At 43.2% G+C, this 106,156-nt stretch overlaps 5 protein-coding genes across 8 annotated transcripts in view; 2 read left to right on the forward strand and 3 right to left on the reverse strand.

Moving 5' to 3' along the window:
* The window catches only part of LOC139373492 (exopolyphosphatase PRUNE1-like), a 40,024-nt gene extending 33,797 nt beyond the window's left edge, over positions 1-6,227 (reverse strand). Inside the window, exon 1 of one of the 2 annotated variants that reach the window (XM_071114074.1) lies at positions 5,991-6,227. In XM_071114074.1, coding sequence (XP_070970175.1) covers positions 5,991-6,029 — 39 coding nt within the window. In that variant the 5' untranslated portion in view covers positions 6,030-6,227. The remainder of the gene's footprint in view (positions 1-5,990) is intronic. The other variant, XM_071114075.1, reaches the window with a different exon arrangement.
* A 6,052-nt stretch (positions 6,228-12,279) lies between these two features.
* Positions 12,280-25,595, forward strand: LOC139373493 (ubiquitin carboxyl-terminal hydrolase MINDY-1-like). Of its 2 annotated transcripts, none has more exons than XM_071114077.1 (10): positions 12,280-12,468; positions 13,220-14,202; positions 14,892-14,949; positions 16,859-16,923; positions 21,067-21,225; positions 21,333-21,435; positions 21,676-21,818; positions 22,071-22,268; positions 22,582-22,734; positions 23,285-25,595. In XM_071114077.1, exons 2-10 carry the CDS (start codon positions 13,516-13,518, stop codon positions 23,363-23,365), a joined length of 1,647 nt encoding a protein of 548 aa, XP_070970178.1. In that variant the 5' UTR covers positions 12,280-12,468; positions 13,220-13,515; the 3' UTR covers positions 23,366-25,595. The 2 variants fall into 2 exon arrangements, with proteins under 2 accessions (XP_070970178.1, XP_070970177.1); XM_071114076.1 differs by having other exon boundaries at positions 12,281-12,468; positions 12,807-14,202.
* Positions 25,596-29,441: 3,846 nt separating this feature from the next.
* On the reverse strand, positions 29,442-60,967 carry LOC139373495 (phosphatidylinositol 4-kinase beta-like). Its single transcript, XM_071114078.1, has 12 exons — positions 60,669-60,967; positions 51,631-52,982; positions 36,021-36,248; positions 35,578-35,811; positions 35,344-35,453; positions 33,683-33,787; positions 33,381-33,504; positions 33,150-33,263; positions 32,782-32,933; positions 32,395-32,527; positions 32,046-32,166; positions 29,442-31,907 (listed from the first exon to the last, which is right to left on the reverse strand). The coding sequence occupies exons 2-12, from the start codon at positions 52,966-52,968 to the stop codon at positions 31,726-31,728; spliced, it is 2,841 nt and encodes a 946-aa protein (XP_070970179.1). The 5' UTR covers positions 52,969-52,982; positions 60,669-60,967; the 3' UTR covers positions 29,442-31,725.
* Positions 60,968-72,425: 11,458 nt separating this feature from the next.
* On the reverse strand, positions 72,426-88,624 carry LOC139373496 (DNA-binding protein RFX5-like). Of its 2 annotated transcripts, XM_071114079.1 has the most exons (12): positions 88,582-88,608; positions 87,525-87,736; positions 80,967-81,116; positions 80,756-80,789; positions 80,580-80,662; positions 79,996-80,079; positions 79,333-79,458; positions 79,039-79,155; positions 78,353-78,431; positions 78,036-78,234; positions 77,816-77,910; positions 72,432-77,690 (listed from the first exon to the last, which is right to left on the reverse strand). In XM_071114079.1, the coding sequence occupies exons 2-12, from the start codon at positions 87,578-87,580 to the stop codon at positions 76,635-76,637; spliced, it is 2,079 nt and encodes a 692-aa protein (XP_070970180.1). In that variant the 5' UTR covers positions 87,581-87,736; positions 88,582-88,608; the 3' UTR covers positions 72,432-76,634. The 2 variants fall into 2 exon arrangements, with proteins under 2 accessions (XP_070970182.1, XP_070970180.1); XM_071114081.1 differs by lacking the exons at positions 79,996-80,079; positions 87,525-87,736 and having other exon boundaries at positions 72,426-77,690; positions 88,582-88,624.
* A 538-nt stretch (positions 88,625-89,162) lies between these two features.
* Positions 89,163-93,487, forward strand: LOC139373497 (proteasome subunit beta type-4-like). Its single transcript, XM_071114082.1, has 7 exons — positions 89,163-89,353; positions 89,870-90,076; positions 91,696-91,842; positions 92,331-92,412; positions 92,777-92,893; positions 93,021-93,109; positions 93,323-93,487. Exons 1-7 carry the CDS (start codon positions 89,238-89,240, stop codon positions 93,333-93,335), a joined length of 771 nt encoding a protein of 256 aa, XP_070970183.1. The 5' UTR covers positions 89,163-89,237; the 3' UTR covers positions 93,336-93,487.
* Positions 93,488-106,156: the final 12,669 nt, after the last annotated feature.

Genomic DNA, 106,156 nt, shown 5'->3' on the forward strand with positions numbered 1-106,156 from the left:
CGTTCTCTCTCCAATCCACTTAGCACAGGCCTCAGGGACTCAGAGAGATAAGGCTGAACCGTGGAATTGGTGGATGGAGTAGCAAGTTGTTTGGAGAGAGGGAAGAGAGACAAACCCCTAGTTTTCCTCATTCTATGCTTCTTTTCTCATCCTCATCATCAGTATAACTTTTCAGCTAAATAAATTCCACCTTGATTCCCCTTTTGTTGGGAATAGTGTTATTTTAGGTAGGTAATGGGTATGGTTTAACTTTAGGTAACGGTTATGAACTTGGGCAGGTTGACATTCCTTAGATAGGCAAAACAAAAAACATGTATAAACAAAATGCTAAACAGGGTGGTTCGAGCCCTGAATGCTCATTGGCTGACAGCTGTGGTATATCAGACCGTATACCACAGGTATGACAAAACATTTATTTTTACTGCTCTAATTACGTTGGTAACCAGTTTATAATAGCAATAAGGCACCTCAGGGGTTTGTGGTATATGGCCAATATACCATGGCTAAGGGCTGTATACAGGCACTCCACGTTACGTCGTGCTTAAGAACAGCCCTTAGCCGTGGTATATTACCCATATACCACACCCCCTCGGGCCTTAATGCTTAAATAGACCATTTTGTTTAATCTGTCTGTCTGCATATTTCAAGACACGGCATATGAGGGTGCAGTGAGATACCCGATGGGTTGGACAATATTTTCTCGTCAATCATCTTTTAAAAAACGTAGACTTGGGCCTCCCGGGTGGCGCAGTGGTTAAGGGCGCTGTACTACAGCGCCAGCTGTGCCTTTAGAGTCCCTGGGTTCTGGCCCAGGCTCTGTCGTAACCGGCCGCGACCGGGAGGTCCGTGGGGCGATGCACAATTGGCCTAGCGTCGCCCGGGTTAGGGAGGGCTTGGTCGGTAGGGGTGTCCTTGTCTCATCGCGCACCAGCGACTCCTGTGGCGGGCTGGGCGCAGTGTACGCTAACCAAGGTGGCCGGGTGCACGGTGTTTCCTCCGGCGCATTGGTGCGGCTGGCTTCCGGGTTGGATGTGCGCTGTGTTAAAGAAGCAGTGCGGCTTGGTTGGGTTGTGTATCGGAGGACGCATGACTTTCAACCTTCGTCTCTCCCGAGCCCGTACGGGAGTTGTAGCGATGAGACAAGATAGTAGCTACTACAACAATTGGATACTACGAAATTGGGGAGAAAAAGGGGTAAAAAAAACGTAGACTTAAAAACTGCAAATCAACCAATGGAAAAGTAAAATGCTTTATTATCTAAAACTGTAAAGTGTGTGGGCCACGCAGAGAGTGCAATTTGAGGCCTTGTGGCGGAAAGTGATACAGGCGCTGGAGATGGGGGTGTGTTCTAGTGGGTGTGATGTAGTTGATGTTTGTATGATGTATTGTTTATAAAATATCAATTAAATCACAACAACATAATTATGGCACACACAGTCAAGGAAGGAACTACCTGACAGATATGTACTGTAAAGGTCGACCGATTAATCGGAATGGCCGATTAACTGGGGCCGATATCAAGTTTTCATAACAATCGGTAATCGGCATTTACATTGCACTCCACGAGGAGACTGCGTGGCAGGCTGACAACCTGTTATGCGAGTGCAGCAAGGAGCCAAGGTAAGGTGCTAGCTAGCATTAAACTTATCTAAACATAATCACTAGTTAACTACACATGGTTGATGATATTACTAGTTTATCTAGCTTGTCCTGCGTTGCATATAATCGATGCGGTGCCTGTTATCTTATCATTGAATCACAGCCTACTTCGCCAAATGGGTGATTTAACAAGCGCATTCGTGAAAAAAGCACTGTCGTTGCACCAATGTGTACCTAACCATAAACATCAACGCCTTTCTTAAAATCAATACAAAAGTATATATTTTTAAACCTGCATATTTAGTTAATATTGTCTGCTAACATGAATTTATTTTAACTAGGGAACTTGTGTCACTTCTCTTGCGTTCTGTGCAACAGAGTCAGGGTATATGCAGCAGTTTGGGCCGCCTGGCTCGTTGAGAACTGTCCTCAAAAAGACAGCCAACTTCGCCAAACAAGGGATGATTTAACAAAAGCGCATTTGCGAAAAAAGCACAAATGTTCAGGTACCTAACCATAAACATCAATGCCTTTCTTAAAATCAATACACAGAAGTATATATATTTTTTAAACCTGCATATTTAGTTAAAAGAAATTAATGTTAGCAGGCAATATTAAACTAGGGAAATTGTGTCACTTCTCTTGCGTTTATTGCTCGCAGAGTCAGGGTATATGCAACAGTTTGGGCATCCTGGCTCATTGCGAACTACTTTTCCAGAATTTTACGTAATTATGACATAACATTGAAGGTTGTGCAATATAACAGCAATATTTAGACTTATGGATGCCACCCGTTAGATAAAATACGGAACGGTTCCGTATTTCACTGAAAGAATAAATGTTTTGTTTTCAAAATGATAGTTTCCGGATTCGACCATATTAATGACCTAAGGCTCGTATTTCTGTGTATTATTATATTATAATTAAGTCTATGATTAGATAGAGCACTGAGCGGTGGTAGGCAGCAGTAGGCTCGTAAGCATTCATTCAAACAGCACTTTACTGCATTTGCCAGCAGCTCTTCGCAATGCTTCAACCATTGCGCTGTTTATGACTTTAAGCTTGTCAACTCCCGAGATTAGGCTGGCAATTCTAAAGTACCTATTAGAACATTCAATAGTCAAAGGTATATGAAATACAAATGGTATAGAGAGAAATAGTCCTATAATAACTACAACCTAAAACTTCTTACCTGGGAATATTGAAGACTCATGTTAAAAGGAACCACCAGCTTTCATACTTTCTCATACTCTGAGCAAGGAACTTAAACGTTAGCTTTTTACATGGCACATATTGCACTTTTACTTTCTCCTCCAACACTTTGTTTTTGCATTATTTAAACCAAATTGAACATGTTTCATTATTTATTTGAGACTAAATTGATTTTATTGATGTATTATATTAAGTTAAAATAAAAGTGTTCAGGCCTCCCGGGTGGCGCAGTGGTTAAAGGCGCTGTACTGCAGCGCCAGCTGTGCCATCAGAGTCCTGGGTTCGCGCCCAGGCTCTGTCGTAACCGGCCGCGACCGGGAGGTCCGTGGGGCGACGCACAATTGGCCTAGCGTCGCCCGGGTTAGGGAGGGCTTGGTCGGTAGGGGTGTCCTTGTCTCATCGCGCACCAGCGACTCCTGTGGCGGGCTGGGCGCAGTGTACGCTAGCCAAGGTGGCCAGGTGCACGGTGTTTCCTCCGGCGCATTGGTGCGGCTGGCTTCCGGGTTGGATGTGCGCTGTGTTAAAGAAGCAGCGGCTTGGTTGGTTGTGTATCGGAGGACGCATGACTTTCAACCTTCGTCTCTCCCGAGCCCGTACGGGAGTTGTAGCGATGAGACAAGATAGTAGCTACTACAACAATTGGATACTACGAAATTGGGGAGAAAAAGGGGTAAAATAAAAAAAAATAAAAAATAAAAGTGTTCATTGTTCATTCAGTATTGTTGTAATTGTCATTATTACAAATATATATATAAAAATCGTCCGATTAATCGGTATCGGCTTTTCTTAGTCCTCTAATAATCGATATCGAACAATCCTAATCGGTTGACCTAGAGGTCTAATCTACTGTCTCGGTCTATTGAACATACCGGTAGCCTTGTCCCACCACTGAAAACGAAAGACTGCTGCAACCAATAACATTAAATTGTCTTCAAGTGTTTGATTATGGAAAAGATGAGCATGTTGAGGGCCCCCCAACCTGTGAGTGTGTGGGCGTGAGACAGGACAGGCATACAAAGTGTTAAGCTCCCCAGGTAGGGGACAACCCCAGACATAAACATCAACACTTAGTCTCGAGCCATGTGAGGAGGCCATAATGTGAAGTGACAGTGGCTAAACTAAGGCTGCCCAGTGCCCATCAGAACACAGAGACCTTCTGTGTGGCAGTATTCAGATATAACCTGGCCTAAGTGGTTGATGTGGACCAAACAGAAGCATCTGACCAGAGGGCAGGAACATTAAATCTAACAGACGACAAGAGCCAGGAAGTATGCCACGAAGCTTTGATTACGCCCATTTAAAATGGGAACTCATACTTAGAGAAGGGGGGAGGATGCTGGGAAAGAATAACTTTTAAGTGAATGAATCAAAAGACCACTACAAACTACAACTAGACCACTACATACTACAACTAGGCCACTACATACTACAACTAGGCCACTACAAACAACAACTAGGCCACTACAAACTACAACTAGGACACTACAAACTACAACTAGGCCCCTACAAACTACAACTAGGCCCCTACAAACCACAACTAAGCCACTACAAACTACAACTAGGACTCTACAAACTACAACTAGGCCACTACAAACTACAACTAGGCCACTACAAACTACAACTAGGCCACTACAAACTACAAGTAGGCCACTACATACTACAAGTAGGCCACTACAAACTACAACTAGGCCACTACAAACTACAACTAGCCCACTACAAACTACAACTAGCCCACTACAAACTACAACTAAGCCTACATCCAGGCTGTATCACAACCGGCCGTGATTGGGAGTCCCATAGGGCGGCTCACAATTGGCCCAGCGTCGTCTGGGTTTGGCTGGTGTAGGCTGTCACTGTAAATACGAATTTGTTCTTAACTGACTTGCCTAGTGAAATAAAGGTTAAATAAAAAATGTACAGTGTCTTACGGAGAGGGTTTTAAGAAGGAAATTCAATTCAGCCCATTACATGTTTTGATTAGTCTCACGTTATGTCTCGAATGTGTTCTCTGATTCTCTCTCGGGCCATATGATATCCCACCACAGCTGTTCTCTGACGGAAGGAGAAAAAAACTAAAGTAAAGCAGGTTAATGGTGACTCCTCAAGAGTAATCGCCCGACCCCTTGAAATTAGACACCTTCTCTTTAAATCTTTGCTGTGCCTGACAGCCATAGACAGCAGCATTCCATACCAAGGCTGCAGGGGAAGGAGGGAGGAGGGATGAGATGTCTGCCATTCAGGCATAGTGACAGAGGTGTCACCTAATATCACTATTAATAATGTCACATGCACAAGAGTCAAGCTGTTGGACCACAGGAATTTGGAAGTGAGAGCTTTAGCCCAGACTCCAGCCGGAGAAAGAGAGATGTGTGTGTGTTCCCACATAGCCTATATAAACAAGGGGTACCCACCAGACATGGCAACTTTAGTCTTGAATGTACACACAGGCAATACAGTGTGCAGGAGATGCCAGGGTGGGACAAAAAAGGGAATAGCTTAAGAGGGTTTTCCCCACTATGTCAGGTTCTTTGCACTTGACTAAAATGGCATATAAATCATTAACCCTCTCATGGCATTGGTCATCTGACTCTACTGTGGCAACCCCTTGCAAAATATGCTGAAAACATACCAACGATGCAATATGTGACAATGGCTGTTAATGAAGTTTCAGTGGGCAGTATTCTACCTCCTCTTGCTCTCTGACAATTCTAGCTCTTCATCCACACACCACCTCCTTATGAGTCATGGCGCTCTGTGTTTTGTGTGTCAGACCTTTTACAAGAAAAGATTCATCATCTTCAGGAAAAAATGATTTTTGGAATCTTGAACCATACTGCAATTAGTCTCTTTTCAATTCAGCTATGTTGTAACTTGAGAGAATGAATCAGTAAACTCTCAATTTTAGTTGACAGGTTGTTAGGATATCCATACATTATGAATAATATAATAGTAATAAAGTAGTAATAGGCTAGCTAATTCAATTGTAAAAGCAGCAAAGTCTTGGAAAAAAGTGACCAGCCTCTGTGACAGTAATTTAGACAATTGGAATATGTAAATTAATTGCATGACAGACAGCAGAGAGCACGCGATGAACAAGGCTAGTCATTAAACAGAGGAAATGAAACATTTGTAAAATATGCAATGCAATGTATAATACACGTATTCGTATGTGTGCCTACCTTTAATGCAGCGCTACATCTCTGTAGAAACCCCTCCATTTTCGCCAGCGTTGTGCACTCCCGGGATATTCTGCCCAACAGAATGTTTACAGACCCGTGTCCTCTGCATATACAATTTGACGAATATTCATACACCACGTTTTGAAAAGCAGAAGCTCCTGAAGGGTACACAGTGTCAGTGATGGGTCGTTCGCGAACGAACGGCTCTTTTTGAACGGCTCTTTTTGGTGAACGTCGGGGACCGAATCGCATCTGTGAAAGAGCCGTTCATTTGGCTCCCTGATTTGAATAATGTTTATACTTCTTTTTGAGCTCCAGACAATGATTATCTGCGGATGATAGGTTATGAAAACATGATTTGAAGATTGTAATTCATCACTGCAGAAACAATTGATAGTGAGGAGAGAGACTTTTTCTGGCCCACACATTGCTACTGGCATTGCGTTCCTTTTTTTCTTATATTTTTTTGCAGGCCTTGTAATAATTTGGAAAGGTACAAATGTAATTGGTCTCGCATGTCATGGTCTGACATAATGGCAGGCAACGTTGTCGGCTTTACATTAGAGATTTTCAGAGGAGGGACCAAGTGACTATTATTTGAGTCACAAGCAAGTCTCAAGTCACAAGGTCCGAGTCTCAATTCGAGTCACAAGAATAACTGGCCAAGACTCTAGTAAAGTCTAATTCGTGCATTCTAAGAGCAAGTCAAGTCGAGTGGTCATGTTTTCAAGTCAAGCCTCAAGTCAAGTTTTTTTTTAAAAGACATGTATACATGCAAAGACTTGTTCAACTATAAATATTTGTGTATTTATTGAGGCTAGCAGACAGCCCTTTTCATTATTTGGTCAACTTTCGACTAGCCTATGTAATTGTAAAATAGGGACCTTGTAGCCAGGGGCGGAGCCAGAAGGGTGTCCGGGGTGGCACTGGACACCCCTGACATCTGATTGGCCACCCCAATATTTAATTCGCTACTGGCAGTTTAATGCTGATTGACATCTCATTTCACCTCTTGTTGAAAGAAGCATTATTTTGCCGTTTTTAAATCGAGGAGAATATTAACGTTGGTTGCGAGATACAAAATAAGAAGAAGAATAAGAACATACAGAAGAAGAAGAGGGAATATTTCCACAGCTCCACGAGCTCTTTTCGCGATTGACGAAAGCATCATATTTGAAGTACATTTTAAGGTTTAGCATCGGGTTTAGGTTTCCTCAACAACTTTTACGAAAGTTGAGTCGCTGTGTAAGTTAACGGTAGACCTTTGGTTCCATTAACAGACAGTTAATCAGATAAGAGAGATTGGTTCCCAATTTAACCTAACATTATGTTTACATCTGTGCTAGTAATACACAGATACACAGAATACAGTACAGTATACAAATGTTTAGCTAATATGGGGTAACTAGTAGGCTACTGCTGTCAGTGTTCAGCAAGTTAGCATTCAGTAATTTGAAATCCATTAACTCAGTTAGATTTTCGTACTTGAACTCAAAACAAACATGTGTTATTATCAATCTGTTAACGTTACTCAAAAGATTACCACAATTTGCAGATAGCCTGTTTGCTATCGTAAAAGTATAATAAATTATAGCTAGCTAAGTTACTTACTGCAAAGTAGGGCTAGCCATGATCAAACTAGTCATTTGGGCGGGTAGGTGATTTTAAGGTACAGTTATGATAATGGTGATTTGTAATTAAGATTGAGATTGGACTAAAATGTGGATAATTGGATTATAATTATGTAGCCGATGTGAAATGGCTAGCTAGTTAGCGGTGGTGCGCTAGTGGCGTTTCAATCGGTGACGTCACTTGCTCTGAGACCTTGAAGTAGTGGTTCCCCTTGCTCTGCAAGGGCTGTGGCTTTTGTGGAGCGATGGGTAACAATGCTTCGAGGGTGACTGTTGACGTGTGCAGAGCATCCCTGGTTCGCGCCCAGGTCGGGACGAGGGGACGGACGTAAAGTCTATACTGTTACATTGGTGCCGTGACCCGGATCACTGGTTGCTGCGGAAAAAGGAGGAGGTCAAAAGGTGGGTGAGTGTAGCCGATGTGAAATGGCTAGCTAGTTAGCGGTGGTGCACGCTAGTGGCGTTTCAATCGGTGACGTCACTTGCTCTGAGACCTTGAAGTAGTGGTTCCCCTTGCTCTGCAAGGGCCGCGGCTTTTGTGGAGCGATGGGTAACGATGCTTCGAGGGTGACTGTTGATGTGTGCAGAGCGTCCCTGGTTCGTGCCCAGGTCGGGGCGAGTGATGGTGAGAGCTTCCAAAGAGCTATCTTTTATCAGGCGCTTGACAGTCTCACAGCTGAGCTGCAGAGGTGTTTTTCAAATAACAATTGCGAGATAATGCAAGGGGTCCAGTCTCTCAACCCAAAGAGTACAACATTCTTGAATGAGAAGCCTCTGTTTGCCTTTGCTCAGACCTTTGAGTCAGATTTAGAGGACCTCAAAACATGAGGTTCATCAAACCAAGAGGCTTCTTGATAGGAGAGAGAAAAGTGGAAGGGACAGACCGTCTACTCTCTATGACTTTGTTGTGTTTCTAGAACCTTATAAAGAGGTCTTCCATGAGCTGTTTCGACTTTGTAAGATTTCTCTTGTTACACCAGTCAGCAGTGCTTCTTGCGAGAGAAGCTTCTCAGCTTTAAAACGGATTAAAACCCACCTTTGGACAACAATGGTTGATGACAGGTTAAGTCACCTTGGAATTCTCAGTGTTGAGTCAAGGAGGGCACGCTCCCTCAAAATGGATGGAGTTTGTGAACATTTTTTGCCAGTTCTCATCAGAACCTCAGAAATATGCTGTTTTAAATCTACCTAGGATCATTTGGCTCTTAGGAGGTCCCTCTGGTCATGATTAAAACCCGGGCTGTGTACTAACTAGTACACTGACATTCTTAAATTATAAATCCAAAGGGTATCATGTCACACAGATTTAATTTGGTCTTGATTAGGCCAATTCCAAAACTTTTCTTTGCTATTCGTTAACATAATACACTGCTCAAAAAAATAAAGGGAACACTTAAACAACACAATGTAACTCCAAGTCAATCACACTTCTGTGAAATCAAACTGTCCACAACACTGATTGACAATAAATTTCACATGCTGTTGTGCAAATGGAAAAGACAACAGGTGGAAATTATAGGAAATTAGCAAGACACCCCCAATAAAGGAGTGGTTCTGCAGGTGGTGACCACAGACCACTTCTCAGTTCCTATGCTTCCGGGCTGATGTTTTGGTCACTTTTGAATGCTGGCGGTACTTTCACTCTAGTGGTAGCATGAGACGGAGTCTACAACCCACACAAGTGGCTCAGGTAGTGCAGCTCATCCAGGATGGCACATCAATGCGAGCTGTGGCAAGAAGATTTGCTGTGTCTGTCAGCGTAGTGTCCAGAGCATGGAGGCACTACCAGGAGACAGGCCAGTACATCAGGAGACGTGGAGGAGGCCGTAGGAGGGCAACAACCAAGCAGCAGGACCGCTACCTCCACCTTTGTGCAAGGAGGAGCAGGAGGAGCACTGCCAGAGCCCTGCAAAATTACCTCCAGCAGGCCACAAATGTGCATGTGTCTGCTCAAACGGTCAGAAACAGATTCCATGAGGGTGGTATGAGGGCCCGACGTCCACAGGTGGGGGTTGTGCTTACAGCCCAACACCGTGCAGGACGTTTGGCATTTGCCAGAGAACACCAAGATTGGCAAATTCGCCACTGGCGCCCTGTGCTCTTCACAGATGAAAGCAGGTTCACACTGAGCACATGTGACAGACGTGACAGAGTCTGGAGACGCCATGGAGAACGTTCTGCTGCCTGCAACATCTTCCAGCATGACCGGTTTGGCGGTGGGTCAGTCATGGTGTGGGGTGGCATTTCTTTGGGGGGCCGCACAGCCCTCCATGTGCTCGCCAGAGGTAGCCTGACTGCCATTAGGTACCGAGATGAGATCCTCAGACCCCTTGTGAGACCATATGCTGGTGCGGTTGGCCTTGGGTTCCTCCTAATGCAAGACAATGCTAGACCTCATGTGGCTGGAGTGTGTCAGCAGTTCCTGCAAGAGGAAGGCATTGATGCTATGGACTGGCCCGCCCGTTCCCCAGACCTGAATCCAACTGAGCACATCTGGGACATCATGTCTCGCTCCATCCACCAACGCCACATTGCACCACAGACTGTCCAGGAGTTGGCGGATGCTTTATTCCAGGTCTGGGAGGAGATCCCTCAGGAGACCATCCACCACCTCATCAGGAGCATGCCCAGGCGTTGTAGGGAGGTCATACAGGCACTTGGAGGCCACACACACTACTGAGCCTCATTTTGACTTGTTTTAAGGACATTACATCAAAGTTGGATCAGCCTGTAGTGTGGTTTTCCACTTTAATTTTGAGTGTGACTCCAAATCCAGACCTCCATGGGTTGATAAATTTGATTTCCATTGATAATTTTTGTGTGATTTTGTTGTCAGCACATTCAACTATGTAAAGAAAAAATTATTTAATAAGAATATTTCATTCATTCAGATCTAGGATGTGTTATTTTAGTATTTCATTTTTTTTGAGCAGTGTATATATAAGCATAAATATGATACTGTAAATTTGTAATATTGATGGGCACCAAAATATTTTTGTATTTTTCAAGTCCATTTCTGCTTGATACCTGGTATGTCAAATTGCAGTGTTTTTTTGTCAATTATTTTTTTTGTAAATAAACTATGCAATTTATGTAACACACAAATGCTATCTTATCTCCTTGTTGCTTGAGCTTTATTTTCTGAAAATATTTTAGATGTTCAACACTTATAGACCCAGATTATATATTCATGAAAACAGAGTGACCCAAGTCTCTCCTAGGTGTGTGTGTGTGTGTGTGTGTGTGTGTGTGTGTGTGTGTGTGTGTGTGTGTGTGTGTGTGTGTGTGTGTGTGTGTGTGTGTGTGTGTGTGTGTGTGTGTGTGTGTTTGTGTGTAAGAATTTTAGCTGCAATTCCGAGGTAGACACACTGACTATTCATAGTATGATATAGAATTCTAATGAAGTGTGGTCCAAAAGGGTTACTATCTGCAACATTACATTACTGACAAAAGTTTGTACTTATAAAAAAGATATGTAACCGAGTAAAGGGAGATGTTAAGTAAGAATTGAATGTTCATTCACAGTCATAACATAGGGTTTGCAAATTTACACTTCTAATTTAACATTTACTTTTCATGTTTAACGCTGGCTTTTCTTACGATCCTAACAATTTACACATAGATTTTCTTACAATCCTAACGCTATGTAAATTCAACCTATTGGCAGCTATCTCGCTCCATACATCAGTCTCAAGTGAAAGTCTAGTCTAGTATTGAGGCTCCAATTCAAGTTTCAAGTTATTTTATTTTCTATCAAGTCTAGTCTCAAGCCATCAATTTGTGGCTGGAGTCAGACTCGAGTCCAAGTCATGTGAATCGAGTCTACAACTCTGGAGATTAGCATTTTTTAAAATGGTTTTAGGTACGTTTTTAAGCGCTACTGACGGAAGAGTCGTTTAGGAGCTAAATGAATGGCTCTTTTAGTTGAACTGAGCCAAATGAGCCGGCTCACTGAAAAGACTTGGAATCCACATCACTCGAAAGTGGTTGTGTTTACGCCGGTAAATTCATGACGTCACATGTGTAGTAGTCCCAATAAGCATGTCCCTCCAGGGCTGTGTGCCATACTTTTCACCTCATGACAATATCAACACAACATATTTCCACAACACAAATCCTACTTTTAGAATCAGAATGATGGTCAAGACAAGACATGGAAGAAATGAAGCTGTGTGGGAATTGGACGATTCTGTTATTTTATTTAGTTCCTTCATTAATGAGAGCAGACGTTCGTCGTCTTTATATATCACAGATGAGTAGATGAGTCACACACAGTGTGTGACATATCACCCATTACACAATAAACACACATTTTAGACTTTCGTCTCTGCAATACTACACTGCAAGGAGATATGACGCTCATGAACACGACCAGTGTATTTACACATGCAGTTCTCTCCTCCAACCGCTCGTGTCCCCATGAAGATTACATTCACAATCATTTCATGTAGCTAGTGTTGGATTAATTCGCATATTTGCTGAGTATTTTCTTCTTTTTTTCCCCCGAAATATTTTTGGTTTGCATATTATACTACATTTATTTTATGTTTGTAGCTTGGTGCATGACATCTACAAAGGAGTTTCCCCCCTGTGGTTAATGCAGCTCGTGACGTCATTGTTTACAGACTGGTCACAGATATACAAATATTTTGCTGTGGTAGTACAAGAGGAAGTGAAGTGGAGGAAGCGAATTCAAGATAGCGAACGAGGAGACAGTGGAATGTAAATAGTATGGCTGTCAGCCAGCGAAGCTCGTTAAACGTTTTCTGTTGATTGGACCAACAACAGTCTAAATTTCATTACTTTTTTTTTTGTTGTTGCCATTTACGCTGTCAACTGGCTTCGTGGTAAGTTATTTGATTTTCTGCTGGTCAGCTAACGTTAGCTAGCAAGCAAGCAAGCAAGCAAGCTGCCAACAGCAGCAAGATACTCAGCGCCCATCACTAACGTTACCCGGCAATATCAACTTCTGAGCGTCACCACGAGGCTATAGCCAGCTATAGTCCGGACAGTAGTCAGTTCTGGTGCTACTTGGCAGATGCAACATTTTCTAGACCGGCTTTATAGTTAGCGTTACCTTCTCAGTATTTTGTCAACCCCCAGGGTCAGTCCTATAACATAGTTAGAATAAGAATTTGTGTTATTAGAGAATACATTTTTCCCCTGACTGATATTTTTCTTGCAGGTATGGTACAATTTTTGGTTACTCGAATTCACCAGCTGATATTTTCAGACGAAGCTAAGAAGTCAACCATACCGCATTTGATATCCTAGGAACATACTGAGTCATCCATGTCACGAGGCAAGGGACAAGCTTGACCAGCTCCATCTCCCTTATCACTTGTCCATCTCTCTGGTGTATTCAATTGTATAGTCAGGAAAAGCACAACTTTTATAACCAGATAAGTTGTGCCTCCCCCAAAAATAACTTTGCTCTAGTTTGCAGCTGTAGCTGCAATGGACAGAGGCAGTGCTGAAAATTATCTGTAAGATAATTGTACTTTTGTTAAGGTTAAATTTCTATATATATATATTGTGTAAAGATCTTTTGTTAGAGGAAATCTTGTAGAGTTTTGTGAAATCCACTCTGTCTTACAGTCTGAATGACATAAAACCGACAGAGCGACTGTGGATTCTGCTGTAGCCGTCCATCAACCCTGTTTTGCAAACTAAGGACACTGTTACTCAGGAATACCAGGGAACTGATTGTCGAGTAGATTTCCCTCAAGATTCACCTAGAAGGTCTCTGCCAACTTTTAAAGCCTTGAATATTCTTAATGTAAAGGGCTGAGTTAGTTTTTCTATGCTTATACAGCCTAAGCCTGAAGTAGTCTTTACCGACGACTTGGCCTTATTTTCTATTGATTAAGTGCTACATTGAACATTACCCGGCTATGGCGGATTCTGGCACTGAGATAGTCGGAGGAGATCTCCTGAGCGTTGTCAAAGATGACTGCTCTCTGACAGCCATTTCTGAGGAGGGTGGCCATGCACCAGGGTCCTCTGTGGCTAAAGAAAGCCACAAAGCAGAGCCCTTGGACCGTGAAGATTCCACCAAAGTCCCATCAGTCAAGAACCCAATTTTGGAAGCAGAAGGTTCTGACAAACACAGTGGAACCGCACTCACGCCAGCAGTCATGTCTGAAAACGGCACAACAGAAGACGCTCAATCCACCCCGCAGAGCCAAACTCTGACCGAAGTGAACGGGGAGAGCTCAGAGGCCATGTTTGGAAGGTCGGACGAGAATAGCCAGTCGGCTACAAGCGACTCTCCCTCCTTCTCCATCCGCAGCCTGGAGTTCTTCGAGGGCAACACCGGGAATGACGAGCCATTGTCGTCCTACTCTGCCCTGGGCGACGAGGGCCGCTCCCCCTCTGCTGAAGTCCCCGGCCTGGTCAGTGACGTCCTGGCTGCCGCAGCCACGGGAGGGGCCACCGCCGCCCCAGAGCCCATGACGCCGGCCTACTACTTTGTGAAATGGATCACCTGGAAGGAGAAGAAGACACCCATCATCACGCAGAGTGAGAACGGGCCCTGTCCCCTGCTGGCCATCATGAACACCCTGTTTCTGCGCTGGAAGGTATTGTTGGACTGTAGAAACAGCTATATAGGACTAATGGGGTCCATGATTACGCATCTCAATTGTCTTAAGTGGTTTTAGGCCTACTTCATCTGCACTGATCTCAAAACATATGATAGGGTAAAGCAGTATATTATAGGACTATTGGGGGATTTTGCATTCACTGGTCTATTTCTTTTCAGATCAGTGCAGATCAATGGAAAGAGCCCAAAAAAGGAGGCTACTTTAGACTATTGAGACGCACGTTGCAAAATCCCCCAATAGTCCTAAAATATACTGCTTTACCCTGTCATATGTTTTGAGATCAGTGCAGATGAAGTACTTAAGACAATTGAGATGTGTAATTGGCCTTAAGGTGACTGAGAATAAGGGTGAGGATGACACACTGAGGATGATATCCGAGGTGTGTATGCAATACAGAATTAGTGACCTGACACAAGCATGAGGGAAGTTTCTAGAAGCAGGAATTACAGGTTCACGTTAGGGTGTGATGAGCCGTAGTTTAAGAGAACACCAAAGCCTTCTGAATCCTATAATCTTGTTTGTACCATCAACATCTTTCAAAATCGACGCAACACAGAATTTACGTTTATAAATGTCAGGATGGCAGCTTCAGAGAGTCTATTGTTTAATGAACATTGGTCAAGAAAAGTGCTTACAAATTATAATCATGTGTGATTTGTCTTCAGGCCAAGCTACCCGCCCAGACAGAAGTAGTCACCACAGAGGACCTGATGGCTCACCTTGGTAAGAAACAAGGGAGTGTATTGACTGTGCTTCCATACAGACTTTGTTACACTGAAGTTATTGCTTTGTAACTTCCAGTAAACAACACATTTTCCTACATTATTCTGAGGTTGTGATGAACACATGAAAATGCAACCAATGCATGAAAATATGAGTAACTAAAGAGACAGCATATTATCAGGCAGTATATTAAAGATCATCACAGGCCCTATGATCCAGGAGCCAAGGGCTTAAGTCATTGAAATATCTAGCAAATTGAACAAGCAGTCAACTTTGACCATTACCATGGAGAAATACAGTGCCTTCAGAAAGTATTCACGCTCCTTGACTTTTTGTGTTACTACCTGAATTTGAAGTGGATTAAATAGAGATTTTGTTTCACTGGCCTACACACAATACCCCACCATGTCAAAGTGGAATTGTGTGTTTTTAGAAATGTTTACAACTGAATTAAAGGGGGAAAATGCCTTGAGTCAACAAGTATTCAACCCTTTTGTTATGGCAAGCCTAAATAAGTTCAGGAGTAAAAATGTGCTTAACAAGTCACATAAGTTGCATGGACTCACTGTGTGCAGTAATAGTGTTTAACATGATTTTTCTATGACTACCTCATCTCTGTACTCCACACATACAATTACAGTGCATTCAGAACCCTTTTACTTTTTCTACATTTTGTTACCTTACAGCCTTATTCAAAAATGTATTAAATTACAGATGGGGGGGCGGGGGGGGCGCGATTTAATACATTACAGCCTTATTATAAAATGTAACAAGTCCAAGGGGTCTGAATACTTTCCTAATGCACTGTATTGGTAAGGTCGAGAAGTGAAGTTCAAACAGATTCATCCATGTAGACCAATGCCGTGCGAAGATGGGCACCTATTGGTAGATGGGTACAAAAAAAACGCTCAGTCACTACAAGGATACAAGTGTCCCTCCTAACTCAGTTGCCGTAGATGAAGGAAACCACTCAGGGATTTCACCATGAGGCCAAAAGTCACTTTAAAACAGTTTAATTGCTGTGTTAGGAGAAAACTGAGGATGGATCAACAACATTGTAGTTACTCCACCATACTAACCTAAATGACAGAGTGAAAAGAAGCCTGTACAGAATCAAAATATTACAAAACATGCATCCTGTTTGCAATAAGGCACTAAAGTAAAACTGCAAAAAAAGTAAACTTTATGTCCTGAATACTAACGTTATGTTCAGGGCAAACACAACACATCACTGAGTATAACTCCATATTTTCAAGCATGCTGGTGGCTGCATCATATTATGGCTATGCTTGTCAGCGGCAAAGACAAGGGAGATTTTTGGGATAAAAAGAAACGGAATAGAGCTAAGCACAGGCCAAATCCAAGAGGAAAACCGGAAGACAAGTTCACCTTTCAGTTGGTCAGTAACCTAAGACACAAGGCCAAATATACACTGGAGTTGCTTACCAAGATGACATTGAATATTCCTGAGTGGCCTAGTTACAGTTTTACCATAAATCGGTTTGAAAATCTATGGCAAGACTTGGCTATCTAACAATGCTCAACAACCAACTTACCCAGAAAGACTGTACAGCTGTAATCACTGCCAAAGGTAAATATAACATTTATTGACACCGGTTTGAATTGTTATATAAATTAAATCTTTATTTAATTTAATACATTTGCAAACATTTCTAAAAACATGTTTTCATTTTCTCCTTATGGGGTATTGTGTGTGTAGATGGGTGAGAACCTATAATCAATTTAGAATTCAGGCTGTAACACAACGAAGTGGAATAAGTCAAGGAGTATGAATTCTTTCTGAACGCACTGTATATCATAACACGCATTTCTGTTTGGTCACTCACTGTCTGAGAACCACAGTACCCATTTTGTTTTCATACTCCTGTACTTTGCGTTTCTGCCACAGGAGAGTGCGTATTGTCCATCAAACCCAGGGAGAAGGCTGAGGGAATGGAGCTCAACTTTCAGCAGGTAAACACACATCTGTCCACTTGGCTTATTTGTGACACTGTCGGTCTGTGTCTGAATGTTTTTCGGAAGCTGCGCTAGCGTGTGTGTATTTGTGTTTGGGATGTGTGCGTCTGCAGGTGCAGCTCTGTCTGTGTTGTCTACCTCACAGGAGGTTGGTGGCACCTTTTTAATTGGGGGGGGGGGGATGGGCTTGTGGTAATTGCTGGTGCGGAATAAGTTAAATGGGTTCAAATAAATCAAACAAATGGTTTCCGTGTGTTTGCCATTCCATTTACTCCGTTCTGGCCCTTATTATGAGCTGTCCTCCCCTCAGCAGCCGCCACTGGTCTATCTTTTTGTAGCTGTGTGCACAAAATTCTGTGTGTGGGTGTGGTTGGGTGTATGTTTGACACATTTTTAAGGGGAAGTGGAGTTCACAGCAGAGGCAGAAGCCTGTGTCATCAGTGCTAAGTCACACCAGCTGCCACTAGAGAGTACCACAATAAGGAGTTTAGGGAACAACAAGGATTCAAAATTACTGTACCAAAAATGTACAGTAAGGTGTAAGCATCAAACAAATTGGTGGCAAGGTAGCACCTCTTTAATTAGCAGCTCTTTAATACAAAGTGACTTCTGAGTCAACCCATCTGTTTGGTATGTGTGGCTCATGCAGGAATCAAACCCATGTTTTTGATGTTGTAAGCACCATGATCCAACCACCTGGCTCTGACATACATGCAGTTCAGAGCTAATCAATCTGGTTCCTTTACGGGTGAACCCAATTATTCGACTGGTTTATAGGCTGTTGTTCGACCAATTTTAAATAAAAAAATAAAAAAATTGTCACAGTAGTGTGTGTATGTATGTATGTACAGTTGAAGTCGGAAGTTTACATGCACTTAGGTTGGAGTTATTAACTTGTTTTTCAACCACTCCACAAATTTCTTGTTAACAAACTATAGTTTTGGCAAGTCGGTTAGGACATCTACTTTGTGCATGACACAAGTAATTTTTCCAACAATTGTTTACACTTCACTTGTAATTATAATTCCAGTGGGTCAGAAGTTTACATACACTAAGTTGACTGTGCCTTTAAACAGCTTGGAAAATTCCATAAAAGTATGTCATGGCTTTAGAAGCTTCTGATAGGCTAATTGACATCATTCGAGTCAATTGGAGGTGTACCTGTGGATGTATTTCAAGGCCTACCTTCAAACCCAGTGCCTCTTTGCTTGACATTATGGGAATATCAAAAGAAATTAACCAAGACCTCAGAAAAGAAATTGTAGACCTCCACAAGTCTGGTTCATTCTTGGGAGCAATTTCCAAACGCTTGAAGGTACCACGTTCATCTGTACAAACAATAGTACACAGGTATAAACACCATGGGACCACGCAGCCGTCATACTGCTCAGAAAGGAGATGCGTTCTGTCTCCTAGAGATGTACGTACTTTGGTGCGAAAAGTGCAAATCAATCCCAGAACAACAGCAAAGGACCCTGTGAAGATGCTGGAGCAGTTGCAAAAGTATCTATATCCACAGTAAAACGAGTCCTATATTGACATAACCTGAAAGGCCGCTCAGCAAGGAAGAAGCCACTGCTCCAAAACCGCCATAAAAAAGCCAGACTACGGTTTGCAACTGCACATGGGAACAAAGATCATACTTTTTGGAGAAATGTCCTCTGGTCTGATGAAACAAAAATAGACCATAATGACCATCGTTATGTTTGGAGGAAAAGGGGGAGGCTTGCAAGCCGAAGAACACCATCCCAACCTTGAAGCACGGGGCTGGCAGCATCATGTTGTGGGGGTGCTTTTTGCAGGAGGGACTGGTGCACTTCACAAAATAAATGGCATAATGATGAAGGAAAATTATGTGAATATATTGAAGCAACATCTCAAGACATCAATCAGGAAGTTAAAGCTTGGTCGCAAATGAGTCTTCCAAATGGACAATGACCCCAAGCATACTTCCAAAGTTGTGGCAAAATGGCTTAAGGGCAACAAAGTCAAGGTATTGGAGTGGCCATCGCAAAGCCCTGACCTCAATCCCATAGAAAATTTGTGGGCAGAACTGAAAAAGCATGTGCTAGCAAGGAGGCGTACAAACCTGACTCAGTTACACCAGCTCTGTCAGGAGGAATGGGCCAAACTTCTGTGGAAGGCTACCCAAAACATTTGACCCAAGTTAAGCAATTTAAAGGTAATGCTACCAAATACTAATTGAGTGTATGTAAACTTCTGACCCACTGGGAATGTGATGAAAGAAATAAAAGCTGAAATAAATCACACTCTACTATTATTCTGCCATTTCACATTCTTAAAATAAAGTGGTTATCCTAAATGACCTAAGACGAGGAATGTTTACTAGGATTAAACGTCATCAATTCCCCATTTACATATGGTATATCACCTGTAGTTAATTTACCAGTAATTGCTTACATTTCTAATCTACAATGTTTGTTTGGTTACGTTAATGCATTCAATATATTATTATTATTATTATTATTCCAGTATTTTACTGTTCTCATTGTTGGAGTGGACACATTGTTTGCGGAGTTCACAACCTATGCTACACTTGAGAAACAAGTTATGGTTTATTTCATTCCATTTACGAGTTCTGTCAATTTTGTCATTGTCTTTTGTTTGGAGCACTCCTGTCAATGTTGAATAAGGACACTCACCTGATTACGCATAGAAGTAGGTCTATATGCTACCTGGCCTGCTTGCAAATGTAGGCATATAAATGTGCCCATTTGGTGTTAGTATTTCTGATTGGCTTAATGCACCACCACCTGTGGAGGTTCTCATGTGAATGTTCTCCTCAAACAGCAAGCAAACAAAGTCTATTTTTACATCCATTGAGTGACAATTCCTCATGTATTTTCAAAATCTTTCCAGCTCTCTCCCTTTCGATAACCACTCGGCGAGAAAGGGAAAAATGTCATGCTCTGATCCAGTGGAAATGTCTTAAAATAGGCCTAACTGATAACTTCTTATCGCTTGCGCAAATTGCCTACAGCTGTGTCTGTCCGAGCTCACTGGTACACTAAACTCCTAAGGGCCCAGAATATTTTCTACAATGTTGCAAGGGAGCTTCAGGCCCAACCCAAGCTAATAGTTGATACAATGTTTCAAGTTCATTGCAGACAGTCCATGCCTATTTTTGTCAGGATATTTTCTACCTGCAGGCTGCAATGTTTTTATTTGTTGGCTTTTATAGGCATTTTTTTTTTTTTTACATAGCCCAGTTGGGAGTATAAGTTACTTTTTAGGTTTGTTTCATTTAGATTTGGATATAATTTTCATTAACCACATTAATGATTTTGAGATACGAAGACGTTTTTAGTATAAATGAAATGAAAATGAAAACCATAACTGGCACGCAGATCGGTAGAAATGGTAAGATAAATTGGCATTCCACATGAGAGTTTCCTGACTCCTCGTGTAGCCTATTACCAGCAACTTCAGGAGAGTAACGGCAGAATCGGAGAAAGACGTAATGGGAGGAGGATTTTTTTTTTTCTTTTTTTTTCTGGTTATCTTGATCTCTGTTTCCCTGTTGAGTCTGTGTCATATTTCATCAGTGATCTTGAAGCATCAGACAAGCTAAATACATATAGTTGATTTTATTAAACACAGGGTGTGTATACATATGGAAAAATACACGTTTTAAAATTGACTAATCGATTGGTCGAAAGAACTGACTTTCGGTCAACCAATATTTTCTTTAGTAAGGGAAAACCCTAGGTTCATTTTTCATTGCTAAACTTTGCTCAGTTTCACTCAAACACCATATTGTAGGACAGTGACAGACATTTTTAGGTATGGTTGATAGTGCAGGTCTCTTGGAAACATTAACCTGCACATCCACTTAGCTTTATCCTTCAGCATTCTCATACCTTACATGTCAATGGAAATGAGGTGTAAACCATATGATAAAATGATTTAGGAACAGGTGATACTGGACTTCTGTGCAACCAACTCTACATTGTGTGCAAGTACGATTCCATCTCAACACAAAATATTAATTCAAATGACTCTTAGAAAATGGTCTGATCTTCAATTCTAGACGTTAATCTCGAAATTGACTGTAATCGACTCAGTTTCCAACATCTGTAGTTTTCTAATATGCATCATGTTCTATCTTTGAATCCGCAGAACATGAGCGATGCCATGGCAGTTCTGCCAAAGCTATCCACGGGCCTTGACGTCAACGTGCGCTTCACAGGCGTGTCGGACTTTGAGTACACACCAGAGTGTATCGCCTTTGACCTGCTGGATATCCCGCTCTACCATGGCTGGCTGGTGGACCCTCAGGTAAGCGATATTTGTAGAACATGTGAAGGTGAAAGCCCTCCTTTCAAAATTAATGCCCCAAATCACTTTGTTTTGGGCTTTAGTTTCAAAGTATTTTCTTTCTCCAGAGCCCTGAGATGGTGGCAGCGGTGGGAAAGCTAAGCTACAACCAGCTGGTAGAGAAGATCATCGGCTACAAGCATTCGGAAGACAGCAGCCGTGTCAGTGAAGGTACAGGACCTTCTGAATCCTTACTTGACATGCATTTGAGTTGTCACCAACCCTTGTCCTGGTGAGCTACAGGTGGTGAAGACTTATGTTCAAGCCCGGCTCTAATAAACTGGTTTTATTGATGAGGGTCTTGATGGGAAGTAGATAATTTAATCCCAAATGCATTCTGTTCACTTGGCCGTTTCCTTTGTAATGCACCTATTCCCCTTACTCTCTTATGCTGGTACTTCTCCGTCTCAGGTTTGGTGGCAGAGCAGTTTCTCGAGTGCACAGCGACCCAGCTATCGTACCACGGACTTTGTGAGCTCAACACTAAAGTCAAGGAGGGCGAGCTGTCCGTATTCTTCAGAAACAACCACTTTAGCACCATGATAAAGCACAAGGTGCGTGTGTGTGTGCGTGCGTGCGTGTTGGTAAGGGAATTTACCAATGGCTCAATCTATAGAGTGCAACATATAGAACCTTGCAGATAGAAATGGCATATATAGATAAGACTGTATTCTACATGACAGCGGCATGTAGCACATTCTGTAACGTTCCCTCAAGCACCCTGCAGTAGCACAACATTCTCTAAAACGCTGCTTACCACCCTCCCGAGTGAATGACTTCTAACCTTTGACCTTGTGACCCCGCAGGGCCACCTGTACCTGCTGGTGACAGACCAGGGCTTCCTGCAGGAGGAGGGGCTAGTGTGGGAGAGCCTACACAACGTGGAGGGCGACGGCAACTTCTGCAACTCAGACTTCCGCCTGTGCCACCCGCCCCAGAGGAGCGTCCTCGTGACACAGCCCGACAGTCTCACGCCCCAGCAGCAGCAGAGACAGATCGACCAGGTCAGTGACCCCCCCCCCCAGCTCCACAACACACCGCCACCATTTTCAGTTTGAGGATACCTGTTATTTGAGAAGTACCCAGATACAGTGGGCAGTATCCAATGCGCCACAGAGACAATCTCCATGTCTTCTGCTGCAGCTAGATAGTTAAGGTTTTTTTATGTGTAAAACTGCCACGCTGTCTGTGTCTAACGTGATCCTAACTTGAGATCTGTATGTACTGTAAATCATGCATGGACGTTAAGGATTTCAGCCTCTATGCACATTTCCATTACCACATTCACTCACCCCGTGGTGTATGCTTGGTTGCCAGGACTACCTAGTGGCCATGTCTCTGCAGCAGCAGCAGCAGGGGGTGGCCCCGGGGCCCCTCAGTGACCTGGACCTGGCCAGACGGCTGCAGGAGGAGGAGTACCAGAAGCAGCAGCAGCAGCAACAAGGTCCCTCCCAGGCCCCAGCACAGCAGGTAACCAACCACACTATCAAGACATTTACTAGAAGGAAAGATGGTGCCCTCTCTAGGCTTTACTTCAACAGTATGAAAGATTAACACAATACAACAGTATAGACCTGTGATATTCAAAAGTCGAAGGGGAACTGCAGTTGACTTCCCCATTAATATATATTTTTTAAACAGTTTTGAGTAAATGTATTTTCTTTTAATTTGGATAAGAGATGCATGTTATGAATTTAAGGTTATTTTTAAGATTGTCGTTAGATGTGGGTTTGCAAAAAAAGAGGTCCCCTTCTCTGGCTGAGAAAATGGAGTCCCCGCTGAAAATGTTTGACTACTGGTATAGACAATTGGTAAAGAAAGTGTCCCCTGGTGCTTTTTCCATCACACTACAATTTATTTGAGCAGAAAATGTGGAGGACTCATTGCATTCTTTCACCACGGTGCAGTGCTGTACTTTTCTGGTACTAGGTTAAAAGGCAACTTTCTGCTATCTTTGATTCACAAACGTCCTACATAGCAGCTTGTCCATTTCCTGTATGAATGTTTGTTTTGCTTCCAGGTGAGACGTCAACTGGCAGCCAAGCCGGGAGGTCAGAGGAGACGGGAGAAAAAGGATGATTCCGACTGTGCCATATTATAGCGACACCTAAACTTACCCTATTCCCCCATGAGCCTGCACTTCATTGCATTAAGCCAACCCCTAACACATACACACACACACACACACAGTTAGGGGATTGTGCCCCTGCCATCTCAATGCCAAACTCACCCTTCACACTAAACCTCGAGGTTGTACCTCCCCATCTCTCACCCTTGTTCTTCTTTGAACATCCAGGCCAGAAGGTGGCAGTACTAGTCCCGCTTTGCTAGACCCTCAGAACAGAATCTAAACGTGAATTGAGGCTGCAGAGAGGAAATCCAATGCAGTTGGTTGGTTACAGCAGCTGAGAATCATCCAAGACACGTCACAACCCAGGTAGAGTCACACATCAGGGGTCGTCTTCTAGTCAGCTATCACTGCCCCTCTTGAGAAATATGAGCGAAGTTTGTAACTGTGGTCTGGTTTGGTTTCTATGGCAACGAGGCAGACAGTGGTCTGATTTTGTAAGCTAAGGGGACAGAAAGTGAAGGTCTAAATTAAAGGTAAGTCACTACAGCTCTGACCAACTGATGCATCTTAATGGATGATGCAACTTTTGAAATTGCAAAAAAAAAAAAGTTAAATTAAGAGCACAAAGACAACCCCCCTTCTTGGCTACCTTCTCGCCCTAGAAAGATCTGTTTTTAAGCAAACTGTAGGATAGTTGTCATCTTACTCATTTAAGCCATGATGGAAACTCGAGTACATTCCTGTCCTATACAGAACAATGCACAATTATGCCTGGGTCGAGAAGCGGACTCTGCAAGCCCGACGAACGAACGAAGAGATGGCCGTTTTCCCCAAAGTTCTATCTGCTAGAGTAAGCATGGGCTTTTCTTTCCCTGTCATATAGTGTACTATGCTGTAGCAGGGAGGAATTATGCAGAAGTAGAATGGTATGGGCAGTGAAGGGGATCTGCTGGAGCATCTTTTGTGGATGACTTTTGAGATCATTGGAGGGTTAAAGATGACTATATGGGAATAAGAGTCGCATTAAAGGTCCAATGCAGCTGTTTTTATCTACATTTTAAATAATTGAAAGGTAAGAATTTTAAATGGTCAAAAATAATCAAATAGCTTCTTAGGAAAGAGCAATTTCTGGAGCAAGAATTTTGATAGGACCGTCTATCTGCGAGTGTTCTGAGTGGGGAGGGGAAACCTGAAAATTAGCTGAGAGGTTTGGAACTCTTTCTTATTGGTCTATTAACCCATTTCAGGCAGGCCCAAATGTCATCCCAAAACCACAGGCTAACATTTCTGAATTTAACAGTATTATTCCAACATCAGTGTGGAAATGTATATACTGAACAAAAATATAAAGCAACAATTTCAATCATTTTAAAGAGTTACAGTTAATGTAACGAAATCAGTCAATTGAAAGAAACATAGATTAGGGCCTAATTTCTTTCTATTTCACATGACAGGGCAGGGGTGCAGCCATGGTTGGACCAGGGAGGGCATATGCCCAGCCACTTGGCAGCCAATCAAAATGATTTTTTTCCCAACAAACGGGCATTATTACAGACAGAAATTCTCTAAAATGACATTATTGTAGAGAAATTAACATAAAATTCTCTGGCAACAGCTCTGGTGGACATCTCTGCAGTCAGCATGCCACTCAACTTGATACCTCTGTGGCATTGTGTGAAAAAATGCACATTTTAGTGGCCTTTAATTGTCCCCAGCACAAGGTGCACCTGTGTAATGATTATGCTGTTTAATCAGCTTCTTGATATGCCACAGCTGTCAGATGGATGGGATTATCTTGGCAAAGGAGAAATGCTCACTAACAGGGATGTAAACTAATTTGTGCACAAAATCTGAGAGCAATACGCTTTTTGTGCGAATGGAACATTTCTGGGATCGTTTATTTCAGCTCATGAAACATGGGACCAACACTTTACATGTTGCGTTTATATTTTTGTTCAGTCTACATTTGTTCAGACAGGTAAATCACGTTTTTGACTGCACTGGGCCTTCAAGCAAATCTGGTGCTTGAACCAACTATGATAAGTCTGCATTTGATTTACATTACTTAGGAATAAAGTTCTGGCAGTTAATTCAGTTTTGAGACGGTCGGTTATACAGGGCCTTTTGAAGTAGCTTTAGGGTTAGGGGCTTTCAGCAACACTACAGAAATAGGCCACACCTTGGCGCCAAGTGTTAATCGTCACCACTTATTGCTTTGAATTTAATTTGTCATGTCAGTAAAGGAAAATCTAAACAAATTATCATGGTGTTCAATGACTCATTTGTTGTCTGGTAAATATCATTAATTACTTCACATAATCGACTCAAACAACCAATCCTTCTAGGCCGCCTTGAAACACCATATCTTTGATGCCTCTTCTTGTTCTCCTGCCTCTTGCTTTATTCTGTCTTTTCCATCTTAACTTTTTCTGCTCCATCTTTGAGAGAGCGAGATATACTGTGTACAAAACATTAAGAACTCTTCATGACAGACTGACCAGGTGAATCCAGTTGAAAGTTATCCCTTGTTGATGTCACTTGTAAAATCCACTTCAATCAGAGTAGATGAAGGGGAGGAGACAGGCTAAAAAAGGATTTTTAAGCCTTGAGACATGGATTGTGTATCTCAAATCAAAGTCTATTTGTCACGTGTGCTGAACACAACAGGTTTTGCCCTTACAGTGAAATGAATACTTACAGGCTCTAACCAATAGTGTAAAAAAGGTATTAGGTGAACAATAGGTAAGTAAAGAAATAAAACAGTAAAAAGAAAAATAACAGTAGCGAGGCTACATACAGACGCCGGTTAGTTGGGCTGATGGAAATAGTATGTACATGTAGATATGGTTAAAGTGACTATGCATACATGATGAACAGAGAGTAGCGTAAAAGAGGGGTTGGTGGGTGGCGGGACACAATTTGGTTAGCCAATGTGCAGGAGCACTGGTTGATCGGGACAATTGAGGGAGTATGTACATGAATGTATAGTTAAAGTGACTATGCATATGATAAACAGAGTAGCAGCAGCATAAAAAAGGGTCTGGGGGGGCACACAGTGCAAGTAGTCCGGGTAGCCATCTGATTACCTGTTCAGGAGTCTTATGGCTTGGGGGTAAAAACTGGTGAGAAGCCTTTTTGTCCTAGACTTGGCACTCTGGTACCACTTGCCATGCGGTAGTAGAGAGAACAGTCTGACTGGGGTGGCTGGGGTCTTTGACAATTTTTAGGGCCTTCCTCTGACACCACCTGCTATAGAGGTCCTGGATTGCAGGCAGCTTAGCCCCAGTGATGTACTGGGCCGTACGCACTACCCTCTGTAGTGCCTTGCGGTTGGAGGGTGAGCAGTTGCCGTACCAGGCAGTGATGCAACCATGCTCTCGATGTTTCAGCTGTGCCATTTCAGAAGGTGAATGGGCGAGGCAAAATATTTAGGTTCCTTTGAACGGGGTATGGTAGTAGGTGCCAGGTGCACCAGTTTGAGTGTCAAGAACTGCAACTCTGCTGGGTTTTTCACACTTGACAGTTTCAATGTGTCTTTCAGGGTTTCTAAGGCGGACATCTGTAAATGGAGACGCTGTAAACTCTCAACAGTAGCTCTTAAACATTGTACAACAAAGAACAATATTTGATTAGCCAGACTGGGAGTGTGGGAAAAGGTCTAGAGAAGTTTCTGAGCGGTAAGAGAGATGCTTGTGGATTTAACACATTGAACTGTACGGATTAGAATGTATTTGTAACTTGTTTATAAAGAAGTCTAATACCTCAGAACAGATCTTGCGCCGTGTGGCCTCCGGCTCTCTTTGTTGCTCGTCTCTCTTGAGGAGCCAATCATTAGTGGCACTCCTCATGGAGATCTCTATCTTCCTCGCCATGTCTAATTTCTATTTTTTTGGAGTCTCAACTCTTCCTTGTTCTGGCTTACAGTCCAACTCATGGGTTAGCCTCTGATTCTTTTATTCCATTGTCAGGGTACAATGTAGAAATTGTGATAAATCTTGGAGGTCCTTCTGTAGCATCATTTGGGGATTATGCCAGTTCTCCATCTGGTTTTGGACCTCTTTCTTGCTTCTGGCTCTCCAACTTCGATCTCGCTGATTTCAGCTCTGTTTGCAATGTCTTCCTCCATCCTCTCAGAACTTCAGGTGATAATACATTTCTTCTCCCTCTATCGCCAAGCTTGTTATCTTTGCACAATACATGTCGTTCTCCTTCTCGGCGATCTTCATTGTTGGCGCGCTCTCCTCTCCGCCCTTCATGTTCTTTCTCTTCATCGCCTCTTTTAGAGCAGTTCTGTCTATCTTCTGCTGTTTGGCCATCGTAGTGAGAGAATCTTACTTTCATGCCTGTTGTTTTGTATCCATCTGAGAGGGATTGTGCCACCATGGAGAATATTTGATGTCCTGAGTCTGACACCTGACAAACCTGAAATACATACATACACACACATGACCACCCTCATTTACAGCCTCGGGCACATAACACACTCACTCACAGTAATGTAGCCTATTCCTATTATCACACATTTACATGCTGTATTAACACACAGAGTACAGACTCCGGTTGTTTTACCAGGTGATGCAGCTCTGCGTTCTCAAGTCTGTCTCGTTGTCCACAACCACATTTTCAAAGTCAAGAGAAGTTTATATTGCTGTGTTTTCTGAAAATCTATTGAAAAGTGATTTGTCGGTTGTTCAGTTAAAGGCTACTTACACGTGGCCGTCCGAGAACCTTTTTTTAAAATGATTTTTATTTATCGGACTTATTTGTTTAGTTAAAGGTTAAGAACAAATTCTTATTTTACAATGACGGCCTACCCCAGCCAAACCCTCCCCTAACCCAGATGACAATGGGCCAATTGTGCGCCACCCTACGGGACTCCCGATCACGGCCGGTTGTGATACAGCCCGGGTTCGAACCAGGGTCTGTAATGACACAGCAGTGCCTTAGACCACTGCGCCACTCGGGAGCCCTGGTGTGTTCTCACCAATGGCGTTCTGTATAGAGGGGCCATTTGAGGAATTTTGTAGGGATATTACGGCAGAATTGTTCCTTACAGTGCGCCTACATGGCTCTCCGCCGGTCTCTTTCATCATGAGTGGAGATCTGGGCCACCGTAGTAACAGAATTGTTTACCCCTCCTGACCCTCACACACCTAAAACACACATATGAGCTCCCTCATTTATAGACTCGGGCACATACACACTTGTAATATCCGTAGTTCACCCGGTTAGTGTGTTAACTGTTGTAGCCCTGTGGCCTTCAGGGCTCAGTCTCAGGGTTAGCCTTGCTTTCCACAACCACATTCTGAAAGCCAAGAAAAGTTTTAGATTTACAGGTCTTTCAAAATATATTTGCAGTCTGTCTGTCATTCTCCCTCATTATTTGATGAATGTTGTATAAATGTGCAGAGTGGAATTGAATTTAAATCTATTCCAGTTTAGATTTTTAATTTTTTTACTTACAGTAGGCCTAGATATACACAGCCGCCGGCTGCACGATGCTCGTCTCTGATATTGGACTCAAATCAAGAAAAACAGCTCCTATTAATGAAAGAAACGCTTCAGGTAGCCAAAAACGTCCAAGTCCAATCAAGACCGTGCTTGTTGGAAGAATGCTGAACTTTGTCAAAGTAGTTACAACCGTAGAATTAGTCATTGGCCGAGTTTACACAGGCAGCCAAATTCTGATTTGTTCACTAATTGGTTTTGACCAAAGATATTTTCACATCAGATCTTTTTCAGAGCAGATTTGGTTGGTCAAAAGACCAATTAATGAAAGATCAGAATTGGGCTGTCTGTGTAAAACAGCCATAGTAGCATCAGCACTGCAAATTATTAGAATCGCTGTAGAGGACATGTTGTCATTAAATTTGCTACAATTCATATTCAGTTGATTACAATATAGCCTGCCATAGCATCACTCCATATTAAAAACAGAATTAACAAATAGTCTATCCTTGATGCAACTGAAAACAGAAATCTATTGCAATACATTACTAGTTTACTGGGTGTATATGTAATCACGTGACTTGCATTTTATTCAATTATATATCCAAAATTCCCCCTACAATTTATCAACACATGTTAAGAAAACCAAGAAAATATACAAGAAAACAACTTTCCAATTTATTGAAGGAGTCATGCATTTAGGCAACATGATACAAGGTTCGTCTCTGTACCATGTGTATGAAAAGCGAAACACAGAATTAGGAAGATTAAAGTGTAAGTGTTCTGATACAAAAGTGGGCAATATTTCTTCCCCTGTACATTCTAAAATGTCTTTAGTATCAAGGACGAAGGACTTGTTAATTTAGTCGAATAAATGCTTTGCTTGGTGTTAGCGGTGGACCAGTTCTGTCTAAAACCACGTCTTTCTGTTCAGAACAATAGTGTGATCTATACATTATCTGGAGCAGTCTGTACCCATGGACAAGCATTTAGCTGGTGTGACACTGGACAAGGACAATTCTGCTTCTCCGTGGTTCAGAATGGGAGAGAACATCAACGGGGGTTTGACAGAACCCACTCCGGTAAAGATAAAAATGCACTTGAGTTATTTACATAATTTTACAGAATAATGTTAGGGTTGGAATAAATGAAGGGGATAGGCAATGAAAGTAGTAGTTACAACTTTTGATCAAATAAACTTCCTGGGTACATGACCTGCACGCCTTTGTCCCAACTGTTGCATTGATAAAAGTTGTATGTGTCAAGGCATTGGTTTGCTCACAGGAATGACTCATTTGAGTTCTCTCTGTCATTTTTGCTATACACAAAAGCCACCCACCGACAACACAGCTTTGAAACATAAGCAGGTAATAAGGTTATAGGCTATCCCAGCATGTAGCTTTTTCAAACAGCTCTCTTCAATACTGAATACATGTGTGTTTGAGAGAGCAAAAAACTAAAATCGGTTTAGTAGAGTATCATATTAAAAAAAACATTCACATAAAGGAAGTTGACTTGTGATAATGAGCTCATACTGTTCAAAATAAGAAATAAAAACAGACAGAGGAATGAAATCATCACTCCCATTATTTACATCGTCTGCTCAAGGACAACCCTCTATCTGGATTGGCCCAAATTAGTCACAGGAATGCATCTGAGAGCCAACGAGAGGGACGTGTTGAGCATTCGTTAAATATGCAACCTTAGTTAACATAACATACAATAATAATGCGTTAACATACACATTTAGTTAGAGATGAAAGACAAACAGTGGAACATCAATGTTGAGTTTTTTTTGCATAAATCCATTGCAATTGTTTTATATATGTAACCACAGGTAGCCATTTTGGTTCAACATAACTGTCAAGTGCATGAGGCTCAGCATGACGCTAGCGTTCCTTCAAGTATGGTGGCTTTAAGAGTGACACTAGCAAAGCAAAGCCCTACATGATGTATGTTGGCATGACACAGACTGTCATGTGACGATAGAGAACAGTCCTTTTTATTCATGGTATTTCTATCTGTAACAGTAAGTACAGATGTGCTTTACTGGATGAGAACCAGTTGTCTGAAACCCAGATTGAAATGAAACTGCTCCTTTTAAGGATGGGAAGAAAAACACAACCAGCAGCTTTGCTGCATGCTTGGACCACTAAGAAGAGACGTGTTGGTCCTAGTTCAAACTTCCAGTTCAAAACAAATCAAACTCTTGGAATAAAGTTGTTTTCCTGACAGATAACACTCATGGTTTTTAATAGTCCTTCCCCCCTCTCTTTGGGCTGGCTCATTCTTGATGACCACAGAATTTTCAGAGAAGAAGGGAAAATGTCCATTAGAAAACCTGTCTTGTGCTTTCTTTGTCGTTACATAGTGGCTTCTCAAAGTCCATTTTGCTCTAAGAACAATGGAAAATAAGTACATATTCGATATGTACCTCTGATTTGCTCTTGCAGTTGTCCAATCTGAGAAAACGCTTCTTGGCTCCTCTGAATTTAGACCACGCCCTCTCCCACATTGCCCCTCCCCTTTTCAATAAAGTACCTCCTCCAATATTGATACTTAATCGTTTTCGTGTGTGATTTGAACTGTGCGTTATGCCTCTTTTTTTAAACCGTCAATGAGGTAAAAGTCCTATGGCCAGGAGGGAGGAGGTGCAGTCTCCCCCTCCACAAGGCCAAAACAAGGAGGGGGGAGGAGGGGGGCAGAAGTCTGTCTAAGACAAAGAACATATCAAGTTTGCAAACAAGTCCTGTAGTACTAGTCTATACAAGTCCTGTAGTACTAGTCTATACAAGAGTCCATTTTTGTAGATGTGCTGCTATGGCAAGCACATGTTTGAGTCCATATGCACATGTTCACCACCATCTGTGTGTGTGTGTGTACACGATTGCTTGCTCTCCCATGTGGATGTCCCGTGTGGTTGTGTCCCGGTGTTGAACTGTTCACATGATACCGTTGGTGAAGTACTGGAAGCCGTCGTAAAGCTTGGTGGTGATGGAACGCATGGAGCCATCCACCATCTGCTCCACCAGCACCTGTAGCTGCTCCTCCGTCAGGCTCATGTGGAAACGTTCCTTCAGGTAGCGGATGGTGCTGGAGCCATGGAAGCAGGGCAGGTGAGAGCCTGGTGGGGGAGGAGAGAGGGGAGACGGGAGTTGTAATAGCAAGACCATAAAAGAAACCAGACACAGGGCAGAAAGATCATGTACATGGAAACGGCGACACACTGACCATGCTCATATACCATTTTAGCAAACAGTACCTTGCTGCATGATCTCCACTATTTGGACCACCTTCTCCATGTGTTTGCGAGCAGCTATCAGGCCCTGGAGCATCAGCACCTTGTAGTAGTTGAACATGTCTCCATCCAGGCCTCCCATCACCTGAGAGAGAACCGCGGACAACAGAGTTGACTTTTTACACATGCAAAACCGACAGGTTACGCAGATAACCAGCTAACTCAATGTCGCTAATAGCATCTTTTAACACACCAACAAATGTATTTATGCAGTGAACATTGTGAGATTGCTAACTCAATTGTTAGCTAGTATGAGCAATTCCGGTTTACAGTTTTATGTGACAACGCACATTCACTAATTTATTTGACTCACATCCACAAATTCGCTGGTGAGCTTAAAAGCAGAGGTCTCAAAGCCCAGGTTTCTGGGTGAGCTGGACAGGATGAAACCAAAGTCAATGTGGATGATGTGGCCCTCAGAGTCCAGGAGGATGTTGCCATTGTGTCTGGAGAAAGGAGACGAGAGAAGGGGGAGTGAGTAAAACATATAGGAATACAGGAGAGGGTGGGATGTGGTAGTTTATCACACCACAAAAGCGGTGTTTATACAGGCAGCCCAATTATCGGCAAAAGATCAGAATTGGGCTGCCTGTGTAAACGCAGCCAAACATCCTCAACGATGCAGGAAGTGGAGAAATAGAACAGGGGAGTAATAGTACTAGTGAAACTAAAGGAGGGATGAGAAGGGAGGGCTGCCCACCTGTCTTTGACCTGCAGCAGGTAGCAGATGAGGCTGTAGCCGGCGCAGCTCTCCACAAAGTTGCGCTGGGCGGTGAGGAATGCCTCGGTGGTATAGCTGCCGTGCTCCTGCAGGAAGTAATCCAGCAGAGACAGCTGGCTCTGCTTCCTCACCTGGAGCACAGACACAGCACTCCATTAGAAATGGCAACCAACACGGTATTCTGTACAAAATAGCTATTGATAATAGTGCATTATCAAACTTGTTACTTATATTATCAGAATCTTCATCTCAAGAGGGCAGTCGTACTGCATCACAGCTAAACAACTTGGGCAGCTTTGTCATGACATTTCAAGTGGGGTCCATTTAATTAATAAAAATGCACTCACCTGGTGCAGAGAGACAGCGTTCAGCACGGGCTCAATCATCCCGCTGTCCGATGACATCACCAGGATTTTATAGGGCTTGATCCACAGGGGGACGCGCTCCTGCTCCCAGATGGACTGGAGAAGAAGGGGGAGAAGTGGAGCGCATTAGCCGGGGAATGCTAATAATAATCCATTATTAGTATTATTATAGCATTTCTGTGGAATGGGACTCGACTGTGGAGGGTCACGTACCTGCAGCTGGCTGAGCACCTGGAAGGCCAGTAGCTCCTGCCTCAGGTCGTCCCCACACTTCACGATGACCGACAGCAGCCGCCAGTTTGGCAGGTGACCGTAAGGAGAGCCCTCCCTTATCCGCCTGAGGGATGGAGAGAGAGAGCGGGAGGAAATAGTGAGACACAGCCAATTACTTGACACTGCCACAATGTGCCGTTCTTCGCTGCACCTAAGTGGGATAGACATGTATCGTCAGGTGGGATTGTGTACGCCCATCCATGCGTGTCCCTTCTATTCATTCTGATCTGCCAATCACCCACCTGACTTTCTCCTGCCAGGGCTCCTTGAGCGCCACAGCGGACGGGTCCTCCGGATCTTTCCGGAACGTGGTGGGGGTGTGGGCCAGGTTCTCTGACAGACGTCGCCTAAGAAAGAAACATGCTGTTGTAAAACCTCTATCCAGACCATAGCGATGGACCCAAATACATGAAACTATAACAAGCATTGCTTGGGCTTGGGCCGGAGCTGTCCTGAGAGCCATACCGGATCCTCAATTTTTTGGGGAACTGTCGTCTCCTTCAGAAAACAAAGTGGGGGGGGGAAGCAGCAAATCACACAGAAGCGGCAAAAAAATGGTTGATCAAAGTGAAGGATCGGCATTGAATAGTAATGGAGAGTGTGCTTTCATATCCTGACTCCTCTTTGTTCAAGCTTATTTGACACTAGTCTCTGAATCCGGTGTGTGTGTGCCAGAGTTTGAGAATGCGCCAGCCTGAACGCCAGGATGCGATGTTCCAAGATGTCAAATCAGGGTTCTTATGTTCATAAATCATTACATTTACATATCAGCCCTGATCAGAATTATACCTACCGTTCAGCGCATATGTGTGCTGTGGATCATCTCTCTGTGTGTGTGTGTGGAAGTGGGCCATTGACCAAGGAGAGATAGACATTTAGGCAGCAGTAGGCCTATAAAATAAAGGATAGACTAACGGAACAGCCAATTCAAAACATAATTAGCCATGCTACAAGCTATTTCGCTAGTCTTCGCATGATCTATAGCTAAAAAGTTAGTCGTTGACTGAGCCTTTCCACCAGCAACGTTGAGAAATAAATCGAACACCGTTATTTAAAAGCTGCGATTCCCCCCTCTATTAAAACAGTAGGCTATGTAATTCCGACGTTAAAAATATTCTAAGAATAGCCTAAATGACAAATAGCAAAACAAACATTTTAGCCTCAAGGTTATAGATAAACATGTGTTAGTTAGCTACCTTGCATTGAAGTAGCCTACATGATCCATTTTAAATGAGGGAATCATTCTAACAAGATAAAAGTATCTGGTTGTAACGTTGCAATATTTGATATCAAGGGTGGTCAACCATCCTCCAAGAGCGCTTCTGGGCGCGCAGGCTTTTGTTCAAGCCCTGCTCTAACACACCACATTGTAGCCTAAACATCAGCTGCTCAACAGGACCTTGTTAGGCAGACTCCGGTGTGTTTCAGGGCTGAATCAAAAGCCTGAACAGCCAGTAGCTCTCCAGATGGAGGGTTGATCACATGCGTTTAATACAGTAGCCTTACAGTGCAGTTATTTTACTTTGTGGGGGGGGGGGGGTTAAGTGCCTTGATCAACAGCACAACGGTAGGAGATAGGTCTACATGGGATCACAGACCAGCAGCCTTCTAGTGTCAATGCCACATTTATGGCGACTTCTTTCCATGTAGGCTACAGCGACGCCACCAGTTATTGGGCATGGAAATTTGGTTAAAAAGGCATGAAATTCCATCAGTTAAAATGTATATGAACTCTTAACAGTGAATAATCAGAGGTCTCTATAACAATGTAATTTGTGGATTTCTGTGAACTAATATAATGGACTGACTTGGAAAAAAAAAAGACAGCCCCCCAAGTCAAGCAAGTCTTGAAAGAGAAACTACAAGCTAGCAGAGCAATTATAGCTGACAGTGACCCCTGTACCTGATGTCGCCGGCGGCGATGAAGATGGGCTCCTTGCTCTCCGTGCTAGTGATGCTGTCCACAGAGAACTGGGAGATGTTGTCGCTGCTACTGGTGTGGCCTTCTGGGAGCTGGAACCATAGAAGGACCCCAGGGTTCTAGTACATTCAAATCTGATTCACTCCTTCACCCTTGTCATCAAAATGTGATGGAAAGTCACACGGTGCCACCATGTGGTTCCCCACGGGTACCTACCTCCACTTGCAGCTCGCCGATGTCGTCCACGGCCCAGGCCTCGTCGTCGTTGTCGTAGTTGGGCACGGTGGAGAAGCTGCCGGCGCGCTGCTCGGCTGTGATGCCAACGCACTCTGGGAGGAGGTTGTCCGCAGAGCGGGCACTGCGGATGCGCGTCTCATGAATGCGCACGGGAATGGCAGACGTCTCGAAACTCCCGCACTCCAGCACCTCCACATAGATGATGTACGGGGCCTGAGAGGAAGGGGAGAATGAAGGAGGTCAGAGGTCATACTTAGGGAATGGAATTCTAGAGCTTTTATTTGAATTTTTAAAGGTACATTTAACCAGTTAGTCCCATGGAAAGAGCATTGGGGCACGTTCCATTTAAACTCCAGGCACCTCAGAAAATAACTAAATGAGTTAACTAAAAAAGGTTTTAAACTACTAGGCCTTCTGGTCACCTTGTCTTTGGAGTTGAGCACCACGGCCTGTGTGTGGGGCACGCGCACCACGTGATGGTCGAAGGCTGCAGTGGGCAGCCAGACGCGGGCGGGCAGCTTGTGGTTGAGCACTAACAGCTCTGAGGTGAGCTGCTTGGTCTTCTGCTCCTTGGTGGGCAGCGTGGCCAGCCGCTTGCCGATGCCCATCAGAGACTTGATGAACTCCCTCTGTGGCGTCAGGCGCAGCGGCTACAGAGAGGAGGAGAGAGGTTAGAATCTAGATCAAAGACATGTCTTTTTGTGTTTTGAAGAAAATGTACAGCGAGTTACAGCACATGACAAGTGGCACAACTTTTTCCCAGGTCCTTCCTTCAATGACTACTCCAATGAGAGGCTGAGAAAGGAGAGAGGACAAAGATGGTATGATGAGACATGAAAGAGGGATGTTTCAGGAGCAGAATCAGAAGAAAGAAAACCAAGGGAGTTATAAGACTAAGAATATATGGCCACAGGGAGAAGAAACAAGCAGATAATGGAGAATTTATGTCAACCTGTTGCAGTACCACATACTGGCACCAGGTGTCAGTATAGCATTGGTTAAAATTAGAGGGTTGAGAGAAACGCATATGCCAAACAAGCTCTGGGGCCTTTGGAATGTTTAGTCACCACTTATGGTGTCCAATATCTTCATATCTCGAGTATGAACGATGTTCAATAGCATTACAGTAGGTCAAAGAACAAATCTAGGAAGTCCTTTGTTCTACAGTCCACTATTAAAGTGGAACAAACAGACATCAAATTCCCAGTTAATGCTACAAAACCAATTTCATAGAGGTTATAAAAATAGGTTATATTTGAATCAACATTCCATTATTGTACACTAAGGCATTGTTGGCAGAATAGATAGATGCAATTCAATGCATGATAAATATCATTTCACCAATGCATTTCTTGCTATCGGGTTGGAAATCACAGCTGACCAGGTACATTGTTTGGTGCCGCCATTCGGGATACACCGTTTCAACGACTCAATATTTTGTTTAAAAACAGTGGCTCCACACAGATGCAAGTGTCATTTGGTTAGCGAGCAAGACCTAGAACGACTGTTATCCAGTTAGCCAGAGTAAAGTTGCGAACGCAAGAGATATGCCACCCTCTCCGATTTCGTATGTGTCCCAGAGTGCAGAATAACTGATGAATTTACGAAGCACTACGACCGTGTCAGTAATAGTCACGAATGCACTGGATCAGGGTTTCCTGAGGCGGCCCCCCCCCCCCCCCCGGTGCATGTTTAGTTTTTTGCCCTAGCACTACACAGCTGTTTCAAATAACCAACATCATCAAGCTTTGATTATTTGAAACAGCTGTGTAGTGCTAGGGAAAAGCCCAAAATGTGCAGCCAGGGGGGGCCCTAGGACAGATTTTGGGAAACCCTGCTCTAGATAACATGTAAACAATGTCTGGAAGTAGCTATAGTAGAGCTAGCCAACTTTAGCCAGTTAGCTTAGGTGCTTGGTTGGGACAAGTACGAATCATAGGCAGACAAGCTGCAGAAGGATGAGTAGGCTACAATTCCCCATCTTGCATTAGTTGATGATCTTGTTGTGCAAACCATCGAGAGAGGGAGAGATTTCCTTTTTATGACTATTTGATCAATAGGACTGTAAATGTCACAAATGTAAAAGGACTCCCTTGGTATAGACATAGTGGCAGAAATCCACTATAACGTTATTTTGTGGCTTTTGGCGAATGCGTTCTACTGATCTGAAGTTACACGGTTGTAACTGCCTGTAAACACACAGTCCAGTTCAAAGTGAATTATGTCAGGCCTGATTGGAAATGCCTTTACATAAAAGGTCTACTGGCGCAACGGTCTGCATATACTCCGGTCCTGGACAAGACATGTTTTTATTAGGTTTCATTTACTGCAGTTTCTATTAACTGTCCAAAACGCGCAAATTCTATATTGCTATAGCATTTTCATAAATGCCTTACTCTACGTAATTCCCAAACATTCTAAGAATGAATGAAAACATGAAACTGACCATAAGTGCTTGATGTCAGAAAATGTTTTAAAAAGTGTCATTCTTCCTGGGAGGGTGTATATGAACAGATTAAGATTTCATGTTGCTAAAATGCTGTCAGTTCCACTTTAAGGCTACTTTGGAATTAGATAACATCTCAATCACAAGGTTACTATTTTAAAAAAATAGTTACTTAATTATTAGTTTTATGGAAACAATGAATCAAGCTCCAATTAAGTAGTCTAACATATAGGACAGTTACATTTTTTGTTAAGATAAGTAACAAGAAAAAAAAAAGATAAGCTTAATTTGTCAATTCTTAGTTAAAGGGGCACTCAGCAAAATCATGTTGCCACCAGAGATATTGAGATGAGTGAGAGGCAAGACTTTGCTCTCACAGTTATATCGTGGTAGCCAGGCGATCAAAATCGTGGAGAAGTTGATCCTCGCGTTTTAATGTGCTTAGATGTTGCGGAAATTGACCCACTATGCTGTTTAAATTTCTGCATATACATCATATCAACAACAACAAGCAGGACTCACACGATATTCTCCAAACACCCCACAGGGCAGACATCCCAATTATTCACAAAAGGAAGCGATGCAGAGGACGAAGAGCCGGATGCCTCGTCCGGACCCGAAGAAGACAACTAGGAAAGCTGCCGTTACCGTCACTATTACTCACCAACGCGCAATCATTGACAATAAACTAGAGGAGGTACGATCACAAATATATCCTACCAACGGGACATCAAAAACTGTAATATCCTATGCTTCACAGAATCGTGGCTGAATGACGACATGGATATTCAGCTAGCGGGATACACGCTGCACCGGCAGGATAGAACAGCACACTCCGGTAAAGACGAGGTGGGCGGTCTGTGCATATTTGTAAACAACAGCTGGTGCACGAAATCTCTCTAGATTTTGCTCGCCTGATGTAGAGTATATTGTGATAAACTGCAGGCCACACTACTTGCCTAGAGAGTTCTCAGCTACACTTTTCATGGCTGTTTATTTACCACCACAGACAGATGCTGGCACTAAGACCGCACTCAGTCAGCTGTATAAGGAAATAAGCAAACAGGAAACCACTCACCCAGAGGCGGCGCTCCTAGTGGCCGGAGACTTTAATGCAGGGAAACTTAAATCAGTTCTACCAAACCTATCAACATGTTAAATGTGCAACCAGAGGAAAAACAATTCTAGATCACCTGTACTCCACACAGAGATACGTACAAAGCTCTCCCTCGCCCTCCATTTGGTAAAGCCAACCACAACTCTATCCTCCTGATTCCTGCTTACAAGCCAATATTAAATCAGGAAGCACCAGTGACTCGGTCTATAAAAAAAATATCAGATGAAGCAGATGCTAAACTACAGGACTGCTTTGCTATCACAGACTGGAAGATGTTCTGGGATTCTTCCGATGACATTGAGGAATACACCACATCAGTCACTGGCTTTATCAATGAGTGCATTGAGGACGTCGTCCCCACAGTGACTGTACGTACATACCCCAACCAGAAGCCATGGATTACAGGCAACATTCGCACTGAGCTAAAAGGGTAGAGCTGCCGCTTTCAAGGTGCAGGACTCTAACCCGGAAGCTTACAAGAAATCCTGCTATGCCCTGTGATGAACCATCAAACAGGCAAAGCGTCAATACGGATCCTGGACTTCCTTACAGGCCGCCCACAGGTGGTGAGGGTAGGTAGCAACACATCTGCCACGTTGATCCTCAACACTGGAGCTCCCCAGGGGTGTGTGCTCAGTCCCCTCCTGTACTCCCCGTTCACCCACGACTGCATGGCCAGGCACGACTCCAACACCATCATTAAGTTTGCAGATGACACAACAGTTTGCTAATCACCGACAACGACGAGACGGTCAGAGACCTGGCCGGGTGGTGCCAGAATAACAACCTATCCCTCAACGTAACCAAGACTAAGGAGATGATTGTGGACTACAGGAAAAGGAGCACCGAGCACGTCCCCATTCTCATCGACAGGGCTATAGTGGAGCAGGTTCCTAGGTGTCCACATCACCAACAGACTAGGATGGTCCAAACACACCAAGACAGTCGTGAAGAGGGCACGACAAAGCCTATTCCCCCTCAGGAAACTAAAAAGATTTGGCATGGGTCCTGAGATCCTCAAAAGGTTCTACAGCCTCAACAGAGAGCATCCTGACCGGATGCATCATAGTCTGGTACGGCTATTGCTCGGCATCCGACCCCAAAGCACTTCAGAGGCCCAGTACATCACTGGGGCTAAGCTGCCTGCAATCCAGGACCTCTACAGCAGGCGGTGTCAGAGGAAGGCCCTAAAAATTGTCAAAGACCCCAGCCACCCCAGTCATAGACTGTTCTATCTACTACTGCATGGAAAGCGGTACCGGAGTGCCAAGTCTAGGAGAAAAAGGCTTCAACAGTTTTTACCCCCAAGCAATAAGACTCCTGAACAGGTAACCAAATGGTTACCCGGACTATTTGCATTGTGTGCCACCCCCCCAACCCAACCCCTCTTTTACGCTGCTGCTACTCTCCGTTTATCTTATTTGCATATTTACTTCAACTATACAATCATGTACATACTACCTAAATGGCCAGACCAACCAGTGCTCCCGCACATTGGCTAACCGGGCTATCTGCATTGTGTCCCACCACCCGCCAACCCCTCTTTACGCTTCTGCTACTCTGTTCATCATATATGCAGTCACTTTAACGATACCTACATGTTCATCAACCTGAGGATTGATTATAAACATCGTTGGACATGTTTCTACAAACTTTTATGGTACTTTTTAGATTTTGTGTCTGTTGTGACCGCGCTTTGTTCAATGGATTACTGGGGGGGAAAAAATACACCAACAAAACTGAGGTTTTTGAATATAAAGAGGGACATTATCGAACAAAATTAACATTTGTGTAACATGGAGTCTTGGGAGTGCAATCTTATGAAGGTCAAAAGTAAGTGATACACATTTTATCGCCATTTCTGACTTTTGTTACTTCTCTTCTTGGCTGCTAACTGTTTGTAATGATTTGTCTGCTGGGCGCTGTTGTCAGATAATCGCATGGTTTGCTTTCGCCGTAAAGTCTTTGAAATCTGACACCGTGGTTGGATTAACAAAGTTAATTTTTAAACCGATGTATGTTTCATAATTTTTATGAGTATTTCTGTTTTTGAATTTTGCGCTCTACAATTTCACTGGATGTTGGCCAGGAGGGACGGTAGCATCCCACACCCCGTAGAGAGGTTATCTTCACCTTCTAGTGGGTCTAACGTTAATCATTTGATTCTTATTCCATTGGTTACCTCAAGGCAGATGCCCCCAGGGACAGAAAATTAATATGGCACTTTCAAAAAAATGTTAAAGCAATCACAAGTAAAACCTCCCTCGTGAATGACCTCATTACTGAGCAAAGTTGATTGCATGTTCCTCACTGAAACATGGCTGTAATCATACTGTAGTGCCGCTCTTATTGAAGCCTCCCCCGTACTATCCGGTGAATTCTAATTAAATTACTAAAAATATTTCATTTTCTTTGTGAAATCACAAGTGCAATACACCGCTGAACTTGTTGTTAATGCAGCCGGCGTGTCAGATTTCAAAAAGGCTTTACAGTGAAAGCAAACCATGCGATTATGTGAGGCCAGCTCTCAGCAGACAAAACATTACAAACAGCTAGCAGCAAAGTAGATTGGTCATGAAGCTCAGAAAAGCAATAAAATGAATGAATTACCTTTGATGATCTTCATATGTTTGCACTCACGAGACTCCCAGTTACACAATAAATGTTTTGTTCGATAAAGATTCTCTTAATATCCCAAAACCTCCATTTGGTTGGCGCGTTTTGTTCAGTAATCCACAGGCTCGTGCGGTCACGAAGGGCAGATGAAAATTCCAAATAGTATCCGTAAAGTTCGTAGAAACATGTCAAACATTTTTTATAATCAATCCTCAGGTTGTTTTTACAATAAATAATCAATAATATTTCAACCAGAGGGTAGCCTTTTCAATAGAAGAGAAGGAAAAGGTCTCGCTCCCGGCGCGCGAGCATGCACAAATCTGAGGACATCTGGCTATCCACTGACACGATCATTCTCGCTCATTATTTAGAATAAAAGCCTGAAACTGTGTCTAAAGACTGTTCACACCTTGTGGAAGCCATAGGGAAAGGAGTCTGGTTGATATCCCTTTAAAATGGAGGATAGGCTTGCAATGGAAAAGAGTAGTTTCAGAAAAACAGCACTTCCTGGATGGACTTTCCTCAGGTTTTCGCCTGCCATTCAATTCTGTTATACTCAGACAATATTTTTGACAGTTTTGGAAACTTTAGTGTTTTCTATCCTAATCTGCCAATTATATGCATTTTCTAGCTTCTGGCCTTGAGAAATAGGCAGTTTACTTTGGGCACGTGTTTCATCCAAACATCAAAATACTGCCCCCTAGCCTAGAGGTTTAAACTGAACTTTTGTCTATTGTCCTTGAGAACTATGATAAAATCATTGTGTTGGGCGATTTTAATATTCATGTTGACAAAAGAGACCAACTCCAAGGCCATTGAATTTATTAATCTTTTGAGCTCTATGGACTTTATCCAACATGTTACTGGGCCCACCCATAACCACAGCCATACTCTGGACCTGGTTAATACCAAGGGGCTTTATATTGACATATCCTTTATTGTTGATGTATCTGATCCCCACTGTGCATTTTTTACTACCTTGTTGCCCATAGCACAGTGTAATACCTAACGCATTATTAAGAAATGCTTCCCTCTCTGAAGTTGCTACAGACTTTGAGTGTATGAACAATACTTCACCACTTATTCTGCCTTCCTCGTGATGATTTAGTTGATCACTTTAATAGAAAATTAAGAGCAACCATTGATGCCATAGCTGAAAGAGGCCACACCAAACAGAGAGCTCATTGGATGAGTGAGAAAACTAAATTAAAGAGAAATTGCAGAAAGGCAGAGCAGAAGTGAAGAAAGTCAGGTCCATTATGATATTATGAGAGAGCAACTTGGCATACAGTACAAGTCAAAAGTTTGGACACCTACTCATTCCAGGGTTTCTTTTTTAAAACTATTTTCTACATTGTAGAATAATAGTGAAGACATCAAAACACACACATATGGAATCATGTAGTAACCAAAAAAAAAAAAAAAAAAAAAACAATCAAAATATTTTCAAGATTCCAAGTAGCCACCCTTTACACACTCTTGGCATTCTCTCATTCTTTTTATTGAATTTTTTTGTGTAGTAAATATTTAAGCTTTTATTTTTTGTATGTAAACACATTGCAAGCCATGTCTGAAATGTGCTGTAGAAATAAAGCTGGATTTGAAACAAACAGCTGACTGAAGACGGGATAGCCTGATGCATCATGAAACTTTGTTGCTGCTTGCTGAAACAAGCAATATGTTCTAGCAACACCTCCCTCCCTGCAGCACCAGCACATACAGTCAAACAAGAAAAATGAACAAAAATGAAATACAAAATTGTTGGCTGACCAAGTAATTTGACCAACCAATAACAGTCATTCAAAAGTCTATGACTTTCACAGTCCTAGTCGTTGTTGTTCTACAGTTGGGGTCAAATATATTGGCACCTATGCACAGAACCAAGAAAGTACTTTTTTTAATGAAATTAAGATTTTTCACTTCAAATTTGTTTGGAGGCAGGTGATTCTCGGTTAGTGTAACTTCTCACCTGTGGTAAGTTGCAGGTGCCTACACAGTATAAATACTAATTCAATCCGTTTTGAAAAGAGAAACAGAACATTCTGCACCATTGCAAAGTGCAAGGGTGGCAAAATATTTTGACTGCATTTGCGGACACATTTTGAAGAACTGAAAAAAATGTCACGCTGATTGTTTCAGTGCTTAATGACACAAAAGATTGTTTTTTTCCTCTACAACGCAATGCATTTCAGGAGTTTAGCCTAAATGAGAAATTAGTGGCAGGATACCTTCTGGAATGTACCTGTACAGTCAGTAACCGCTCACCCAATAGACCTGTAACCAAAGGACACATAGCTGATGACTTGGGGATAGAGTTGACAGGGAGGCTTGGTTACCTGCAGAACACAAGGTGCGGCAGAAATGCATTATCTATATGCATGGACGTCAGCAGTAGAGCAGACGTCCTTTGCACCTGTAGTCCAGGTGATTGTTGAACATATGGCCACGTGTTAGATAGAATACCATTGCGCAAGGCAGAGCTAACCTGGTGACAACACATAGCTTCTCTGTACTAGTTTATCTTACAAGGAAGTCAGTCTAAAAATGTACAACTGATTTTACAGCAGTCAAACAAATCAATGTTGAAGCATGTCTGCCACCAAAATGTCTATTTTTAATGCAACCAATCCAACTACACTGAACAAAAATAAAAGCAACACGTAAAGTGTAGGTCCCATATTTCATGAGCTGAAATAAAAGATTCCCTAAAATGTGCACAAACGTGTTCACTTCCCTGTGAGCATTTCTCCTTTGCCAAGATAATCCATTCACCTGACAGGTGTGGCATACCTTGTGCTGGGGACAATAAAAGGGGAGGTTTTGTGGAAGTGTGCAATTGGTAGCTACTTTGAAGAAACTCAAATATATTTTGATATGTTTAACAATTTTTTGGTTACTACATGATTCCATGTGTTATATCATAGTTTGTCTTCACTATTATTCTACATTGTAGAAAAATAGTAAAATAAAGAAAAACCCTTGAATGAGGTGGTGTCCAAACTTGTACACACACACACAGCGCATTCGGAAAGTATTCAGACTCCTTGACGCCCCGCCCCATTTTGTTACATTACAGCCTTATTCTAAAATGGATTAAATCATTTATTTCCCCAATGATGGCAAAGCAAAAACAGGTTTGTACAAATGTTTGCACATTTATTTTTAAAAAATTACTGAAATATCACATTTACATAAGTATTCAGACTCTTTAAAGTACGCGGTACTTTGTTGAAGCACCTTTGGCAGCGATTACAGCCTAGAGTCTTCTTGGGTAAGACGCTACAAGCTTGGCACACCTGTATTTGGGGAGTTTCTCCCATTTGTCTCTGCAGATCCTCTCAAGCTCTGTCAGGTTAGATGGGGAGTGTCACTGCACAGCTATTTTCAGGTCTCTCCAGAGATGTTCGATTGAGTTCAATTCCGGACTCTGGCCGGGTCACTCAAGAACATTCAGAGACTTGTCCCAAAGCCACTCCTGCATTGTCTTGGCTGTGTGCTTAGGGTCGTTGTCCTTTTGGAAGGTGAACCGTCGCCCTAGTCAGGTCCTGAGTGCTCTGGAGGCGGTTTTCATCAAGGGTCTCTCTGTACTTTGCTCAGTTCAGCTTTCCCCTCGATCCCGTCTAGTCGGCCCAGTCCCTGCCGCTGAAACATCCCTACAGCATGATATTGCGACCATGGTTCACCGTAGGGATGGTGCCAGGTTTCCTCCAGACGCTTGGCATTCAGGCCAAAGAGTTCAATCTTGGTTTCATCAGACCAGAAAATCTAGTTTCTCATGGTCTGCGAGTCTTTAGGTGCCTTTTGGCAAACTCCAAGTGGGCTGTCATGTGCCTTTACTGAGGAGTGGTTTCCATCTGTCCACTCTACCATAAAGGCCTGATTGGTGGAGCGCTGCAGATGGTTTTTCTTCTGGAAGGTTCTGCCATCTCCACAGAGGAACTCTGTAGCTCTGTCAGAGTAAATGTATTTTTTATTTATTTTTAATATATTTGCTAATATTTCTAAAAATCTGTATTCGCTCTGTCATTGTGGGGTATTGTGTGTAGATTGATGAGGAAAAAAATTTAATTAATCAATTTTAGAATAAAGGATGTAACGTAACAAAACGTGGAAAAAGTAAAGGGGTCTGAAAACTTTCCGAATGCACTGTTTGTTCACTACCAGTCAAAAGTTAGGACACACCTACTCATTAATTTGTATTATTTTCTACATTATAGAATAACAGTGAAGACATCAACACTATGAAATAACAAATATGGAATAATGTAGTAACCAAAAAGGTGTTAAACTAATAAAAATCTAAGTAGCCACCCTTTGCCTTGATGACAGCTTTGCACACTCTTGGCATTCTCTCAAACAGCTTCACCTGGAATGCTTTTCCAACAGTCTTGAAGGAGCTCCCGCATATACTGAGCACTTGTTGGCTGCTTTTCCTTCACTCTGCAGTCCAACTCATCTCAATTGGGTTGAGGTTGGGTGATTTTTTTTTTTTAAGAATTGTGGAGGCCAGGCCATCTGTTGCAGCCCTCCATCACTCTCCTTCTTGGTCAAATAGCCATTACACAGCCTGGAGGTGTGTTGGGTCATTGTCCTGTTGAAAAACAAATAGTCCCACTAAGCGCAAACCAGATGGGATGGCGTATCGCTGCAGAATGCCTGTTAATTTAAACTCATTCCAGGTGACTACCTCATGAAGCTGGTTGAGAGAATGCTAAAAGTGTACAAAACTGTCAAGGCAAAGAGTGGCTCCTTTAAAGAATCTCAAATATAAAATCTATTTTGATTACTACATGATTTCATGTGTGCAATTTCATAGTTTTGATGTCTTCACTATTATTATACATTATTCTATGTAGTAAAGAGTAAAAATAAAGAACCTGGAATGAGTAGGTGTCCAAACTTTTTACTGGTACTTGTATTTATAAACTACAATAATTTGTGTAAAGCGACAGTTGCATCTATACTTAAACTTCTAATGTATTTTACATTTAATACCACTCTGAATAAAACATGTAAAAAGGAGCCATCCTAATCCACCACAGTGCCCCAGCCCAGCAGCTTTGTTGCCAAGACTACGCGGGGGGCAGGAAGAGGGAAGTAGTGAGGCGGAGGGGGCCTGCTGGACACTGACAGCTAAACCCAGACTTTAAACAAAAGCACCTTTATGCAACACCCACCCAAACTGCACTGCGGAGGCGTACCACTCACATTAAAGCGCAGCTCAAAATGGTGGACATACCCTGAGTGTACAAAACATTAAGAACACCTTCCTAATATTGCGTTGCACCCCCAATTTGTCTCAATTCATCTGCAAAGCTTGCTGTTTGGGGTTTTATGCTGGGTTTCTGTATAGCACTTTGTGACATCGACTGATGTAAAAAAAGGGCTTTATAAATACATTTGATTTGAATTCGTCAGGGCATGGACTCTACAAGGTGTCGAAAAGGGATGCTGGTCCATGTTGACGCCAATGCTTCCCAGAGTTGTCAGGTTAGCTGGATGTCCTTTGGGTGGTGGACCATTCCTGATACACATTGGAAACTGTTGAGTGTGGAAAAACCCAGCAGTGTTGCAGTTCTTGACACAAACCGGTGTGCCTGGCACCACTACCATACCCCGTTCAAAGGCACTTAAATCTGGTCTTGCCCATTCACCCTCTGAATGGCACACATAATCCCTGTCTCAGGGCTTAAAAATCCTTCTTTAACCCGTCTCCTCCCCTTCATCTACACTGATTGAAGTGGATTTAACGAGTGACATCAATAAGGGATCGAAGCTTTCAACTGGGTTCCCCTGGTCAGTTTGTCATGGAAAGAACAGGTTCATAATGTTTTGTACGCTCAGTGTATTTTACAGCATTCGTCTTCCTTCTCACTGTGCTTTGTGTCCTGATGTTTTTTTCCCCCTCACTGATGCAATCCAGCCAGAGGCCAAGTAAAAAGAGAAAAGAGAAAAACCTAGTTATTCAATTAGGCCTATAACCAGAGCTGTGTTTGAATACCCATACAAACATACTGTATACTACATACTCAATTAGTACACACACCACATATTATTAGTTCATTTTAGCATCCTATAAACAAAAGGTATCCTTTCAGCTACTGTAATGATATGTGGTTTGTAAGGATAGCGCAGCTAACAAATTGTCAGCCAACATAACATGTAACGCAACTTATTTGAAAAGTCATTACCTTATTACATTGCTCAACATTTTCTTAAAAGCAGCCAATGTATCCGCTCTCGTCGTACTTCACTGTATATTTTCTGCCATTTTCTTCTAATCTGAAATTGTTGTAAAGCCACGCCCATTTCCTGGAGAATTGCATTATGGGCCACTGCTTGTATACTTTGAATTTTCGCAATTGTAGTACGACATATCCGGGAACTTTTGGCATACTAACTATATCCATACTATGACCAATAAGCATATTACATACTCATTTTGCCACAAATAGTGCGGTTAGCATGACTATTTGAACACAGCTCAGGACTAACAAGATGGCGAGTGAAGCCTTATCAATAAGGACTATCAGTACAGTATTTATCATCAAAGCAAAATGGACTGCTTGCATTACATCTCGTGATCAGTTTCTAAACCCAGAGGCGCAACATTGCGAGACTTCCGGGAACGATTGCGAAGCAGACCGGGGTTTGGCAAGTCAATGGGAGAAGTTAAATTTTTTTTTATCCTTAATTATTAATTTTCTCAAATGCAAAACATGGTTTTGAGACAATGTCTTAAGTAGCAGAAACTGTCATTAATATAACCTTGTGAAAGGGAGACTGACACGTTTTTATTTTCATCAAAAACGTTATATCGAAGGAGTGCCTTTGACAAGCACGGCCTGCACAAGCACAGTTCAGCACGACAGGGATTTCTATTGGAGATGCAGTTTCTGCCCATCTTTGCTCATACATCTTAAAGACCAGAGTCAATAGAGTGGTGTGCCCTTAAACTCCTTTGTGGTGTTGGTTGTGTTCTGTGGATCGTTATTGGGCTCCACCTGCCCTACAGGAGTCTTCACAGAGCACCGACATGGATCACTAAGCACCCAAAATCCCAGCGGGGAGGTTTGATGCAGGCACAACTGGCGAAGGGAGAGGAGGAAAACAGAGTGAGGGACAGTGAAAGAAGGAGAGGATATTAGCCGAGAGAAGGCGGGTTAGGGGATATTAAAAAAGGATGACAAAAACGGGAACAAAAAAACAGAATGAAAAAAGGCAGCAGAGCGAGAGAGACTAGAGGTAAAAGAGGGAACATTGGAAGTAGGGAGAAGACTTAACACAGCAAGATGTCTGGGAGAGTCCACTTGCCTAAAAAGTATATAAAAAAACATTTAAAAGAAGGGGTGGAAGTGAGATGAGAGTAAAATATATAAAATGAGAGGAGAGGGAATGTGACCATCCCTCTGCTCTGGTTCAGGACATTGTTCTGTCTTTCTCATAAAATAACAGATCCCCTGATGAGATGGAAGAAGGCTGCAAGCCAGATTTAAGTTCAGACAGTCAGCGAGACAGAAAGGCCAGAAAGGGGAAGCAGATAAACACTATCCCTGACATTCTTTCCCTGTGCACTCACAAGGAAACCACGCTGTTTGAAAGTGTCTCTTCCAACCAAGAGGCATGGTGTTCATGTGGTTTACCACAAGGCCCATATCCCTGGTCAACACTGACAAATCCTGCCTCAACACAAAACCATACTCACAATAGCATCTGGTAAACAATTGAATATCAGCAACAATAGAAAGTGACCCATTTTTACAACAAGCGCTCCAGTCGAGAGGGACTCAAACTCACTCCGACCTCTGACACCAGCTGCAGAGCAATCTGGCTGAGAAGTCCAGCCAAAAAGAAGAGGGAGTAAACTGCACATCCAAAACAATAGGGAGGGAACTCTGGAGATGTGGGACAGATGCTACCTAACCCCACCCCCTTCTTTATTAGTTGGTCTAGCCAGACTAGCCTCAGTCTATAGAAAGAGCTGGAATAGTGCTCCTGAAGATCCTAAATGTGTAATCCTGTGCTCCCAAAGAATGTTCAATTTTGACAGAACAGTTTTTCCACAAGTAATATTATTGTGAGACAATGCCATAAGTCGCAAGCAATCACTGCACCTGCGAAGAAAAGTCTTGCTGACCTGCCACGATCCAGTGTAGTTACATTTTTTCAACTTGCTGAATCCCAGTGTTATGTAGGACACGCATTTACTACTGACACACAAATAGAGAAAAACTTGGTAATCAGAGTAGGGGCTCAGATTCCTCAACTAAAATCCACACAGGGTTTACTCTGCTCGATCATCTACAGTGACTATTAACAAAGAGAACATGTATGCAACAGGCCTATTGAAGACATGATTAAAAATAACATATTCTATACTCTACAACTCAGATAACACTCGCCCCTCTTTTTGTATGACAAAAGATGTTAACTTCTTTGGGGTGGGGTGGGGAAGGGCAGTATTTTCACGTCCGGATGAAAAGCGTGCCCAGAGTGAACTGCCTGCTACTCAGGCCCAGATGCTAGGATATGCATATTATTAGTTGATTTTGATAGAAAACACTGAAGTTTCTAAAACTGTTTGCATGATGTCTGTGAGTATAACAGAACTCATTTGGCAGGCAAAAACCTAAGAAGAAAATCCAACCCAGAAGTGGGAAATCTGAGGTTTGTAGGTTTTCAAGTCTTAGCCTATCCAAATGAGGGGGGTCATATTGCACTTCCTAAGGCTTCCACTAGATGTCAACAGTAGATGTCAGTCTTTAGAACCTTGTTTCAGGCTTCTACTGTGTAGTGGGAGAGAATGAGAGCTGATTGAGTCATGGGTCTGCCAGAAGGCCATGTGCTCAGTCAGGCTCGCGCCCGTGAGAGTTAGCTCAGTTCCCGAAATTCTCCAGTTGAAACATTATTGAAGATTTATGATAAAAACATCCTAAAGATTGATTATATACTTCGTATGACATGTTTTGACGAACTTTAATATAACTATTTTGACTTTGTCTGGACCTATTGCCTGCGTATTTGTATTACTGTACTAAATGCGCAAACAAAAAGGAGGTATTTGGACATAAATTATGGACTTTATCGAACAAAACTAACATTTATTGTGGAACTGGGATTCCTGGGAGTGCATTCTGATGAAGATCAAAAGGTAAGTGAATATTTATAATGCTATTTCTGACTTTTGTTGACTCCATAAGATGGCGGGTATCTGTATTGCTTGTTTTGGTCTCTGAGTGCTGTATTCAGATTATTCCATGGTGTGCTTTTTCCATAAAGCTTTTTTGAAATCTGACACAGCGGTTGCATTAAGGAGAAGTATATATTTAATTCCATGCATAAGTTGTATTTTCATCAACATTTATGATGAGTATTTCTGTAAATTGACGTGGCTCTCTGCACTTTTTATGTTTTATAGGCAAAATATAACGTGCCAATGTAAAGAGATTTTTGGATATAAATATGAACTTTGTCGAACAAAACATACATGTACTGTGTAACATGGAGTCCTATGAGTGCCATCTGATGAAGATCAAAGGTTAGTGATTCATTTCCTCTCTATTTCTGCTTTTTGTGACTCCTCTCTTTGGCTGGAAAAATGGCTGCGTTTTTTTGTGACTAGGTACTGACCTAACAATCGCATGGTATGCTTTTGTCGTAAAGCCTTTTTGAAATTGGACACTGTGGTGGGATTAACAACAAGTTTATCTTTAAAATGGTGTATAATACATGTATGTTTGAGGAATTTTAATTATGAGATGTGTGTTTGAATTTGGCGCCCTGCACTGTCACTGGATGTTGGTCAGGTGGGACGTTAGCGTCCCACGTACCCTAGAGAGGTTAAGGTACTCACCTCATCGTAGCCCCTTTCCACCTTGGGGTTGCTGGCTGTTCTCTTGAGGCTAGTCGCCAGGCTCGTGCAATGCGTGGCGTCCGACTTGGACCGCTGGTGTGTCCGCTTGGAAGGCGAGAGGTAGGCATCGGCAGGGATGATTTGGCTGTCGGGAGCCGGGGACAGCTCCACGGCGTGCCGCTGGTGAATCCGAGCACCGTCCCGCAGCCCAGGGCTGGCGGCTGCAGCACCAGCTGGATCTACACCTTTAGAAGCCGAGTGGGGCTTTAGTTCGTCGGAGAGGATTAGCTTGCGCAGCTTGGTGCCGCGCGAGTGGCGCTGGGTAGAGATGTGCATGTCGGAGGAGTAGGCGCCGAGCAGCCATGCCGTCTGCAGGGAGAAGGCAATGCTCTGGCGGCAGCGGTGCACCACGTAGGGCCGGATGGCGTCGCCCATATCCTCGTCCATGTGGACGTACATGTTGAGCAGCTGGGGTAGGTGGAAGTCCACGTCGTCGTCAGAGAAGCTGAAGAGGCGGTTGCCAATGTAGGCCTGGACGCCAGGCTCTTTGGACTTGTACAGGTAGGAGATGGCCATGGAGACGTCGAAGAGCTTAGACTCAAATAACCGTAAAAGCAAGGACTGCTTGGCTGCTGCGGAGGACTGGTCACCATTCTGTTGTTGCGACTGAGGGCATGTGGGAGTAATTTGTCGGGGAGGATCACGCTTTTCTTCCTCCTCTTCATCCTCCTCTTTAATCGAACCAGTGTCACAAGGAATATGTCGAAGAGCATCACTTTCTTCCTCCTCTTTAATGGAACCTGTGTCACAAGGCTGTTGTGACAGAGGACATGGTAGCGGTATTTGTTGTAGAGGATCATGCTGTTCTTCCTCCTCTTTAATCGAACCCGTGTCGAAAGGCTCCAAGTATACTGTTCCATTGGGCAGCCGCCTTTGCGGGCTGCACTTTTCCAACAACTCTGGTTCTTCCTCAACCTTCAGAAGTTTGACATTCTGCAGGACCTCCTGGCAAGCCTTCAGGGCCACTTCAGGGTCGATGACCAGGTCCAGCTCCATAGCGTCCTCAGATATGATGTCCAAAGGAGGGCTGCAGCCCCGCATGCCATCGCTGCCGCTGCTGCAGCCACTGGGGCTGGAGCTTCTGGGACTGGAGCTTCTGGGACTGGAAGAGGACTGGTGCTGGTTGGGGCAGTCCGAGGAGCAGTCCGAGCAGGAGGATGAGGAAGAAGAGGATCCAGGTGAGGAAGGGCAGGAAAATGTAGAGGTGGAGGACAGCGAGGGGCTGAGATGAAGTGTCTCGATCTGGGCAGGAGAGATAGCCACTTCCATTTCAGCCATGGTGGCAGTTGAACCTGGGAGAAGGACAGATGAGTCAGTGGAGCATGAGAGACCAGTGTACAGACAGGGGAAAAGTAGCATGTATTCATAACATCAGATTGATTCTTGAAGTTATATGACTTCAAGGGTTAGCCTAAAGCATATATTCATTTTTTTTTAAATTAAATATTTAACTGAATGGCTCAATTAACATTTACCAAAAGAGCAAACTACCATCTGGAATATATACTGAACAAAAATATAAAAAACAACATTTACAACAATTTTACTGTTACAATTCATATAAAAGGAAGTCATCAATTGAAATACATTCAGCAGGCACTAATCTATGGATTTTACATGACTGAAAATGGGCACAGTCATAAGTGGGCCTGGGAGGGCATAGGCCCACCCACTGGGGAGCCAGACCCAGCCAATAACAATTCATTTTTCACCACAAAAAGGCTTTATTAACAACTCCTCAGTACTCCCCCCACCCCTTCCCTCAGACGATCCCACAGGGGAAGAAGCCGGATGTGGAGGTCCTGGGCTGGCATGGTTACATGTGGTCTGCGGTTGTGAGGCCGGTTGGACGTACTGCCAAATTCTCTAAAAACAACATTGGAAGCGGCTTATAGTAGAGATATGAACATAAAATTATCTGGCAACATCTCTGGTGGACATTCCTGCAGTCAGCATGCCAATTGCACGCTCCCTCAACTTGAGATATCTGTGGCATTGTGTTGACAAAACTGCACATTTTAGTTGCCTTTTGTTCCCAGCACAAGGTGCACCTGTGTATTGATCATGCCGTTTAATCAGTTTCTTGATAAACCACACCTGTCAGGTGGATGGATTATCTTGGCAAAGGAGAAATGCTCACTAACAGTGATGTAAACAAATTTGTGCACAAAATGAGAGAAATACGTTTTTTTTTGCATATGGAAAAATACTAGGATCTTTTATTTCAGCTCATGAAACCAACGCTTTACATGTTGCGTTTATATTTTTGTTCAGTATGACCAAGTATTAAACATTTTAATCTATTCCAGTACCTTTACCAAAATCAATTCACAAAGCATGCATTTCCAATCAGCATTAGATCTACTGGGTCACAAGGTCGGTTCTCCAGACATCCATGATCACACTCCTGCCATAACCAAGTCCAAAGATGTGACAAACACAGTACTCCACGCAGCTGCACTCCCAAGATTTCCTAGAACGAGTCTGAGCCAATGACACAAGCCTCACAGATGTGCTTGAGGCCCTTTCCAATTCCCTCCGGGACAGAAAGGATTAGAGCGTTACATAACCAGGCAGATTCCCCTCATTGCTTGAAGGGGACGAGATTAATGCTTTATTGCACTGATGTGATAGTGTCCACGACAGCATTTCCATTCAAAAGGTCTGGAAAAGTATTTGATAGCTCAAGATTTCACATTCATTGTGTGTCCATCATTCATGTATAGAAATGTCATGACAAAATGCTGGTCATTTTCAGGAAACAGAGGGAGATTGGCACTTTTCATAGTTCTCTACAAAAACTAAGGTTTCGCCTTTAAAAACTAGCTAATAGGCAAGTCTTTTTGGGGATTCATGAGGGGGGGGGGGGGGGGGCTATTAAAGCATGAGAACCACTTGAGGGACCAAAGTAAACATATTTCCAGAAAGAAACCATCAGGCTAAAAAACTAGGCCTTTTAGACAGATTTCGGTAATGAGAACTTGGGGTGAAGCGTCCAAAATTCAGGCGAAAATGTCAAATGTGTTTGCCTCATTTTAAAGTGCCATAAACTAAGCATCTGGTCTTCAAAATTACAGTGGATTGTTGCAGATATCATGGTTTTCTAACTGAATTTGCTACTGCCATGGTTAAAACTGGTTTCATGAGAATCTATCACATGCGTGTCATTCAACAGGTTTCAGCATGCAGTCAGCGACAGGGCTTTAAATTACATGTGCGCGATAGTCCCCTATGAATACCACAGGCTTGAGCAACAACAGTGAAACAGAAGATACAGCCCTGCATGTTTGCCTTTATCAGTACCTTTAAGGTTTCGCAAATGTTCACGTCACCAACTGAAAGTGGACCTCTCACTTCCACAATCACCCAAACCTCTGGAGTAGATCTTCGGTTGGATTAAAGGTTTGATCAAGTAGACTTGAAGCACGTTTCACTTTCTAGAATAAAAATGGAGCCTATTTTAAAAAGGCATTTGGAGTCCTCTACCTCCCGAGTCCCTTTTAGAATGCATGTTGCGTAGCTTAGCTGGCTCTTTCAGCTGAACAACCCTCCTTAAAAGCATGTAGCCCTGACTACATGTGTATTGCTGTCTATAAAAAAAGTTTTTTAAAAGGCAGTCACTGAAGACCTAGGCTTACCAATACAAACAGCGTATGGCTCAGGTTCCTACAGCTATTAAAATGAGCATATGCTGTAGCTCTCATAGGTGTCATTAGGTTGTGGACCTATTAAGATTGAGCATGTGGCCTTGCTCTCTCTCAGGTACAGTTCACTTTGTAAGACATCCTGATCCTCTGACTGTCACCAGATCTGATTATGTTGTGGAGAGGTCCCGCCCCTGCTGTGTCAGAGAATCGGGCACTGATGCTGAACAGTTTGTAGAATACACATTGCCATTCCAGCCTCAACTTTGAGAGAACAAAACACTCAAGTAATCTACTTCCCTCTCGGTGTGTGTTTAGCCTACACATTAAAACACAGACCACAATACAATATTCTGATCTGCTGCTTCTGACACCCATTCCAGGCCCCAAAAGCACATTGTGCTATTACGCTAAGCCTGTTCCTATTAACACAGCTTTAGAGTCAAAGGTATAGTCTAGGCCAAGACTAATTAATTAACTCCACAAATGTTGTTTTAGAAGCTGATCTGAGATTAGCACACAATGGAGATTAGGCCTTTATACAAGGGAAAGTCAGAGTATCAATTAACGGTGACACGTGCCCAAAGCACTGATATGATATCACTGGAGGTCAGTGTGTACCCACAAATGTTATTATAGCAAGGAAAGCTCTTAAAATGTTTTAAATGGCTAAGAGACATGAGATAGGCCTACCTAATATTTATTCAGATAAATGTTTAACTGACTTTACAAGCTGTAACCTAGAACATGACTCATTCTTGTGGGATGTGCTTGATGTTCCGATTTCATTACCGATACACCAGTTGACACCACCAGAAATTCTTTAGGTGGAATTTCAGGAAGTAAATGTTTCAAGCAATTGAAAAAAAATGATTAGCACTTTGACAAGGCTCTGTGTGGTTGTAATGATTGCAAACTCAGCCAACTGTAAAACACAACCCAGACGAGACACGGTCGCGATTAATAAAACACAGGTGACTGACGTAATGGAGCCTGTGCCGGCTCCTCCAGGCCCACCGGGGCCCTGTCAGGCAGGGGTGGGACGATGGCTTCCAGGTGTGTGGTTTGAGGCTGTAGGGGTGGGCGCCTGCCACCTCTCTTCCTCCACACAGCTGCTGCTCCACAGAGCGAGTCATACAGCACAGACACGAACAGAGTCAACAACTTCTCCCTTGAGGCAAATGTGCACTTGATAATTGAGTATTCGTGCTGGCATCTCCATATCTTTTAAGGAAAATATGACAACTGCCAACTGGGCTTGAGATATTTGCAGGACAGACCATGGCAGTACAGCCTGGCCTTCAAGCTTATTTAATGTGGCCTCTTAACGTGGTTGTGCACAAATAGTCACTGTGTACCGGCCTGAATGGCCTTTATCATTGTTGTGGTTGGATGGTAAAGTCTGGAGTGAAATGTGGGATGTTCCCTAAAATGTTTGCATGTCACTGTTACCAATTAGATCAATGGTGAAAAATCTCTCACTCCAAACACTAACGACATCTGACCTAATTGGACTGACCAACCAGCGATGTTGCAACAGGAGTCCATTTGCCGTCCTTGCCTCCTGAACTCCGACCCTCGGTTATCAGAAATCTAGAGCTGTACACAGAATTATCACCCCTTAAACAAACAGCATATAAAAACTTGCTGGTAAATGACCCTTCCACTGTCCACATATCATACGTACGTATATACTCTAAAATGTCATTACCACAAGTGAAGGCATTTTCAGCAGGTGTGACAGGATATCAGCCTGCATTCCCATCTTTAATTTGTTTCCCTATTTAATTTCTATAGAGCAGCTACTGGACAGTGAAAACAACAAGAAGGACAGTCAGTGTGTCAGTGGGGTGGAATATCAAGCGCACAAAGCCCTACCTCTCCCCTCTCCCGATGTATTATTTAATGGGGTAGTGGCACAATGAGCTACTCAGGCGGAATAACACTGATTGGCGTCTCGCTCGCTCTCCGAAACTGTGACGAGCAGGATCAGTTGCACACTTCAGTCTTTCCATCACAGCACAGACGGTAAAGTTTCTCTGCTATAGCGGGGGAGTGAGTAATCTGGCACTGGTTCAAATCACGATCTCTCACACATTATGACTTCACCAAGAACATCCCCCAGCTTTTAAAATACGTACATTGAATAAACAATGATACATCATGCTCTTTTAGAGTTGGAATGTGTGGTTGTGTCGTCAAATCAACAAAGACCCTCCAACACACATCTCCAGAAGGCAGCTTGTCCATTACAGTGCATTCAAAATATTCAGACCCCTTGACTTTTTCCACATTGTTACATTACAGTCTTATTCTGAAATGGATTCAATTGTTTGTCCTTACCAATCTACACAAAATACACCACAATGACAAAGTGAAAACGGGTTTAGAAATGTTAGCAAATGCATTAAAAAAATATATCAGACCCTTTGCTATGAGACTAGAAATTGCACATCCTGTTTCCATTGATCATCCTTGAGTTGTTTCTAAAACTTGACTGGAGTCCACCTGTGGTAAATTCAATTGTTTGGACATGACTTGGAAAGGCACACTTGTCCATATAAAGTCCCACAGTTGACAGTGCAAGTCAGAGCAAAAACCAAGTCTTGAGGTTGAAGGAATTGTCCATAGAGCTCCGAGACAGGATTGTGTCGAGGAACAGATATGGGGAAGGGTACCAAAAAATGTCTGCAGCATTAAAGGTCCCCAACAACACAGTGGCCTCCATCATTCTTAAATGGACATTTGGAACCAACAAGACTATTCCTAGAGCTGGCAGCCCAGCCAAACAGCAATCGGGAAGAAGGGCCTTGGTCAGGTGAGTGACCAAGAACCCGATGGTCCCTCAGAGAGCTCGAGAGTTCCTCTGTGAAGATGGAAGAACCTTCAGAAGGACAACCATCTCTGCAGCACTCAGACCTTTATGGTAGAGTGGCCAGACAGAAGCCACTCCTCATGACAGCCCGCTTGGAATTTGCCAAAGGCACCTAAAGGACTCTCAGACCACATTGGTCTGATGAAACCAATATTTAACTCTTTGGCCTGAATACCAGGCATCAAGTACAGATAGATCCTTGAGGAAAACCTGCTTCACAGCACCTCAGACTGAGGCAAAGGTTTACGTTCCAACAGGACAATGACCATAACGCAGGAGTGGCTTCGGGACAAGTCTCTGAATATCCTTGAGTGGCTCAGCCAGAGCCCGGACTTGAACCCGATCTAACATCTCTGGAGAGACCTGAAAATAGCTGTGCAGCGACGCTCTCCATCCAACCTGACAGAGCTTGAGAGGATTTGCACAGAATTGGAGAAACTCCCCAAATACAGAAGTGACAAGCTGGCAGCGTCATACCCAAGAAGACTTGAGGTGGTAATCGCTGGAAAGGGTACTTCAACAAAGTACTGAGTAAAGGGTCTGAATACTTATGTAAATGTGATGTCGTTTTTTTATAAATTTGCAAAAATGTTGAAACCTGTTTTTGCTTTGTCACCATGGGGTAGTGTGTGGGGACTGAGGGGGGACTATAATTTAATACATTTTAGAATAAGGCTGTAATGTAACAAAATGTAGATAAAGTCAAGGGGTCTGAATACTTTCCAAATACACTGTAGGTCTAGCCCAGTAAGAATTTATTCAAGAGAAAAAAGCAACTGAACAGGAAGAGAACTGGGTGGCTTATTATTTTAAATGACGGTAAATATCCATACTGAAGACTGACTTGCTATGGTCTTGCCGGTATACAGCACTTCCTTATACTTACGCTCTGGAATAGCTCTTGAAATTCAGTGTCAGGTTGAACACAGATGGGCAGGTCTACAATGCCTGAACTAAATGTTACATTGTCACCATATATTAGACTAATACAAGTAATGTCTGCAGTGAACTTGAGGTCCTGTCTGGATAAAACATCAATCCTGATGATGCTCCTTTTCAGTTTCTCTTTTAGGGGACATGGGTTGGTATTAGAAATGTTTGGTGCACTGAAAGATAATCCACCTGGAAGTGAATCAGTTTGTTTGGACATGACAAATGGAAATGAGTGCATTCTTCTATATTCTTCAGTTACAAATGACCAGACAAATCACCAATTTACCTAGCTACGAGGAACGATGGCATCAAATGACGACGTCTATGAAACGGGTGTATGCAGCGGTTTCCGATTAGGAATTCCGAGTTCGATTAACGTTCAATCGACTTTTCCCAGTCGGGGCTAGTTTTTTTAAGTTCCCAGTTGTTTTGAACACACTGAGGTCAGAGATTTCCGAGTTCAGATGTTTTGAACGCGACAAGTCAATTCTCGAGCGTTAATGATAAACATCGGTGTGACGTTTCAAATTGTACAAAGTGTCAAGAGGCACGTGCAGTTCAAAACAGTCCGCAAAGGTAACCATCAGTCATGTGACTCAACTGGCATCATCTCGTCGGGAACCCCCCGGCAAACCCACTCGTTTCATTCTCAACGACTTGAACGTGGGTAACCCTAGAGTAACGTTAAGTGGTATCATGCACACTTTTCATCACCACTTGAATCCTACCGTGGTTAGTCATGATGCTGGTTAGGAGCACTTCCCAAACGGCATGCCTAACTACTTCGCACAGTTGTTTTTGAAGTACATACGCCAACGATATGGCTTTTTAACTAAAGTCAGTTGGCTATAGCCATGGAGGAATAGGCGAAACCAATTAACTAATATTTACTATGGCTAACAACTGTAGCTAGTGTACCAGAACCCATTGGCTTTCAAGGAGTGCCAACACTCCATCGTTACAGTCAAAACGCTTAGTTAGCTATCACCCCCCCCCCCCCCCCCCCAAAAAAAAAAAAAAAAAAAAAAAAAACACTGCCCAGTGCCCACCTGAGAATGACTAGCATCCTAGCTGTAGTTAATACTCCGTCTCAATCGTGCTTTACATTTTTTAGCTAATGCTTTCATAGACAACCAGAAACTGGGTCACGTGAGTTATTGTTTGCCATCTACTTAGCTAGCAGCGCGAGCCAGGCTAGCTAGCCGCCTAGCCCAGCAGCTAGTAAACTAACACTTGAAGATCCTAAATGCTACAACAAGCGTTACAGGAAATTCTTCATATCACTGACTTCAACCTCCAATCGTTAAAAAGGACAAATACATTAATACTGCTAAACTCAATAAATAAAGCATAGTTTCTGACTGATTTTCTCGCCAACTAGTAGCTAGTATTGTTAGATAGCTACTGCGTCGATTGGAAGAGGAAGCATTCCTTAAAACGACTAGCCACAGCTGGGACCGGGAGCAACACATATCAATTGAACCCTGTAACGTTAGGTAAATTAGTTATATAAATAAACAACTTACCCTCTTGACAATATTTTTTGATTTTAGGGTCTCAATCTATCCATTGGATTTCTAATTCCATTTGGAAAGACTCTAGCACCCCAGCTCAAATCTCATTCTGATGCTGCGCAAATCCGAAACCTCTAGCCAACGGATCCGCCTCAAAATATTTAAAAGGACCGATGACGCCAGCATTATCACATAGTGAATCTGATGCCGCGTTGAAAACAACTGGGAACTCGGAAAACGAGGTCAAATAATGACGTCAGTGATCTTCAGAATTCTGAGTTGGATGACCGTTTAAAACTATTTTTTCCAGTCGGAGCTCATTTTTCCTTTGTTCCCAGTTGTCGTGAACGCGGCATAAATGAACACATCCCTTTCCACCAAGATAAGGTACAGTGTGATGCGTTCTATCTGTTCATTACCAAAACCAACCATACATATACCCAAATGATGGTTTATGGTCTGTACTTTATATTGTGTGATTTGAAAAGAGGAAGCTCAGAATAACTAATGTTGGAAATAGATTACATTGGAATATTAACTTGATATGTCCCATTTTCTCGTAGATCATGAGTCTTTGGATTCTTCCTAACTGAGTTGACTTCTCGGTGTGTTTCTGGAAGATTTTATATTTGCCTTGTGCACTCACTGCATTGATTTGCATTAACTAAATGTATGTCTGTGGATAGTATGCCACCCGGTGGCCAATGTGGGAAAATACACCAGTCCCTGAACCCTGGGTCTATTTAATTAGGGAAACGGTCTACCATTTAAGAACGAAACGGAAGCAAACAGAATGAAACGGAGAGGGCCCTACCTGCAATGGTCAAGTACAAACTCAACGGGTGTAGGTAGACCTTACAGTGAAATGCTTACTTACAAGACCTTAACTAACAATGCAGTTAAGAAAAATAAGTGTTAAGAAAGTAATTACTAAAATAAACTGAAGTAAAAAATATATATAAATAATACAAATTAAAAATAAGAAAAATTTAAAAATAACAAATAATCAAAGAGCAACAAAGAAATAACAATAACAAAGGCAAATACAACGAGCACCGGTACAGAGTAAATGTGCGGGAGCACAAGTTAGTTCGAGGTAATATGTAGTAGAGGTAAAGTGACTATGCATAGATAATAAACAGAGCGTAGCATCAGTGTAAAAATGCGGGGGGCAATGCAAATAGTCCGGGTGGCCATTTGATTAGCTGTTAAGGAGTCTTATGGCTTGGGGGTAGAAGCTGTTAAGAATCCTTTTGGGCAAAGACTTGACGCTTCGGTACCGCTTACCGTGCGGTAGCAGAGAGAACATTCTATGACTAGGGTGGCTGGAGTCTTTGGCAATTTTTAGGGCCTTTCTCTGACACTGCCTGCTATAGAGGTCCTGGATGGCAGGAAGCTTTGTCCCAGTGGTGTACTGGGCCGTACGAACTACCCTCTGTAGTGCATTGCAGTCGGAGGCCGAGCAGTTGTCATACCAGGCGGTGATGCAACCAGTCAGGATGCTCTCGATGGTGCAGCTGAAGAACTTTTAGAGGAGTTGAGGACCCATGCCAAATCTTTTCAGTCTCCTGAGGGGGAATAGGCGCTGTCGTGCCCTCTACTACTGTCTTGGTGTGTTTGGACCACCATAGTTAGTTGGTGATGTGGACGCCAAGGAACTTTTACCTCTTGACCCACTCCACTACAGCCCCATCGATAAAAATGGGGGCGGGCTCTGTCCTCCTTTTCCTGAAGTCCACGATCGTCTCCTTTGTCTTGATCACATTGAGGGAGAGGTTGTTATCCTGGCACCACACTGCCAGGTCTCTGATCCCCTCCCTATAGGCTGTCTCATCGTTGTCGGTGTCATCTGCAAACTTAATGATGGTGTTGGAGTCATGCTTGGCCATGCAGTCATGGGTGAACAGGGAGTACAGGAGGGGACTGAGCACACACCCGAGGGGCTCCCGTGTTGAGGATCAGCGTGGCAGATGTGTTGTTACCTACCCGTACCACCTGGGGGCGGCCTGTCAGGAAGTCCAGGATCCAGTTGCAGAGGGAGGTGTTTAGTCCAAGGGTCCTTAGCAAGTAGTCAGTTGTCTGACCTACACACACAAACAAACAACATTTGGATATCTTACTGCATATTGGAAATATAGATCTGTAAACACACAGATATAATGGGTTGAAATATCAACTATGATTATTCATGATGAATGTAAACTTCACTTTTTGGTAGCTGTTCAATAGACAACCTTCCAAGTCAAATTTGCTTTCATTCACAAATTTGATTTCATGCCATCCTGAATCTCCCAAAACATCCTCGATAGGCCCAGTCCACCATCAGTCCTCCTCTCAGACAGTTACTAGAGACAGAGAAACCATGGAACTGGACTGCCACATGTCAGGAGGCCATTCAACAGCAGAAATGCACTGGAAATGGCTGCTGTGCATTGCTCTAATATGTAACTATTTTGCTACCAACTATGGCTGGCCAGCCCATATGATAACTGAACTGGACTCGCAATGTGAAGAATGGGCATTCATGCTGGGGTGACTCATGCATTGGTCTGAGAAACTGCAGCCATCCCAACATCCTCCCGAGTGGCGTAGTGGTCTAAGGCACTGCAACGCAATTCTAGCTGTGCCACTAGAGATTCTGGGTCGTGACCGGGAGACCCATGGGGCGGCGCACAATTGGCCCAGCGTCGTCCGGGTTAGGGGAGGGTTTGGTCGGGAGGGATGTTCGTGTCCCATCGCGCACTAGCGACTCCTGTGTCGGGCCGGGCGCAGTGCACGCTGACACGGTTTCCAGGTGTACTGTGTTTCTTCTGACACATTGGTGCGGCTGGCATCTGGGTTAAGTGGGCATTGTGTCAAGAAGCAGTGTGGCTTGGTTGGGTTGTGTTTCGGAGGACTCCCAGCTCCCGACCTCATCAGGAGTTGCAGCGATGAGACAAGACTGTAACTACCAATGGGATACCACGAACTTTGGTAGAAAAAGGGCTTTAAGAAAAACAAAAAAACAAAGGAATCCCAACATCTCTATAAGGACATATGGACTCACAATGTGAAGAATAAGCATTCGCAATGTGAAGAATGAGCATTCATGAGCATTCATGCTGGGGTGACTTTAGGATGGTAAAACTAGATGCATGTGAAAATTTATGGTGGCCAGGGAGTACAGGAGGGGACTGAGCACGCATGAAAGCACATTTGTGAGTTAGTGGTCTTTGTGTACAATGCTTGATCAGAAATAACACATATGGAATCATGTAGTAACCAAAAAAGTGTTAAACAAATCAAAATATATTTTTTATTTGAGATTCTTTGAAGTAGCCACCCTTTGCCTTGATGACAGCTTTGCACACTCTTGGCATTCTCTCAACCAGCTTCATGAGGCAGTCACCTGGAATGCATTTCAATTAACAGGTGAGCCTTGTTAACAGTTAAATTGTGGAATTTATTTTCAACTTAATGTGCTTGAGCCAAACAGTTGTGTTGTGACAAGGAAGGGTTGGTATACAGAAGATCGCCCTATTTGGTAAAAGACCAAGTCCATATTATGGCAAGAACAGCTCAAATAGGCAAAGAGAAACAAGGTGGCGAGGTGCTCGCTCTGACAGTAGACCAATGTGATGGCCTGAGTTTTTCTAACCCAGCTTTGCTTTCTTTTCTATGTCTACATTTGACTTTTTGGTATATATCTAGCTAGCTAGCTTATAAAACCAACGATGTAGCGAAATGATGAATGCTTGTTACGTGAGGTCCATGTAGCCGAGTCTTTGGCATGGAAGGATATGGAAATAATTTAGTGACACACACTTTGTAGCTACTTGTTGTAGTTGCAGGGTCTTGATAACATGTGTTAATGGTTAATCATCTATATTCTTCTTGTGCCTCGTGGCTGATTCATATTATCTCAAAACATAAAGGTATGTACATCTCAGCATATTGCATTCAATTATTGCACTTGTGTGGGCTAATTACAAACATTTCATGACATATACCATCTTACTGTTGGATCATGATTATAAAAGGGATTTATGCCGACCGCAATGTTAGCAATTTCATTTTTTTAAACCTTTCGCTTTAGTTGTAATTGGTCAATAAGAATTCAATAGATGCATAAATACTGTTTTACCTCAATTAGCTACAATCTTTAGTTGAATTAATAATTTTGTGGTAAGCCATGTTGGATACAAGAAACACTGATTTTCTGTTTTGTGAGCCAGACTAATTAGAATAATGTAGTGCCCAGCATTACCGCCTGCAGAAGTGTGTTGAGTTGACATTTGCCCTAGCAGTTTTCAATAGGGTGGGGCACCGCTCAGTTTGCAAGGCAGGCTCAATGACTCCGGGGGAGAGCAAAAAGAGAGAGATAGCAAAGATGTGGTGCACATGTGTGATGTAGTACTCAATTTTCGGGTGCCACGTTTGGCTTGTGAGTACCACTTTCTGAACCAGTGGCCAAACCGGTGGCATCATTATGTCAAGTGTGCTCCCTCTCCGGCCTCTAGGTCACCAGGCTGCTCGTTATGGCTCACACCTGTCACCATCGTTACGCGCACCTGCGAGTCATCAGACTCATCTGGACTCCATCACCTCCCTGATTACCTTCCCTATATATATATATATATAACTCCCTTTGGTTCATTCCCCCAGGCGCTATTGTTTATTTTTCATGTCTGTGCTTCGTTGTTCTGTATTATGTTTTAATTTATTTATGAAATTATTCCAACCCCAAACCTGCTTCCCGACTCCCAGCGCACACGTTGCACTTTAAAAGTAGCGTTTGACTAATGTAGGCAGAGCTTAGTCAAAATTAGACTAGCTACTATGGTGGAAAATTACAAACTCTTATATACATGTGATGTATAAGCCTCAACCTTTACTTTTCCACATTATGTTTGAAGGTCATGTACGAAGCTAGTAACTTTTCCACTCGTGTCTTTGTGTTACTTAGTCATGCGATGGAGGGCCGTTTAAGGGGGACCATGGTTTTGGTACATCCTGTTCTTTTGGTGTCTGTCAAGGACACAGCTGTGTGGAGCCAAGGTTTATGGCCATGCTGGACCAGTACACCCCTAAGCTGTTGTCCTTATTCCATTCCAAGGGAGTATCACTTGGACACAGATTGCAGGTCATGCTGGATGTCCTACTCCAGGTACAGTATTTTCAGAAAAAAATAACTTTTATATTTAGCTGGCTGATGTTTGGTGCTACAATTTAAGCCACAGGCCCTGCTCTGCTACCCAAGCATTGTACGTCTTTTAGTAATATTATACTTTGATTGGTGAATGGATAGATTTCACTCCTTCACATGCACAGATTCAATCTGTAGTGTTACTGAGCAGTTAATGGTATGTGGTTTGTGTTGAATACCTAATTTCAGGACCGAAGCAGTACCTCCATTGAGAAGACCAGTGGATTTGTTACTTAACCACCTGGCTGAAGATGAGCCCTGAATTATAGAAAATACTAAATGCAAGCAGAAAGTCAAAATGACTCATCAGTAAACGGGATCCTCTAAGCATTCCGAATTGCCCTAGAGGCACCAAAACATTACATTTCTGAACATTTAAGATTGTTCCACTGATGTCAAAAAGCTGATTTACCTAAGTTAGAGACCAAAAGGTGTGGTAACTCGTATGTTTAAAGTTTAGTAATGTTAGGTACAGTGGAACTTTTTGTAAAAGTATCAACCTACGTGACAGAGGGCCAACCAACTTTCTGGTCGAGAATGCAGTGATGAGTGCTAAAACTGTTGCCTGTAATAAAGTGCATCTAACGGCTTTAATGAAGTAGCAGCTGCGTTCATATAGTCTAGGACCAATAGGCACGTTAACTGAATGTTTACCGAGGCAAGACCTAGTTCTAGAGAAGAATCCCATTTTTATTCTCTGCTTCTTAACTAACCCAATATGCTTTTTAAAAGACAGCATTTTATTTGCCCAGATACTTGTAAGCAGGGACATGGTCAATATGGATACTATCCAAAGTACATATGCTTAAATCAGACTTTATGCACTCTCGAGAACATATACTTAGTTTACAAGGGGCTCCTGAGCGACGCAGCAGTCTAAGGCACCACTAGAGACCATGGTTCAATTCCAGGCTGTATCACAACCGGCCGTGATTGGGAGTCATAAGGGGGCCAGGGTTAGGCCATCATTGAAAATAAGAATTTGTTCTTAAAAGACTTGCCTAGTTAAATAAAATAGAAAACCTGCATTCAATACTAATTTCAAGTCTTTATGTAATGCAATGAAAGACTGTAGTTGGAGCCTGGTCAACCGTGGAGGGAATAGCAAACAGTTTCATCGGTATACAAGTGCAGGTTACAGACAAGTCGATATTGTTAATGTAAAAAAGTACAAGACTCTCAACAACCCCTGCAGCACACCTTTCATAATATCCGGGAAACCTGATTTAACACCATCCGCAGATACATAGTTCTGTCAAGTAATTTCTAAACCAGTTACATGCAGCTAGGTCTAGGCCAATTGAGGGAAGCCTCTAAATTAGAGGTGCATGAGCAACAGTATCGATAGCCTTTGACAGGTCAATGAAGAGGGCAGCACAATGTTACCTTTTAGCCATACAATGAACCGCATTTATGACTACGGATGCAGCAGAGATAGTGCTATGACCTGGTCTAAAACCCAACTGATGTGCATTTAGAATACATTTCAAAGATAAAGAGCAAAGCTGATAATTTAATCAAGGAATCTAATATTTTAGCTAGGCAAGAGGATTTAGAAATAGGGCAATAATTATTTAGCACCTTTTGAAGGGGGATTACATGGGCCGCCTTCCAAACCTTGGGGATAGTACCAGTTATGATCTTCAGGTAAAAAGGAGGTCATGATTCAGCAAATCGGGAGGCAGAGAGCTGCAGCAAAAATAGATCAAGCATATCAGCCCCAGTGGATTTTTTAAATATCAATCTTAAGGCATCTAGCACATCAGATAGTAAATTGTTGAAATTAAAACAAAGATTCCCAGATATAACTCAACGCGAAACCCAGATGCAGGTGGTTGAAGTCATTGATGTTTAAGAATCCAAAAAGGAGTAGGCATGAGAATGGTCGCGGAAGGGCTAAAGGTCAAAACCAGATCAGAGTCCAGGAGGTACAGAATGGCAGGCAGGCTCGAGGTCAAGGCAGGCAAGTACAGAGTCCAGAAACAGGCAAGGGTAAAAATCCAGGAGGACTAGCAAAAGCAGAAGAACAGGAAAAGCGACTGGTTGACTTGGACATACAAGACGAACTGGCACAGAGAGCCAGGAAACACAGGGATAAATACACTGGGGAAAACAAGCATTTCATTTTCCATTTGTTTTGTCTTGTCTTCCTACACACCTGGTTTCAATCCCATTCATTACATGTTGTGTATTTAACCCTCTGTTTCCCCTCATGTCTTTTTTCAGAGATTGTTTGTTATTGCAGTGTTGTGTTGGTGCGTGATCGGGTCCTCGTACCCACTTTGTTTTATTTGTTACATTTAGTGTTGGAGTTCTGTTTTCGTCTGTTATTAAATACTCCATTACACTCAGTTTGATTCTCATGCGCCTGACTTCCCTGCCACCTATACACACGACTCTGACAGAAACTGTAACGGCTGTCGTCTGTGGAAGAAGGAGAGGACCAAAGCGCAGCATGGTTTGTGTTCATCTTTTTAATAAGAAACTGAACACTTCAAAAATACAAAACAACAAAGTGACAACCGAAACAGTTCTATCTGGTGCAGACACACAAAGACTGAAAATAACCACCCACAAAACACAATTGAAAACAGGCTACCTAAATATGGTTCTCAATCAGGGACAACGATAGACAGCTCTGAGAACAAGAACCAGAACAAATAGCAGGCCAAACTTTCCCTCTCAGCACTGCCTGGACTGCGCAGAAATGCAAATGCTTTCCGTTTGAGTTATGTTAGGTTTTATTTTCATCGTTCTCTGATTGAGAACCATATCAGGCCAAACACAGAAATAGAAAATCATAGAAAAACTAACATAGACAACCCACCCAACTCACGCCCTGACCATACTAAAACAGACAAAACAAAGGAACTAAGGTCAGAACGTGACAAACTTTTTGAGCAGCCCCCTGAACAACTTGTACAAGTACAACATTAATCCTAGATTAATTAAATTGTACCTCATGTGTCAGTTAAACTATGTTGCATAGTAAAACCTATGTTCTTTATGTGTGTGGTGTATGGTTAATTTCTCTCTCTTTCTCTAGTATGGAAGCGATCTAAGTTCAGCTAGCCTGCACATTTTAAACATCTTATCCTGTTTTTTAGTTTTATTACTTAAAAAATAGCTGAAAGAATAATACTATTGCTGCTACTAATAATAGTTCATATGATCGTTATTGCTGAAGGAATTACATTTAAGTGATGTCATTCAGGGTAACAAAATATTGTCATACAGTATAACACCAGGATTTTATATTAAAATACAACTTTTTTTGTTGACTCGGAGAGACAAACAAATCTCAAAGAATAAAATGGAAGATATTTTCATAGATGTTTGCATTTTGTTCAGTGTAAGGCAGGAAGTTTTTGTAAAAAAATGTAAACATATTTTTAGTTGTACCCGTGACACATCAAATATGTGGTATTCAAATGAAAAGTTTTTTTTTTCTGGGTAGTTATATTTCTGCCAGTCTAAGCATGGACATACAGTCGTGACCAGAAGTTTTGAGAATGACACAAATATTAATTTCCACAAAGTTTGCTGCTTCAGCATCTTTAGATATTATTGTCAGATGTTACTATGGAATACTGAAGTATAATTACAAGCATTTCATGAGTGTCAAAGGCTTTAATTGACAATTACATGAAGTCGATGCAGAGTCAATATTTGCAGTGTTGACCCTTCTTTTGCAAGACCTCTGCAATCCGCCCTGGCATGCTGTCAATTAACTTCTGGGCCACATCCTGACTGATGGCACCCCATTCTTGCATAATCAATGCTTGGAGTTTGTCATAATTTGTGGGTTTTTGTTTGTCCAACTGCTTCTTGAGGATTGACCACAAGTTCTCAATGGGATTAAGGTCTGGAGAGTTTCCTGGCCATGGACCTAAAATTTCAATGTTTTGTTCCACGAGCCACTTAGTTATCACTCTTGCCTTATGGCAAGGTGTTCCATCATGCTGGAAAAGGCATTGTTCGTCACCAAACTGTTCCTGGATGGTTGGGAGAAGTTGCTTCTTCACAACAATTGAACCGCTCTCCTTGAAGTTTGTTGTCCATTTTGCCACAACTTTGGAAATATGCTTGGGGTCATTGTCCATTATGAAAAATGGGCATAACATTTTTATTATTTTAAAACACTTAATGTTATCCTGAATGACATTTTACTAGGGTACATTCATATGAATCAGATCATATGCAATACTAGACAAGTATTTATGGGGGTTATTAGTAAGAATTAAATCAATTAATGCCGGGGATATATCAAGCAAGTATTTTATATTCCATAAGTATTATCAGATTAACTGTTTTGCACAGATAATTATCAGATTCAAGTTACAAATACTGGTAAACACTCAAATACATTTAGTTGAAATGTTTTCACAAAAGTAGTGCACCGGGCATTTACTAGTCCTGTATTAGCGGACTGATACAGATCTCTTCAGTACAGTCGTTTTTTTTCTCCAGTTCGTTCATACAATGTTTGAATATTCTCATAAACACCTTGTTGATGCAATGCTTCAATATACGCAGAATGTTTCCCTTCCCTGGCGAATAATGCAGACAGGCAAATACAAAAATGAGCTGGGCGCACACTTTCATAAACATTGTAGGCTATCTCAACTGTGCCCACAAACGGAATATCCTAATTCTACCTGGCTACGAGACAGAGGCTGTCCATTCATCCACACCGCACGGAGCTCCCTGGTGCTGAATCATCGGCGCGGCCTTAATGTGTAGATTCTTCTTTATTCCTTGGTCGAGTTTGTTTGTCTTTATGCGTCCTTGTCGATTGTAAGCGAATTGCAAACGAATTATTTTGATGTATGCCTTTTATTTCAATGCATGTGTAGGATTTATCTGACATAGTTTGCATTCGCAGTCAGCTGTTTTATGTTCTGGTTACTTTCACATTGATGTCGGTATTTGAAGTCGTCCTTGATACCGTGTATTATGCATCTATTTCATGTTGCACTGTAGTGATGGGTCGTTCGCGAACGAGCCGGTTCTTGTAGGTGAACGTTGGGAGCCGGCTCGCATATCAGAAGAGCCGAATCTATTTATAAATTATTTATTTTTTAAATGAAGATATGAATAATCAAAATATTTACATGAATATAATTAACTAATTCAAAGAACGAAAAAATAAATAAAATAATATAGGCTTAAATGCTCAACCGCACACACATTCTTTCTGAAACATCTGCAGATCCTCTGAGCTGGTGGAAGAACAAGGCTGCATAGTGGCCACATCCGTTCCCTCTGAGAGGGTCTTCTCGAAAACGGGACAAATAATTACTGACAGACGAAACCGCATCAGCCCCTCGAAAGTAAGGCAGCTTGCGTTTCTGAATGCAAATCTCTCATAAAAGCTAAATCTGGTCAGCATTGCTGTGTGCTGCTGGTTATTACATGGCAATAAAGAAGTGAGAGAAAAGAGGAACATGTTAATGTTTTAAGTGGGATGCTGCAGTTTTGCACATTATTTTTTTTTCTTTATATGGTGCAATGTTGTATTATACTGTTCAAATTGTATTCGTTTTGAATTGTTAGATTTATATGCACTTTGTTTACATTAAAACGTTACACTTTAAATGCAAATGTTTAACAATGTCACAACAAACCAATGCATTTTTTAAATACATTGTGGTTAAGGTAGAGTATGATTTAATTAGAATTGTTTTAACACCAATCATAGCCAACCTACCGCAAACTGTTTGACTTGAAAAAATACAAAACATATATTTTTTTTAAAAGTCGTTTGGGAGCCAAAAGAGCCGGCTCTTTTTGGTGAGCTGAGCTGAACGAGTCGGCTCACTGAAAAGAGCCGGAATGCCCATGAGCTAATGCACTGTGCCACAAGTAGGCTAAATGAATGAACGTAGCCTATGGATAATGAGGTTGAATAGTACAATGTACACGCCAAACCTAATATATACCTAATATCGAGGTGATAATATCTGGGGGACATTTGTTTGTTTTTACTGTTCACCAAATATAATTCTAGAGTTTTAATATTGCGTAGAATTACAGTAAATGAGATTCAACTGGTGGGTGTATTTCTACTCACCCCACTTTGACATACCCTCGTTTTTTTCCAATAGTCATTGACTGAGTTTGACTCTTAGCATCTGGTTTGGAAGAGTTTAATATGGGTTCCGAAATTAGGAAGAGCTCAAAACTGCTCCATTGCCTCAATGGATTAAAAACTCTCTCCCTCTACTCTCCCTCCCTTAAAGTCCTACTGCAGTGTCATTTTCAGCTCATTTAACCCCTGATTTACTTAACAAAGGGCACATCTTAATAGGTGATCCAGGTGTCCTCTGTGTGTGTGTGTGTGTGTGGAGGCTTTCCTCTTTTGTTCTGTATTGTTCCTCAAGCAAGTGGGTAGGCCGATGACATCAGAGGGCCATCGGACCAACTACTTGAATGGCCTACTCAACGAAGTTTACACTATTTCTCTCGCTCAAATTTATATGTGGGATATTGCTTATCAAAAGGGAAAGTTTCAAAATAGCTGGAGTGCGTCTTTAAGAGAAGAGTAAAACAAATATATACAAATGATCAACACCCAACATCTCTCCAATTACCCTTTAACAACATTTATTACAGTCAGCATAGGAAAATATATTCACATTAGTTGTTGTTGGCATCATTTTGTTTAGCAGTTTTTTTAAAAGGAAGCATAGATGTAAATTATACAACTCTGAGACAATGATTTAGAAAAAAACAATTCAAACAATTTCAAACAAGGGCATTCAGAGTTGCACGTATAAAATCACTAACATGTAAGGTGCAATTCTTAATGATCAAATCAGGATTCTGTTTTTTATGTGCACACCAAATGCACACCAAATTGTAAATGATTTAATCTTCAGGTATAAATAAAGTGCAAAACACAACCTGGGGGAATATAATGTTAAACTAAAACAGATAACTTAACACATCTCATTTTTAAACCCTTAGTCAATACATTTTATGGTTTGACGTATGCTTTCTAATCTAGGAGAGTAACAGGTTTTTTTTATTGAATCTTAGAATAATAGAATTACTGTCACATAAAACCATGCATGGACAGATTTTTTAAAACTGGAAGTGCCTTTGAAATTCAAAGACATTCATGTTAAAACTGGACTTCAAATGACCTGTACAATGAATGAAACTTTAATGACTCATATCAACAAAAGCACATATGATAAATCATGTTTTTATAGATTTGATAAAACAACAATAGCAAAATGACTCATTTGCAATCTTCTTATTTGCATGACTCAAACAAACCGCAAAGCAAAGCTATGAAGCTACTTAACCACTACATAGCTAGCCGGGCTGGTTTACAGAGGGTTACCACCATCTACAGAGCTTGACGTGGTCGGTCATGATGTGGTTTGACCGCCAGTTATGGTCAAGGCTCCGTTACCCGGATCCCGATCCTTATCTTTGATTCTCTAACCCGTTTCTTTTGAGCACCGTGGCTCCACAGTGAAAAAGTTCTCCAACTCACTCATTCACTTACTGCAACACTCATTTAACTGCACACTAAAGGACCTGCACTTATTTAGGGAAGGGGTTACCCGTTTGTGTCCCCTGGGCCTCCAGTTTATCAGTAGTTTTCATTCAAAGTAAAACCCACCTCTTACTGATATTAACTTGATCTGTCAATTGACTAATACAACTCTGAGATCATTGCTAGCTCATACTCCAATGTCATCAACGAGGATAAGTTGAGTTACTATAACTATGCACATGTAATTACACAATTAACAGACCAATAGAATATACTAGATCAGGGGTGGCCAACCCTCCTCACAGCTACAAGGTACGCACTGCAGGATTTCATTCCAGCTCTGCTCTAACACAACTGATTTACCTAATCATGAGTAGCTGATTAGTAGAATAGAATCAGGTGTGTAAGAACAGGGCTGGGACAAAAGCCTGCCAGCAAGAAGGTTGGCCACATGTATGTATATGGTTGGTCACCCTTGTACTACATACTGGTTGGGGAGAAAATCTATTAAGACAGACATAGGGAATCCCTGTTTTCCCAGGAAATAGTGTAGTGTGTAGACAAACGTGTGTCCTCACCAATACAGTACCAAATGAATGCATCATGAATTTACATAAAGTTTCTCTCTTCATAAGCCCATAGTTTACAGAAGGACAATAACATGGCATAGGCTAATAATAAAGTCTAATTCCGTAGTGCTCATTCTCAATTCAGTCAAATTTGACCATCAACTCTAATGAAAAATAAAGCTAACATAGCCTCATCTAAAACTACCTCAAGCATATAGCAGGTTTTTAATCATTGTTTTAATTCCTAGTAATCACTACTATTGTATTTTCTACCCAACAGGCTCTTCCCTTTTTGATTTCTTCATATCAGTGCAAATATTATTGTCTGCTTCAATCTAATTCCAAAAAGGCTGAGGCTGGGGATTACAAATTGAAATCGCCCATTGTCAAAGGACGGAAGGTATAAAAAACACAAAACCAGCCTATTTAAGGTTGATGATACTTTGGATGATATGCTGGGTTTGGATTGAAGGGTATCAATATCTTACATTATCATGTACTGCTATGTATTGCAATATGCCTCAGTTCAGCACCCCTAGGCAAAGCCAGAGGCTGAAAGTTTGGCAAAGGGTGACTAAAAATAGTTGTCTCTGCCAGACAGTTTGAAAATGTGAAAATTATATAATATTTATACACTCTAGGACTAAGGTACAACATCCATAACTTATATTAAAAAAAAGGGCTTGGCAACCTGCATTAGCTTAGCATCAGGCTAAATCATTTGCTAAATCTGCGCTAATATTTCATTATGTCTCTTTGCCGCGCTCAAGGTTTTACACTAGGCTCGCAGGTTTGTGCTTTGACGCTTTCGCCCGAGGTGATGCAAGTTCAAAATAGGCATATTTAATGACTGTTTGTCATAGTCTAGCCTATATGGTGTCTACGTTTCGTAATCTATGCTAAATCGCTAACAGGAAGTGCTGTAATATTGGCATGACGACCTGGTAAGTGCTCGCGTTGTCACACTCCAATTTAATGGATTTGGAGAAGGGGGAGGGGGCAAACTCACAATCTTGTCACACAATTTTTTTACAACACTGTGGCAGACCCAGTTCTGATGCTTGAGGGGGGCATCATTTAAATGCAGCTCCACCAGCAGCGAGTCATGCATTCTCCTTTACTCTGGAAGTCTATTTGAAAGCACAACTACAAACATTAACATAACACAACCAAAGATATACAGTCGGAAGTTTACATACACTTAGGTTGGAGTCATTAAAACTAATTTTTCAACCACTCCACACATTTCTTGTTAACAAACTATAGCTACGGCAAGTCGGTTAGGACATCTACTTTGTGCATGACACAAGTAATGTTTCCAACAATTGTTTACGGACAGATTATTTCGCTTATAAATCAGCCAAGACCTCAGAAAAAAAATTGTAGACCTACACAAGTCTGGTTCATCCTTGGGAGCAATTTCCAAACGCCTGAAGGTAACGTTCATCTGTATAAACAATAGTACGCAAGTATAAACACCATGGGACCATGCAGCCGTCATACCTCTCAGGAAGTAGACACGTTCGGTCTCCTAGAGATGAACGCACTTTGGTGTGAAAAGTGCAAATCAATCCCAGAACAGCAGCAAACAACTTTGTGAAGATGCTGGAGGAAACAAGTGCAAAAGTATCTATATCCACAGTAAAACAAGTCCTATATCGACATAACCTAAAAGGCCACTCAGCAAGGAAGAAGCCACTGCTCCAAAGCCCCCATTAAAAAGCCAGACAACGATTTTTGGAGAAATGTCCTCTGGTCTGATTAAAGAAAAATAGAACTGTTAGGCTATAATGAGTCATCGTTATGTTTGGAGGAAAAAGGGGGAAGCTTACAAGCCGAAGAACACCATCCCAACTGTGAAGCACAGGGGTGGCACAAAATGGCTTAAGGACAACAAAGTCAAGGTATTGGAGTGGCCATCACAAAGCCCTGACCTCAATCCTATAGAGAATTTGTGGGCAGAACTGAAAAAGCGTGTGCGAACAAGGAGGCCTACAAACCTGACTCAGTTACACCAGCTCTGTCAAGAGGAATGGGCCAAAATTCACCCAACTTATTGTGGGAAGCTTGTGGAAGGCTACCCAAAACATTTGAACCAAGTTAAACAATTTAAAGGCAAAGCTACCAAACACTAATTGAGTGTATGTGTATGTAAACTTCTGACACACTGGGAATGTGAAATAAAAGCTGAAATAAATCAAATGTTATTCTGACATTTCACATTCTTAAAATAAAGTGGTGATCCTAATTGACCAAAGACTGGGAAGTTTTACTAGGATTACATGCCAGGAATGATGAAAAACTGAGTTTAAATGTATTTGGCTAAGGTGTATGTAAACTTCCGATTTCAACTGTATATCATTAAAAGAAAATAAACACTGAGGGGAGTTCCTCTCAGGGAGAGTAGCACTTAAAGCCTTAAAAGGTCCGAACCCGTAAATACCCCCCCCCCTCGTCATCAGAACTATGGAACCGCCTTTATCGCTCTCTCTGCTCACAATTACAAAGACAAACATGCAGTTAGAGTCACAGCAAAGAGTTATAAACGGAAGGTCAACAGGGATTAATAGTGTTTAGGCTTCATCGATCCTTCTTGGCTCTCTGCGCTGCCAATCTTGGATTTCCACCAATCGGGGAGAAGACGCTACCTGGGAGAAGATGATTGGGGGTGGTTATCCTCCCCCTGAGGGTAGTTTAAAGTCCCTTAGTGCTCCTTAGTCTCTGGGACAAGGAAGGCCAGGGCTAGGTTCTTTAGAGCTGTCATCGGGTGTGGGGCCACCCTCCGAGCTAGCCTGGGCAGTGGGGGTCGAGCTAGCCTGGCCAGTGGGGGTCGGCAGATCGTCCGAAGGCTCCACGGGGGTGAGGGTGATCTCCACCTCCCCTCGATCCTCCAGCACAGTGGGCAGGGGCAGGCGGTGCTGGGGGGTAGACTGGGAGTTGTTGTTGTTCTTGGTGATGATGGTGGGTGGTCTCGGGGCCCTCTGGATGACCTCTACCATGGCCCTGCCCATGTCCCAGTTTGTGTGACTGGCCCCTGACAGCAGCAGCACGGGCCGTGGGTCAGTCTCAAGCACCACGCCCCGGTGCTCTGGGTCGCCTGTGTCCGCTACCGAATGCAGCTGACCTAGTACCAAGGCCTGCTGGTCCTGGAATACGACCTCCACCACCTGGGAGGAGGAGGAAGAGCAGGCTTTCTGGATCACCCCTCCGGTGAGGGAATTCATAATAGGGGCTTGGTTGACCGAGGGTAAGGGTGGAGGGGGCGGCTGCGGGGGGGTGGTGTCCTCTGGCCGTGGCTTCCTGGGTCGTCCTCGTTTCCGTTTGGCCGGCGTGCCTCCTGGCCCGGGGCCCCCACTTGCTGCCTCGGGGGCCCGTTTGCCCACTGCGCGAGCCCTCTGCACCACCGACGTTGGTGCCACGGGCGCCATGGTGATTGACGGGGCTTTTTCCCTGTCGGGGTAGGAGAGGCTGACGCTCTGGGGGAGGATCATGACGGGGAGAGCGCCCCCTTGCTGCTGGGGAAGGGCAGTCATTGTGATGACTTTCATGCCGCCTGCGTCTTTGGGCGCCAGCGAGGGAGGCGAGGAGCGCACCGAAAGTTGGGACTTTTCCGGGACAGAGCTGCGAGGCAGGATTCGGGGCAAGTGTTTCATCAGAGCCTCCACCTGCAATTCGCGACCCCCCGGGCGTACCGACTCCCCCCCTTTCATAGGCTTGTCACTGGACTGCAGTTTCCCTGGCAACGACTGATCCCCAACGTCTTTATCCCTCTGAGAGAAACAACATCATTGTGTTACATAAAATCAATATAAGTAGAGTAGTAGTAGTAGCCCAGCAGTGTGTTAATGTACTTTGCGTTTAGTCTTTGAAAGGGTATTGTTGATGCACTCACTACCTTAGCTTCAGAGCCGCTCCCTTCCGTCTCTGGCCCACCTCCTTTGGATGGTACTGGGTTCTTCTTGATCACCTTGTGGGGCTTTGCAGGACCTCCTGTGAGACAGAGAAAAATCACAAGAAATTCCAACCATAAGATGGTTGCGGATGGTATTGAAGATGACTGAACACAGTGTAACGAGGACGACTGAACACAGTATGATGGAAACACTGAGACTCACCTGCCATAGCGGCAGAAGTGACAAGTTCAGCCTGGCTGCAGCGCGGGTTGACGATGTGCTCCTGCACAAGAAAACGGGCGATCTCGACTACTGTGTCAAAGGAACGCTTGAGGATCTTCTGGGCCCAATCACAGATGAGCTCACAAGCCGCCTCCGTCACCTCTTGCTTGTAGGTCTGCACCAGCTCCGTCAACTCCGACTACATGGACGTACAGCCTTAATCACTACTGACAGTCATTTTTGCACTTAGCTATAGCAAAAGCAATGGTAGTGTGCTATCATCTAACCAGGAAGTGCAGTTGGCTAGTCATACATACCGGGTCGTTTTTCAGGTCCAGGTTTGGCAACAGTGGCATGTTTAGCACCGTCTTCCTGCGGATTCCACTATAACAATACGTGTCAGCGGAGGAGTTAAGGAATAACTGTAGACAGAAAGGGGAACCCCACCCTCTCCACTTATCAATAGATTATGGTAATAATTTTTGATCCTTTGTACTCTGTGGCATTATTCTATTTTTTTTATATTTTTTTTTTGTTGAATTTTACCCCTTTTTCCCCCCAGCCCGCCACAGGAGTCGCTGGTGCGCGATGAGACAAGGACACCCCTACCGACCAAGCCCTCCCTAACCCGGGCGACGCTAGGCCAATTGTGCGTCGCCCCGCGGACCTCCCGGTCGCGGCCGGTTACGACAGAGCCTGGGCGCGAACCCAGGACTCTGATGGCACAGCTGGCGCTGCAGTACAGCGCCCTTAACCACTGCGCCACCCGGGAGGCTGTGGCATTATTCTATCCACATTTCCCATATTGTGCAAAAATATAAAATAGGATGCAAATAGGATGCATTGAAGTATGGGTGAATCCCTGAATTCCATCCAGCATTCAGGGAGACGCTTGAATATTTCATTTACAGGTGTCAATGCAGTTGTGGCAAACAAAAGTAAAATTGCGTTAAAATGCTTAAAGGGCCTCCCAAAACAACCTCGTAACAGACTGAAAGGATATTTGGACTGTCCCCTGCCACCAAGCCTCCGGGCTTTGATGTTGGGGAAGATGTCACGGATGATCTTCCCAAAGTTGGCAGCACTCAGAGGCCGGTGCTGCAGGTTTTCACAGTATCTCCTGGGGGATGAGAGTGTAAGAGATCATAACATTAGCTGGGTTGTTTTCATTAGGGCACACCGTAGCAAAGCGTTTCAAATGGGAAAACAAACATTTCTTATTGATGTCCAGGTAGTCCGGGTTCACGAGTACATTTGTAACTCACAGTCACAGCTGTGCCTCATGACATGAACTTACTTGTATGTCTCGTAGACGTCTTGCTTGGGCAGGCAGGTGTCTGCGTGCTCCTCCAGGTGGCTGCGGATCCAGTTGCAGGTGTGCAGCTGGTCAGCTGTGTTGAAGGAGCTGGGGTCACTGCTGCTGCTGCTCAGGACAAACACAGCAAAGCAGTACATCTCAGCAGCCATGTTTTGCTGATATATTTTTAATTTCTTGTGGCGGGAAACAAAGCGACAGTTCAATGTAGACATTTTGAAACAAGTTAAGGCGGTGAACCTTAAAAATAAAAAAATCTAAGGAGGAGATTTACACATCCCCAACTTCTCAACCAGTGCCACCCCCCAAAAAAGAAAGATGAAAAGCCAGCACAAGGTTCATGTTGCTGCTGTTTTATTCCAGCTGAAACATGCATTGCTGCCCTGGCAATAGTAATAATAATCAATTTGCACTCACATTTTGGCAAGCAACTAAATAACATTCACAAAATGTCAATCAGTGTCAACTGTTTATAATAGATTTATAAACTTAACTAAATAATTTAGTTTATAAACTACTTATAATAGCATTTATGAATCGTTTTAAGTGTAAAGTTATGGGGGAAAGTCAGTATGTGACTGGGTTATTGAGCTTTGTATACATGTTGACAATAACACCCATGAAAACGTGGACCTCTTCCCTTACCTTGGCAGTGTTCTCTCCTCCAAAGCTGACATCGATGCAGAAATACACCACCGCCTAAGTTGTGCCAGCGGGGCCATTGCCAGACTGAGAAAAAGAGTTTGGGGAATTTGGAGATGCGTGCATGTTCGAGATACATAGATCTGCATGGTCTGTTGAATCTCTGCATCTCAAACGCACACAATAACATCCAGATCAAAACTAAACTTAAAACCACCAGCAGGTAGGTACAATGCACCCCCTTCTGGATGGACCACTGCGGCAACGCTTGCTTGCATGACACCTAATGTATCTCTAATGGACTGAATGGAAATAAAACAAATGGAGGAAGGCCATCCACGGTAGGGCTGCACATCATGAAAAAGACCTCCACCGTGTCACTGAGGACAAGCGGCAACAACGAAAGGAGAGGATAAACATCAACCACTATCAGCCACTACCACCACACACACACTGGCCTCTTCAGTGGGATTTGTGAGTCATACATCAGCCTCTTCAGTCATCTGAAGAGCCACAAATATGTCCCTCCAGGAGGACAATCATAGAGTGCTAGACCCAGAGTGATTTCTGATGATAATGATGCTCACCTTTTCTCCCCTGAACTGGGGCCAGAAGGCAGCTGGAGGTAAAGGTAGAGTTTGTCGTTGTCAGAGAAGCGCTGCACATCTTGCTGTGGGTAGGTGAGACATAGGATACAATCTGGGTCATTCATAGACAAGGCAATTCATACACAGAGCAATACCAAAGATGTCTTGGCACTCACCAGGATAACGTCCACTTTGCCCTGTACATTCTTACTGCGAAAAGAAACAGCTATTACAAACACATTTCTGCAGACTTTCTAATGACACTGATGGATAAGCTGTATGAAATAAATGGCAGGAAATGTTGGAGAGGGTGCTGATACTACACAATATTTTAGTACATTTTGATGATTTAAGCAGTGGCTGTGTGGACAGAGGGGTGGGACTTACGAGATGTTGCTCTTTAGTTTCTGCAGCAGCAGGCTGGGCTCTGTGTCTCCCTCTACTGAGTCCAGCCCCTCCCGCTTGGAGGGGTCCGCCTTCAGCCTGTCCTCCGTCATTGTTTGCTCACACAGTGGTGGCAAACACACCCTGAGGCCTCTGAAATGAGGAGAGGAGGGTAAACGTTATAACACTGTTCTAAGCACTGTGGAATTTGCTGGGGGCTGTCATTTAATATTTTAAAAGCAACTTTTAGTTTTAGTTGAGGATGTTAAATCTATCCCTCCACATCCAATAACGCTCTTTATTGGACATGCACAATGTTAGTGAATTTTCAACTGATAAACTGCCCAACAAGACAAGACAGAAGAAGCCTTCATTTCGTTTCATTTAAATCCAAATGGAAACTATGGATTATATCTGACTATGATGATGGTAGTACTGATAGGAGTTAGTTTCTGATTAAATCCACCAATGGAGTGGAGCAGAGACCAGGCTTGGAATTCATCTCCAATTACATCGATTCGCCCAAGGTCAATACTTAAAAAAAAAAAAAATCTATGACTAAACCCTCTGTAGTTGCATGCCTTTCATTGATTGCTGAAATCCATACTCTTAAAAAATAAATGTCAAATACAACCATTGACTGTTTGCTCAGTGCTCAACAGGTTAGAGCGTTGGGCCTCTTCAGTCATCAAATGTTTGTTTTTCTGCAAAGGGACCAGGACGACTGATCCGTGTAAAGGAAAGAATGAATGGGGCCTTGTATCGTAAGATTTTGAGTGAAAACCTCCTTCCATCAGCAAGGGCATTGAAGATGAAACGTGGCTGGGTCTTTCAGCATGACAATGATCCCAAACACACCGCCCGGGCAACGAAGGAGTGGCTTCGTAAGAAGCATTTCAAGGTCCTGGAGTGGCCTAGCCAGTCTCCAGATCTCAACTCCATAGAAAATCTTTGGAGGGAGTTGAAAGTCCGTGTGGCCCAGCAACAGCCCAAAACATTACTGCTCTAGAGGAGATCTGCATGGAGGAATGGGCCAAAATACCAGCAACAGTGTGTGAAAACCTTGTGAAGACTTACAGAAAACTTTTGACCTCTGTCATTGCCAACAAAGAGTATATAACAAAGTATTGAGAAACTTTTGTTATTGACCAAATACTTATTTTCCACCATAATTTGCTAATACATTCATAAAAAATCCTACAATGTGATTTTCTGGAATTTTTTTTCAGATTTTGTCTGTCATAGTTGAAGTGTACCTATGATGAAAATTACAGGCCTCTCTCATATTTTTAAGTGGGAGAACTTGCACAATTGGTGTCTGACTAAATACTTATTTGCCCCACTGTATACAGTGGTCCCACATTATTGACACCTTTGATAAAAAATTAGCAATAATGTGTCATGTTCTGACCTTAGCTCCTTTGTTATGTCTTTGTTTTAGTTTGGTCAGGGCGTGAGTTGGGGTGGGTAGTTCTTTTTTTCTATGTTGTGGTTTTGTGTTTGGCCTGGTATGGTTCTCAATCAGAGGCAGCTGTCATTCGTTGTCTCTGATTGAGAATCATACTTAGGTAGCCTTTTCCCACCTGTTTTTTGTGGGTGATTATTTCCTGTTTAGTGTTTTTTCCATTCACCTTACGGGACTGTTCGTTTGTCGTTTATTGTTTTGTTCAGTGTTCAGTTATTTTATTAAAAATATGAACACTTACCACGCTGCGCTTCGGTCCTCACCTTCTTCCACCACAGACGATCGTTACATAATGACTGTATAAAATAAATAATTCAAATACTGAGCTATATTGTATTCAAAAATAATAATTGGAAAATTACAGTGCCTTTAGAAAGTATTCACACCCCTTGACTTTTTCCACATGTTGTTGTGTTGCAGACTGAATTAAAATTTGCTTAATAAGTCACTTAATAAATTGCATGTACTCTGTGCAATAATAGTGTTTAGCATGATTTTTGAATGACTACCTCATCTCTGTACCATACACATACAATTATGAGTAAGGTCCCTCAGTCGAGCAGTGAATTTCAAGCACAGATTCAACCACAAAGACCAGGGAGGTTTTCCAATGCCTCAAAAAGAAGGGCACCTATTGGTAGATGGGTAAACATGTAAAAAGGCAGACACTGAATATCTCTTGAAGAATGGTAAAGTTATTAATTACACTTTGGATGGTATATCAATTCACCCAATCACTACATAGATACAGGGGTCCTTCCTAACTCAGTTTCATAGAGGAAACCACTCTGGGATTTCCCCATGAAGTCAATGGTGACTTTAAAACAGTTACAGAATGTTATGGCTATGATAGGAGAAAACTGAGGATAGATCAACAACATTGTAGTAACTCCACAATACTAACCTAATTGACAGAGTGAAAAGAAGGAAGCCTGTACAGAATAAAAAATATTCCAAAACATGCATCCTGTTTGAAGTGGTGTAAAGTACTTGAGTAAAACTGCTTTAAAGTAATACTTAAGTAGTTTTTAGGGGTATCTGTATTTTACTTTATATTTTTGACAACTTTTACTTCACTACATTCCTAAAGAAAATAATTTTGTTTTTACTCCATACATTTTCCCGGACACCCAAAAGTACTTGCTCCATTTTGAATGCTTAGCAGGACAGGAAAAGGGTCTAATTCAAGCGCCTATCAAGACAATATCCCTGCTCATCCCTACTGCCTCTGATCTGGCGGACTCACTAAACACCACTGTTTTTAACAAGGCACTAAAGTAATAATGAAAAAAATGTGGCAAAGCAATTCACTTTTTGTCCTGAATACAAAGTGTTATGATTGGGGCATATCCAATACAACTCATTACTGAATACCACTCTCCATATTTTCAAGCGTAGTGGTGGCTGCGTCATGTTACGGGTATGCTTGTAATCGTTAAGGACTGGAGTATTGTTCAGGATAAAAAATAAATGGAATGGAGCTAAGCACAGGCAAAATCCTAGAGGTAAACCTGGTTCAATCTGCTTTCCAGCAGACACTTGGAGATCAATTCACCTTTCAGCAGGACAATAACCTAAAACATAAGGCCAAATCTATACTGAAGTTGCTTACGAAGAAGACAGTTAATGTTCCTGAGTAGCCAAATTACAGTTTTGACTTAACTCTTCGTGAAAATCTATTGCAAGACCTGAAAATGGTTATCTAGCAATGTTCAACAACCAAATTGACAGAGCTTGAAGAATTTTGGAAATAATAATTGGCAAATGTTGCACAATCCAGGTCTGAAAAGCTCTTAGAGACTTACCCATAAAGACAACTGTAATCACTACCAAAGGTGCTTCTACAAATTTTTGACTCAGGGGTGTAACAAATTCTTCCACAACTATCTCGACAAACCTTTTCTGTATGAACCTCGCTTTGTGCACGGGTGCATTATCATGCTGAAACAGGAAAGGGCCTTCCTCAAACTTTTGCCACAAAGTTGGAAGCACAGAATCGTCTAGAATGTCATTGTATGCTGTAGCGTTAAGATTTCCATCACTGGAACTAAGGGGCGTAGGCCAAAACACGAAAAACAGCCAAGGACCATTATTCGTCCTCCACCAAACTTTACAGTTGGCACTATTCATTCGGGCAGGTAGCGTTCTTCTGGCATCCGCCAAACACAGATTATTCCGTCGGACTGCCAGATGGTGAAGCGTGATTCATCACTCCAGAGAACACCTTTCCACTGCTCCAGAATCCAATAGCGGAGAGCTTTACACCACTGTAGCCGACATTTGGCTTTGCGCATGGTGATCTTAGGATGGGGCCACAGTGTCTCCTGACCCCTCCTGTCTCAGCCTCCAGTATTTATGCTGCAGTAGTTTATGTGTCGGGGGGCTGGGGTCAGTTTGTTATATCTGGAGTACTTCTCCTGTCCTATTCGGTGTCCTGTGTGAATCTAAGTGTGCGTTCTCTAATTCTCTCCTTCTCTCTTTCTTTCTCTCTCTCAGAGGACCTGAGCCCTAGGACCATGCCCCAGGACTACCTGACACGATGACTCCTTGCTGTCCCCAGTCCACCTGGCCGTGCTGCTGCTCCAGTTTCAACTGACCTGAGCCCTAGGACCATGCCCCAGGACTACCTGACATGATGACTCCTTGCTGTCCCCAGTCCACCTAACCGTGCTGCTGCTCCAGTTTCAACTGTTCTGCCTTATTATTATTCGACCATGCTGGTCATTTATGAACATTTGAACATCTTGGCCATGTTCTGTTATAATCTCCACCCGGCACAGCCAGAAGAGGACTGGCCACCCCACATAGCCTGGTTCCTCTCTAGGTTTCTTCCTAGGTTTTGGCCTTTCTAGGGAGTTTTTCCTAGCCACCGTGCTTCTACACCTGCACTGCTTGCTGTTTGGGGTTTTAGGCTGGGTTTCTGTACAGCACTTTGAGATATCAGCTGATGTACGAAGGGCTATATAAATAAAATTAAAAAATAAAAAATATTTTTTTATTTTTATTTTATTTGATTTGTGTGTGGCTGCTCGACCATGGAAACCCATTTCATGAAGCTGACGTTGCTTCGAGAAGCAGTTTGGAACTCGGTAGTGAATGTTACAACCAAGGACAGACGATTGCTACACGCTTCAGCACTCGGCGGTCCCATTCTGTGAGCGTGTGTGGCCTACCACTTCGCGGCTGAACCGTTGTTGCGCCTAGATGTTTACACTTCACAGTAACAGCACTTACAGTGGACCCGGGGCAGCTCTAGCAGGGCAGAAATTTGACTAACTTACTTGTTGGAAAGGTGGCATCCTATGACAGTGCCACATTGAAAGGCACTGAGCTCTTCAGTACGGTCCATTCTACTGCCAATGTTTGTCTATGGAGATTGCATGGCTATGTGCTCGATTTTGAACACTAGTCAGCAACGGGTGTGGTTGAAATAGCCTAATCCACAAATTTTAAGGTTTTTTTTTCAATAAATTTGCCAACATTTTTAATAACGGTCATTTTCACTGTCATTATTGGGTATTGTGTGTAGATGGTTGAGAAAAATATATATTTTATCCATCTTGAAAATAGGCTGTAATAAAATGTGGAATAAGTCAAGGGGTGTGAATACTTTCTGAAGGCACTGTATATTATTTTATACTAATACAATTAGTAGAAAAATATTTTGTTGAAACAAGTAATAGTTTTTTCTCGCAAAAAGGTAGGGGTCAAAATTATTAACACCCCTAAAGATTCTTATAAATAAAGTAGTCCAAATGTAGGATTTGGTCCCATATTCCTAGCACGCAATGACTACATCAAGCGTGTGACTCTACAAACTTGTTGGATGTATTTGCATTTAGTTTTGGTTGGGTTTCAGATTATTTTGTGCCCAATTATAAATTAATGGTAAATGTATTGTGTCATTTTGGAGTAACTTTTATTGTAAATAAGAACAGAATATATTTCTAAACACTTCTACATTATCCTAATATGGATGATTCCATGATTACGGATAGTCCTGAAATGAATAGTTAATAATGATGAGTGAGAAAGGAAGTTACAGAGGGTCAAATATCATAACCCCAAGACATGCTAACCTCCCCTGTTATTGGTAATGGTGAGAGGTTAGCGTGTCTTGGGGGTATGATCTTCGACCCTCTCTCTAACTTTCTCACTCTCATTATTGTTTCAGGTCAGGATTATTAAATGAAGAATAGTACTGCAGAAGTGAAAGTCTTTTTTTTTCTCATTTCAATCTTGTGTCAATATATTCAATGTATCAATATGAGCATATTTTTTTAATTAGAAAAATCTGAGTTTGGTGTGTACTGTATAGCCAAAATCAAGTACAGTGATGCGTGCTACAGCTACACAGAAGGGTGCAATTCGGGACATTCCTGCATCTGCATTACCCTCTTTCTATTGCTAAATTATTAAACTCGGACAGGTGGGAGCGCTCCAGTACAGTAGGTGGTATTAATGCACAATGTTGGATGCCAGCCGCCAATACACCCCACAGAAGAAGGGGCAGGGGCGACAACGGTAGTTAGCTAGCCGTACACCGGTAGACAGTGTCTTTCGTCCCCACCTGTCATGCACTGTTATCCTGCAGTTCTGTTAACTACGATGAGGGCAGGCGTTCGGCGGGCGGGAGCGAAGGACACAGCAGGCAGGAGCGACACAGTGTGCTAGCTAGCGCACGGTGTCTCTAACTATCAAGTTAACTAACACACGGTGTCGCCCCAGCCTCCCGCCTGCTGTGCTAGCGGGAGGCGGGAGCGACCGGTAGAAACTGTATTTCACCACCGCCTGTCGGCCCACAACAGAAAGCTGTGCCCGACAGGCAGGGGTGAAGGACACGACTTCCACAGCAGGTGGGAGGCGGGGGCGACACCGTGCCCTAGCTAATTAGCAAGCTAGCACACAGTGTCGCTAGCTAGTTCGCTACCACATGTTGTCCCCCCAGCCTCCCGTGCTAGCAGGAGGTGGGGGCGACCGGAAGACAGTGTCCTTCGCCCCGGCTTGTTGGGCACTGTTTTCCTGCAGTTCTGTTAAAGACAGTGAGGGCAGGAGGGAGCGAAGGACATCGAGGCGGACTCCGCCAAAAAACTCACGTAATACTTGAATGTGGAGTTCCTTTTGACTCCACATTCAAAAGTGTCATATGCATGAAGACATCGAGGAGGGGGCATTCATCCAGGAACCAATTGGATGCTCATGGGGGGGTTCATGAAGGAACCAATGGGATGCTCAAGGGTGGCCACATGCAGGAACACCCCGAATTGCGGGCTGCAGCTGCACACTATTGCAGCTACAAGGCTGTCCCCTAAATAGAAAATAAGTCAATCAGTTGAACAGCCAGGGACACTCCCACTACGGCACTATCAGTGTCTGGCAAAAATAATAATACTTGGGAGTGAAACATGCACGGTGCTGTCTGCATTTCCAAAACATGACAAACTGGCGATTACGTAGGATAATTAAAAAAGAAGTGTTCCTAATTATAAAGCTTGATTGGCATAATACAATGGCGCATTGACAGAGTGCAGCCGCTGTCAAGCTGGCTGTCACTAGCACGGTGCCGAAATACTATGAGGCATGGTTTTGGCGTACCAATACATGCCATGACATGGGTCTTTTTCTCACTAGCATTGCAAACTACTCGCTTCCCTCTCAGCTAGCTAGCGACTTCCATTATTTGAGATTGTTAACAATGGCTTTTTCATGTCACAGCTTGTGCTATTCTATGGTCATGCGCTTGCAATTTGCATACTTCCCGCTTTATCGACACAACATGTTTCAATTCACTGTAGCTAGCTTGCTAGCTAGCCATCTGGCTAGGCACACACTGGTAGTCAGTTTTTTGGGAATAGAAAGCACATATAACAAACGAAGAACAAATAAGCTAGTTTGATAGGCATTTAACACATGTAGATTCACTGAATACTATTATTTAATCTTAGCAAGTGACTAACGTTAGCTAAACTTGATAGCTAGCTAGCTGGGCTAGCATTAGCAAGCAATGAAACACCTTTTGAAACATTAATTGTAACAGAATTCAAACTTTTTCAACAATATATTAAAGTAATGTTTAAATTGCGCATATTATTCGGTGATATATATAATAAAAACCTATTTTACTATTTATTTTATAAAAGAAAAAGAAAGTACCTGAGCCAAAGATACAGCAAAAATCCCCTTTCAGATTTTTTTTGTGATTGGACAAATATGTCATGTCTGCCTGACTACAAAGCAAACGTAAATTCCAATTGGTGGATTGTTCTAATTCTACTCGGATACCAAGTGTAAGTTAAATTCTATTGGTTCAATTGCTTTATTTTCTTGCTAAATATTATTCTGATAGGAGGCGTTATGGTTGGTCTGCCCAGTAACTGAGCTGATGGCTCGTCTAAGAAAATTCTCCCTAGTGACAGAAACTTGATTGGTTTACCCATATATGAATATTTTATTTCCTTTTGGGCTAACTTACCCCATGCACTGATCTAGAATCAGTTTACTACAACACTATCCTAACGTCGCCTTCTAAACACAGGAAACGTAAACCTGACCTTGGATCAGCATCTAGTGCAATTTAACTCTCCTCTGATTTTACTCCTTCCCTTCTGACTAAATCATCGAATATTTATAATAAAACTAACAGCTATTGATGAGTTTCTTGTTTTATTTATTATACTTCGGGTTAAGGTTTACATGTGGTTATAAATAAGATTTGGCTTTTGTTAGAATTGTCTGCTTCCTGTATCCCATAATCTTTGCAAAAGAACACAACACGAGCAGCTGTGTCGTCACATCCGCAAATTTGTAACATGGATCCAAGCGGTTTGAAGCTCAATTTCTGGGAGAATGGACCAAAACCCGGACAATTTTATTCATTTCCTGGCAGCAGTTTAGCCCCAGGATGCGGACCTATCAAACACACTCTGTAAGTAAATACTTTTGAGTGGAGACCCTAATAATGTCATCCCACTTTCGATTTCCTCGGTACGCTGCAGTGCTGTATCATCATGGTGGAGCTAGCCGATGTAGTTAACGTTAGCTCACTGACTACTGCACTATTATTTAGTTGGGCTACTAGTTAGCTAAACTGAATATGTTCACGCGCTATCTTATTCTATTTCGCATAAATTGGCTGACGTGATAAGTTGTCCATCTATGCCTCGCCAGTTATCTACCTAATCATATTGCGCTTACGGTAGCTAATGCTAGTATGACATGGCAGTGAGGTAGCTATCTAGCTAACAAACTCACCATCACGAAGGATGATATAGAAGCATATTATGTAGCTAGTCCTACTCCCGCCATATATGTTATATATGCGCGTGCATGAGCCTAAATGGACGTTCAGCATGCATTCCTCTGTATTGCATTTTTAGTGTAACGTTAGCTAATAAAACGTTCCCATGACAAACTATCTACATTTCCCCTCAATAAACTTTAGAAACCCCATGGTGACGGGAACATCAGTGTTGGGAGTGAAGTTTACAGGTGGAGTCATCATCGCAGCTGACATGCTGGGCTCCTATGGTTCCCTGGCACGGTTCCGTAACATCTCTCGTCTCATGAAGGTGAATGACACCACCATCCTGGGCGCTTCCGGTGACTACGCAGACTACCAGTACATGAAGCAGATAATCGAACAGATGGTGTAAGTTTGAGGTTTCTTTCAGAAAAATCGGAATGCTGTCTTGGTCCTTTTATGGTGAATATTTACATTAATGTTTTAAAAGTATATATATTTTTTTGTTTTTATTTATTGTTGACTCTTAAAAGGCACATACACAGAAAATTGAGTAGTTCATAATATAGTAGCATTCATAATAATAGGTTGGTTCTAGAAAGGAGAAACAGCAAGAGATGCCCTTAGCTTTGTATGCTTAACTCACTGACATTGGCACACAGAAGCAGATCTGACTATCTCTGTCAATGACATCAGTGCGTTTGCATATGCTAGTGTCAATTTTTTTTATATACAGATATTATCCATTGACAGAAGTATATGAATATGCACAACATGAGAGGAAATAATTAAGGAATGAGGCTGAGTTAAACTCCAACTTTTTTCCCTAATCAGCCAAATTGAAAGTTGCTTGGATGAGGTCTTTACTAGAAGAGAATACATTTCAGATGTGAGACCTCTTTTTCTAAGCAGTACCTTGTGAAAGGAATGAGGATTAAACTTGGTTTCCCGAGGTACCACATAACCGCTCCTTGCCGAACGTAATTGTAAGTAGAAAAAAAAAGTGCTTTGGCAGGTTGTGCTTTTGTTGGACGTCTTGGAATGAGCCATCCCCCATAATTTCTGAACGTACTTGGGTTTTTTCCCACCCAGATACATGGAGATTAAGGAGTACAGTTTTTTTTGACAATTCTTTTGTTTGTTGACAATTTGTTTAAAAATGTAACCTTATTTTAACTAGGCAAGTCAGTTAAGAACCAATTCTTATTTACAATGACGGCCAAACACACCCTATTGGACTCCCAATCACGCTGGATGTGAAACAGCTTGGAATCGAACTAGGGACTGTAGTGATGCAGTGCCACTGCGATGCCCCGCTGTGCCATTCGGGAGCCCGGGTGGTGCTACAGGGAGCATTGATACTGAAAAAAATTGTGGAAGGGTGTTCATTTTAACCACTGAAAAATGCAATTGAATTTAATTATTAATTATTATTACATCATTTATGTACTTTTTTAAAAACATTATTCAGTACAATATTTTGCAAGGAGGGATACATTTGTACTCCCAGATATCTAAAATACTGGACCACTGGGATGTTTAACGGAATAGATTACTCTCGTCTATTGTTCAGTGGTAGTAATGCAGACTTCCCCCAATTGATCTTGTATCCTGCAATTTTGCTAAAAGCATTAAAGATATCTAAAAGGTGGGGAAAAGAGTGAGAAACAATCTGGAAGAATAATATGTCATCAGTATAGAGATTTGATATTTGGTGCCATAGATTGTAGTAGGATCATAGCAGACTGACTACGGGTTTGAGAGAAGGCAATTAACAATGAAGAGGACATCCTTGGTGTGTACTTCTGGAGATGGAAAACTAACGGAAGCAGATGTTTGCAGATAGATTGGAGTATAGGGTCTGGATCATTGATAGAGTATAATAAAGTAGAGTATAATAATGAGTCTCTTTGTTTTAATGGTTTCTGGCAATAAGTAGTCATTTCCCTCACTTGGGGTGCTGAAACCTTTTATTGGTTATCTCCCTGAGGACCACCACTGATCAGGTCTGTGTGTTTGCATCCAAGGATCGACGAGGAGCTCCTGGGGGACGGTCACAGCTACAGCCCCAAAGCCATTCACTCCTGGTTGACACGGGTAATGTACAACCGCCGCAGCAAGATGAACCCACTGTGGAACACTGTGGTCGTTGGTGGATTCTACAATGGCGAGAGGTGGGATGATTTTTCAGCATCTTTAACTAGTCATTTTTTGTCCTTATCAGAAGTTATGCCGAGATGTGGAACTCTTGAAATTGCTTAGCAATTTAGGAGTGCCCGTTGACAATGTTGTCATGTTAGATCGAATAGTTTAACCATGACCCTGGTTAGTTTTTGCCTTTTTTATTTTACCTTTTACTTAACTAGGCAAGTCAGTTAAGAACAAATTCTTATTTTCAATGACGGCCTAGGAACAGTGGGTTAACTGCCTTGTTCAGGGGCAGAACGACCGACCTTGTCAGCAAGGGTCCGTGTTGAACTCTTGCAACCTTTCGGTTACTAGTCCAACGCTCTAACCACTAGGCTACGCTGCCGCCCCTTTTAACAAACATCAAGACCATGGTATGAGGTTAACATCAAACTGACTTGAGACCTGCAGCTATAAATATTGTAACTAGCTACATCAAAATAAATGCATAACTTGTCATCTTGTATTTCTCTAGCTTCCTGGGCTACGTGGACAAGCTGGGTGTGGCCTATGAGGCACCTACAGTGGCGACAGGGTTTGGTGCTTACCTGGCCCAGGTGAGGACAAATAAGCTAATGAACACACATGAGGGGACTAATATTGAGGCAGTAATAACTTCTATACATTTCATAGTTTAGAATGTATCTTTTATAAATCAAAGATAAAATGCCATAGTTTCTATTCCCATGATTGGCTGGAGTAGTCATTTATTTTTGACGTCGTCGGGCTACACTTTTTCATAGAAAAAGTGGCAACCCCTTCAGGGATAAGAAAAGGAATGAGTGTAATCTGTACTGCATGATGCATCTAATACTTCATGGTAATACTGTATGTAAAAATGAATGTTCCACAGTTGGAGTTCAACAAAGACCCTTGCAGTACGTATGGGTTTGTTTAAGGTTATTCTGTGTGTCCATGCAGCCCCTGATGAGGGAGGTGGTGGAGAACAAGGTGGAGATCACTAAGGATGAGGCGCGAGCGCTGATTGAGCGCTGCCTTAAAGTGCTGTACTATCGCGATGCTCGCTCCTACAACAGGGTGAGTCGTTAGTCTTGTAACACTCCTAAATGAGTTATTTTCAACAGCATATAGTGAATTTTTCTGTTTTTGAAGCTACCAGTCTCATAGCCATTTGTGACATGACTGATGTTTTGACTGTTTTTAGCATGAGATTGCCATTGTGACAGAAGAAGGTGTGGAGATTGTTGGCCCCATGTCCTGTGAGACCAACTGGGAAATTGCCCACATGGTCAGGTAGGTTATAGCCACATGACTCATCGTGACTGTCCAGTCAGTGTCCATGAAGTTGGCATGTTTGGTGTACTTGTGTGTAGTACATCACTTGATAGGAAATTGTTGTTTAAAGCTGTCATTTGTCCTAAATTGATCATAGCATTTAACTGAAGATACATTGTAGATTAGTTCATATTAAGTGATATGAAAATGTAATTTTCTTTTCTTTTGCAGTGGGTTTGAATAAGGACGATGTTGGTGATTCAGGACTGTACGTTAAGCCACACTATCAGTCTGTTCCATGACATTCTAAAATGTTAGCGCTTTGATAAGGCTGCTATGTAACCAATTTAGTTTTTCCCACTTTTGTAATATGAAAAATAAATGTACATTTCTGAATGGGTGAGTTATTTAAACTTGAATGACAATCAGGCTTAAAATAAATCTGGTGAAGTTCTGAGAAATTAGATTTATATTCTGTAATTGGAAAGGTCCACACACAAGCAGAGCTAAGGGTAAAGGTTCTTGGGGGGGGGACACCTAAACTTGTTTTTGGTTCAACCATACAGAACTATGCTGTTAGTACCTCAAAGGAAAACCCACCATTAAAGCAGGCTTGACACTTTATTTCTTATTTAAAAATGGAGAATCATTCAGGTGATAATAAAAATATGTAAATGAGCCCAGGGGTAGGATGTAATCCAAGAGAAAGCAGTCGGTAAGGCATCGACATCTGAGATTTCCTTGGAATGCATAGTTGGGTTTTCTTGAGGTAATTTATCGCTGTGGACAGGATTTCTTTAAAGGCTAGATTGCTTTTAGTACATAAACAAAAAGTAGATCAAATGAAGCAATGGCCTATCCATCCACTTACGTGATAAAAACAGAGAAGCCAGTCTTTGGAGGATATATTGGCACGGGTGTTAGGTGAAGCATACATTTGTCATTTAGCAGACGCTCTTATCCAGAGCAACTTACAGTAGTGAGTGCATACATTTTCATACTGGTTCCCTCGTGGGAATCAAACCCACAACCCTGGTGTTGCAGGCACCATGCTCTACCAACTGAGCTACACAGAATCATACAAGTGAGTGAAGTTAAATACACTGCTCAAAAAAATAAAGGGAACACTTAAACACAATGTAACTCCAAGTCAATCACACTTCTGTGAAATCAAACTGTCCACTTAGGAAGCAACACTGATTGACAATACATTTCACATGCTGTTGTGCAAATGGAATAGACAACAGGTGGAAATTATAGATATTTAGCAAGACACCCCAATAAAGGAGTGGTTCTGCAGGTAGGGACCACTTCTCAGTTCCTATGCTTCCTTGCTGATGTTTTGGTCACTTTTGAATGCTGCCGGTGCTTTCACTCTAGTGGTAGCATGAGACGGAGTCTACAACCCACACAAATGGCTCAGGTAGTGCAGCTCATCCAGGATGGCACATCAATGCAAGATGTGGCAAGAAGGTTTGCTGTGTCTGTCAGCGTAGTGTCCAGAGCATGGAGGCACTACCAGGAGACAGGCCTGTACATCAGGAGACGTGGAGGAGGCCGTAGGAGGGCAACCAAGCAGCAGGACCGCTACCTCCACCTTTGTGCAAAGAGGAGCAGGAGGAGCACTGCCAGAGCCCTGCAAAATTACCTCCAGCAGGCCACAAATGTGCATGTGTCTGCTCAAACGGTCAGAAACAGATTCCATGAGGGTGGTATAAGGGCCCGACGTCCACAGGTGGGGGTTGTGCTTACAGCCCAACACCGTGCAGGACGTTTGGCATTTGCCAGAGAACACCAAGATTGGCAAATTCGCCACTGGCGCCCTGTGCTCTTCACAGATGAAAGCAGGTTCACACTGAGCACATGTGACAGACGTGACAGTCTGGAGACGCCGTGGAGAACGTTCTGCTGCCTGCAACATCCTCCAGCATGACCGGTTTGGCAGTGGGTCAGTCATGGTGTGGGGTGGCATTTCTTTGGGGGGCCGCACAGACCTCCATGTGCTCGCCAGAGGTAGCCTGACTGCCATTAGGTACCGAGATGAGATCCTCAGACCCCTTGTGAGACCATATGCTGGTGTGGTTGGCCCTGGGTTCCTCCTAATGCAAGACAATGACCTCATGTGGCTGGAGAGTGTCACCTCATGTGGCTGGAGTGTGTCAGCAGTTCCTGCAAGAGGAAGGCATTGATGCTATGGACTGGCCCGCCCGTTCCCCAGACCTGAATCCAATTGAGCACATCTGGGACATCATGTCTCGCTCCATCCACTAACGCCACGTTGCACCAGACTGTCCAGGAGTTGGCGGATACTTTAGTCCAGGTCTGGGAGGAGATCCCTCAGGGGACCATCCGCCACCTCATCAGGAGCATGCCCAGGCGTTGTAGGGAGGTCATACAGGCACGTGGAGGCCACACACACTACTGAGCCTCATTTGGACTTGTTTTAAGGACATTACATCAAAGTTGGATCAGCCTGTAGTGTGGTTTTCCACTTTAATTTTGAGTGTGACTCCACAGACCTTGGGTTGATAAATTTGATTTCCATTGATAATTTGTGTGATTTTGTTGTCAGCACATTCAACTATGTATTTTAGTGTTCCCTTTATTTTTTTGAGCAGTGTATATCAAACGATCCCTACTAGAAGTGACATTTTGCTCTTTAAAAAAAAATTTCATATCCAATTTGGTAGTTAGTCTTGTCCCATCGCTGAAACTCTCCTATGGCCTCGGGAGAGGCGAAGGTCGAGAGCCATGCGTCCTCCAAAACGACCCTGCCAAGCCACACTGCTTGCTTAACCCTTGAAGCCAGCTGCACCAATGTGTCGGAGGAAACACTGTCCAGCTAACAACAGTCAGCTTGCAGGCACTCCCGGCCCGCCACAATGAGTCGCTCACACATGTCGCTACACCCGTAATAACATCTGCTAAATGTGTATGCGACCAATAAAATGTAATTTAAAGCACGATGGGACAAGGACATCCCAGCCGGCCTAACCCGGACGATGCTTGACCAATTGTGCGCCGCATCATGGGTCTCCCGGTCACGACACGGCCTGGGATCAAACCGATGCAGTGCCTTAGCCCGCAACATTTTGCTCTCTAAGCCAGCCTATGAATGACAGTTTCAATCAAGTCTAAGGAGTTTGAGTACAAGTTATTTACAAAGTCTTTAGTCTACAGTGTTGATGGAAAGAGACTTATTAATTGCATAAAACAGGTTAGTCATATTTAATGATTTAACCTTAGGGTTACACGTAAGACAAAAACGTGTACAACAGCAGCTTGTGATAGAAAATGTACAAAAACACTTCATTATGTGAATGTTCCACCCACAAAATAGCAAAAGTTACCTCACCTTCCCAAGAGAAAGGAATAAATGTGTGCACACAGTTAACAGGGGTTTGGTAAAGTCTCCAGAGATATTCCATTTCTGCTTCAAATGTCATGATTCCCTTGGTTTGAAACAGTGTTGAATGATCCATGTCCGTAGTCTCTACTGTGAGTTGCGAGTCCGCAAATGATCAATCTCAGTTTCCTCAAAGCCATGGAAAGATTCCAGATCACTGTCCTTCTCAAACACCTGTTTAAGAGCTTGAGGGTTGGGTGTCGGCGAGGGCAAGGTGTACTCAGACGTAGTGTCCGAGACCACCCCTTTGTCCTCTGGCTCCACTTTCATTAGCTCTTCAGAGCTCCTCTTTGCCGACTTTGCTTGAGAAAGGCCAACCAGAGCCTCGGTCAGGCTCTGCGCCAGTTCAGCTGGACCTTCCTCTCCTTCCTCCTGTGGCGGTGTGCTGACCATCATGAAGGACTGCTGGAGGATCTTGGGCTGCGTGGCCAAGCACGAGACCACGTCACCCAGACATTCCACCAGAAGTAGAGCCAGGTCGCCCGGCCCCAGAACCACAGCTCCTTCATTCTGGGTGTGCATCTCGCACCAGCGGGCCTGCAGGAACTCCTTCATAACAGGTACTACGCACAGCTCCAGGGGCTGCAGGCGACAGGAGCAGCCGATGGGTATCACCGCCGGCAGGGTGTTGCTGCTGTTGAGAGCGGCCAGAAAGTCATTGGCCAGGTGGCCGTGGTGGGTGTCCATGATCAACAGACCTTTTCCCCCCGCCTGGGGGTTCACATGCTTCTGCCACACCTTAGAGAGCCACAGCTGGAGCCGCTCGTCATCCGTAAAGCCCTCCGGGCGCGCCTCCAGGAAGACAGAGTTCGGGATGGCCTTGTGGAGGTGTGGAGGGTTGCCTTTGAGGAACACCATGGTGGGCAGCATGGTGCCATCGGCCAGCCCTGCTAGGACCACCTCTATCAGGGGCTCCCCGGTGCCGATCAACTGGAACGCCTCAGGGCTCGTCTTGAGCTTATCCAGGTCCAGGAACACAGAGAGCTCGTCGACGCATCCCATGGAGGGTGGCCGGAAACCGACATCTTTAACCTGCTTGCAGACAAAGCGAGTGAAGATGCGGACGCTCTCGTAGACGTTGCGCGGCAGCGGGCGCTTGGCCGAGCAGGTGGCCTGCAGGCCGAGGTTGTGGCGGAGCATGAACTCCACAGCCCACTCGTAGAACTCACCGATCTCGTGCGACTCCTCCAAGGCCTGCGTGGCTGTCTGGAGCAGGTTTTCCTCTGTGACTGGCAGCTGCTGCTCCCGCTGGCACATCACCCACTCTGCGATGCGGTCCGTGCTCCAGATCCAGTCCTTCTGGAGGCGCTGGTTCTCCAGCTGCAGCATCCAGTCCTGGATGAGCTCTGGCTGGGTGCCAAAGCGCAGGGATGCCTGGGGGAAGCCACTGCATAGGGCGTAGAGCAACACCTTCAGCTGGCGCAACGTCAATTTGGTTGCCCCTTCTTTCCTGGATTTGCCCATCCTGGCCTCTCCTCCATGGAACAGCTCTCCATTGGACTCCACTGCCTGGTGTTCCATCACATGGCCCAATCCTCTGACCTTGGGGGTTGTCCACACACCATTGGATGCAGCAGTGGAGGGCATGGTTTTATTAGGACCAAGGACCGTGATAGTCATGCTGGGTTTGGAGGATAGGAGCGGTTTGATAGAGAGCTGGGTGGAACTATTGCCAGCTGGTAGCAGATGGATAGGCACAAAGGACCCTCCTTGACCCGGGCTGATTTCCCTAATTACAAAGCTACAGGAGGAATGAAAACATGTTCATTATTAAATTTTTCAGGAAGCTCAGTAAATGACACACACATTTGATAATGTAGCAATGGAGTGTCGCAGTGCAACCAAAGTGTAAATAGACTTGAGAGCCAACTCCAGGTCTGTCCAGCAGTAAGTAATTTCACTCAATATGTAAGAGGATATTAAATACCTTTGAGAACCCTCCTCGGGAACTTCTGGATGGAAAAAAGAAACATAAAAAAGTTTGACCTACAAAGATACTTAAATATCAGAACATGGAACTCAAAACAATTTCTGGTCCCGTGTGGCTCAGTTGGTAGAGCGTGGCGCTAGGTTTGTGGATTTGATTCCCACGATTCTCTGGATAAGAGCGTCTGCTAAATGACTAAAATGTAATGTAATTACCTTCCACCTCCGGCTTGCTGAAGCTTGCAGCATCATGATCTTGGTGATCCACCAGGTGGTTGGCCATCATATCTCCAACCTTGGTCTTGTAGTTACAAGACGTGCACCTCATCTCATCCATTCTGACACGGGACCAACAGAGGGTTTAGAGCAGTCGGTATTAAATAAAAACACACTATATTCAGTTAAATACAGCTCAACAAATTCTGACTAAATTATTGTTACCTTGGGTATGACTCGTACATGGCCAGGTATTGGGTGGTGCTCTTACGAGTCACGTGGTTACTGCCAGTGAAAAGAGACAGAACCTGTGTCATACACCCTTTTCCAAACCCACATCATTTCAATGACCCTCTATGATGGAAGAAATCACTTGGGAAATGTTGAGTTGACAAAATCTTGAGGTGTTGAGTGACATCACTCACTTGATCATGTGGTTGGCATAGGCGCGGGAGCAGCAGGTGCAATAACGACACAAGGAGCAGTGGACGTAGGTGGGGAAGTGGTTGGCAAAGTCAGGAATCTTAAAGGCGCACTCCATGCAGTTCTGTTGGGCCAGCGATGCACTGTGGGGAAAGGAGGTGAAATGAAGGCAGGCGCAGGTTACCCATAGTGCACAGCGATGGAATGTCCAAGCTTATCCATTTTACACATTCAATTTCTATCTGCAGCATCCCAGAACACTGCTCCAAATTATAAACTGTCAACAGTTTTACTGTCTGACAAAAGCTAAACACTGTTTACAGTATTTATTTAAACACAATGGAGTCTGAATAAAGCTTGGAGTCAATTCCATATCAAATCAGGGTGAAAAACGTCAACCCTCTTCTACCTCATCTGGAACTTAGTGAGCAGCTCCATCAGGCTCTCGACAGGCTTCTTCTTGGGCTCGGGTTTTTGGGGAGCAGATGGAACGTCAATCACTTTGGAGGGCCGGAGGTCTCCTCGGCCAGAAGACTCCTGATGGAAGTACTGCTTACCCTGCAGCGCGTAGGCCCTGATGGTCACCTGGAACAGAGAAATATTCTTAGACCACTCTACTAATATACATGACTAATATTCCCATTATGCACAGGGAAAATGCATACATCACAGCAATAGACTTTCCCATCACAGAGAAAGTACAGACAGAAATTACGATTATAAACTGGTGGGTCGAGCCCTTGAATGCTGATTGTCTGACTGCCATAGTATATCTGACAATATACCATGGGTATGACAAAACATTTTTACTGCTCCAATTACGTTGGTAACCAGTTTATAATAGCCATAAGGCACCTCTGGGATATGTGGTATATGGCCAATATACCACGACGTAGGGCTGAATCCAGGCACTCTGCGTTGCGTCATAACAGCCCTTAGCCGTGGTATATTGGCCATATACCACACCCCCTCGGGCCAAATTGCTTAAATATCACACTCCAGCAATCACTCACACGTGCGCACATACATAGACAAACACACACTCCTCACCTTGGTCCCAGGCTTCAGGCCCTCCAGCTGCCTTGGCTTGAGGTGGGTCTTGTGGTACTGCACCTTGTGCTCTGCCCGGTCCTTGGCAAAGAGGAACTGCAGCCGGCACCGGTCGCATTGAAACACTGTTTTTTTCTGCACATAAACACATAGGAAGAAAAACACAAGGAGGGTTTCAGAACGAAAATGGAGTGGAATAGACGCTGCCGAACGGCCATATATGTAGCATGTCACCTCATTGAGTTTACCTGGTGGCGGCTGTAGTGGTTCTGGTAGTTGCTGCTGGAGCGGAACAACTTGAGGCAGTAGGGGCACAGCAGATTGGCCGTGCCGTTGTGGACCTCACGGAAGTGGGCGAAAACGTCCACATACAGGGACGAGCGGTAGTCGCACACCTTCACATGAAACCATGAGACTATTTTAAGGGTGAATTGCATTAGGAGACACTACATGTTGATATAGTGAGCTTTCCCCCAGGACAGGACATTGCATCGAAATGTATAGACTTGGTTTGGACATTTAGGCTTAGCCCTCAAGTGTTCACTGAAGTTGTGTAATAAAAACAGCCCTCAAGTGATTAACGGTGAGTGAAAGTAAAAGAGTGCAGAGAGATTCACCGTGTGAAAGGAGGGCGAATGGAAGAAACGGTAGAAATAATGACCAAGTGGGCAACGTTTACCTGGCAAATGTAGGGCATCTCTCCTGGTTTGTGGGTGCTCTTCATGTGCTGCAGGAAGACAGGCTCGCTCTCGTATGCCCACTCACAGATCTTACACTTAGCTGTGACGAACACAGAAAAAAGGCCGGCGCATCACAGAAGCTTTCAAAGTTCTCAGTCCTCTTGCTGTATGCACTTACTGAACATCACGCAGGGTAAGAGTGACTGCTTACTAGAGTAGCAACGAAATCTTAACATTTCACCCAATTCCCAACAAGGTATTTCACCCAATACCCAACAAAGTGATATTTCAGCACCCAGTGCTGATTCAATGTGACTTGACACTGGGTGCGTGTGGGAGAATATTGGTGGGATGGCAAGTGCCGATAGATTCACTTTGTTTTAGCGACTGTATGTGGTAGGACAGTGGTTGGTGGGTGAGTGAGCTAGTCCTCACCGGTGGACTCCAACTGGCTGTGGACGCTCTCCACGTGGCACTGCAGGCGGAAGGGCGTGGCCAAGTTGCGGAAGCAGTGCTGGCAGGCGGTGTGCGTGTCCACCTCGCCGTTCTGCTGCGCCGTCATCTCCACGTGGTGGCGCATGTGGTTCATCAGCCTGGAAGACAGGAGAAGTGGAAAATGGAGGACAAAGAAAGGGTACGATTTCAGTCAATTCAACAAAGCAGAATTGTTTAAGAACGTAACCTGAATTCCCGTTCCCCCACACTCCACCACTCACTTGATGTTGGTCTTCAGGGTCTTTTCGCAGTGGATGCACTTGAAGACGCCCGGCGGCTTCTCCACTGGTGCGCCACTCAGGCTGCGGCCCTTGTCCACGCCGTAGTAGAAGTCCTCCACCAGCATGATGAGCTTGCCCTGCTGGTCGGCCTCCAGGATGGGGCTGCCTTCCTCCTCTGGGTACACCGGTCGCACCGGCGTGGTGGGTGGCTCCTTGGAGGCCTCCTTGGAGGTCTTGGAGAAGGATGAAGAGGAGGAGGTGGCTTTGGATGACTTGGACTTGGACCTGGAAGATCTGGAGGGTTTGGAGGAGAGCTTGGCCGTGGCATTGATGGCATCCAGGCTCAGGGCGATCTGCTTGCTGCAGAGCTAGAAGGTAAGAGGGACCAATGGGGTAAATATCAATATTCAGTCATCTCTATTACCATTATAAGAGTGTAATACTTCAACAGAAGCTTTTAGGGTAGATGTCATTATAGCAGAGGATTTACCATATCAAGAGAAGCTTTTAACAACAGTCATTCACGGTCAAGGCTAATAACATTAATACATCACCCAAAAATCCACTAAATAAGTTCTATACGTTCCCCAAAAGGAGAGTGTAAAGTAAATCTAAGGCACACTTACACACATGAAGCCCCGGAGGGCGTTGACCAATTTGTACTCGGATCCACAGCGCTTGCACGTCTTTGGCTTGGCGGTGGCTGGTGCAATCACTGCAAAGGGAACACAACAGAACTCTGAATAAGAAGAAAAACTATTAAATGTGCCAAATCACAGAACACAACAGTGGGCTTGGTCAGTAGTAAATGACCTTTGACTTCAATAGGATATCCTATTAGTATGGATCACTTCTTGTTTGGAGTGGTGAAAAAAAAATGACAGGCTACACAGTAGTAATATCTGAAAGATGAATGCAGTACCAACCTATTTCTATTAGCTGTTACAGGAAAGCGGTGTGTTCCTAGAGACTACTAACCTCTGAGGGGTGTACCAGGAGAGGGCGCCGTGCTCGGACCACTGGTAGCAGGGGACCTGATAGAGCTGGGGGCTGGTTGCAGGGTCTGATACCGCTGTATTTTGGGGGTGACTGTGAGGGGTGCAGTCCTCACAACATGGCTTCCTGCTGCACCTGAAGAACTGGCTGACACAATCCCTACACACACAAGAAAGCGGGATTAGTGTCCCAAGACAAAGCAATGATTCATAACAGATTACACAAATGTGGGTTTAAAAAAAGAAATAAAGATAGCCTTTACTCTCGGAGACTACACTTAAATTCATACGGACAATAATTAGCTGAGACTGCAATTTAATTTATTATCCCGTGTTCACTCGGGAGAGACTGATGGCCCACAAGGACTAGAGCCTTCCTCACCTGTGACAGCTGCAGGGGAGGATGAGAGGGTGACCCCGCCGGAGGCCACAGTGCTGATGGTCTGGACTCCGTTGGTGGTGCGGATGGTGAGGGTGACGGGGATCCGCACTGTGGTGAAGCCGCTGGTGTCCGGCCTGCCCCTGGGCTGAGACAACACCTGCTGGGGCGGTAGCTGCAGCTGGGTTCCCTGAACTGGAGGAGACAGTAGTTAAGAGCCTCTCACAATAGGCAGGTTTTCATTAACAGGTTTATTAGGCAACAGCAAAAACAACAATGCGACACGTAATGGAAACGGCAGCTATAGGAGAAATGTTCTAATGATCGACAACATTTGTATCTGTTTGACGGGTGGATTTTTATTTTATTAAACTGTCTTTATTTCTACAACTGATGACGGAAACCGTTTTCCCGAATTCATTTGTATTGCCGAATACTTTTGATGGTATGTGGGGTACGTGATGTCATCACTAAGACCTACAGTTGAAGTCGGAAGTTTACATACCGTAATTTCTGGACTATTAAGCGCACTTGAATATAAGCTGCACCCACTGAATTTAAAAAATATATGTATTTTGTACATAAATAAGCCGCACATGTCTATAAGCCGCAGGTGCCTACCGGTACATTGAAACAAATTAACTTTACACAGCCTTTAAACGAAACACGGCTTGTAACAAAAATAAATAGGCACTATCTTCCTCCTCCTGTGCACTGAAACCACTGAAGTCATCTCCTTCGGTGTCGGAGTTGAATAGCCTCAGAATTGCTTCATCCCATGTTGGATCGTTTTCATTGTCGCTCTCGTCACTTTCATCCGGAGGCAAATTCCCCGCTGAGCTCATGCTGCCCCCTTCAACACGCAGCAGTCCAGCCTTTCGAAACCCGTTGATGATAGTGGATTTTTTGACAATGCTCCACGCTGTCAGGACCCACTGGCAGACTTGACCATAAGTTACTCTTCGCATGCGGCCCGTTTTAGTGAAGGATTTCTCCCCACTTGTCATCCAAGCCTCCCACTGAACAAGGAGCGCCACCTTAAATGCACGATTTACACTGATGTCGAGTGGCTGCAAATACTTTGTTGTGCCCCCAGGAATCACAGCTGGAATTGAGTTTGTCCTCTTGATGGCTTCTTTCACAGAATCTGTTATGTGGGCCCTCATGCTGTCCAACACGAGCAATGCCTTGTTCTTGTGAAAGAATCCTCCCGGTCGCTTGCCGTAACACTCCGTATGCCATTCATGCATTAGGCCTTCCGTCATCCATCCTTTCTTGTTGACAACAATTCCTCTCTGGAATTTCTTTCGGCATCGTCATGCGTTTAAAAATCAACATCGGTGGAAGCTTTTCTCCTGATGCCGTGCAGCTCAGAACACAGGTGAAGTGCGTTTTCAGCGTGACGGCTGAGTCGCCTTTCCTGTTGACAGTCCGAGTGAGAGGCAGGTCAAACGTCAGAGGAACCTCATTCATATTTATGACGTCGTGCGGGCCGATGGAATGCTCCCCTATCTTTGCATCAGTGAATTTGCGGATGTTTGAAACCTTTTCCTCGTAGTCGGGAGGGAACTGCTGACACAGACTCGTCCATACCCTGATGGACAGGCCTTTACGTCTCATAAATCTTAGACACCACGATGGTCCACCTCTAAAATCCTCAAACTTCATTGCGGTGGCGATTGTTTTGGCTTTCAGTCGGATCTGCACAGTTGAAACACCTCGGCCGTCTGCTCTCTGTGTGTTGACCCAGTCTTCAAGCTCATTTTCTAGTTCGGGCCATCTGCTTTTCTTCCCTCTGAAATCCTTTGTTGTCTTTTTGCACTGAGTCAGTTCCTCACGCTGCGGTTTCCAACGTCTTATCATCAACTCATTAAGGCCAAGCTCCCGTGCAGCAGCTCTATTTCCTTTTCCAACAGCCAAATCGATCGCCTTCAACTTGAAAGCTGCATCATATGCATTTCTGTGTCTTTGCCATGATGAGGGTGACAAAATGACTACCGTAATCAGAATGATGGGAAGTTTGAGCGCGTTCGATTTACTTTATTATGTGACGATGCTCAGTTTTTTGGCGGCATGAATCTTGTGAAAGCGGGAAAAATCCATAAATTAGCCGCGTCATTGTATAAGCCGCGAGGTTCAAAGCGTGGGAAAAAAGTAGCGGCTTATAGTCCGGAAACTGCGGTACACTTAGGTTGGAGTCATTAAAACTCGTTTTTCAACCACTCTGCAAATTTCTTGTTAACAAACTATAGTTTTGGCAAGTCGGTTAGGACATCTACTTTGTGCATGAGAAGATTATTTCACTTACAATTCACTGTATCACAATTCCAGTGGGTCAGAAGTTTACATGCACTGTTGACTGTGCCTTTAAATAGCTTGGAAAATGTCATGGCTTTAGAATCTTCTGATAGGCTAATTGACATCATTTGAGTCAATTGGAGGTGTACCTGTGGATGTATTTCAAGGCCTACCTTCAAAAGCAGTGCCTCTTTGCTTGACATCATGCGAAAAACAAAAGAAATCTGCCAAGACTTCAGAATTTTTTTTTGTAGACCTCCACAAGTCTGGTTCATCCTTGGGAGCAATTTCCAAACGCCTGAAGGTAACATGTTCATCTGTACAAACAATAGTACGCAAGTATAAACACAATGGGACCACGCAGCTGTCACACCGCTCAGGAAAGAGACGCGTTCTGTCTCCTAGAGATGAACATACTTTTGTGCGAAAAGTGCAAATCAATCCCAAAACAACAGAAAAGGACCTTGTGAAAATGTTGGAGGAAACAGGTACACAAATATCTATATCCACAGTAAAACGAGTCCTATATCGACACAACCTGAAAGGCCGCTCAGCAAGGAAGAAGCCTCTGCTCCAAAACCGCCATAAAAAAGCCAGACTACGGTTTGCAACTGCACATGGGGACAAAGATCGTACTTTTTGGGGAAATGTCCTCTGGTCTGATGAAAAAAAACATAACTGTTTGGCCATAATGACCATTGTTATGTTTGGAGGAAAAAGGGGGAGGCTTGCAAGCCGAAGAACACCATCCCAACCGTGAAGCACGGGGGTGGCAGCATCATGTTGTGGGGGTGCTTTGTTGCAGGAGGGACTGGTGCACTTCACAAAATAGATGGCATCATGAGGGAGAAAAATTATGTTGATATATTTAAGCAACATCTCAAGACATCAGCCAGGAAGTTAAAGCTTGGTCACAAATGGGTCTTCCAAATGGACAATGACCAAAAGCATTCTTCCAAAGTTGTGGCAAAATGGC

Source organism: Oncorhynchus clarkii, chromosome 18 (assembly GCF_045791955.1).
Source record: "Oncorhynchus clarkii lewisi isolate Uvic-CL-2024 chromosome 18, UVic_Ocla_1.0, whole genome shotgun sequence".
Lineage (NCBI taxonomy): Eukaryota > Metazoa > Chordata > Actinopteri > Salmoniformes > Salmonidae > Oncorhynchus > Oncorhynchus clarkii.

Coding starts and splice junctions, on each gene's coding strand:
- LOC139373493 (XM_071114077.1), top strand. CDS start 13,516: ATGGCGGATTCTGGCACTGAGATAGTCGGAGGAGATCTCCTGAGCGTT. Junction 14,203..14,891: donor CCCTGTTTCTGCGCTGGAAG/GTATTGTTGGAC, acceptor ATTTGTCTTCAG/GCCAAGCTACCCGCCCAGAC. Junction 21,226..21,332: donor GCTGGCTGGTGGACCCTCAG/GTAAGCGATATT, acceptor TTCTTTCTCCAG/AGCCCTGAGATGGTGGCAGC.
- LOC139373495 (XM_071114078.1), bottom strand. CDS start 52,968: ATGGCTGAAATGGAAGTGGCTATCTCTCCTGCCCAGATCGAGACACTT. Junction 32,934..33,149: donor ACGCTGTCTCTCTGCACCAG/GTGAGTGCATTT, acceptor TCTGTGCTCCAG/GTGAGGAAGCAGAGCCAGCT. Junction 32,528..32,781: donor CTGCTGCAGGTCAAAGACAG/GTGGGCAGCCCT, acceptor TCCTTTCTCCAG/ACACAATGGCAACATCCTCC.
- LOC139373496 (XM_071114079.1), bottom strand. CDS start 87,580: ATGCATATGACACTTTTGAATGTGGAGTCAAAAGGAACTCCACATTCA. Junction 80,080..80,579: donor CCCAGTTCAGGGGAGAAAAG/GTGAGCATCATT, acceptor TCTTTTTCTCAG/TCTGGCAATGGCCCCGCTGG. Junction 79,156..79,332: donor GACGTCTACGAGACATACAA/GTAAGTTCATGT, acceptor CTCATCCCCCAG/GAGATACTGTGAAAACCTGC.
- LOC139373497 (XM_071114082.1), top strand. CDS start 89,238: ATGGATCCAAGCGGTTTGAAGCTCAATTTCTGGGAGAATGGACCAAAA. Junction 91,843..92,330: donor GGATTCTACAATGGCGAGAG/GTGGGATGATTT, acceptor GTATTTCTCTAG/CTTCCTGGGCTACGTGGACA. Junction 92,894..93,020: donor ATGCTCGCTCCTACAACAGG/GTGAGTCGTTAG, acceptor GACTGTTTTTAG/CATGAGATTGCCATTGTGAC.